Source organism: Podarcis gaigeae, assembly GCF_964106915.1.
Source record: "Podarcis gaigeae genome assembly, chromosome: 3".
NCBI classification, from domain to species: Eukaryota; Metazoa; Chordata; class Lepidosauria; order Squamata; family Lacertidae; genus Podarcis; species Podarcis gaigeae.
Genome location: NC_139680.1, coordinates 23,663,386 through 23,807,564, shown reverse-complemented (window position 1 = coordinate 23,807,564; position 144,179 = coordinate 23,663,386).

The following is a 144,179-nucleotide window of genomic DNA, read 5'->3' as shown; positions in this document are numbered from 1 at the left end:
TATTGCTGTGCACATCTTAAAATCTGTAATAGTCTATTGCTCTCCCTGCTGCTGATTTTATATTTAGCTTTATTCTAAAGCTGCTTTAATTTTATAAATTTATTTTATTTACTTTTGTTCAATATCTTTCATGGCCAGAGAATTCATTGTAAGCCACCCAGAGGACTTTTTTTGTTGAAGGACAATACAGAAATAACAAATTTGTGTATATCTGTGATATTAGCATCAGATGAAAGCCTGCTGGCATCATTCATAATAAAAGACACAAAGAATGCTTGCAGTGTATCAATTTTTATCATTGATTTATATTCTTCTGGTTAGATCAGATATTACCATTCCTATTTTCATCTTCATCTTCTCAGTTACTTCTTTTTTATCATCTGAACCACTTTCTTGCATGGTTGATACCATCTGTTGAAAGCACCATCTGTATCTTCAGTGGCAGCAGGGATGGAGTGAGGTAGCTGGGCATCAGCCAAGCTTTGTCTAATACCATCAAAAGCACCTGATATGCCAAAGAAAGATATCTTAAAGGATTGGCTCACTCCTCTTGCTGTAGGAATCCATTCAGACCAGCAGGATAAAAATATTCAGAAAGCGTCTTCTCCAGTGTGCTTTATGGAGTCTAGTTCCACCACCCTAAGGAACTATAAATATCTCAAAACTGAATGAGAAAACCAGCCTCCGTTATGATAAGCAATAGAGGAACAATGAGAACAATGTGTTTCTCATTCTTCTGACACTTAGGGTCACCAACATATTTTTTTGGCAAGCATCCTGTGCCTTCAGCCACTGCTGGTGAAGCAGAAATTTGGAAGATCATGGTCTCCTTGTCATGGTCTAAGTGACGCAAACATTTCTGTTTATCAGGCAATGTGGGAAGGCTGAAATTCCCTGCCAGGGAAAAACATGACGGAATCTTAACAACATGACTAACACTTAACTGATCCAGAGGGCAGAATCCTCCTTAGCTTTTGGTAGGAGCTGTTCACACAGTAGGGTGTAACTACAGCAATAGCCTCCCAGCAGTGGAGTCAATGCTATTTACTGTGAGGAGGTGGGGAGGCAGAGGTAAGGTGCAGCAGCACCAGATTGGCTCTGCCAAGGTTTCTGCACAGCACCAACCTCATCACTGACTTCTCCTCAAAGTAAGTGGCTGAGACTCCACTGTCAAGAGGCTATTGCTGTGGCTCTGCCCCACGGGGCAATCTACTCCTGCAGTTGGGAGTATGCCTTGTGGGGGGGGGGAAGGGTGTTGTGCATTGTGAAAGCACTTTTATCTCAGCAAACTCAGGTGATGAGTGCTGACTAGGAGGGATCCAAGACAGGGCCGTTGAGAAACAAGTTGAAGAAATAGGCATGCTTGGGAAAGCCTAACAGGGCAAGCCCCTCTCCCTCTCACAACAGCCCATTTAGGATTGATCATGCTCTGGAGCCACAGAGTATAAATTAAAATGGGTCATAGAGTGGTGCTGGTGGGAGAGAAGAGTCTTTGAGTCTCACCACTATATTCTGTGGAATGGGTTTTAGGTAGTGTTTTGTTGCATTAGCAAATACCAGGGCTGGCCCGCCTCTGAGGCAAGGTGAGCCGATTGCCTCAGGTGGCAGCATTCATTGGCACAGCAGATCCTGAATTCAATCTCTGCACACACATACACACACACACACACACACACGTTCCTAATGTAGATCTTCCTTCACGCCTTCTTCCCTGACATGGAGCAGGATGTATCGGGTGTCAAAATGTCTTGGGCCGGTCCTGGCAAATACCATTAATATCAGCTATTGTTACCCTTGGCTCAGCCTACCACAAGCTGCCATGCCCTCTGCCCAAGCAGGCCCAGTGGACACCAGTCACCACTGAAATGCTGGACTAGATAGGCTTTTAGTCAGCTCTTCTTACCTTCTCAGCGTACCACCCACACTCTCTGAACAGATAGTTATTTCATTTGTGTGCTGTGTCAGACAAGGTCAATTGAAAAACACTGTGCTGCTGACCCAGAAATATTACTAGAGGCAAGTAAGGTCTCAAATCCTGGCTATGAGGAACAGTGTTAATGGAGATATGCTACAGGGCTGGCCTAGGGGTTTCCGTCTTTGAGTGTGTATGTGTTGTTGTTGTTTTTTGCATTCCTGGGAAAATTAAAAATGTTTTGCATCATGTTTGTGCCTCAATGTATGTTGAGAAGCAAAACCACAGCAAAACAGAATGATGAAGAGTTGGCAGAGATCCCATTTTCTTATTTTAATATCATACAGTTCCCTGCTTATTGTCTTGCTCCCCTTGACAACTGTGTCAATGCTGATGAAGAGCAGGGTGGTTTCAACTGTGTCTCCAGGAATGGTGGAGATATCAATCAACCAGCTCATGAGGTGCTGAACTGCCTCTGTGCATCTTGTCCAAAATGTACAGACAGCTGCTCTTTCCAAGATTATGAATAGCAGAAGAAGGCACCCCTAAAATTCACTTGCCCAGTTTGCCTCTCTGGTTGGACCTGCCCTGACCAGCTGATTAGAAAGGAAAAAATCTGGCTTGGTGAGGTCCTCCAATTTTGGGCAACTTGCCAGAACAGCAAAAACCATGCCTAGTTCAAATCCTCTCTTTCATTTTAGCACTATAACCAGATTTTGTAGACTTCACATTGGGCTTTTCTCCTGGATATGAGCTGGCTCTTAGAATTGACCAATGAAACATTTGCCCGCCCACCCCCCCCCCAAAAGCTTTCCCAAATCACTGAGCTCTGTCCCTACCCCATCTCCATCCCTTGATCCATAGTGTGCTCCACTTCCTGTATCCAAAAGACTCTGCTCTCAGCTAACACCTCCTCCATCAACCAGGTACCAGCTATTTTTATTACTATTTCATATGTTGATACATTATTCGGCAAAATTCCGCCTCCGAGAATTTCCAGCCTAACAGAAAGAGTAGCAAGTGCAAAGTGTGAAATTTTACTGGATAGAAAAACATAATTTAGCATGTATTTTCTTCCTGTCCTCCTGGTACTTCATGCAGCTGAATGGATGTCGATGTAAGATGATGACATAAACTTATGAAGCGGTGAGACAGCAATTAGCACGATGGGGGAATTAAAAAGCTGGCTGAGAATTCATGTCTCTTGAATCAAGTCTTGCCCTGCTGTCTGTTCTTATTCTTCACCTGTTCTCACCTTTTAATTATGTCCCTTGCACAGAAATAACCATGGATAGTGTTGCACAGGCATTGATGTAGTATGGCAAGGCAACTGTCCATTTATCACATGCAAAATGGAATCAGTCAAATATTATTATTATTATTTTGAAACAGCCTCTGGGCAGATTTATGATCTGGTCACAAAAATCAATGTCAATGACAACCCCCCAAAAGAGAAAATCTATGTATGTTTATTTCAGAAAATTACAATGGATAGCAGAGTGAAGAGATGACATTTGGACAGAGGTTAAAATAAAACTTGCCCAGATCAGAGAACGTCTGTTATCTCCTGAAAATTGCATATTGTTATTGATGTTGCAACTTTTGACTCCTAACAAACCATATTTGGAGATAATTGCATAATGAGAAGGTGCAATTATTTAGATTTTTCACATCAGCTTTGTCACAATTGCGTTATGAGAGCTAATGCCAAGCCTATCATGTCATCGTAATTTAGATATGACTAAAGATAAAACCTTCAGCATTGAGGTGGAGAATGTCATTGTCATTTCAAGAGAGGAACAGAACAAGTCTGGCAGTTTAAAGAAAAATAAATATACTTAGTCCCATTTTTTGTGTTTGTCTAGGTACCCATTGCCACCACAAATATATCCATTGTCCCTTCTGTAGTACATAGTTCAGTGTTTGCTATACACACCCCAATCTCCAAGCGGTGTAGAGTTCCAGGGTTTTCATGTGTTTAGAACAACTGTTAAGTTGTGGGTGAACATATCAGACAACACAGTGATTCTTCAACAGCTTTTGTTTATTCACAGGCCAGAACAGAACTGAACTGAAGGGTTCAGCCAGCCTGCTTATATAGAGCTCCACTACAACACAACAGGAACAACTTTCTGTAACTATGCAATCACTGAACGTCACTTTCAATTCCTTATTTGCATATGTGGACCTGAGTGAAAACTATCTACAGTATTCCCCTGCTGGCCCAGGGTGAGAACTTCAGTACATAACAACAACCTTCCCAACGTCTGTGCTACTGAGTCTCAAACTTTGGGACTGTTGAAATACATAGAACACAAAATTAATCAATTCGAGTCACAAATTGTGTCTATTAGACTGATTTTTTAAATTAAAAAAGTAATATGGTCTAAAGTCATTTCTGGGGCCCCTCCAGGATTAGGGGCCCTGAGGCTTAAGCTTAAGTTGTTGCATAGTAGATCTGCCCCTGCACTCACTCTGAAGGAACAGGTTCATAGCCTGGAAGCACTCCTGGATTGCAACTTGTCAGTGGAGTCTCAAGTGGCTTCTGTGGCTACAACTGCTTGCATTCAGCTTAAGCTTGTTCACAAACTGTGACCTCATGTTACAGATAGGTAGCCGTGTTGGTCTGCCATAGTCAAAAAAAAAAAAAAAAAAGGTGCTACTGGAAGGAATTTTTGTTGTTGTGACCTCATGGTTTGGGATAGTCTGGCCTCCATTGTCCATGCTCTAGTGATCTGGGCCAGCCTAACTGCACCAGATGGGACGCAGGTGGCGCTGTGGGTTAAACTCCAGAGCCTAGGACTTGCTGATCAGAAGGTCGGCGGTTCGAATCCCCACGATGGGGTGAGCTCCTGTTGCTCAGTCCCAGCTCCTGCCAACCTAGCAGTTTGAAAGCACATCAAAGTGCAAGTAGATAAATAGGTACCGCTCCGGCAGGAAGGTAAACGGCGTTTCTGTGTGCTGCTCTGGTTCACCAGAAGCGGCTTAGTCATGCTGGCCACATGACCCAGAAGCTGTGCGCCGGCTCCCTCGGCCAATAAAGCGAGTTGAGCGCTGCAACCTCAGAGTCGGCCACGACTGGACCTAATGGTCAGGGGTCGCTTTACTTTAACTTTAACTGCACCAGAGACCCCCGTTTGCAAGCAATTGCATTTCCATACAATAAATGAATTTCCAACTAGGTTTTACTCGCAGTACACCTACTGAAATTAACGACCCTAACTTAATCAGGTTCATTCATTTCAATGCATCTCCTCTGCCTAAGACTAGCATTGGACCCAAGTTTTGTTCGCAGTGTCCCAGTTTTGTAGAAGAAAAAGTCTCTTTTCAATGGCATTCCTTTAATTATTACAATGTTTGCGGTACTTTCCACCCTACTTTTCAGTGTTAAGAAAACAACTCTGAAGTACATGGCATTTTCTTTGGGGAGGGGGGTGGCGGAATTTTTTTTAGGATGGTTAGCTCCATGCACAGCTCATAACAACGTCGCAGGAGCTTAATATAACCTGTCAGTGATGCATTTCTTAAAACGATTTCGAGAGACAACTAGAGGGCAGGGTATGTGTGACTCTAGCTGCCTTCAGTCTGAGCAATGTACCAGCTTAGAGTAGAAGAGGGAGGGGCTGTGTGTACACCAGGGGAAAAGAAGATGGTTTGTGATTTTAAGGGTAGTTGATACACATGGCGACTGGGGCGTGTGCACAGAATTCAGAGAGCCTTGACAGTAGGTAGTTCTGAGCCTATTACAGGTCAAGCTAACTAATAATAATACAGTGGTACCTCGGGTTAAGTACTTAATTCATTGCGGAGGTCCGTTCTTAACCTGAAATTGTTCTTAACCTGAAGCTCCACTTTAGCTAATGGGGCCTCCTGCTGCCGCTGCACCTCCGGAGCAAGATTTCTGTTCTCATCCTGAACCAAAGTTCTTAACCTGAAGCACTATTTCTGGGTTAGAGGAGTCTGTAACCTGAAGCGTATGTAACCTGGAGCGTATGTAACCTGAGGTACCACTGTAATAATAATAATAATAATAATAATAATAATAATAATAATAATTTATTATTTGTACCCCTCCCATCTGGCTGGGCTTCCCCAGCCACTCTGGGCGGCTTCCAACAAAGATTAAAAATACATTAAAATGTCACACATTAAAAACTTCCCTGAACAGGGCTGCCTTCAGGTGTCTTCTAAATGTCAGGTAGTTGTTGTTCTCTTTGACATCTGATGGGAGGGCGTTCCACAGGGTGGGTGCCACTACCGAGAAGGCCCTCTGCCTGGTTCCCTGTTGCTTTGCTTCTCGCAGTGAGGGAACTGCCAGAAGGCCCTCGGCGCTGGACCTCAGTGTCTGGGCAGAACGATGGGGGTGGAGACGCTCCTTCAGGTATATTACACCGAGGCCATTTAGGGCTTTAGAGATCAACACCAACACTTTGAATTCTAATTCTAATTTTGTCCCCTTCCTCATCTCTGTATTGGCAACACTAAGGAGGGGGAGGCTGACAGACCATGCAACCACTCCTGGACTAGAAACAAGTAAGAAGATGGGGAGACTGCTTGAGGGGGTGACTGAAGCTGGGGGGACACACTTCCCCATTCACAATAATGTCTACTGCGTGCTATGATTACCTTGTCTTCAGAATAAAGCTTCTTGTAAACTGCCTTTGATTTATTCACCAGCCTGTTGTGTTTCTCTATGGACCTGTGACCTTTACACACCAGAGGCAGCCGGGTGATTGTTTACTTGACTGAGATGAAACTGAGAGTAGCCAGAGACCCGGATACTTGACAGAGCTCCTTGAGCAGCTCTCCGTTCAACAGCTTTAATCAAGTCAGAGGTTGAAATAAGTTCAGGGTTTGTTATTCCAGAATCAACGGCTAAGCAAACAGTTCCACAGGTGCTCAGATATGATGCATAGGAATCTGCTGCACTGAGGCAACTTAGTGGGTTGAGCACGTGCTTTGAATGCAGAAGGTCCCAGGCTTCTCCATTCCCAGCATCTCCAGTTGAAAGGAACGGGTGGCAGATGAGGGGGAAGACTTTTGCCTGAGACCCTGCACTACTTCTGCCAGTTAGAGTAGGCAGAACTGGGTTAGATGGGCGAACAGCCTGACCTGTTCTCTTTGTGACAATACACAAAAATGTGCAGTTCTTCGGCAGTCACATTTAGGTTTGGGGTGACTTTTCCGAAAGCACTCTGATTTAAATTTAAGAATAGTTTTGTGTTTGTCTATTTCTTCAGAGAATGACTGAGGGGCAGATTAACTGGGCTGGATATATTGGAAATAAAACGATTAGTCCACATGAAATAAAGAAGCCGTAAAGAATCTGCTTGATCATGTACATATGACACGCAGTTGTGTGATGCTCCTAATTAACAACTTCAAAATCCCCATTGGAGATTAGGCTAAAAAGAAAAATACCAGCATTATTGCTTTTAATCAATAACTAGCAGATATGATATTGCCATGTTGTGAGTTCAACATTCACTTTTTCATGCTCTCATCCTCTTCTGTTTACATGGTGTGTGAAATTACCAAGCCCCTCCCCAAAAGGATAAATGAAGTAATACTGGTGGCTTAGGGGAAAACCGTGGGGGGGGGGGGTGTTTCAAGGACACTGGATGGTGTTAGCCAATCCCTTCTCTGCTGGATCTTTCCCCATCAATAGCCCACAAACCTCTTTGTCTCAAACCTCATGAAACTATTATTATTATTATTATTATTAATAATAATAATAATAATAATAATAATAATAATAATAATAATATTCAAAGAGAATTCCTATGGAGGGCTCATTTCATTTCAATGAAGGCCAGAGGTTAGGCCAGTAACAGTTTCAAAATATTGTCTGTTTACTCAGGCAAATCACTCTGAGAGTCCCTCAACAACCCCCACAACTTTTCTCTGATGAAAATAGGAACATCCTCTGTTTCTTTTGTTATATTTATACCCTGGAACATTTCACAGGCTGCTTCATAACACACACACACACACCTGATGAAATTTTGGGTGTCATTATTGGTTGCAGTATCTACCTTCATGAAAAGGACTTGTTGGGCATCTGAAGCAACTGATGGACATTGCAGACATCTGTTTCTGAAAGCAGGTTGCATTTATTGGGCACATACCAGTCTGAATAATATCGATGAGATGTGAAGAACACTAGAATTTTGCAGTTCCATTGATTTCAGTGGAACTGTTAGTGTGTGCTAACCTGAATGCTGCAGCCAAGTTGTGACTAGAGAAGTTGTAAAATTGGTACTGTACATATTTTATATTAAAAGGCCAAATGTCCACTTCCTAAGGCCAATATGTTTTTGCTAATTTTTCTGTTGTGGCAGCACATGTCTCCGCTGAATACAACAAAACACCCAAAGTAACTATGCTGACCAGCGTCCAGGCACATTGTAGATACAGAGTATAAAAGCGGCAGATTCCAAGAGGAATCTCACATACTTGCCTATGTACACAAAGAGCATGAGAAATTTGCAAGGCTTTGAGAAGAAATCAATGGGACCATATCAAGATGTGCACACAAGACCATATCCCACAGTTTGTACATGTGCTAATAAACAATGGGAAAAATGCCAACTGAAATCATTCGCATGCAGGTATTCCTTGCTTACAGAGTTGGGTAGATCATACCTATTTCAGATCACAATTAGGAAGGGAAATCAGTATGGAGACTTGTGCTACACATAATTTTCGAGGGGGGGGAATGCATTTTTTTTAAACAAAATGTAGTGCTTGCAATAACCATATAACAGATGCAATTTTTGATGTAACAGGAGTAGTGGCTACAGGCACAAGCCACTAAAATTGTAATAAAAAGGAGCAGTAACATGTCATGTTTTCTAATTAAGTGATAATAAGTACTATTGAACTACTTTATGAGGCAATCATCCCATTCCCAAGTGGATAAACTATGAGGCTGAGAGCCAAGTGCTTTATTTCAAGCATGGCACTAGATTATTGCCTCGTAAAACAATGTAGCATTACTATCATGGCGATTATGTGGCTAGAATTAGTGTCACTGGATCTTTTGGGACACATTAGATGTTTGCATCATCTAGGGGAAGTCTGATCACAATTACGTGCCACTCAGTTTTCATATGGGTGCCTGAACATTTGTACATATTAGATAGATGGAGTGACACAATGAAGATTGAAACAGAGGAGAACATGAACCATGCAGGCAGTTATCAAAGCTCTTTTTTTGGAAAGCTAAGGGAAAATCTCCTCATCCTATTTACCTCACATTGTACATTACAGAGTGACATCAGCAAAAAAGGGCAGATCCCTGACACCAAGCCATCTACAAGTTACATTTTATTTGTTTGCTTGTTTGTTTGTTTGTTTACTTCTTACATTTATACCCCACCTTTATCTCCAAGGGGCAAAATGTGGTGTTCCCCTGCTCCTTATTTAATCCCCACAACAACCCTGTGATGTAGGTTACACTGAGAGGCAGCGACTGGCCCAAGTGTTGACATTTCTATTCCACCTTAAGGAACAGGCATGTGGAATTGTTGTGTGTCACATGTCTGTTTACATTCCAGCACAGCTTGCTGGGAACTTCCGTTTGCATATAGCTTTTGCTGTTGTCTCTGAGATGACATGAGAGAGAGATAACATGTTTCTTTGTTCTGATTTATGTTTAAGAAATCTGTAGCTGTAGCATGACTTATGCCTCACGCCTACTTCTGTGTGCACAGTACACTCTGCGAATTGCGTGCCCTGGCTTTTGAAGTTTGGGTCGCTGATTTACGTCGGTGCACGGGCCAATAGAAGGAGACGTCTGAGCTGGGCTTGCCAGCTGCCCTCCCAGCCGTCCGCATGCCGACACCAAGGTCGCCCACTATACTTCATGGCCAAGTGGCGATTTGCTGCCTTGACTGGACTTAACCGTTCAGGGGTATTTTGTCCATCACTTTAAGCCTACACCATTAAACAAAAGGGAGGGGAGAGGGCAGGCGAGACTAATCAAAGCTGAATATCAGTAAGTTTAGGCTGCAGTTTCATACACATCAGGAAGTAAGGCTCATTGAACTCCATGGGACTTTTCAGTAGACCGACATGGATAGGCTTCTGCTGTCAGTAACAGTTTGCTGTGCAAATCAAAGTTGATCTGGAAAGCAATTAGCTCATTACAAACTAATTATGATGAAATAGAGGTTCACTCCCCTTCCCCATTTATTTTATAATTATTTATTTTTAGATAATGATTTTAGATAACACAAAAAGCATATGAAGTGTTAAGGAAAGTGACACTGGGTTTTGTTTTCAGGACAGAAGTTTTCAGCACAGAAACAGAGGGGAGGGCAGGCAGGGAAGGAAGGAAGGAAGGAAGGAAGGAAGGAAGGAAGGAAGGAAGGAAGGAAAAAGAGAAGGAAGGACAGCATTAAGCTTCTTTTCCACATGTATAATTTTCAAACTGCTTGATCCCAGTCTCTTTTTGTTCTTTTTTTTTAAAAAAAATCTTTATTAATTTAAATTACACACATATATAAAGAATTTACAACCTCATACTACTAAAAGAAAATTAAAGAAATAACAATTAAGAAAAAAGAAAAGAAGAAAGTACAGAAAAAAGAAAGAAGAAAAAGCAGATTTACGTGCATTAAAAAACCCCTTAATCTTCCTAATTAATACTTAAATAAACAAATAAAAAAGACTTCTGACAAAATGAATCTTCCAATCATTCTCATTGTACTGTTTATACTATCATTTTCCCCCTCACAGTTTTATATTCTTTAATATTGTTCTCTTTTTGCTCATTCTAGTGTTCCTCACATCTCATCGATATTATTCAGATCTGTTTGCTTGATTCACATTAAGGTTTGGCTACACATGCTGTCTATATTGAGAGGCAGGTCTCGTATCCTTTTCTCTTTCACTTCTCTATAAAATGTCCCTGAGAACAGCTAGACTAGATCAGGCAATGTTTCCTGACATTGCTCTGTTCCAGGTAGATGAGGCTTGTGGGGAGCAGGAAAGTGTTTTGTTGTTGTTTTTAAGTCTCTGTTTAGCAGGCACCATTACAACAGACCTTTAAAAGCATAGCCTGCACATACACTGTGCTTTTTAATTGCCAAGTCTGCTTTAATAGCAATATAACAGCTCCCTTCTCCTTCTACCTAGCAGTAAGAAATCGTTGTAACAAAACAAAGATTGATTTTTCGGGGGTAAGAACAGCTGGAGAAAGGCAAATATTTGGAGCCTACTTTGGGCATGGGGAGAATGAGCATCTGTTTCAGCACAGTTTTAGCCAATGCTCTGCAGAAAAAGCACCAAGTAAATTTTAAATGAATTTTTTAATGTTTCTAGATATTTCAGATATCCTAAATTGTTTCTTTTTTAAAAAAAATGAATTGCATTGCCTTGCTACTTTATTGTTTGCTGCTCTGGGCTTCTGTAAGTTAATAATAATAATAATAATAATAATACTGCAAAACTAATTGACAGACTAGCAAAGGAGATTGAACTCTCAGGGCATCAAGAAGAATAGAGGTTTAAAAAGAAAAGACATTTCTAATTTTTAAAAAGTTTAACTGTGAACTATAACGACGGTATACCCAGATTGCCATAGTCAGCCATGGGAACAGAAACATTATTTGCGCGTTGAGGTCCCCAAGCCACCCCAATAACTCACACCACACACATCCATTTTTTGTTTAAGCTTTTTGGCATGAATTTGGCCACAACTTTATTTAAATACACACACGTGAGTGGTTTCTTAGGCATTGGTTACGACTATCTGTCCTTGCCCCAGGGACAGAACTGACTTCCGGATTCCAGCGGAAGCCCTTGCCCCAGGGACAGAACTGATGTCCAGATTCCAGCGGGATCCGGCAGGGAAAACAATATTGGCGAGAAAAGAAGCTGGGTCTCAGTCCCTCATTTCTCACCCTCAAGCCCCCGGGAGCTTGCACGGCCCAAGTCCAGGGACTAGGACGAAAGGATGGCAAGTCTCCAGATTCCATTAACGGAATTCTCTATGCAGCACCACCATTGGAGGGGTAGGCACTTACCCCTCCACCAACCAATTTTAACCAGTGCCTAACCGCCAACCTTACAAGTTGTGACGATTTGCTATGCAGTAGACAAAAAACCAAATGGCAACTGCCAATCAGCCAAATGGACAAAATTCCTACCAGGCCCCTGCCTCAAAAGCTGACGACCCCATGACAGGCATAGCAAGGTCAGAGAGCAAGGAACGCCCCCCCCCCTTTTTCAGGGAGGGTGGGCGGGTGATCCGGTGCACACAGCCCAAGAGAAAGCCCCAAGCTGCGTGCCCTGTATTTAAGCTCTCTGACCCCTCCCACCAATTTGCAACATAACAAACTCCCCAGCAACACACTTTTGCCCAATCACAGCTCATGGCCTTTAACCAAAAAACAGTGGGGTGGCTGTAGGCCGCTACCGCAACACGTGCTCTCTGTTATGGAGAACACGCTTTGCACTCGCTGTGCATACAGTTTAGTTTTCCCTGGGAAAGGAGTGGAGTGGAGCTTGGAAGTGTGGAGATGGTTGGTTTGTTTAGATTTTTAAGCAAGTACTGAAATATTGCTGAATTTTCATTTAATAGTGCCCTACTTGTATCAAACACTGACCCTACATGAAGAACTCCATGACCACAACTCTTCTTCATTTCAAGGAATCACAATATTGATATATTGATCTGACCAGGTTCTGGAGCAATTGTGAGGGGCAGAGGGTGGTCAAGAAAAAACTGCTATTCCAATCAGGTGAAACTGGCGTATCATAGGAGATCATTCCAAAGGACATACAAACGCTCCCTAGAAAACACGGTTGGCATCCTTCTGTCTCAGAAGACAATGCAAGAGTACACCTTCGTGGATGAAGTCAAACTGTTGCAGAGTTACAGCACCTGTTGTGATTGTAGTGATAAGGGAGAGACATGTTTTGTTACAGCTGGGGGGCAGATGAAGGTGTCCAGTTGTGCAGATGCACCGTGGCATTCAGGGCCGGATTTAGGTTTGATGGGGCCCTAAGCTCCTGAAAGTAATGGGGCCCTTTATATGTCCAGCTGTCCTTTGTCAACAACAAATTGTCGCTGTTTTTTTGTGTTGAATATATGCTATATGGTAATTTATGGACCTAATATATATCTAGAGCCATTTGCACATAACAAAACATGTACCGTACTTTATCAAAGTAATTGTTGAACTAAAATACAATTAAGAAGAAGTATATTAATAGTGAAATAATTATTAAGCTCTAACTTAAAATGATTTTTTTATTCATAACAAACTTAATAATGCAAACACATTGGCATTTGGCAATAACAAAAGTTGCTTTAGAAACACAATCTAGTCTCTAGAAACTTGCTATAAAATGAAATAATAATAGGTGTAAATATATGATGCAAACTACTAATAATTATAAATAGCAGAATGTAGGCACCCTATATATATAGAAATGAGCAAACCAGTGATATTTTCGGGAGCAGGCTAGCAGGCGGGGTCCATTACTTATATCACAAGAGCCCACACCACACAAAACACTGTTGCTGTATGTAGGTTTTATTTTATTTGTTCTTTATCTTATATTCTGGAAATGTACATCCAGGGTTTTTTCCTTAATTTTTTTTTGGGGGGGGGGCAAGAGAGTGGGGCCCTAAGCTATAGCTTGTTTAGCTTATACGTAAATCTGGCACTGGTGGCATTTATTCTTTCTGCACACCTCCCAGTGCTGTGGATACATGACCTGACGGATTTTCTGCAATGGAATCCCACAGTGGGGTTGATGTCGCCAGCCTTTATGTCATATTTGCAGACATCTTTGTAACACAGAGCTGGTCTGCCAATGGACCTAGTGCCTGAACCCAGTTCCCTGTAGAGCACGTTCTTGGGGATGCAGATGTGTTTTGAAGTGGTGCCACAGGAGAAGGAAGGAAGCTGCTTCAAGACTGGCTTGGAATATAGGATCAAAAGCTACTCCTCCATCTATATTACATCATCCTTAGAGCATCCACTGTTCTTGAGACCAGGTTAAAAACAAACAGCAAAAGAGCAGGGGGTTCATTTCCCCCCATACAGCACCTTAAGCTCTAATTACAGAACCAGGCAACCAGAAAGTCTCCTATTGTGCTTGTTAAACTTTTCCAAACATTTCATGTCATCTCACGTTCTCGGAAACCAAATTCAGAATCTTTATATAGCTTATAAATTGGTGAGAATAGCATGCTTTTTTTCTTTTCTTTTCTTTACATAAACGCCCTCTTTCCTGACTTTTATATTTATTCTGTCCTTCATCTTTACAAGAATTTGCTTTAAAGATCGGCAGCCTCAGAGCAAAGAAATAAATGCAGATTGGAACAATGTTTATGACAGCATCAGGAACCACCATTTGTGTGAGATTTCTCATGTTATCCAACAGAAAAATAGGCCAATAAAATGTGCACAACAGCATAAGAAGCTTATTAAAGTATTCTGTATTTTTGCAGTTAATGTTTACCTTCCAGACCCTTATTTGGAAGGACTTGGGACAGAAATGTACTGAGAAACCTGTCGCTGAAAATGAGGGATGGGCAAATCTGTCAATGCCGGTTTCTCATTTTTTTTTCAATCTTAAATTCAGTTCTCCAAGTCAGTTTGTGATTTTTTAAAAAAGAGTTCTTATGAAAATTAATCAGCATTTTAGTGGAAAATTTCTCCTAATATACACATTTTTGGATGCACCTTTACCCAATATAAGTATTTTTGCACCACAATTTTCCTTTAAACAATGCTTTTTTATGTTATTTTCACCAACATATGCATTTTTATGCACACTTTACCATAGCATACGCATTTTTGTACACATTCCATGACCGTATACACTGCACTGCAACATTTGGAGAAAGCGTGTTCTCCCTAAAAAGCGAGCACGTGTTGCGGTGGGGTATGCCAGGCCAACCCTCTGTTGCCAGGCAGTTTAATGGTTATTGCCTGAAGCAACGATTGGCTGACCGGGTTGTTGGGGCAAATTGCTTATTGCAAATTGGGTGGGTGGGACAAAGGCTTTAAATATTGGTGGCACACTGCTTTGCTTTCTCTTTTGCAGAGTGCATCGGATCACCCGCCCACCCTGTGATCCAGTTGACCTTGCTATGCCTGTCATGGGGTCGTCTGCCGTTGGGGCAGGGGCCTAGTAGGAATTTTATCCACTTGGCTGATTGGCTGGTGCCACTTGGTTTTTGCCTACTACTTAGCAATTTGTCACAACTTGTAAGGTTGCGGTTAGGCACTGGTTATAAAAATTGGTGGTGGAGGGGTGAGGATAGGCTGTGCCTGCCCCTCCAATGGTGCTGGAAGGGAATTCCATTAAAGGAATTCTGGGGCTTGCCACAATTTCGTCCAATCCCTGAAATGGGACCAGGGCCGGCAAGCCTTGGGTTGGGTGAGTGGTGAGGGACTGTCGCTCAGCTCAACTGATCCCCAACATTGTTTTCCTTTCACTGGCTTCCAATGGAGTTCGGATAGTCAGTTCTGTCCCAGGCGGGGGGACAGATAGTCATAACCAATGCCTAAGCAACCACTCACTGATTATGTATTTTAATAAAGTTGTGGCCAAAATAGTGCCCAAAAACCTTAAACTAAATTTGTTCATCATTTTTTCCCCAAAGTATAGTTTGGCCCCCTACAGGGTCTGAGGGACAGTGGACCGGCCCCCTGGTGAAAAAAGTTTGCTGACCCCTGCTCTGGACTGTAGTGCATCTCTTATAATACGAATCTTCATGGACATTTAAATGAGCAAAACTATCCTTGCTAAGGATTAAATGAGTCATTTTGAAAGGGAGATGGATGAAAACCCCATCCATTTTTCATGCCCCCATATTTTTGGGATTCCTTTCCCACCTACTCATTTCATCCTTGATTTGTTCAGTTGTTCCCCCTTAGCAAGCTGCAGAAGCCTGATTGTTTGCATTTCTTTTAATTGTTGGTTATTGTTTCTTGAAATGAAGTAAGTTTATTAAATTGCAGCTCACTGGTGTAATTTGAGTTTGGAGTTGTTTATCTGTGTTCGTATTGTTTGGATACTTCCTCCCCCGGAAAAAAAATATGCAATTTGTATTTATTTAGAGAACTGAGAGAGGTATCATTGTTTCATCATAGCCTGTGCTTGCTCTTAAAAGTTGAATGATGGAAGGAAAAAGGTGGACACTGAGATTTCTTTCTTTTCCTCCTCACCAGATGGTGCCAGGGCTTTTTTTCCCAGCTCAGTCATGCCATTTCCCTGTCCCCAAAAGGCCTTGTTTGTGGTTTCCCCCCTTGCTTCACTGCCTCTCAGTTGATTTCAGGTCCCAGTTCAGACCTCCAAAGCCTTAAATGGCCCCTGTTTCCAGGTATCCTAATCCCTCTCATATGAAGCTATCTGCTCAGTTCGATATGTAATATGTGAAGGCCAAGTTCTGTATATTCCTACATGATCCAGTGTGCAGCAGGTAACTGTGCAAGTCAGGGCCTTCTTGGTGGTGGTACGTCCAGAAGAAGGAGACCCATCTGGCTTCTTCACTAATGAGATTCAGACAGCAGTGCTATATGTGGTGTGGCCAGCAATTAATTGTCTTAATGCCCTTGTTCTACTCTGTTGTTTTGTTGCTGCTGGAGCTGTGATGGAATTTTTAGTTACATTTTTATACGTCTTATTTTTATATAGATGCTAAGGTGAATTGAAGAATCTTTGGGATGGAAAAGCATCAGAGACAACCTTCTGCTGGCTGAATTCCTACCACACTGGTCCAGATACGCTGGCAAGCGCATGTGAGAATTACATTCTGGCTCCACTTACTCTTAATGACAACCAGTATTCCCTGTTTCTGCAAACAGGCAAGGTTTCAAGCTTACAATCAAGACTGGCTGTTTCACTGTCAAAACTGATGCTGTTGCTATTGTTAGCATTGGAAGCACAATAAAATGATCTTACTAGTATTCTGTTCACAACACAACTTGTTAATCAGCGGCTAATCATACTGAAATAATGAATGCTAATTGCAATTAGGCAAATGTAATTATACTACTGTACAATATATTAGAGAATGAGATCAATACTTTCCCCAGTGGATACCAACCCCTGGAGGTGTGTAAGCTACCGAAATTTCAATAAACAGTAATCCCAATAAGCGCAAGTCCTCAGTGACTGATACCCCAATTGTAAAGTTTTACTAACTTGGGCACTTCATCCCACACTTCTACTATTATTTGAGTTTATTTTACGACACACATACACACATTAAACATAAATGTAATAATACATGACCAACACAAAAACTTACAAAAAACAGAGAAATACAACTAAAACATTACAAAAATTTATACAAACAAATGAACATCAATAGATGTACCATACTTCATTTCTTATTTTCTTCCAATTGACTTCCTTCATCCTCAACACGTTTCTCTTTTCATTTTTGGTAAACTGTTTCCTTCTTAATTCCTTCTTATTTCTTTTTCTTTCTATTTTTGACTACATACCTTAATTTATTTTGCAGAAGTTAATCGAAACAAGTCCAAGTATTAATTTGAGGGCACTGCTTTTGAAGATATTCTCTATATTTTCCCCAGTCTTTTTGAGATTTTTGTTATTTTTGAAATTTTTGGATGATCAAAAATTTCAAAAATTCACCCCACAATTCTAAACAGACTTCTTTTTCTGAACATAATTAGTATTCTAGCTACCAACACTTTTGCAATATTATTTGATGTGTGGTCTAAACCACTGAGCCTAGGGCTTGCCGATTGGAAGGTCAGTGGTTCAAATCCCCATAAAGCCTAACTGCACCAGATGGGACACGGGTGGCGCTGTGGGTTAAACCCCAGAGCCTAGGACTTGCTGATCAGAAGGTTGGCGGTTCGAATCCCCGCGACGGGGTGAGCTCCCGTTGCTCAGTCTCAGCTCCTTCCAACCTAGCAGTTCGAAAGCATGTCAAAGTGCAAGTAGATAAATAGGTACCACTCTGGCGGGGAGGTAAACGGTGTTTCCGTGAGCTGCTCTGGTTTCTCCAGAAGCGGCTTAGTCATGCTGGCCACATGATCTGGAAAAACTGTCTGTGGGCAAATGCCGGCTCCCTCGGCCTGTAAAGCGAGATGAGCGCCGCAACCCCAAAGTCATTTGCGACTGGACTCAACTGTCAGGGGTCCTTTACCTTCTTTTTTTCCCCAGCCTAACAATTCTGCCTAGATATTATCTAGTCTAGGGACGTTTGCCTTATGTTTCTGCAATGACTGCTCCACGCATTAAACGCCGGGCGCCCTTTGCATGGATGTACGCAGCCCCTGGACCCAGTGCGGTTCCATCAGCATAGGCTTGGCTTCACCTTCCCCCAGGTGGGATACCTGGAGGTCTCCGCCTACCTCAGTCAGTTTTTCCAATCCCACCTGGGGGAAGCGTTGCCAAGGAGACCAGGCCAGGTAGGGAAGGGACTATCTGCCCACACAATAGAGGGAGGATCTCTGCCTGTCCACGCAAATCTAAATATCTTTACTTGGTTTAGAAAGAATTCAAGGCATAATACTTGCTTTCATTCTGATCATTTTCATGCTTTCAGATCTTGAGGTATCTGATGACATGTGCAAAATGCTGCATAATATCATTGTTATTCTAACTTTAAATAAGCTTTAAATAAACATGTGGTTGATACAGTCTGTTACCTAGTTTACTAGAGTTTTTAGGTTCAAATACCCGTTACACTAAACACAGGAATGGCTGTTTCTACAATTGTGTGAGTGTTTGTTTAGAAGACTGTACACTTGTTGATTTGTTGGCTCGGAAGACAAAGAGAGAGTGCACCTTCGGAGGTGAAGTCAAACTGTTGCAGAGTTACAGCTCCAGCTGTGGCTGTAGAGACCATTACAGGGGAGACATGTTTTGTTGCAGCGGGGGCAGATGAAGGCATCCGGTTGTGCTGATGGAGGTATACAGTGGTGTTTCATCTTTCTGTGCTCCTCCCCAGGTTGATGTTGCCAGCCTTCATGCCTCATTTGCAGACATATTTGTAACACAGAATTGTTATGCCAACAGGCCTGGTGCCCGTAGAGAACCTCCTTGGGGATCCAGCCATCTTCCATTCTGTGGACATAACTAAGCCAGCACAGGCATTGTTGAGTCAGAAGTGTGAACACGCTGGGAATTGCTGCATGTTTAACATGCAAGCCTGGTAGACCTCAAGCTTGGTATTGTACATTATCACCACATTCTCCCATACTCTTTTGGAGAGGAAAAACATTGCCATAGGTGCCTTGCCGATATGATTGTCCAGCATAGTGTCAATAGAGAGCACTGGAGACGGTGGAGAGGGTGGAGCCCAAGTAGACAATAAAAAGTTATTATAATAATAATTTATACCCTGCCCATCTAGCTGGGTTTCCCCAGCCACTTTGGACGGCTCCCAACAGAACATTAAAAACACAATAAAAGATTAAACATTAAAAACTTCCCTAAACAGGGCTGCTTTCAGATGTTTTCTAAATGTCAGATACTTGTTTCATTTCCTTGACATCTGATGGGAGGGCATTCCACAGGGCGGGTGCCACTACCAAGAAGGCCCTCTGCCTGGTTCCCTGCAACCTCACTTCTCACAGTGAGGGAACTTCCAGAAGGCCCTTGGAGCTGGACCTCAGTGTCTGGGCTGAACGATGGGGGTGAAGATGCTCCTTCAGGTATACTGGGCCGAGGCCGTTTAGGGCTTTAAATGTCAGCATCAAATCATCTATCACCTCAAGCATGTGGAGTGCTAGCGATGTCCTGACCCAGGATCTTGGTAGTGTCAGGCTGTTGGCAAGGCTGATTTGTTGATTTGTACAGCTCAACTATTTGTGTACACAGATTGTACACTCATTGAATGTAGTGTTTGAACACTCTTTGATGCACTTCTTAATTAAGTAAAGGTATGTATGACAATTTGTAATAGAATACCTTCTGTAGTAATTGATGGTTTAGTTAGAATTACTAATTCTGTAGTAATTGATGGTTAATGGTTTAGAAGTTCATGAAGCTCTTCTCCAAGTAGTTACAAAAATCTAAAGAGTCCTTTTATACTGAATATTTGGAGTGCCCCGTATATAAAGGGTAGGATCAGGCATAGTTATATTACTTTTTGCTAGAAATTAACTGAATATGATGTAAACTAAAAAACAAAAACAAAGGGAAAGTATCTTTCTTATCCATCTGAACCCCCCCCCCTTTCCTTCTTCATTGTGACCCAAAAATGTCCTTGCTGCCTTCATCAGGAATTGTGACAGGGTTTGCAGCTTTCAGAATCAGATCCTATTCTCTGGGTACCAGAATGAGATGTTTTATCTTGAGCATCCTGGTTCATTACCATTAGCAGAGCAGCAGCTGCTCGGCTGCCAGGTATCTGGAGACAACAGCACTGACAATATCCCAAAATAAATGCTGCTTAAGCAGAATCACATCTTCTTTACATACTCTGATTACTATACGTACCGGAAGATGCCTTTACAGTAGCACAAATCCTGACAAGTTACGTGGCACAAAAGTTGTTTCACAGTGGGATATCGTTTGGTGTTTGCTTCTAAAAGTGGAATAGGACCCTTAAGTGAAAATAGGGTCAACATCATAGCTCTCTTATCATGTCAGAATTATGACAGCATTCCAGCAGAAAGTTCTCTCCATTTCTATCTGTTTGTTTGTCAGCGTCCCCCATCCCATGAGTCATCAGAATCAGGCATACCGAAAGATGCAGGGAGTCAGAGCAGATCACAGGCTACTTATGAGATAGTGTTACTGGAACCTCACATTCCACAATACAGTTGTACCTTGGGTTAAGAACTTAATTCGTTCTGGAGGTCCGTTCTTAACCTGAAACTGTTCTTAATCTGAGGTACCACTTTAGCTAATGGGGCCTCCCTTTACCTTTTATGTGATTGAGGAAATGGGAACACCCGTCTCTCTATGTACAGGGCAGCATATGCCATTGGCACAACATGCATATGGTTGTACGTCCTTAAGTCCAGTTTGTGCGAACCTTTTTGAATGAACTCGTATGCATGGATGGGTGAGCTTATTCACATATATGCCTTTATAGAGAGAGAGAGCCACATCACGTGCTCCTTTGTACATTCAGTAGGCGGAGTTACCTCCTAATTCACAATGCATAGCGGATCCCTGGGCTCACGCAGTCGTATCTTATCATTCAGTAACATTCCTCCTCCTTCAAGTATAGTCCTTGTGTCATTGAACGCAGCGTAGGCGAGGATAGCCCTCATTCACTCCTGGCAGGCTTAAGGTGCAACTGCATGTGAACCAAGCTAGATTAGCACTGGCATCACCTTGGCAAAGTTGTCGCTGTGAAGGTGAGGCAGATGAGAGGGCACGTTGGCTAGGTCAGGCCTTGTTTATTACAGGCACATTTTCTTAACTAGGGTTGCTGCCCATCAAGTCAAGTTCCACTCCAGAAGTTTTGTCCTCCAGTTTAAAGCAGGGATGATGAATGTGGCTTTCCATGAATGTGGCTGACCATTGGCCATGCTGATGGGAGGTGGAACCCAACAGAATATGGAAAGCTACAGGTCCCCCTTTCTCTGTCTTGAAGGATTCTCTGGTGAAACTGTGTTGCTGTGTAACTTGTACATGCTAATCCTCAATCTGGATATCTCTTCGCTGTGAAATGAAAATTCTGTGGGTCTAAACACTTCTATTTTCTCCCATTACTGCTGATAATATAAATCCTTGATTAGTGTCAAATGGATCTTACATTAGAAGCTAATTGTACATTCTGCTTTATAGGATACTCTGATGTATAAGGAATTTACATAATTAAACATCTTGACTACATTAATGGGAAGTAGCTGCAGAAGTATCTCACAAGCAAGAAGAAGGAGAAGCAGAAAAGAAATCCACAGAATCCACACAGCTCAGGAATTAAAAGAGTTTCTATTTCAGAGAAACTTATTCTCTGTGCCGATCAGATAGAAATCTCAGCCGCTATTTTTAGTCACCTTTTTTCCTCCCCAAAGGCTAACTTACACAAAACACAAATACTCCATTCCAGCCATTGCTTGTTCAGTACAGGATTTCTGAGGAGAGCTCAGCACTTGGGGATTTTCTCTTACCTCCGGTAGGGTTAATCTGCTGGGTGCTGTCGACAATGTTCTGCTGTTTGCTGAAGAATGTTGCTGCTACATACAGAGTGCATTGCAAAATTGTTTGGGCTTTGAAAAGAATGCATCTTGAAACCTGCATTTCTAATCTTATCTCTGAGACCATCAGTGTCATACCATCACAGGCATCGTTTACATTATTTAGCTTTGACTCCAAAATTCACAGTTGGGCAATGCTTTTATTGGGGCTAACCAACATGTCACAAAGGTGTGGCAAGCAGTGGAGGCCTCCATCTTTCCTTACCTCACCTGTCTGCCTACTTGCTTAGAACAGGTCCAGCGGGGGAGGGGGGGCACTGTTCCTTTACCTTATGTGTTTACATTGTACAACTCAGCAGAAAGGAGGTTGGGGTCAAATCTAGAATTCGTTGGTTCTGGGTTCACCTGTCATTAGGTGCTGCTCCGCCTACTCTTGGTTTCTATGCATTCTGTTCCACCTGTCCCAATGGGACAAGCTTTCAAGTCCTTCAGAATTCTTCTTTGGGAAGAGTGTAACACAAATCAGAGGTGAGGGGGATAATGAAGAACAAATGAAGAACCAGGCAGAGGGCCTTCTTGGTAGTAGCACCCACCCTGTGAAACGCCCGCCTGTCAAATGTCAAGGAAATAAACAACTTCTGACTTTTAGAAGACATCTGAAGGCAGCCCTGTTTAGGGAGGTTTTTAATGTTTGATCTTTTATCGTGTTTTTAATATTCTGTTATGAGCCACCCAGAGTGGCTGGGGAAACCCAGCCAGATGGGCAGGGTATAAATAAATTTTTATTATTATATTATTAAACTTTAAAAATACTAAAAGCTACAAAAAGTAGACTGGAAGTTGTAATTATGAAGTCAACTTGCAGACTCTGTTCTAAGATGGAGATTGCAGGCTGACTAAGTCCCCTGCAGATGATGCAGATATCAAGATGCATACCTAGAATTTCAGGTTCATGAAGTAATGGATGCTACCCATCTCTGGGGAATCGGAGCCTGGCTTGTAACCCAGATCTGTCCCTAATCTTAAATGAGACACACAGATTTCTGGGGCAGGCAGAGAGCAGAGCTCAGAGTATCCATCAGTTGAAATTCAACTGAGTGCATGACCTACAGTTTAATTTGAGACAGAAACTTGAAAAGTTATAGAAAGGAAATGTACTGTAGTGTAATGCAACAGATTTTAGCCTCACTGCTATATGGACATTAAAACTGCTTTTCTGCAGTAAAAAAATATTGTCATACTGTGAACTAAGAGTTGCTAGCTGCAGTTACATGCAATCAGCCCAAAACATAGACAAAGATACAGGTGTTCACCCAAAAAATAATCAAAACATATCCACTCTATTTTTACAAAGTAAAAATACAAAGTAACTATTACAAATTCTTACTACTGTTGCTAACTTTCTGCCCACAATCAATCCTCATAAGCTGCTTTAACAAACAGTCTAAGGTTGGATGTAGTAAGGAAACTTTCCACATAATAAGGAAAGTTAATATGAATGGTTTTATAGGTGCCATTTAATTTTTATATGGAGATGTTGCAAAAAGCAAGATCCCCTGTTGATGTGTTGGCAAACAATATATCTGTTATGTACTGAAGTTCTCACCCTGGGCCAGCAGGAGGATACTGTAGCTAGTTATGCAAATGAAGGATCGAAAGTGACATTCAGTGATTGGATAGTTTGTATGCAAATGAAGGATCAAAAGTGATGTTCAGTGATTGGATAGTTTTAGAAAGTTGCAACAGTTACATTGTTCTGGAGCTCTATATAAGCAGGCTGACTGAGCTCTTCAGTTCAGTTCTGTCCAGCTTACAAATAAAGAGCTGCTTTGGGAGAATCGCTGTGTCGTCTGATATGTTCACCCACAACTTAACAATGTCATATATAAAAGTAAGCAGGGCCCCAATCCTGCAGGTGTTGCTACCACTGCTGTCTCTTCCTTCCCTTGCCCAGTAACTAGACTTGGGGGACGGATATCAGCAGTGGGGGGCATTCCTGGATCCCCAGTGGAACACCATCAATCCCAAAATCCATAGGAAGGGGGGGAAACAACACGGAATTCTCCTGGGGCCCTGGGAATTCCTGCCTCCACTGACTTTGCTGCCCTATTCTCAGAAATAACTTTTTGGGCAGTGGTAGAGACAGCAGCGCCAGAGGCAATGGAGCTCTTGCAAATGCTCAGATTGAATTCCTGCAGAAGCCTCAGCCATTTGGGATGTCGGTGTATCCCTCCTTTCCTATGAAGTGAAATTTAAAAGTGAATCTTGCAGTTTTATGCACCTGAGAAATCTCCGAGGAATTTCAGAGTAAGCCAAGAGCATTTCAGAAAGGCCAGTGACATTACTGCAACACCCTAGCTACTAAGGTGACCTGCATGTGTGTTGCCAAAGCATCACCGGGTATTTCAGATCTGCATCCAAGACCTAGAGTCCACAGCAGAGTTCAGTAAAGGCTCTTGAGATAGCAATTAGATTGAAAAAGCTGCCTTCAAATATTGACCTAATGTATTTAGTTGCTTTGATCTTCAGTATTAGATGGGTCCAAGGCTTCATATATTCATGGGTTAATGCTTTAAGTAGTTCACAGTTTGACCTTTCGTGACCGCAAAGCCAAAGAAGTAACTGGCTTAAGTTGCAGGTGTGAAACCATTGCAAACCATTCTATTTGATCTACAGGAAACCAATCGTTTTTTGGGAAAAGGTCATTAGTTGTTAGAAATAAGCAAAAGCAGCTCACATTTTGCTTTTTTCTCAGAAATAAAATGCCTATCTCGCATGCTATTGATTTTCATCAGGTATGAGAAGCTGGCAGGTATGCATATTTTACCATGGTGAAAAAGACCAAGAGTAGTCGACAAAAATACTGGAGTTTAGAATCTTGACAGTGTTGTGCTTTGACTGGGCCTAGAAGTCTGGTGTCAACTCAGTGATGAGGAATGAACAGTCCAATGAATGTTCAGTCAGTATGAGTCGCCAAAGCATATTTATGGATTCAGAGCTCTATTGCCTCATTCTGTCTCTTGATCCCTGCTGAGTCAGCTGCAATAACACGCCCTGGCTATCTTCACTGGTGTCTCCACAGCCCAGCAGAGTGGGCCCTTCTCTTCAGAAGTTTTTTTATGGTGGCATTGCAAATAAGGTCTTGCCTCTAGAATCCCTGCTTATTACCACCATATCTAGCCTTTGTTTCACAAACCATTCTTTCTTTTCACTATTATACAGAAGAAGAATATCTAGGTAATTGCATGATGTGAAGGCAGGGCAAAATTAATAATGAAGTGTGTGATTCATTCATCTCTTTCTTTGGGCGACCACCTTCATTATCTAAGAAGCCCATCATTTCTGACCATTGCTCATTCTTCTTCCTCTGTCAAGATTAGGATGGATGGATCCGTCTGTTTTATAGTTCCCTCATTTTCACATATTTCCCATATTAAATTCCCATATTAAATTGCATTTCTGTATGTTATTTTCACTAGCATGTGTATTCTTATGCACACTAGCATTTGCATTTTTGTACATCTTACTTGGCTGAGAATGATAACAAAATACAACATATCAAGATTAAAGAAGGAATAATGCACCTTGATTATTATGTGGAAAGCATGTTGTGCCTTAATTGTGTTGGGAACTGGGCAGCTGTAGTCCATTCTTTCAGCCATGAGTGAAAGTGATAGGGAACAAGATCTATCAACAAAAGCACAAATAGTCCCTGGGTGATTGGATACCCACAGTAACAACAAGCATGCCATTATTATACAACATTAGCATCGCAGACAAGAAAAAAGCAAGTTAGGGAACAAAAACCCTGAGACCAGAGGACTCGTATCCCAAGAATGATCCTTGGACTAAATTTATTTCTTTACATGTGCTGCACTCCTCACCCCAGGAGCAAGTCCCATTGAATTGAATTGAACTTACTTCTGAGTAAGCATGGATAGGAGTATGTTGTCACTCACTTATTTGCTTCAGCAATTTTTATTTCACTTTCATCCAAAGATTTCTGGATGAGTGATACACAAACAGATTGAGCACTCTCATCAAAACATATACAGGTCAAAGAGCTAGCACCAACAGAATCTACATGTGTGTGTGGAAATGTTGAAAAGGCAGAGTCCTCTGATGCAACACTCCCCCATATATTAACTCAGAAATACCTTTTGCTGAAAACAAGACTTCTGTAGCACCATGAACAGTGACCAAAAGTAGCTACTGAAATCTTCTTCTTCTTCTTCTTCTTCTTCTTCTTCTTCTTCTTCTTCTTCTTCTTCACATTTTTTTGAGCTGCCTATTTGTCTTCATGCAGTCTGTTGTCCGTTGTTGTTCAGTCGTGTCCGATTCTTCGTGACCCCATGGACCAGAGCACGCCAGGCACTCCTGTCTTCCACTGCCTCCCGCAGTTTGGTCAAACTCATGTTAGTAGCTTTGAGAACACTGTCCAACCATCTTGTCCTGTTGTCTAGCGTCATATTAATGGCATGTCAGCCAGCATATTAAAAAAAACGCAGTCTGCTTAAAACAAGGCAGAACAGAAACCTGTTCCTTAAGATGCAGAACACTCCTGACCTTTGTTGGTAACCTATTTTTTCTTCTTCTTTTTCATATATCTGCAAGTTGTTTCCTGTCTTTAAATCATAGCGCTTTCTCTGTGCACTACCGAACGCTTGGGGCAAATGAATGCTTTGTATTTTAGTGAATTCCAAAAAATCTACTCAGACAACCAGCACACTAGCTGAATAAGGAGATGCTGCTGGAATCACATGAGGCACTAAGGAGGACACTAGGAGATCTGCACAATCCTTGTGTCTTTCCCCTTTCAATACAAATACGCAAGCAAGCAGAGAACCTTTCTTCAAGTGGTTTTTTTTTTTTAGGGGGGACCCTTAACAATTAGAATAGCGTTCCCCCCCCCCAATTGCCATCATTCTTCCAATGACCCAATTGTGTCATGGCCCAAGTGCATAAAACAGTGAGTTGAGCATTCGTTCATCTAAGGAGCAATTTCCTCCTAAGCTCTAAAATAAAGATGATGTTAAGCAGTTTTTAGAAGTGTCTGTCACAGCAAATCCAACACATACAGTAATTAAAGGAGAAACAGAAGATACAGCTCCCATGCAAAATAGGGCACTTTTAAACTGTCACTATTTCCAGCTGGAATACCAGCAAATACAGGTTGCACAATTGCAGTTTATTTGGCCATCTCGCACAACAGTCCATTCTCTCCACTCCTTGCCTACCCCTTAAATTGGAATTTTTGTGATAAGGAAACTGATGGCAAAATGCAGCGGAAAGTGTGGCTTTGCCACAATGTCGTCTAACCTTCCCACAAACAGCATGAACCAGGCAGAGGGCCTTCTTGGTAGTGGCACCCGCCCTGTGGAACACCCTTCCATCAGATGTCAAAGAAATAAACAACTATCTGACTTTTAGAAGACACCTGAAGGCAGCCCTGTTTAGGGAAGTTTTGATTGTTTGATGTTTTACTGTGTTTTTAATATTCTGTTGTGAGCCATCCAGAGTGGCTGGGGAAACCCAGCCAGATGGGCGGGATATAAATAATATTATTATTTTTTATTATTATTATTATTATTATTATTATTATTATTATTATTATTATTATTATTATATTAGCCGATGCCATCTAATCTCAATAAATAGATCATTTGAAAGCACACATGGACTCTTTGAGAGTGAAAAGCAAACTTACTTCGTGTTACACTAGGAAATGTAGGAAGGAGTAGGTCATTCTAAGGTTCTTGAAATTGATTTCTTTTTTTTTAACAGTCTCTTACCAAACAAGATATAATCAGTGCCATTTTCAATACAACATTCTCCACACTGCTTTTTTTCTGAATTAAAACTTCATCTACTTTAGTGAATAGGCTTACAGCCACCTTTTTGCCTACAGTAAATTGTTTTGTCCCAAAACAATGCTGAACCATGGAAATGTAATGAGAATATTGGATTTCACTTGCTTTGTTATGGCTATTTGCCTGGGAATAATATCCTCTTCCCTTCAATAGCTCTAACTCTTTGCAAACGAGACAAAGATGATTTGCAAGGTTCTCTGGCTCGTTTGAATGGCAGCACCTCAAGGCATGAAACATTCTTTCTGGGATGGAGTTTTTAAACGAATACACAATTATGAAAGCGTTGTGAAAGTACACTCATATATAATGGAAATGTTTCTGAAAGCCAGAGCCCTTTGGGGTGAATGATTTTTCTCTGAAAATGCAGAATTTCAAGTTGCCTTCTACTTAGTCACACCATGGTCAATCTCATTCAGCTTTCTGAAATTTCAGACAGGGAACTTTTCTCTCTTACTGGGAGAAGCTGAGAACTGAATCTGGGGCCTTGTGCATCCAGCACCACTGAGCCATGGTCCTGAGATATGCACAGGATCATACCATAGAAGAAGTGGTTCATTCTCTGTCACAACTCCATCTCCGTTGCCCTTTCCCAACCAGGTGACCTTCAGGTATATTGGACTGCATCCCCCTTTAGTCCCAGTCAGAGCATCATTTTACAGCCCCAGCAGATCTCTCTATTTTTCATGCTAATTATTCAGCTCATAGTGGTGAGGAGGAATGGAAGTTCCCCCAGAATGTCTGCTTTATATACATTATTTACACAATGGGCCCCACGTGATTGGCTAATTCCAGGATTTTCCTGTAGGCCAATCAGTTTGCGGATTCACTTCTATCTGGAGCTGGATTGGGTGGCTCCTGTGGACCAATCAGAATGCTGCATTCTGGACCCTATTGTTCTAGGACCAATCAGACTGCTGAATTTTGGATCCTATTCAACTCAGTACATAACAATCTTTAAACACTTAAAAAGGATTTTCAGGTACCACAGCCTCTATTATTTTTAAGACACCAAATATTAATGGTTTGAAGAACCAGAATTAAGTCAGTTCATTTACAAAAAATAAGGAAATCTTAAACTCACCCATCTGTGATCTCGATGCCCTTAGCATTTTATCACTCGGGTGAGGCAAATGCAGAAAAGCAGGTCTTGATATTGATTTGTAACTGCAGCAGCAAAATCTCACACACTCTATTTGCAAAGGCAAATAAAGCATTGCTCCAGCAACAACTGAAACCCAGCCAATGTACCATGGATCTGTAACCAATGCTTGAAAATAAATTGGTCTTGAAACTGTCCTAAAATATTTTTGTGTGTGTGCTAGCTTTCGGACTATGTTGTAAACCTACTTTTATTGGAATATTTTAAAAGGATGTGTTTTTATGTTTCAAACAGAATATTAGCACAGTATATTTTGGAGCTTTATTTATTATTAAATAAAAACCACCTGTGCTGGATTCTGCTTTTAATCTATTTTTTGTAACCCTGTTTAACCTCTTCCTCCTCCAATGGTTTCAGTGGATGTGGCACAGGTAAATCCTTTTCAAATACCAACATTGCAGCAATGTTAGATACATTAATGTTCATGGAAGGTTTACAGATAGAAAAAGTGTTGTGCCCATTGAAGCAAATGTAATGGTCTGTGCTGGAAGCTGCATGGTTTTTAATTGCATGTTTACAGGCACACGGTTGACCACATAAATGAAGTTGTGGACCACACTTTGGGAACTCCTACTTTACTAATCTTCTTCCACCTCATCCCCCTTTGCCATATTCCACTCATTCCTTGACACCTGGGAGATGAGTTATTCAGAATTTAGGAGGAAGATGAGATACAAACATCACTTTCCACTTGCCCCTTCCATGGGCTTTTCTCTAGATCCAATTTACTGAATCTAAGCCTTTTGTTAGTTACGATGTTTGTTCTAGAGGTGATGGTGATGGATGTTCCAATCTGCAAATGAGTCTGGGTGGTGTGGATCAGGTCAGCTGTTATTGGAATGTGCAACGATAAACTTCCTCAAGCATTCCTACTCGTTTGAATCCCAAAGATTACCGTATTTTTCCATGTATAAGATGCCCCTGTGTATAAGATGCCCCCTATTTGGGGGGACTAAATTTAAAGAAAATGAGGGGAGATGGCCCTTTTTTGAGGGGGAACTGCACGTACACCATCACCCCAGCAGGGCCTTTGCTGGGGGTTGACAAAGTGGCCAGCTGCTCCCCCCATGCACCTGCGGATGGGAAGCTCCCTAGAGCATGGGCTGCCAACCAGCTGGCTGGCTTCCCCTCCATGCCGCTGTGGGAAACGCTCCCTACAGCACGCGGCTCCCACAGCGGCATCGGAGGGGAGTTACGCGCCTGCCAACCAGCTGGCTGGCGGCACATAGCTCCCCCCCCCCCATGCCACTATCCGTGTATAGGACTACCCCATTTTTCTGACATGATTTTTGAGTAAAAACACCTCATCTAATACACAGAAAAATACGGTATATGGCTATGCTTGTTCTAAATGAGATAATACTTTGAAGAGTGTTCATGTTCTTTGATGACAGAGAACAGACTCTGCTTTGTACTATTTAAAATGACCCCACTGGTCTTGACATCTCCATTGATTTAGCAACTGAAGAGAAATCTTACTGACCTTCAGGGAAAGGAGTTTTTAGAGAGTTCTTCACATCTCAGTAAGTACATTTCATAGCATCCATTGAAAATGGTATACTAGAAGTCTCCTATGCACTCCTCATAGAGTACACAAAACATATCTTATATAACCCTACCCATTTAAAAATTAATCTCAGAATGGCCGATTCAAGCAAATACATAAAGAAAGTTGGATTTCAAATTTACCGAAGTCTGTGTCAGTTCTCAAGAGTTGAAGCATATTTTTGCTTCTTTAATCTTCTTGATATTTGTCAATGAGGATTTTTATCAAAATAACTGTTAGCGTGATAAATGCAGGAGGTCAGATTGCATTTATTAAAGAACAGGTTGGTGCAATTAAGACAACCCTTTTTGGACTCTATCTAGCTGAGATGTGCCACATTTTTCTCAGATTTAAGCTTCTGCTGCACCAAACTCAACCCTCTCTGCTCACCTCCATATTTAACAGTTATGCTTACACCTCCTTTCCCAATTTGTATTTCTTATTAGACCTGGTAGTGGTAGCACAAGGAAGCATGTCATTTATCAAAGAGGGAGTCCCTTGATATATTGAAGGGAATATTCATCCACTTCACCAGTTGCGGGCCTGATTCGCCATATTGCTTAAGACTTTGACCTTACAGGAATAGTTTCAATTGAAATGGTAACAGTTGATGTCTTAAGAGCAAAATTTGCACTTGTTTATCCTCATCAGATAAGAGGATGAAATTGCATAGGTGTATCTGATGGCAATCACCTGTGTTTGTTGAATAAATGGTCTCCAGTGATGTCAGTTGGGAGCATGTGAAGATTAATTGTTTGTACTATTTGTTTCAGCTGTGAATAGCTGATGGTCCATAACAGGGGACCCTGCACTACCTTACTTGCCGGCCCCCAAATCTGGCCCAGAATTGGTCAATCCCAATGAAATCAGAGGGCCTTGCTTCTGAGTAAACATATTCAGGTTTGCACTGCATGTCTAACTAGTTGGATTTACAGGGTTGTCATCTTATTGCCTTCAGCTGGGTTGGAATAAGTTTAAATCTAAGCATTTCTGCTTAATTCTTTTTTCTTTTACAAGATTTGTTTGAGAGTTATGAAACACCCTCAAATTGGAGCTCAGCTTCAGCTAGTACATCGCCCGTGCCATCCTTTGTACAATCTAACCTGGCCATGATCCTACACATACTCTGTCTATATGGGACTGCCCTTGGAAACCACTCCGAAACATCAGCTGGTGCAGAATGTTGTCATTAAAATCTTGACTGGGGAAAAGATTGCTGGGAACATGTGGCCTACTTATTATATCAGCTGAACTGGCTTCTGTCCATTTTTGTGTGCAATTCAAGAGGCTGGTTGTTACCTATAAATCATCTTGAGACCAAGGCTGTTTATACATTCCCATTTACTCTGCATTCAGTTCACTCCCACCATTGGTATGGGAATATGCTGTACACAGTATATGAGTCTCAATCCGTATCTACCCTGTATCTATCCTGTCATTTCTTATGGAATACTGCATTTTCATGTGTTTCTCCCCAGATCAGTGTCAGTCCAAACTGAGAAAAAGAACGATCCCTCTGTGTTTTAAGCCAGTTTACACACTTGAAGGACTTTTCTTTCTAATGTGAATTTGCCTGTCATTAAGATCAACCAAGCATACCTTTGCCTTCTGAGGGAAGGGTGGCGACAACACACGGCATGACTTTTTCTACAATGGTGTCCAGTATGTAGAACACATCCATGCCCTCAAAAGTCAGGTCAGGTCATCTTCCTTTGCATTTGAGTTCTGTCAGCAATCGAAAACACTCCTTCCTAAACAAGCTTTTGGTTCTGTTGCTGCTGAATGTATTGATTGCAAGTGCTGCTCTTCGTGTGCATGTGGGGTTTCTATGTGTGACTGTTCTTCAGTTTGACACGTTGTGTTTTAATGGTTGGATCACTGTTGTTGTTATGTTTGCTTCCAGATTTCCAAGAGGCACATTTGTAGAGGGGAAGAATTGGACACACACACACACCTGGTGCTGCATTACACATATTACCTGAACTAACACATTAATACCTGGCCTAGAATTTAGGTTCCTTGGCCTTCATTTGTTTCCTGGAAAATTATAGAAATGATTCTACATGGCTGGGCTGAGCAATCAATTATGACATCATGATAGAAATCAGAAATTTGTTAGACTTCCTTACACTCTATTAGTGTACATACTCCTCCCTATTCCCCCCCCCCATTGTCCTATTAGTACTTATCCCCACCTAAACCAGGGGGCATCCTACTAAGGCAGATCAAAATAATGTGAAGAAATCAGATCCTGTCCTGTGTCACAATCAGGGCATGTGGTGAAATTTTCTTCAGGGGAACAGTTAGGACCAGAGGAGCCAGCTTATGAGAGCGATTGTTCAGGGGGATGTTGTGTGTGTGACATCACAACATCAGCATAGCGCCTCCCTCCCTAAGCTGGGCAGAAGCTTCCTGGGCTTTGGGAAGGAGGCTCCAGGGCTCTGGCAAGATTCTGGAAGCCCTTCTGCCTCCTTCCCAAAGCCGGGAGAGCTTTGGGAAGGTGGCAGGAGAGCTCTTGGACCTGTCAGAGCATCACACCTCCCTCCCTAAGCTGGGCAAAAGCTTCCTAGGCTTTAGGAAGGAGGCGCCCAGGGAACATTTAGGGGACTAACCTAGTCCCCCTAGTCTACTGACTGCACACCACTGGTTGCAATGAATCTATGTTTTATTCTGTTTTGTTTTAAAATTTTATTTTATGATCTAGCATTGTTTTCATTTTGAATTACATAGGTGGAGCACCATAATTTTTTCAGCCCTTTGGGACTCTAAGAGTCCTGATCTACGAGAGAGAGATGGGACCAGATGTGCCTGAGCAGGGAGGGGCTTCCACATGCAATGATATATTACTGTAAAGGCCACTTCTTGGGTCCTGACAGCATGTACTTCATCCTGCATAGGGAGGATAACATCTGCTGATCTTTGAGCATACGCTGCACATCCCCCCTGCATGGCTCCTCCGTCAAATGCTAATGACAAGTACCATCATAAGCTGGCTACAGAAGCGATCACATCGTGGGCTGTGCTCATTAGAAATATTTGCAATCCTCCTGCGATGCAAACATTTTAGAAGCTACTCCAGTGTATTTTCTATAAGCAAGGCCAAAAAAAGAGAGAAAGTGTTGATATTCAAAGGCTCTTTCTGTCCCAGCACAGATGTGATTTATTTTGATACTGCTGTATCTACGTACGCTGTGAAATAGATTGACATCTAAGGAACTGGTTTAGGAACCAACACTATGTCAATTGTAAAAATGTCTTTCTTCCTATGAACACCGAAGTCGCTAAAGCAACTGTGGATGGTTAGCACTGCACAAACAAACATAAATGATCGGAAAGGCTGCCAGGTTGTTAAGTGTCTGTGGTAACTGCAGGCCTGGTGCTTCAGCAATGATTTCCGTTGTCTCTGAATGTAACTGTAATCTGGCTGAAGCTATATCTTTCTGAATATATTTCACAGCAGTAGTAGAGCAGTCCTCTTAAAATCAAGGATATGGGATTGCATATGGCACTAAACAGGAATGGGGGAAATATAGGGAAAAAATAGCTCTCTGATTGTTCATTCTTAGACACACCAGGGATTTCAAATAAAGTCTAAAAATGGAAGAAGAAAAGAAGAACAAAATGCTATTGTATGTGACCTTGCCCACCCCTCATTTCAAATGAACAAGTCCTCCCCTCAGATATGAGGGTCACTAATGGGTCGCTGAGGTAGTAAAGGTGTATTAAACAGAACTAGGTTATAAGAACACGGAAATGTTTTGATAATACTTCCTTTCTTCTTTTACCCCTTGGTTCCTTTGTTCTAAGTGGATGAATCAGATATTTGAGTGAATAATGGGCAGCTATAGAATGAGCAGTTCACAGAAGAGACCTAGGATGCAAGGATAAATTACTGTGATAGATTATCCTTTGCACTTTCCTATAGAAAAGTTATACATTTAAAAGAAGGTATTCAGCTGACCTCTTACAGCCTATGGCTTTATTTTATTATTATTTATATAGGGCTTATAGTATTTGAAGTGCTCCAGTGCTCAGTCACATTGCCTCAGAGTAAGGCTGTGTTCCCCTGCTTTTTACATAGTGCAAAGTGGAAGCTGGGAAAGAATTATACTTTAAAAAATAGTTGAAAGAAGGGCAATTTGTACTGAAACAAACTGGAGCACCTTGAAAAGGAAAAGGTTACAGACCTTTGCTTTCTGCCACTCATAGCCCACTGAAGAAAGTACACTCAGAAAACACAGCCAATGAGCTCAACAGTACACCCTCCTCAGGGCAGTCTGGTGCCCCTTTCAGCATGGCACCCCAGTGGGCTAGTTTGCCCACCCCTCAGGCTAGCCCCTGGTAGAGGTAAAGGTAAAAAGGTAAAGGCAGTGGGGGGTTTTCCTTTTTAAAAATGTGAGGGTGCACTCATCTCACTTTCAGGCTGAGGAAGCCGGTGTTTGCCCACAGACAGCTTTCCGGGACATGTGGCCAGCATGACTAAACCACTTCTGGGGCAACAGGACACCATGGCGGAAACCAGAGCGCACGGAAACGCTGTTTACCTTCCCACCACACTGGCGTGCTTTCGAACTGCTAGGTTGGCAGGAGCTGGGACAGAGCAAAGGGAGCTCACCCCGTCGCGGGGATTCAAACCGCCGACCTTCTGATTGGCAAGCCCAAGAGATTCAGTGGTTTAGACCACAGCGCCCCTGGATAGGGTTCCAAATAACCACCCCTCCAAACAAAGCATTCCACTCCTTATCTAGTCTTCAAGTTTTCTTTTCCCAGTCAACAGCATGCTTATTCCTGTTTTTTTTTTGGGGGGGGGGCTTGTTCCTTAGGGTGTGTGTGTGTGTGTGTGTGTGTGTGTGTGTGTGTGTAAACCTCAAATTCTCCCAAGATATGCAGCTATTGCGCTCTTGTTTCTCAATGGTCTGTTTTGAACCCATTTCTGTTGGCACTCACCAACTGAACTCATTATCAGAAGGATTGATTACTGAAATTAAAAAGGAAACAATATTGGGCTAATTCTGTCCTGTTTGGGTCTCACAAGGATGCATTCATGAGTGTGTTCCATCATGCTGCATGCCCCTGCATCCTGTTCTGTCGTGCTGTATGTAATTCTGTCCTTTTATGTGAAATGTGTATTTCATGCACAGTTTTTGTGCACCAAAATGTTTTGCAAAAGAATCCAGTTGGAAGGCACATTCCAATCCACAAGCAGAGACTGTCAAATTGGGGTGGACACCTGTGAAAAGTAAACCGATTCCTTAATATAACAGAGTTTTAAAAGGACTAATGATGAAGAAGTGAACGGTCAACCGATAGCAACCCCCATATTTACCAAAAAGGGGGTCCCATTGATTTCAGGTGTAAGGATTCCAGCCCAAGCATGTCAAAGTCACATCAGCTACAGAATATTATCAGTGGTGGCTTAGAAATGTTTTTAGCAAGTTACAGACTTTTTCACTCAAAGCTGTTAAGACACATCGTTGGTTGGAGACGCACAATTTCTTTTGCACTTGAGAAGAGCACATTGAGCTCGTTCTAATCAATCAACTTCAAAACACGACACCCTACCACCAACCCCTTCTGAAAGGGTTACAAACTGTTAGGGGCTCTGCGCTCTGTATGTGCGCCTGCTATTCATCATATCATCTAAAAAGTATACTCACGGGTCAACTAATTAGATGGCGCTTCTGATCTACTGTAGTATATTCATGAGCGGAAAATGAGGATCTAAATGTGAGTTTTTTTTGCTTTGTTTCGCTTATACATTACTACTTTGCCCCTTGCTATCATTTACTCATTTTCAGTTTTATCCATGGAAAAGTAGAGTGTTATGGATGAGGAAAAATGAATAGCTTAGGAAGAAAATTACACTGATTATGAAGAACAGAATTACATGCAGAGGAAATATATCCCGATGAATACCGTTAGCCTTGGCTTTAAGACCTTGGCACCGAATCAAAATAACTGATCCAAACATACACAGGCACTCTGTGAATGTCTGCGATGGAATAAAAGGAATGCTGGTATTAACACTTCCCTGCCATAACCAGCAATAGTATGCCCACTCCATTTAAGAGCTCTAGATTATCATCATGATAACCATGACATTTCCCCTTCCAAGTAAGTCAACCCTCAAATTGTTCATCTGGTAGCAGTACGTACCAGTGAGACTTTCCTGTGTGAATGTCCCCTTGTCCCCACTCTACTGGTGTGATGTGGAGAAAGGGTGAGCCTTAGTCATATGTGGTAGAAATGTGCCAGAATATACCAGTGTTGTGTCCGTATCAGGCACGGAGAGTTCTCCACTCCCTTCGGTAACTTCACAGATAAGAACTAATGAGCAGTTGTTATATTTATAGTCCTTTTATTACAGCATCTTGTTGCAAGCACAACAAGTACACAGCTCTTCACAAAGAGGGCAGTTGGCTACTCTAAATCCTCCTTCTGACTTCCGCAGCAGTAAAGGCACCAATGGGAAGTTCCTCCCTCCCTCTGGCTCCTTTGCTCTCTGATACGTTTGGACCTCCGAGTCCCTGGTGAGGGGGGTGGTCCCCACATTCTCAAGTGACGTCTCAACTAGCTGCTCCCTCCCTTCTGGTTCCTTTGTCATTACAGTGGTAACTCTATTTATGAACTTAATTCATTCTGGAGGTCCGTTCTTAACCTGAAACCATTCTTAACCTGAGGTACCACTTTAGCTAATGGGGCTTCCTGCTGTTGCCATGCCACCAGTGTGTGGTTTCTGTTCTCCTCCTGAGGTAAAGTTCTTAACCTGAGGTACTACTTCCAGGTTAGTGGAGTCGGTAATCCAAAGTGTTTGTAACCTGAGGTGTTTGTAACCCGAGGTACCGCTGTATCTCAAAACTGGGTAATTCCTCCCTAAGCTGTTCAGCTTCCCCCTCTCTCTCTGCTTCTGAACATGCTGTGGACAAGTGGGGTTGACCCTTAGCCCTCCAGCTCTCCATCGGAGAGAAGCTGGTCTGTCATAGAATGCATTTCCCAGTCCGCATTGTCAACCATTCCCCGATAGTCTGGGTGTTCAATTAACTTTCCAGTATAATTAGCCATTATTTGGTTCCAGACTTTGCCAAGTGAAACAGAACAGAATCCCTTGGCATGCCATAAAGTATGAGTGTCACTATTGTTGTCAGTGGCCCAAATGGAAGTGGTTCGATGATGGAAGGTAGCAGGACAACCCATGAAGGAAGGGCAGGAGGTCAAAGTGTGGGAAGTAACTCTCTTCGAGCAGTTGGCCCATCATAAGAGAGTAATAAAAGGCGTAGCTAAACATGACATGTTAGACACTGTATGTTTGCTCCTTATTAGCTTTCTAACTGAAATAACACTTTTTATCAGTTCCCGATGACCCATATAGGGGATATTTGCTGGTCAGCTAATTCAAGTACGGTTTTAAGAATCAACTCCTCTGGATTCACCATTTTGTGCCAAAGCTGGTCTGGACAAGGTTGCCCTAGCTGTGACTTGCTATCAGAGACGGCGTGTTTTCGTTGTTTGCATTCTTAATGCTTTTTTTTCTATTTTTTTTTTTAAAAATCCAATAAAACATTTTAAATAATATGAACATTGTGTTGTTATTCTTGCCTTCATTTCCCCCCTAAATGAAACAAATATCTAAAAGAAAAGCACAAGCTATTTTCCTGCACAACAGCACCATCAAAATGTCATAATACAAATGATATAGGTAAAGGTAAAGGTACCCCTGCCCGTACGGGCCAGTCTTGCCAGACTCTGGGGTTGTGCGCCCATCTCACTTAAGAGGCCAGGGGCCAGCGCTGTCCGGAGACACTTCCGGGTCACGTGGCCAGCGTGACATCGCTGCTCTGGCGAGCCAGAGCCGCACACGGAAACGCCGTTTACCTTCCCGCTGGTAAGCGGTCCCTATTTATCTACTTGCACCCGGGGGTGCTTTCGAACTGCTAGGTTGGCAGGCGCTGGGACCGAGCAGCGGGAGCGCACCCCGCCGCAGGGATTCGAACCGCCGACCTTTCGATCGGCAAGTCCTAGGTGCTGAGGCTTTAACCCACAGCGCCACCTGCGTCCCACAAATGATATATCCATGTCTTAATAGTGTACAACAATGAAATAACATAGAACTCAGCTAAGAATAGTAACATGTCATTTTCATTATTTCAGCCATCACACACACAAGCACATTTTCATGTGTTTTCATTTATCAATATAAATTAATTAGTTATGTAATGTAATATTTTCTTATATAATGGAAGGAAGAGGCATGCCACGAGTGTATGATTTAACTCTGAGGTTTTTGGGTCTGTGCTTAGTATGGTTTTTGGGAGCTGAATGGGTGTACAGTGGTACCTCAGGTTAAGTACTTAATTCGTTCGGGAGGTCTGTTCTTAACCTGAAACTGTTCTTAACCTGAAGCACCACTTTAGCTAATGGGGCCTCCTGCTGCCGCTGTGCCGCACGATTTCTGTTCTTATCCTGAAGCAAAGTTCTTAACCTGAGGTAATATTCTGGGCTAGCAGAGTCTGTAACCTGAAGCGTATGTAACCTGAAGCATATGTAACCCGAGGTACCACTGTATACGTGTTGACGGTCATGTATTTAGAGGAGAGTTTTTTGAGCATCTTCAGTTTTTCTGTGCAATGGGTATTTTGTGATGCCCACAAAATGGTAACTTAGATTTCCAAATGTGCTCCCTGAACCTGGAGTCCATAAAAAAACAAAGCACTGTGTGGCAAACTATATTCATTGCATTGATATGTTAGGGCTTAACTATGGACACCGAGGTGCAACCAAATGTGCACTTAACCACGAAGCAAAGTGGACAGCGGGGGTGACAGAAATCTCAGTCAATTATTTCTTATTCATTTGATGCTATTACAAATAACTGCCCATTACCCCACATAAGGGTTTGGCAGTGGCTACAGCTGCATTTGGAGCGGTGGCAGGTGGCAGATTTCTGAGGCCATCCATCACTTCTCATCTCTCTTCCATGACAGAATGTGATATGAAAGCAGGAAAGCAAAAAAAGAACAAGTGTGTGTAACACACGGAGAGAGAGTGTGATCTGGAAAAAGAAGAAAAATAACAGAAACCAGAAATAGAGCAAAATCTCGACGCTGCCAAAGATAGCACCCTTGTGACATTATAATAATTTTTGTTAGGGAGGAAAGGAGAAATAAATATTTTCTCTCCCTATTAACAATGAGATTGATATTGATAATACCTCTGTGCTGATATCAACTGGAACATTTCCACTGACTGGATGAGCCCAATCAGTGGAAGATGTCAATAGAGTATAGAAGACATGCCACCAAGAAGCTTTTGAATCAGATAAAGGAACTGTACCGGCTGTATAAAAATGCAAAGCAATTCCTTCCGAACAGAAATTTCCCATTGATCAGTAGATGGCAAACTTGCTGCATCTAACTTTACCTCTGTTTCTATCCTGTTAGCATTTACAGTAGAAGCATTATGCTCTATTATAATTTAAGGTACCTTTAAATTCATCCTATTTAGTTTATTGCAGAACTGATTTGTGCACAAAGCTCTCCATATAGCAGATATATGCTATGGTCTTTAACATGCTGCTGTAAAGAAATATATTTGTCTTAATTAATATATGTGCAAATTTCCCACAGCTATTTTTCCCTCCTGTAACTTAAATTACTACCTGCTTGTTTCTGGAGCTTTATTTTTATTTGGAGCTTGCTTGCTTTATTAATGTAATTTCCCCCATAAGGCTTTGCAGAGCCACTGTACTTCAGCAGTTCATCCCATAATACAAAGTTTTGTAAATGGTTCCGTATAAGAGGCATGGAGCTAATAATTAGGCTTATTTAATATGTTGACGTTCCTGCAAGACAGTGATGAGAAAATGTTTGATTTATAATGTATCCCCAATTATTCTTGGAAATGATGCCCAAGTAAGCCATTAGAAGAACATTCACATGTTTAAATTCAGGGGAGACGTGGAGGATATATTGCTAAAAGCAAGTTGGTAAATACCAAAACAGATTTTAAGATGTGATAACGTGTAAGCGGAATTAAATTATTAAAACAATGAGTAAACAGCATTAAAGAGCAACACAAGTTCCCTCAGAAATTACCACATTTTAATTGCTTGAGGAGAAAACAAGAAATGGTTTCATTTCTGTGCTGTCTAGAATGTTCTAGAACATTACCGTTATGCCTCTGTTGATTATAAACAGCAAGACATGTTTTCTAATGGTTGCTAAACAGTAACCATGGAAAATGCACATTAAATCATTCGCCACCTGTCCTTTCTTGACCTTGGCACTGCTTAATGCTGTGTTTGGGAGAAATCATTAATTCCTCCCCCCCCCCCTTTGTCATGAAGGGCAATTTTATTTCAGCTTCACATTTCTGTTTTCAAGTGTTCATAAACAATGGACTGCGGTAATTATAAATTGTCTGTCCAAATATTCATCTCTGGTGTCAATGAAGGCTAAAGGGTTATAGGACATACAAACGAAAGGGACGAAGGGAGACTGTATGTGTGGCCTTTGAATGCTTGGCTTGGCTCAGCAAGGCAGCAGTGGCAGCAGAAATTGAGATTCAAAATGTGTTTCCCCTAAGAATTCTGGGGGCACTTAAGAGCACTAAGCGCCTGATAATCGCCTGTAAGAACCCTACAAGGTAGAAGGAATTAAGAGGAGGAATGTATGGGTGAGGAAAGTCATCTTGCAAAGACCACCCTGTGAATTCATTGCAGAGCTGCAATGTGGTCCCTACAATCCCAGTGAATTAAACATGTCTTTCCCTCCTGGAACAGTCTACAGACATCAGGTTCCTTCCTCCTGCGCTCCCCACTCTTCTGTGGTAGACCAGCATAAGGATGCGTGAAAGTGCTAGCCATTCCCATATTCTTACCCATCCTACTGACTACTGATTAAGCAACAAACAGGCATGAACCAAGTACAAGATTACTTTAGCAATACAGCAAGGGGACCTGGACAATGTGGGTCTTATTTTCTGGTCCCAGGCACTTCCATCCTCCCCATCTGGGTTTGAACCTGGAAGTTGAAGGAAAAGCTTAAATGCGCAGAAAGGAAGTTGTTGTGGGATAAGCAGCTTCATAAAACCTACATGCTTAAGCCTAATTAATGCACGGATGGGTTAATGCCTGTAAGATGGGTTAATAGAGTAAGCTGTCCTGCCAGGCTTAGCAATAGTAAGTCACTCCACTCACCTTGGAAAGTAATCAAGGTCTTTGTTCACCTTAGCAGCTAATTGTGTGAGGAGCTCTGAGCTGGTTTCTCCAAGCTCAGACCACAAGGGTCTTACAAGCCATTCTTCTGTTCCTGTACCAATAATTTAGCAAAATTAACCACAGTAACTAATCCAAATGTTATTGCTCATGCAACGTTTTCTGAATGTTGTGTGGAAAAGCACATGAATCTGGCCTTTGGAGAGTTTGTAAGTAAACAATTTTTTTACTTACCAAACGTGGACTTTTTCTACACTGAGGGAAGAGGGGACTATTTTGGATTTCACATATTTTTAAAGGTCTAACAGCCTATATTTCTAATATTTGCTGCATGTTTTGTGATTTTAAATCTCTGCTGGGATTCTCTCACCAAAAAGTACTTTCTCCAGACCTGATTCTTGGCATGCAGGAATCCTTCTTCCTATATATCTATTTTTCCCCCTTGCCAACCAACAGTTGTAAGCAAGCACAATTGGTGACATTGTGCACCATCATTACTGATCACAGGCACATCTGTTAAGGCATTAGCCTTGGCTTCCGATTTCCTGGCTTTGAAATAGCAAGAGAGATCCTTAACTGTCATCTTAAATCAGCAGGGTTTTTAAAACAATAACAATGATTAAACACCACCATCATCATTGTGAATAATTTTGCAGTCTGTCAGTATCACTACTCTCACTTTGTTAACTGTACACTGTGTTCCGGACAATCGATCTAACACAATACAGTGCCTACTGTTCAAAGGAACTGAAAACAAATGGAAAAACAAATGGGATTTCCTTTACTCTCCTCCCTAATTCATTTGCTTTAGTTAAAAGAAATGACATTAATGTGGCTTGTCAATTTAACCCCCCACTTTTTAAAATGAATGTACCTGCTCCACAAAGCCTGAACTTGGAAGTCAGAGAATTCAGCAGGCAATATCCAAGTATTCCAGCTTATGCTAGCTGGCACTATGCTACGTCAGCTGTGTAGTACTCGTACATACATACTAGTACATACTGCCATGTTATCAGATTGGGTGTTAATAGCAGAGGAAGGTTCCAGGCCATTATTTACCAGACACTCAGGCAAGCAAGAAAAATACTCCTATAAGTAAATTTCAGATCATTGTTATTCTTGGGGCTTTGAGACAGAAATGTAGTGATTGATAAATTAATAGTGAGGTCTATCTTTAGCCATTCTGCAAAATCCACTTTCTCTGCCAGCCCAGCAATCTCCAGCCAGATAGCAGTGCACATGTTAATGCTGCTCATTTCTCATAATTACGCATACATAACATTTTCTTCTTTCATGGTTTAAAGTGCCACGGCAAAGAGGATTAATGACAAACTGGCTTGGGAGTGGAGGGAGGCTTTGGCAGTAAGTAATTATACAAATGCAGTTGTGAAGCTTTTAAAGGCAATCATTGTGTAATATTGGCTTGTATGTTGCATGAGAAAAAAGCAAGAATTATTGTCACCGTATTAACTTCAATCCCTCTGGCCATGTAACCTAGATGGTGAAGCTATATATTGATCATTTGCAGAGCAGGTAATTGTCTACTCGTCCAACTAATTTCTCATTCTCACAAAACACTGATGTGCGAAGGGGGTGGAAGAAAGAGAAAGGAGCGGTGAGAGAATGCTGTGAATATTGGCTTCTTTGCTTAGTTTAACTGTGCTGTAGCCTGAATCTCTAGTCTAGTGGGGCTAGCCTGAATAGGGCAGTTGAACACCTGATCTCCATGTACTTTGACACTTCATTGAGCTGAATACCAAGCTATTAGAATGAGTCTTGAGTTCAGACAACATTAATTGACAAGAATGTAAGTCTTTCAAAGCGTTCTTGATTAAAATACAATACATGACCCAAGTAGTTCATAACGCTGTGTGTTCACTTCATCAGCAATACCATGGCCTGTTAAATAAGTAAGGCTGCATACACACTAACCTGTTTGTAGCAGGAAAATGTCATTTTTCTTAATCTGGAATCATTAATCCTTATCCTCAATGTGCTGCTTTCAATCTAGATTTAGTCTAGATTCTGCCATCCACAAGGGTGTGTGTGGTTACTTGATATACATTTGAAAACCATCGCCTTGATTGAGTTTTCTGTGCCTTTCCCTCCATGTCTATGCCCCAGGTTAACGAAGAAGGAAGTGGTGATTTCAATATTGGTATACACACAATGTCAGGTGTGTGTCAGGTATGAATATAGGATCAGGTGTGAATATAGGGCTTCCCTCCTCCCCGCCCCAATTTCTGGGACCAACTACATTTGTTCTCAAAGGAGCACACTGTGGAGTAATGCAGAATCCATTTGGACAGCAACTGGTGCCAGGAACAGGTCAGAAATAACTCACACAGCTTCAGTGAAGTTAACTCTTTATTCAAATAAACAAGGCAGCTCAGGAGACCAGGCCTACAGCCACTCTTTCTGGTAGAACTTGACTCTGTTGCAAGGACTGAGGATGAGCTTGGCAGAGTGAAAGCCTCATCAGGTGTTTGTGATAGAGGTGCCCAGGACCCCCAGGATAGGTTGTGGGGGAAAGAAACCCTGCACAATGGGCATCAGTCTTTCACCACCACCACCACCAACAACAAAAACACCCCACCCTTCTAAAAAAGTAGCTTAACTTGTATTTCAAATAATATTTGTGCTAATAGGCTGACTTTACAAAGATCAGAATACATTGCATTGTATGTACTTTTTGTAATCTGTTTAGAAGATATTTAATCTGCTACTTGGACTAGAAGAATGAGTCTTGACAAACTAATCTGGTTTTTCCTACTCTGACCTAAATTGGACACATTGCTAGGAAACAGAACAGGAGTGAAAGAAACCCTATTTACATTCATTTTGCATAAGCACAGCTTGCTTAGAGGGTCGTGTTGTGCTAGAGAACAGTGACATGAAGGCATATGGGGAAATGATTAAAAAGGTCACACAGGCTATTTTTCTATTTCTATGGCTTCTCTTCTGTAGACAATTTCCCAGTGACATGATGATTGTTGCAGCTCTGTGGCTTCGGCTGTAGCACTCTGAACCGACAGCTTAGTTTTGCACCAAAAGGAACGCTTATTATTTTATTTTATTTTTCCAAATTAACATTTCACAATTCACCAGAGATAGTTTTCAGAGAAGCCTTTCCTTTAATTAGTAAGAAACAGATCACCTAGGAGGCGTTTTAATGCCCAACTTGGGAATGAAATGACAGATTTTGAACACATTTTTGAGGTTTCATACTGCTTCCCACCTTCTCTCTTACTTTCTTTAACTTTGCGTGTCGAGGTCCCCAAGCCACCCCTCAAAATAAATTCACAATTCACACATAATTTTTGTTTAAGGTTTTGGCATAATTTTGGCTATAACTTTATTAAAATACATAATCTGTGAGTGGTTGCTTAGGCATTGGTTAAGACTATCTGTCCCCCCGCCTGGGGACAGAACTGACTTTCCGAACTCCCTCAGAAGCCTGTGAAGGGAAAGCAATATTGGGGATCAGTTGAGCTGAGTGACAGGCCCTCACCGCTCACCCAACCTACTCCCCAGGGCTTGCCGGCCCTGGTCGCATTTCAGGGATTGGACAAAATCGTGGCAAGCCCCTGGATTCCTGTAATGGAATTTCCTTCCACACCACCATTGGAGGGGCAGGCCCAGCCTATCCTTACCCCTCCTCCACCAATTTTTTATAGCCAATGCCTAACTGCAACCTTACAAGTTGTGACAAATTGCTAAGTAGTAGGCAAAAACCCAATGGCACCAGCCAATCAGCCAAATGGACAGAATTCCTACTAGGCCCCTGCCCCAATGGCAGATGACCCCATGACAGGCATAGCAAGGTCAACCGGAACTCAGACTGGGCAGGCGGGTGATCCGATGCACTCAGCGAAAGAGAAAGCAAAAGCTGAGTGCCCCAATATTTAAAGCCTTTGGTCCCACCCACCCAGTTTGCTACATGCAATTTGCTCCAGCAACCCGGCCATCCAATCATTGCCCCAGGCCAACTCACTTTTACCTGCCTGGCAACAGAGGATTGGCTTGGCAAACCCCAACGCAACACGTTCTCTCATTTCAGGGAGAACACGCTTTACCAAGTGATACAATGCTCAACATTGTGTAAAACAGGGGAGCCTTGTGTTGGACTCTACCTCCCATCATGTGCAGCAAGCATGGCCAATGGATGAGTCTGAAAACAACTGGAAGTCCATATATGTTCCTTCCCTGATCACTGGAAGAATCTTAATGTTATTATGTGAACAGCATTTCTCGTTGGAAGTGTTGGGATACAATTCAGCTTGTATTAAGGTTGGTGAGTTTGCACAGGGAGAGAGTAGACAGAAAGGAAAACATCTAAGCTTCCTAAACTGTCTCCCTGTCCTTTGCCTTCATTCTAATGTATGACTGATGCTATTAGGCTTGCTGACCTAACTTTCTGCCTCCTCCTCTTCACACCCTTACTTCTGAAACACAGAGAAGATAGGAGACACCTCTCTTTGTTTTCCTCTCCTGCAGCGATCAAAGAGAGCAAGCATGGCTCATTTGGGTCTCCAGCCTAGTTAGGTAGAATAGGAACTCTTTGCTTTACAATATGTACTTCCTATAAGAAAACTTGGCTTTATAATTTTCATATTCAAAGTTGTGGCCATTGTTGTTTGCGATCTCACAATTGCTAAGCAAGTTAAACGACTTGGGGGAAAATTATAGTGAAATTCATACTTGTTTCCCTTAAGAAAGGTGAAGCTTTTCAGCAAGACATTCCATGTACTCAAAAGAAGAGGGCTTGATTTATGGAACTAAGAACAATCAGTGAATGTTAACAATGTAAATCATATCATAGTTGCAGCTACTGTTTCAGAAATTCCTGTATTTATTGATTGCTGTGGAATAGCATATAGTGTACCACTGAGGATCAGAGTTCTATTGTTCTGAGACAAGCACATACTGCCTGGACTAGGGTAATTCCTACAGAGCTTTTGTTCTATGGAAAGTATTATGCAGATTGCAAAATTTGTACTACTTTGAAATGGAAAGAAGGCAATTACAGTCTCTTAATATTCTTGTACTCGAGAATTGGGAGCTCTTATTCAACACCTTAGCCAACAACCAACACTTGGGGGATTTAAGTTGCAACTCTCCCTCTTCAGTAGCTGAAGAATAAGACCTTTCATTTCTTCTTGCTTGACTTGTTAGGTTTCTTCATCGTTGCTTTTTGTATTATGAATATTGTATATGCCTTTCAGAAAATCTTTCTGGATTTGTCAAAATTCTTGTTGATTATATTTCTACTCTTTGAAAAAAGAGGAATGTAATGTATGGGTAGATAATAAGCTTGTTTGTTGAGCTCTCTCTCACACACATAGACATACATTCACTCTGCAGGCCATGGTTCTTATAAATTTGGGATTAGGCATTATCTCTAATGTTATAAAGAAAGCTTATATTAACAACATCCCCTAGATGCTGATGTTGGTGTCCCTGCATGTACACATCAAACAGCCTCAACTTCCTGAAGCCCAGGCTAACTGCAGCAATGCTACTAGACACAATGTTGTGTGCACCCTCTGAATATAGCAACCTTCTTTATATTCATGTTATTTTTATAACTGAGAGTTTCAATGTCGACACTTTACTGGTTTAAGTAATGTAAGCACCACACATGGTCATGCTTTCGTTTGCTACAATAATTTGAAGGCATGCATAAATAAATGATAGCATGCAGTCAACTAAAAAGAGTAATCTGTTGCCCTTTAATTGCCAGAGTGATGTGTGGAACTGCATGCCAATGTGGCTTTGTCATTTTCCAGTTTCCCTTCCTCTATGGCCATGTACACAAAGTTGTGACAGAAAATAAAATATTACAGCTTTATTGTCATGCTCTTGCTCCAGGCTCAAGCTATACTCTATGGTAATTCTTAAGCCATAATGCTGAAATACGTACCTTCGATACACCTGGGCCACTTCAGCCCTTCAGTAAAAGCTGGAATAATGTTGAAGAGAGAAAGAAAAAACGGTGCAAACATTTTTCCTCTTATCCACCGTATTTGGGTGCTGATAGCTTCACAAAGCATTCTGTTGTAGGAATCATTTCCCACCAAATAAAAAGAATGTTCTCATCCTGTTTGCAATTGTACATATTTGTGGCTTATTAAAATGGAATATACAGATGCAAATTTTATTCTTCCCAGTTGGCAGGACAACATGCATAATGCATTATCAGTTCAACACCCAATTAATGCCATCATTTATAACTCATTGGAAAGAGACAATGCTAACAAGTTATTAAGCTTTGAACCAACAATAAATTGCCTAAGGTATAACTGAAAATGAAATAAATGCATCAAAAATACTAACTAGCTATCTGTAAATAAGCATTGTATCAAATACAATGGCTTTGAAATGGAAAAGAGTCTGCCTGGCCAAGCATGGCACAGTCTGGAAGAAAACAACTGCCTCACCGGTAAAGATTGCTTGTGCCGGGAGACCAAGAGGCTAAGCTTAGTTCCAGTAATTTGTTAACGAAACTACATTTGGATTAAAAGTACCTGCTGGAAACAGATCCTGGTTTTGTCCAATGCAAAGTGAAAATGAACAAATACGTTCATTCTGTGTAGCAAGGTATGCTTCCGCACCTTTGGGCAGTTGACACAATAACAACTATGTGCAAGGTGCTGATTGGCTGCTAAAGATGCTTGGCACTTCCAATGTGGCTGGAGAGAGTGCAAAGTTTCAGAACCACAGCAAGCCAGAACCACAGCAAGCCATAGTTATTAGGCATCCACAGGAACAGTACTGCAGATACAATATGACAACTCAGAGGGCACCATCTATGTCCATGTCTAGACAATTGTCGGACTAATGGGCACAATGTTTTCATGATGCTTTACTTTGAATATGGGCACAATGCATTTGAGGTACAGTGGTACCTCAGGTTAAGTACTTAATTCGTTCTGGAGGTCCATACTTATCCTGAAACTGTTCTTAACCTGAAGCACCACTTTAGCTAATGGGGCCTCCTGCTGCCACCGTGCCACCGGAGCACGATTTCTGTTCTCATCCTGAAGCAAAGTTCTTAACCTGAAGCACTATTTCTGGGTTAGCGGAGTCTGTAACCTGAAGCGTATGTAACCCAAGGTACCACTGTATTCAAAAACTCGCTGCATATCAAACACATCTAGACAGATGGTGTTGAATATCCTTCTTAGCCAAATGTGCCCTACTTTCCCCTTTTCTGTTGCTCCAGAATAAATGGCTGGTCTTTGCCATCTAACTCGTGTCTGGCTGCATGGAAGGTGGGGACAAACGGCTTTTCAAGGCAACTTTTTATTGCAACTGCTACTATTTTCATATGTAAACAACTTTTTCATATGTTTTTCATATGTAAACAGCATTGTGGCATGCACTGTGTTCTTTCTTGTAACCAACCCTGTGTGTTAGGATTGTTCCCATTTAATGGCTGTGAGAGGCTGGTTCAGTGATAGGATTGCTTGAGGATTTTAAATAATAATAATAATACCTTTACTGTCATTTTACAGCCTGTGTACAATGAAATTAAACGAGCCTCCCTCCCCTCCACAAACACTCAATCTCTTATCGAACAACACACCACTTCGCAAGTCATTTTGCTATGTTATTTTTCATTCAACAGCCTAACAGCCCATGGATAGAAGCTATGTTTTAGCCTGTTGGTACGGCTGATTATACTTCTATATCTCCTGCCCAAGGTTAGAAGATTAAAGAGGTGATGGCCAGGTTGTGAGTCATCCCTGAGAATTTTCCTCGCTCTCCTAAGGCAACAATCCCTTGCGATGTCATTTAGCAGACTCAAGGGACAGCCCATGATCTCATGGGCTGTATTCATCACCCTCTGTAGATACTTGGTCTGCAACTGGTGTGTTTTGTGCCTCCTAGACTAAGGTGTGGATCAGAATTCAGGTTTTGGGCTTTCCCTGAATTTTGTAATCCTGCTCTTGGCTAAAGAAAGGATACCAGAATGCTATTAAAAGTGTGTATTTGAGGTTAAAATGTATACATTCCACTTATAAAGGATAAAATACCTTGTTTGGAGTCAAAGGCATGCAAAATAGTATTTTGTGATGAAAAATGTACAAAAATAATGCCAATTTTCATTCAGCTTTAAAATCCACAGGCTGGTGCAGAAACAGGATGGCGTGGGTGAACAGGATGAATGAACACCTGTGAAACTGACATGAATTAGGGATAGATTGATTTGTCCATCCATCCTCAGTGAAGGCCACTTAACAGTCTAATGCAGAGGTGGAACTGATGCTAGATCTCTTAGATCCAAGTTCAACTCTATACCTATTGAAGTACACCAAGTTTCATTTTGTGTTCCTCCCACCATTTCTTTTCCTGAATAAATTTGCATTCCGTGTGGGATACTACTGAAAGCCGCAGTGCAACATTTCCAAAGAATGTGCATGAATATGCAATCCAAAAGGCCAGGTGTTCTTTTAATTGCCTCATTATTCTTGTAAAATGGAAGTCTCTTTTAAAACTTAATTTGATACATACCAAGCCAATGGATGTGCAAAAATCTGGCCTGTAGTTGGCTGCAGTTTAACAGCTGGGTTCAAATGTCCAATCAGTGTTTGTGTAACACATTCAACTCTGTTACAGTCTCTGAGCTGATAAACCTGTAATCATTTTGATCTTCTCTGCATTCAGGGAGAGTTTTCCAATCTCTTTAGATCTATTCAGTGCTTAAGGATGAGAGTTTCCCTGAGACCATCTGTTTCCTTGTTTGCCAAAGCATTCCAAATTCCTTGGCAAAATCCCTGGAATAACAACTGCTAATATGCTTCTGTAGTGGTCCCAACAACATAAATGTAGCCCAAATCTAATTTTCATCCTTAATCTGATTATGATAGGTCCATCCACTGAATTATAATTCTTAATGTCAAAAACAGGGGGTAGCAAGAGTTAGGGGTAGGTGAGAAGTTTAATTCAGAGCACATTTAAAGGTGAACTTGCAAACCAAAACACAGCCTTCCTTTGAAATTCCCACCTCAAACAATTTTGCAGTGTCGTTTTACGACATGTAATGTGTCCAGAGATGCATATCCTTGGGTGAAGTGTGCATATATTAAAGAAAATGTACAAAACAACGATGACAACAACAACAACAAATTATTATTTATACCTCACTCATCTGGCCAGGCCTCCCCAGCCACTCTGGGTGACTTTCAACAGGATATTAAAAACACAATAAAACATCATACATTAAGAACTTCCCTAAACACGGCTGCCTTCAGATATCTTCTAAAAGTCAGATAGTTGTTTATGTCCTTGACATCTGGTTGGAGGGCGTTCCACAGGGTGGGCACCACTACCGAGAAGGCCCTTTGTGTATGGGGGAATTACTTTGCAACGATGTGTATTACAGAAAAAAATTGCTTACAAAATCTATATATTATATTTGGGAAAATTCTCAATAACATGCTGGTGAAATTTCACAAGAACTTTATTCCCCCCTCCAAACACATGTGGACATATGTAGAACTCAATTCAAGGTCAGAAAAATGAGAAATTGGAACCAGTAGATTCACCTATCCCTAGCAAGAACATGTGAATCCAAGTAATATGAATCCAACAAAGAAAAAGAAGAAACATAACACAGCTTTCCACTTTCCAAACTGTGGGAAGGAATCTCCACAGGCTTAGCCATTAAATGGTCATGCTGAGCAAGCTCATCAACCAGCCATCACTTTCCTCTAACATGCTATCAAGGATGCAAAAAATGGTCCTTTCTTCACTTGACGCCACACAATAATCGACCTGTTAGAATTGGCATGCTAAATCAAATAGGAGAGATATGACCACATGCATTGCATTTAGTTGCCATCTATGGGACTTACGAGTCATGTCCCCAATGGGTCTACTCTGAGTATTAGTAAGTTGGCTACAACCCTATATTTTTTAAAGCTATATTCAATGGAATCTTATTTTTGTTTTATAGGAACTTAATGTATAACTGAGGTGAATGAAGAAAGGCATGCAGGAAGCAAACAGAGGAATTATTATATCTTTGAATGGATGCCTAATGAATTTAGCAGTTGATTTAACTAGATTTTTTTAAAAAACCCAGTTTGTTAGGAAATGTGTTTCATGTTCAGAATAACGTGGAAAGAGGTAGCCGTGCTTCTCGTTTTTTCAGCAAACAGACTGACAGTTTTGCGACATCTTTAAGAATATTTAGTGTAGTTTAACCTATTGTAAGCCAGAGCTTCCAATGTCATATAATGAAAAGGTCACAGTTGCTTAATAGATTTATATAACCCATAAATGCAGAGTGTGTTTGTGTGTGTGTTTACAAAGTGAGGCCAACGGACCAAGCAATGTGAGGAAGTATTCTGTAGAACAAAAGTGAAAAGAAGATCCACACAAAGAAGTCGAAAATCCAGTTAGTGTTGGTGCAACCAGTTCCCAACTGGTAATGATGACTTAACAAAACAAGATGCATAGTGTACAATAAGACCTATAGAGGGGGAGTTTCTAAAATGGAGCATTTTAAAATGAACTACCCATTCATAGTTCCTGTTTAATGTGAAATTCCAATTTAGCATCTTTATGCAAAAGACTCTCTTTTCATTGACCTACGGAAAGTTTTCTGCTGTTACAGAATGCTTGTTGGTTTATGATGCCTCATTTTGCACTATTTTGTACAAACATGGGAACTAGACTCTGCAACGAACCCAGTGCCAACTCTCATTTCTACTCAATCAATGCTATCATGGGACACAACAAATCAGTTGTACTAATGAGAGCTTATTTGCTGGCTCTTCTTCCATGATGTGTCTGCAGTGCCATTCTGCCATTTACATTGGCCAGACTTCATCTTGATGAATAGTTGCTGGACTTCATCTGCAACTCTGCCTCATTTAGATCTGTGCAATTTGTGATTCACCAACCAGTTATTATTATTTATTATTACTGACAACCCTTACTTTTGCAATACTAGAATCTCTCTGAATCTCTCTCTCTCTCTCTCTCTCTCTCTCTCTCTCTCTCCACTTTCTCTCCCTTCCCCCCTCTTGTGGGATTGGACCAAGGTTCACCTACCCCAGTATTCTTTGATAGAGTCCCATAAATAAGAGGATACTAACTAAATACTCCACCAAAATAGATTAGTGATCTATCACAATCTACTTTCTGCCCAAAAATATATACAGTGAGGTCAAAGGGGCTCTAGACCTGTAAAACATAACAGTCCTCTTATCAGAGGTCTAGCAGAATCTGTTCCCATTAATCGCTACAACACAAATAATTCTACTTCAAAATTAACCTCTTAAAATCCAAATGATTCAATATGCTACTTATACAGGTTTGAAGGCTACAGTTGGAGTGGGTTCCTAAAAGCAAAAGCAAAAAACCCAAACTCCAAGCCAATGTTAGCTTCTTCTACTTTTTGAAACCATCAATAGCACCAATTATTTTTTAGTAACTGCAAATCCTTGCCTCCAGTGCTAAAACAGCATTAGAAAGAACATACGGTACGTACCCACACAATTCTTGTTAAAATATTCTGGGAAAGGAAGATAAAAGTTATGCACAAACAAGTTATGTTTTGGCATGAAGCATTACGTAAAATAATTGTTATACAATATCTTGTTAGTTTCATTTTTATTTGAGCAGCCATCAATAGATTTGACAAAAGAGGACCAAAAAATAAATAAATTGTAGCTGAATTTGTTAAAGGAATTGACAAAACCACTGTAAGCAAACTTTTAAATATATATATATATACACAGCCTTGAATGTTTTACAAAGCTGTCTATATTTTTGCTTTGTTCAGAAACAGACCACTAGAACACCCTCTCTCCCCCCCCCCTTCCTCTTTCTCTCTCTCTCTCTCTTCCACAAATCGTTAATGGCACACTACTTCAGTTAGTTGGAAACGAGATGAATTGCATACACTATGGAATCAACTCACCCATCTACTGTTACCTTAAAATTCATTTAGACCCCTAAGAATCACTTGTATTGGGCTAATTGGTTTATATAGTACTGTGCTATAAGGAAGAAAACATTTCTTAAGTAGTAGGAACATACTGGCCGCTAAGGCAACGTGCCAAACGCCATATGCAATTCCTTAGGGAACTTGGATTCAGTAAATGGTGCTTTCATAAAAGGCCTATAAGAAGGTACAAACCGTCTGAACCAAGGAAAGACCATCTGTGCCATCACTTCTGCCACTACTGGTTTATCTTATCTGTTTACAAGATTCACTTCACACAATTTAGATACAAGTGTATCTCTTCATTTCACTCACGAGTTGTTTGTGAACAGTTATTCATTTAAGATTCTATGATTTAAAAGTGAGTGTCCAAATCTTGCTTCCAAGTCCCAAGTTTTCTATCCCTGTCAGAGACCACCTTCACCAAGTTGGCCTCAGGTACTCTTCTCATTACTAGCCTATTTTCTGTAGTGTAGCTCTTACTACCAGTGTTGGATTACCAAATAGGCAGAGTAGGCACTGGTCCGTGGACCCCACGCTTTTTAGGAGCCCCTCAACAATGGATCAAAATAATATTGATTTGATCTTCAAAGAAAATTACAATCAAGCTTTCTTGGTTCAGTATGAGCCCCCCCCCCCCGAGATTTAGACTGCCTAGGAGTCTCCACAGGGTTTAATCCAGCACTGCTTACCACCTGCAGACCCCAACATTTTCTCTTCCATAGTGGTTTCCTTTCTTCGCCCGTCTACTTCTCCCTTTCTCTCTTCTGGGCTTACTTTTCTATCCATATCAAACAACACTGTGGGTGAGCCCTAAATGTAAAGAGTATATTAGATGTATATGTTAAAACTATATTGGATTAAATGAGTTCCAAGACTGCCCTCCCATAACAAGATGGTAATCTCTTTGTTTTTGGAATCATAAACCTCCTTTGTTCCATTGCAACTTCTACCAGAGTTTGGCAATGCAGCTACAGTTGTGTTGCAGCTTAGTTCTTTTCTCATATATGTTCTTGTGCTATGTTGATACATAATTTGACCCTGTGAGCCCATATAGTCTAGTTTTATTTAAAAAATCTGTAAATGAGGAATTTAGTTCACACACACCTGTTGTTATTACAGCTGGAATGCCCTGAACATGGCTTCTGTGTTATATCCACTGAAGGAAATGTGGCATAACCTTTTCACTTTGAGAATAAATCTCCCTCTCTAACATGTCTTAATAGATGTGGAGTGTGATTCTCATCCTGTTTACTTAGACATAAATTCCACTCAGTTCACTGGAACTTATTCTATTGTTATGTAGCTCTGCCATAATAATTTCCTCTTTGATTATGTGTTAACAGGAGAGAGAAAAATGGAAGAAAATGCCGAAGAGTAGATTCTGCCTCCTACTTTAAACAGGGGGGGGGGTCATTCCTCCTGGAGAATAATGATGACATGATGCTTCTGTCTACAAAATATTTGTGCTTCCTTGTAGTCTGTATATTTTTTTAAAAAAAAACTTGTCATAGAAATGGGGAGATAAAATGTTATAGACTGATAACCTCTAAGTATATCCGACAATCCAGTTAGGGTTCTTTTGATAGATGACAAGGTCCTTGAATTTAGCGTGGGACTATTAGTCTGTAATATACTGGCTTTTTCCTAGTTGGTTCTTTCTCAATTGGGTGGGGTAAGGGAATCAATATTTATCATCTGCCACTTGAAATCTAATGTAGAACAGGATCAGATACAATAGTTCTTTTTAGACTCTATATACTTCTTAATAAGTGGAAACTCCAGTGAGAATGAAAGTAGTCTCCAGGGACTAGAGGAAGCAGAATAAGTCACTTCAAGCAACTGAGCCCAGTCTGTGAGTTTATTATCCTTAGTGCTTTGGGATTCAGCAATTCCTCGTTCCACAGGTTCATGCAAATATTTGCATTGATTCTCATTCCTATACATCCAGTGCTTGGAATGAACTAGTTTGGTTTAAAACAATTCACTGGTTTCATTCAAAAATATCTATAGTACTCTTGAAAATAGTTCTCCCAAACTGCCAGGTGAACGGAACATGAATTAAGTTCATCTCAGTGTAAAATGTCTAACAATTTCTCATTCATCTTCAACTTCATTTTCTCTCTCTGCCGGGACTTTCAGCTTAAAGGCCATAATGTATGAGGGAAATAAATCAAATCATTCACATTCCACTGTGTGTGTGGTTTGATAAATATCGCATAGAATCATGGAATTGGAAGGGACCCCTTTTTTCTTAGTCTTATTTATATTTTATACTTCAGCTTGTGACATTCTGAATGCCCTGCCTTGCTGCTGGTTACAGCATCAAGAAGGAGGAGGAAGGAGGGAGGTTCAGTGCGGTGTGGGCACAGCAGCAGGAACACTGGATTGGCTCCACTGCTGCACCTACACTGCACAGAATTCCCAGCATCCTTGTGCTCTCTTTCTTCACCAGCAGTGGCTCACAACATCAAAAAGCCAGCTAAGCAATGCCACCCTGCTGGTAACACACTGCTGCTGTCTACCAGTATTCCCACAGTCCCTCCTCAGGTCCAGGATCTGGTCCCAGCCAGGAGAAGAAAAGAGGCCAGGGGGAAGACTACAGGAATGCAAGCTGCAAGTGGAAGATATGCTCAGCCCCGCCATCTTGTAGAGCCTGAGAACCACATCCTCCACTCCCTGCTTTATATGTGATGGGAGTAGCCCTTCATTCAATGCAGTGGGTCTAGTACCCATCATATCTAGCTTAATCCCAATGCTCACAGAAAGTTTTTGTGAATGCAGATTCCACTAACTTTGGTGGGGTTCTCTCCTCCATAGCCAGGGCTATGGTTTCAGCTTCTCTTTGACTAATCCAACCCAACCAATGGAAATCATGTCACCAGACAGAAAACGGGAGGGGGGGAATGAACCACCCCTTTCTGAATATGTGTAGACAGAGATATTTGCACACCCTCCCCTAAACATGGAGCACAGGGATGCCTTATATATAACTGCCTGTCCATTGCTCAGGGTTGTTTTAGGCATCTTTGCTGCTTTTGCTTTGTCTGTTATTGCTCTGAGGGAAATGACTGCTGTTGCCTCATAATTAATTCCTAGGAGTCAACTAAAATTACATTGGTCTGAGGTAGCCAACTGCCCTCTCTTTATCATTGGAATGGAGGACTGAATAAGGACCCCAGAGGGAAATTTCTATTATCTTTATTATCTCAGGGAAACATCATTCACAGTTAATAAGTCTGTAAGTGATTCCAGGTGGGTTATTTACTGTTTAATAAATGCTTTCATTAGGGACATTCTATAAACCTTGCTTATTAGTACAGAATAATCCTTTGAAGAAAGGCTGGAAATCATTGCTGCTTCAAGTGAGAGAGGGAGGAAAAAATCTATTCTAGGCAAACTGAAGTCAAGGGCATCCCAGAATACTTCTCACTGTGACACGAGGGAAACACAGACAACTGTGTTTTCAAGGGATGAGTGGATTTCCTCTTCCCTACCCCATAGTTTTGCTCTCCCCCTCGTTGGACTCTGCCAGCTCTCAGTGCCAGATTACCAAATAGGCAAGGTAGGACCCACAACAATGGATCAAAATAATATTGATTTGATCTTGCAAAAAGATTACAATAAAGTTTTTTTAGTTCGATATGAGCCCCCCAAGATTTCAACTGCCTAGGCGCCTCCACAGAATTTAATCTGGCACTGCCTGGTCTGATGTGGTAAGTCAAGATTTTCACATAGATGCCAGTTCAGACAAGCAAATACACCACATGTGATTTTACGATCTCAGAAATAAAGCTATGAATGGTTCCTGAGAAGGAAGCCCAAGCTTCACATGTGGGGAAGATGTGTGGGTACTGTTGACCGGCAACTTCCTAGTAAACATAGCAGTAAAATAAAGACCCCCAAGAGGCCTTGGCATGTCAATTTACCAGATCTTTACGGAAACTAATAGCTAAATCATGCCTTCACTGTCATTTGTTGCACAACATACCCCATCTCCCACAATAGCTAATTTGGCTTCCTATACTCTCTCTCTCCATTTCTGAAGGGATCTTAAGATGCTGAGACAACACTTGAAGTCCTATGGATGAGAGAATTCATCTCAACATCCCTATAGTCAGTCTTCTGGCAAGCAGCAAAGCTAGTTATCAATTAAAAATCACAGAGTGCCTGTCTTGAAACGAGAATATGACTGGTTCCTGAACTCACCCAAGGAAATAAAGGAAATAAATTCACTATTAAAAAATTGTAACTCTTATTAGTACTATGGCTGTGCTGGGTGTCCACATCAGCTCCCTGTGAATTCAATAAGAACTGCAAAAGCTAGTTCCCTCCCGCTCTCTCAATCAGACCTAGGGGTTATATAGCTGTGCTGACAAGGGCCATTTTCTTTAAGCAGAGTAAACAAGCAACACATAAATCTGAAAATTATATTTGCTGTGGGAGGTATTGGGAGTACACCTACTCAGACCTTTAAGCGCTGGTTTATAAAATATAAATGCTGTGTATTAATAGCAGGGACTGCTTTGAAATGTTAAACATCAAGAAACAGTAAGTTTGACAAATGGCGCTGGCTTGTTAGGATGGGGGTTCATTATTAATCTGACCACGGTTTTATGAGTGTGCGGGATTTTGTATCATTTGTACAAATTCTTAAAGGGTTATGATTTTCTAATATCATACAAAGATAAAATAAAAATAAAAGGAAAGTATTAAATGCTTACTTTTATGTCTAAAAATCTCTCTGGGGATTAAAATGAAAGGCATGAAACCATGCAGCATGATAAATCTTCTCTATTTCATTTATGTTTCATTTTATGTCGCACGGCTTATCAGCAATATTTAAACAGCTAGATGCCTAGTACCACAGTTCACTTTGATTATTAGTTATTGGCATCAAAACCAAGCAATATTTAATTTGTGTTGGGGGGGCAGATCATAAAAATGAGACACTGACCTCTGCAGAGCAGGCATGAGGAACCAGCGGCAACTACAGAGGTTGCTGGACTCCAACTCCCATCATTCCTGTCAGTGGGTATGCTTGCCGGGGCTTATGGGAATTGCAGTCTAAGAACACCAGCAAGGCCAGAGGTTTGCCACCTCTGCTGTAGAGAGATGTAGCTAGCTCTGATGTCTCACATTGATTCATATCAACATAGCTCACCAACAACAGCTATTAAAAGAGGACCATGATCAGTTGTTGTCCCATTCTAAAGCCACCTGCTGAAGCCTATCAGGCATAGAAGATTGTACATCATGCTTCCCACCCACCAACTACCACATCATTGTCTTGTTCACAGGCTGTGATGGTTATTGTGGGAGAGGGGCTATAAATGGGGGCAACACATGGTGTGAACTTTCCAATGTTGGTAATCATTCTTCAGCTTCAATACCAACATGCTGCAGCACAACTGCATTGCCCCTACTCAGATTGTTTTTTCAAGACTATGCCCAAGGAGTATGATTGGTGCTGCTGCCAGGACCACAAAACCATCAGCAAATAAAGGAGACTGGTTTGTGTGTGGGGGGGGACCCCTTTCCAAAACTGCTACTTTCAAGCAAAAAAAGCACTGAAGACATGGACTGGCCATATCATAGCTGAAAAGCCTGTGTGTGCAGCTTGTCTTCAGAGATGGTTACCCTTTCACTAACCTCTGGTTCACTACTGCTTACCAGGAACGAAAACGGCAAGAGCACCAGGTGCAAACACAATGGCAGGAATGCTGGATTAGCTCTGCTGTTGCATTTGCACTGCACCAATCACCCTGCCTCCTCGCCTCTCCCACCGCCTCAGTAAGCAACTGCAACCCACCTGTCAAAAAGCTAACACTGTAGCTGTACCCAGTCTGGAAAACCATTTCTGCCCCTGCCTCTCAAAAAAACAATATGTTTGTTTGCTGCTTCTACAGAAGGTAGGCAGCGTCGTGCTTCTGAGCCACTGTAATGGTCTTGTGTTTGTATGCACTGTCAGTTTGCTTGTGGTGACAGCTCAATGCTATGAATCATTTATTATTACATTTTTATCCCATCTTTCCTCCAGGTACCACAAAGTGGCATCCATAGTTCTCCACACACACACACACCGGCACCACCACCATTGTATCCTTGCTGCAACTCAAGCTGAGAGGGAATGACTGGCCCAAAGTCACCCTTGAACCCTTGTCCTCCATGTCCTAATCTGGCACTCTAACCACACTGGTTCATGATATTGTACAGATGGTAAAACCTACACACCTATTTGTCAACACAATTGCACAAAATCAGAGGACTCGGCCTTCAAATGAGCCTGCAACCCTCTGCCTGCAAATGCAAGCAAAGAGTAATTCATCTAGGGAGACCCACCCCACATGTACAAAATAACATGCAAATAGATTGGCTTCCACCATTGGAATAAATGAAAAAGATATTTCACATAGGGGAGCTTTGTGTGCCATGAAAACTCTGCTTTAATGGACAACAAACTGCACGCTGTTCAATTGTTTGTTGCTTGCATTTTCAGCTTTCTTTTAAAACAAGAATTTTAAGTCACAAAAATAGATTGATAGATCACTGCAGTCCTTGCTTATTTCATGATTCTCAACATCGCTGAGGTAGGAACCCTCTCATCCTACATCCTACTAAAGTCTCTGAGACCTACACAGTTTTCTCTAATAGTCAGAACCAGCCCTGGTTGCCAGGCTACGACATTGCGCAAGTACTGTTTGAGCTGCAGCAGATGAAGCAAATCTTAAAGACAAAACTGGGAAAAGCAAGGAAATATTAAATTGTCTGACTAAATTGTTGCTTTGCTTATACAGAATTGTGAAGGAAACATTTTGGTGAATAATGAATCCCTTGCTTTCTGTATTTGACAGGTGAATCTGTTCTACAGATAAGAGGATGCATCTCTGTCAAAGACAAAGAATTTGAAACTAATACCACATACATCTCAATTTTTTATTTGAACAACTGAATATATGAATGTTTTAGTTTACTACTTTTATGACCTTGCTTGAAATGTCAAGCAGGAAGTCTCTTTTCTACGAGCTACAATTCTCATGTGTTTTCTGGAAGCAGAAACAACTGAATCACATACACGCCACTGTAAACATACTGTAAACAAACAGTCATGGTGGGTGCCATTGTCGTGTAGCTAGTTGCAAAACACTACCTCCCATATAATTTTATTGATCAGCGGTGATATCAGTAGCTACAGACTATGCAAATTCACATTTTACTTCTTCTTATACCAAGCAGTGCTTGTGTATGCCTCCAAGAGAAAAGCAAAAAATCAGGGGCATGTAAAAAATGGACATACTGTTGCAATGATGTGTTGCAGCCATAGGTGCAATGAGGCATGCAGGCATTCACCTTCTTGTGTAGAGTAGTTTGCCTGTTAAGATCCCAAGACCTCCCCCAATTGACACAGAATTTAGTTTGTTATTGGCATAATTTTGGCAGCAGCTTTATTGATTACAGATTGTGAGTGGTTTGCTTAGGCATTGGTTCCCGACTAGCTGCATCTGACCGCAGCAGGGTAGCACTGACGCCTTGGACTCTGGCAGACGTCAGTAAGGGAAAACAATCTAGGGGGGCATTGGACCAGGTTCAGACTCAAGCTCATATCGTCAGTACAGATAAACATCATGGGGCAGCAATAGTCCAGGATCAGACTCAAGCTCACCCCAAATGCTCCCAGGGGCTCTGGCGTGGCCCTAACCCCTGGAAGGGGATCAGGCAAAAGCAAGGCGAGCCCCTGGATTCCTTTAATGGAAAACCCTAGCATTGGAGGGGCGGGCACAGCCTATCCACATCCCCTCCACCGCCATTGAACCAAGGCCTAACCACCAAACCTTACAAAGTTGTGATGATTTGCTACGCGCCAGGTGAAACCCTAGTGGCACCAGCCAATCAGCCAAATGGAAAAATTCCTACTGGGCCCCTGTCCCAAGAACAGACGACCCACGACGGCATAGCAAGGTCATGATGAACCCTAAATATAGGCAGAGTGGGCGGGTGATCCAGTGCACGAAGCAAAAAAGAGGAAGCTCAATGCCACGTGCAGCGGTATATATGGGTCATTTGGTTAATGCATGAAACGATCCCATCGATCCCAGCAACCGAGGGACCACCAATGTGATGGCCTGGGATTCTGATTCAGAGCCTGAACCAGAGGAATCCCAGCCTGCACAGGAGTCCCCGCCTCCAGGGCCGGCTGAACTGGGGCAAGGCCTAGATTCTGAGGAGCCTGCACCTGTGTCAGATTCTCAGGAGCAGGCACCAGGTGAAACCATTCTGGCCCCAGAGGTGCTTGAGGACTCAGTGCCTACAGGTGAGCCTTCCCCGGGGCCCAGTAACCCTTCGGCCTCTCCTGAACTGCAGAGGCTTAGGGCAGAGAGGCGAAGGGAACTGGTTGCTCCCAGGAGGAGTGCTCGCCTTAAGGCCAGGAGAGGTGGGGCTCCTGGGGGCCGGGACCGCCCCTGGCCTTAGAGAAGATAAAGGTCAGTCAGCCCGGTCCCAGGTTGCAGGAGCAACGTCGTTGTGGAGTATCTGCTCTTACCCGGACCTAGACCTGAACTGCCAGTGTTCCTGTTCCTCGCCCGGCTCCCTGCTTCTGACCTTCCAGTGTTCCTATTCCCTGCCCGGCTTCCTGCTTCTGATCTTCGAGTGTTCCTGACCCCGCCCGGCTCCCTGTTTCGGACCTCGCCTCTCATCTTGTGAACTCTGACTATGGTAACAGAACCTTCCCCCCGGGACCAGCACAACCAATCAGGTTGTTGTGGCTATCCAATCGCTCCCACCCACAACAGCAGTGAGGTCAGTCTTGAGGAGGACATTTAAGAAAGTTAATTCCATGGTTGTTTTCTGTTCTGAATGTTCTGAATATGGACCTCTTCCATATTTATTGGGGCAGCAGCGTATCTGCACTAAAGACTTAAAACTGGATTGATGCTCATTCCCTTTCAATTCTGAGATTCTACAAGGCACAGAGATTTCACATAAAATATAATCAAACTACAATTTTGAGGATTCATTGAGGAAAGTGACAATTAAAGTTGATCTCAAAGTAGATGATACATAGTTAGATAGATGATAGATAGATGATAGATAGATAGATGATAGATAGATAGATGATAGATAGATAGATAGATAGATAGATAGATAGATAGATAGATGATAGATAAATGATAGATAGATAGATGATAGATAGATAGATGATAGATGATAGATAGATGATAGATAGATAGATAGATAGATAGATAGATAGATAGATGATAGATAGATAGATAGATAGATAGATAGATAGATAGATAGATAGATATAGATAGATGATAGATAGATAGATAGATAGATAGATAGATAGATAGATAGATAGATAGATAGATAGATAGATAGATGATAGATGATAGATAGATAGATAGATAGATAGATAGATAGATAGATAGATATAGATACCCTCCAACATTTATCCAATGAAAATAGAGACATGCTATTCCATCATCATCATCATCATCATCATCATCATCATCATTATTACTTAGCCCATCTGACTGTGTTGCCCAGTCACTCTGGGCGGCTTCCAACATACATAAAAACATAATAAAACATTAAACATATATATTTTTTAAAAAACTTTCCTATACAGGGCTCTCTGCTCCATTGTTCTTCCAATTAAAACCATTAAGAAGATGATAGGAGGGTAGCAATGTGGACCCAGGTTGAATCATTCTAAAATGAACTTCTTTGAGACAAGCCTATTATGCCCCAAAAGCAGTGTTGATATCATATTTATTTTTAAAAAAAATCTCACAATGTCATGCACCCAGCAGCTTGTCAGCACTGAGAATTCCCCTTACCGCTGAGAGATTTACCTGCAACGGAGAAAGGCTTATCAATATTCATCAATTCCCCTTTCAAGAACTCTAGAATGTGGAAGAATGGCTGTTACAGTGTTTGCCAAGGAGTTTATTATCAGGAGTGAAATAAAGGTTGCTGCAAGCCTAGGTCTCTCATATGTGAATGATACACGGCTGCTATTACTTATAAGGAGACGTTGCCAACTATCTCAGTGATATGAACTGAAGGCCAGTGGTATCGCCATGCAATGCATACTGATGAATATGATCAGTGTACCAAGGCAATTTACTAGATTAATTAAGTAAGAGGGTGTGTATTTTGTGACAAATACTTACGGAACATTTGTACTGGTGCTGCTGAGGACGCAAGTATTCCTATCTCAAAGTTGCAGACTTAAGCCTTAAACATGTAGGAAACTCTGATATAGAGCGGTCAGAGAGTTGGGCTAAGACCTAGGAGGTAAAGGTAAAGGGAGCCCTGACCATTAGTCCAGTCGCAGACAACTCTGGGGTTGTGGCGCTCATCTCACTTTACTGGCCGAGGAACTTGCATGCTTACCGCTGCTGCCCATGTATATGGCTTTGATGCCACAGCTATCTGATGATTCATATGCATGTGAGTTCTCACTTTGCATGGTGTAATCATTCTTAACTAAGGTTCTGTGTGTCCCCCACCTCACCATCCTCTACTCAAATTAATTATCTCGATTACTTTTGGTTCAAGCCTATGCAACTTGACTTTTGCAGAGGATTTGATTGAGAACTGTGGTTCAACAGGTGAACAGATAATTTGCAGACTGTCTCACAGAGTTACAGGATTTCTTTTTGCAAAATTTGGCAAAGGCAACAAAGAATGAAATGAAATAAACTATGCTATAAAATAGCATTGATGTGTGCATTTAAAATAATTTTCAAGAGGAAAAATTGGAAATGTGTAATGTGTTTACTTTGAGGGGAGCATTTTCCTTTTCATTCTCCTTTCCTGGCCAAATTGTGTGGTTATCTTATTTTCATTCAAGCTCTTATTTTCATTCAACACACCTTATTCAAGAGTAAACTTAAGATTGAATTTGTTTCTCTGCAAAATACCTCAGCCTCTATGCACTTCAGCAACAGTCAAACCTTACAAATCATTCTGAAATTTGGAGCCGGCTGCTTATTACAGGAGTTATGTGGTGTATTCTGAATATGTGAGTTGATGGTGGGGGCGGATATCGTAAGAGTTTTATATGAACAGAATGAAAATTGCAGGCTATATACCTAACAGAAAGTTGCACTTGGTTTCCTGACTTTAATAAATGAAATCTTGATGGTGTGAAGTTGATTGTTATTCTAGTCACCATTGTCCTTGTTGATTTTAGCTGGGGCTCTCTTCTGCTGTCAAGACCAGTTTATATTCAAGTGTGTCATAAGATCTAGTGACAAGTGCAAGCAGCATTTGAGATATCAGCAGCATAATACAGTTTAAGCAAGCAGTGACCTTGATTGAAGATTTGTCACCCTCCCTATTTATTAATTTCCTTACCTATTATCTCCCAAAGTTTAAAGTAAACTAGGAACTGAAAAGGCATTGTTTCAAGAGGTATTTTTTTAAAAAAAGAAGAAGATGCAGAACAAAGCATAGCTAGTGTATGGAATTGCAAGATTTAGGTTAAACCAATGAAGTATTATTCAGGGCTAAGGGTGCCAGCTATGTCCTGTTGATTTTAATTGAGCCAGAATGCCTCTTGAATGCATATAACTCAGAAACAAATGTTCACCCAAGCCCTTCCTGGCCTTCCACTTTTTCACAAGGTGCTTTGTGCGACCAAGAAAAAGACCACACATATCTGGGAAAGCAATCCAGCCAAATCAATACAATCTCATAACAGAAAAGGTCAACCAGAGCTTTAGCTTCTCAACACTGCTGATTGGTTATGTTTCATCACTGCAACAGAGGAGTTTGCCTGTATCTTACAGGATAATCTTTGAGCGCCATGCCTCCCCACTGTTCGGATTGACTGCAGAAATATACTGAGTGCTTAAATAGCAATCTGTTCATAACAAGCGCATATCACATTTAGTTTCTGTGGGATAGGACTGCAACTCCAAATTCAAAGGGAACACAATGGATATCCGGTCCGAATTTCTTGGATTGAGGAGTAGCCTTACTGCAGGGAGAAGTACCCTTCTTATGAACCTGTAGCTTTGCTGCAGTTCTGTTTGGCTGATTTTCTTTTTTAAAAGATTAGGTCAAGGGTGTGTGCTGCAGCCCATGAGAAGGGAAGTTCTCAACTGCAAATATGGCATTCATAAGGGAGCAGAAAGTGACACTTAGGACAAAAGGTGGACAAACTAGTTGTCCCTTTCAGAACAACTTGCTGAGAGGTAGTCACAGTGCTGTATGTTGAGCTAGAAAAATCAGCTTTTGCATACCTTTATCTACAGAAACACAGACACTCCAAGTGTTCCTATTTTCCAGGGATAGTCCCCAGATTTACAAAAGCTGTCCCAGTTTCTGATTTGATACTAGAATTTCCTGCTTTTCCTTAGGACATCCCTATTTTCATCGGAGAAAAGATGGAGGGTATGGAAATGTGTGTGTGCATGTGTGTGTATAACCTAGAAGACCACAATACTTGGGGAATGGGCTGGCTTTGGCTTGGTAGGTCTAGAGGTTTCAAGCCAACACTCTCTGCAAATATTATTTTGTGGTGCTCCATTAGCCCTGGTCTCTGATCCTGTGAGGAAGAATGTGTGTTTGATCAGTGATACTTGAGTAAGTTACTGGTCCTTGTAGCTTCCAATGCAACAGTGGACTTGGGATTCCTCATGAGTGTTTGCATCTGTTGTCCTGCAGCACCATACTCTCAAGGTTTTTAAGAAGGCAAGCATGGCCAGGTAAACAAAAGAATCCTGTGTTGTTCTCCCCTTTAAGTGTTCTCCACTTAAAAAGGAAAACACACACACACACACACACACATAATATTTAATTTTGCAAAATTCCATTAATGTACAAAATTCATCCTTAATTTGTACTGTCTGGTGTGAAATCCATTGAACTATATATCTGTAGTCAATGTCCATACTTCAAAGAGCTATTCTAGACATGCATAAGAGCTTAGCTTATGTGCAGAAAGACTTTCAAGTTGCTTTGCCTACCTACCATTCAACGTTAACCCTTCCTGCCACATCACAGATTGCTTTGAAAGCTCCCTGGTCTTTGATCAGGGTCACTTTTCACTGCATTGTGCCCAGAACTTTTTGGCGGGGGTGTATCCAGCATCCTGTCCTCCCCCATCTCTTATGATTTTAGAAGGGGGTATATATAATATGGTGTATTTTCTTCTTCTTTTCTTGACCATATCATTTCCCCCTTCATTGTGTAAGTGCTACGCCAGTTTCCCCCAACCTGTTGCCTTTAAGTTGTTGTTACACTCATGTGTTGTTTGTGTCTGGCAACAGGTTTTTTTAATAGTTTTTTGTAGTCCAAGGACATCTGGAGGGTACTAGATTGAAAACAATAGTCCCCAACAGGCAAAGAGTTGCTGTTAAGTCCTCAGGCTAAGTTCAAACCCAACTCCATTCTGTTCAGGCAGAAAAGTTTGTTCAGTCACTCATTGTGCTTGTTCCTGCTGTTATCAATGGATCTCAGGGACTGCACTTCTTCTTTTTCATCCATTCATTTTCACACTGTTATGAGTACTTTGGGCTGGCTAGAATATGTTACTATGCGGGGGGGGGGGACACTGATGACAGTCATCTAAAATAAGAATAACATTGCTCGTGTTATTGTATTTATCTTCTTGTTTTTTTACGGATTTTGAAACCATTTGGGAAATGAATGTTATGTTTAAGACCATTTAACGGCTGGGTTTTTTTTATTGCATTATCTGTAGTAATAGGAATGAGGGGGGGCGGCTTTCACTTTCTTAGATGCCTCAGAGAGTTTTTGGAGCCTGCAGGCAGCTTTCCAAATGCAGCCTCACAGTTTTGCTTTTATTTCTTCACACACAATACAATGAATATGTATTGTTTTTTTAATGAGTGCCGTGACAGTCCCGTAGAGAAAAACTTCATTCCTGAGCTATGCAAGGTTCACTAAGATGATGACACTGTGTAATCTCTTTGCTGTGTAGAATTTTATTTTTTATTTTTTAAAAAACACAATCTTGCCTAAAATGAATTGTAGGAAGGGAAGCAGTGGCTTCAACTAACCAACCAACTAACCAAGAGCTTTCTCACAAGATGGATCCAAATACTGTACATCTATGACAACCAAACTGTCTATACCTATTGGTGGTGTTCTACTGATGGATATGTAAAAACAAATAAAGAGCCCTGCTGCAGAGATGGATTCAGGCAGGGCTTTTTTTCAGCACCTCTTTTTCTAGAAAAATCATACCGTATTAAGGGGAGCACAAGTGGTTCTGTCGCACTAGGTGCCAAGCCGAGAGGGTGCCACAATTTTGTTGTAGAAAGAAGGCAAGAGGTGGGGGACAACTGAATTTTGGTGTTGTACAAGGCACCGCTGAAATTTGAGGCCCCAAGATCCACAACTGCCTGCTGGTCAGGCCAAAGGCCTATCTAATCCACTAGCCTGTTCTCACAGTAGTCAGCTAGATGCCTGTGGGAAGCCCACAAGCAAAACAAAAGCAAATTAGCACTCTTCTCCTCCAGATCCCCAGCAACTGTTTTCCAGAGGCATACCACTGCTAAACCTAGAGGTAGTAAATATAAAGCCATCAATGACTAATAGTGGTTATCCTCCATGAATTTTTCCAGTCATCTTGTGATGGGAAATTCCATAATTTAACTATGTGCTATGTGCTTCATTTAGGGACGCGGGTGGCGCTGTGGGTTAAACCATGGAGCCTAGGACTTGCTGATCAGAAGGTTGGCGGTTCAAATCCCCACGACGGGGTGAGCTCCTGTTGCTCGGTCCCTGCTCCTGCCAACCTAGCTGTTCAAAAGCACATCAAAGTGCAAGTAGATAAATAGGTACCGCTCCGGCGGGAAGGTAAACGGCATTTCTGTGCGCTGCTCTGGTTCACCAGAAGCGGCTTAGTCATGCTGGCCACATGACCTGGAAGCTGTACACCAGCTCCCTCGGCCAATAAAGCGAGATGAGCACCACAACCCCAGAGTAGATCACGACTGGACCTAATGGTCAGGGGTCCCTTTACCTTTACCTTTATGTGCTTCCTTTAGCTTGCCCCGAATCTCTTAGTATTCATTGGACGGCCCCAGGTTCTAGTATCATGAGAGAAAGAAAGAAATCACCTCTTTCTCTACTTCCTTCACATCGTGCATTGTAAATCATATCTCGGTCGTGTTCCTGATTTCTCTCATTTCCCCTAAACCTCATGGGGCCCATGAGGCGGTTAGCCCAGGTGCAAAATTGTTAGGGGCACAAAATCTCAACAGCCGGTGCTGGTTCAATACAGCTGACCACTTTCATTGCTGCGCTTTGTTGAAAACGGCTTCTCCATGCGAACTGGGAAGTGACCTCTCCAGAAAATGGAACGTCTTGTCTTATCTCTGTGGCTGCGATCTCCTGGGTCATGCGGATGCCATTAGGCAGTTGAATGTGCATGTATATTCCATCTGTTTCCCACCCACCCACCTGCCCCTGGGCACTGTCAACCCACGCTACGCTACTACTGGGAAGTGTAACAAATCCAACTGCAAGATATAAAAGACACAAGCCCTGTCCCCCATTGTTTCTGATGTCATTTCCTCTCTGTCAAATTTTAAATGGTAAACTCCTTGAAGGAGGGACCTGACCTCTTGTATTTTGCAAAGCATCACACATGCCAATAGTGTTATATAGATAAAGAAATATAACAATAGCAACAATGCTAGCAAATTACCCATACTGTAATCTTCAAATAAAATCTCTCCCTTTTGTGGTGCAAATGATTTGTTTTTATCTCTTGAATAACCTCCAAAGCTTTGTTTGCATTTAAGCCTATGAGCTATAATGTGATTTGAATAAATGCTCCATAAACAATATGAGGAATAATTGCTAGTATTATTCCTTTTTGTTTAATTGTAGATGGTTGGAAAATAGAATCCTTTGCAGAAGGTCAAGAAGCTTCTTTTTTCCACAAAACTGATTGTTTTTTGCAAATAAAACAAAACAATTATTTCTGCAAGTGTCCCGTTAAATTTGCTTTACATGAATAGTCCATTATTATTCAGAAAAAAACTTTAAGTAACTATCTAGAAATCTGATATAAAGAACTTTACCTCATAAACAATTGAACGTGGATATATGGTTTTTAAAGAGTTATTTTCCTTAAGTGAAGAACACTTCAGCAAATGCTGAAGATACTCCTCTTTCCCCTGGCTTTTGACACTTCAGCTAAATATTTTTGGGACCCACCTTTTTTCTGTGATTATAAATGGTTTAAAACCGTTTTTTAAAATAGTGCTTTCATTGTTGTAACCTTGGAAACTTAGAGTGATGCAGGTGCGCCAACTCTAGGGGGTGGGCAAAGGGCACATCGGTCCCTTCAATATTTGTTTGAAGGGGCCAGGTCCCTTCAATCTTCAGGCGGCCCGAGATAGACAGATAGCAACAATACCACTTTAAACAGTCATGCATTCCCTCAAAGATTCCTGGGAACTGCAGTTTGTGGTGGATGCTGTGTTGTTAGGAGATCCCTCTTCCCGTCACAGAGGTAAAATCTCCAGTTTAACAAGCAACCCCTCTTCCCAGGGAACTCCATAAACTGTAGCTCTGTGAGGGGAATAAGAGTCTCCTAACAACTCACAGCAGCCTTGGATGCCCCTTCTTTGGCGGATGTCCAGCTGCGGCCTTTATTTATTTCTTTGCTGAAATGTCTATTAAATGTCCATCTTGTGTGGAAGAGATGATAGCTGAATGGCAGGACCAAATGTTTCACCACCTGAGGCAGCAAACTATTTGGGGGCACTGAAGCAAAAGTACCAAAGCAAATATCTCATTCATCCATTAGAAGTGTTTTGCTGTGATTGTATCATGCTCAGAGCTTTTTTTTCCCCCTTTTCCTTTTTGACAGATAAGAGTATTTTCAGGCAAATTACTGAAAGAAAGCAGGCAAATTGTTTACATTGCTCCAAAAAAATAGAAATAAAAAATCTCACTCATTGCATGACAGGGTGTCAGAAAGTCAAGTGAGGTGAAAATGTACTTTGTGTCATTCCATGGCTTCAGACCCCCTAACCCACAAATGCAACATTAACTTTCAGAGAAGCACAAAAACGGGGCAGGTTGCATGAAATGGAAGACATTATATGGAATGCTCCAAATACACAAGCTGGGACATAGAAGCAGATACGGTATTCGAGTTGAGATGAGAAAAAAGTTCTCCAGGGTTGCTCATGAATTCCCTTGGTTTCTGGCGACACTTATAGAATGCAGTCAAGCTTATAGGCATTCAGTGCTCATAGTGGAACAGTGGGAGACAACCTTGATTTCTATTCCTTATTTAACTTGAAGCAGGAGCTGACAGTAACCTTTTTACATATATCTTTGTGTGAGGCAAGCACTGAAGCCTAAAGTTCTTTTAGCTTCCAGTGACAGCTCTTTGGGATGTCTTCACAGTACCTCTCATGCTACGTTAACACTTGGCTTGACAGAAAGCCTACAGTTTAATTATGTTGTCCTGGGAGTTACTTGTCCGTTTTTCTGATTTTCTGCTTTCCCCCGCCCTTCCATCCTGCTCTTTGGAAGCTCTTGTGTGCTGTTTCCAACTCTTCACATTCAATGGTGATTCCAGACACTCCCAATCTTTCTTTCTTTTGTTGTTTCTTTTCTTATTTTACCTTCTTTGGGAGAAATGTTTACACATGGTAGTCCATAAAGGAAATGCTGCATTTTGGATTTTATGCTGGACAACCTTGTAACTATCAATTATAAAAGTATTCATTTCTGCATATTTTTAGCTCACCCTAGATCCAAAGATCTTTCAGGATCTGTTATGTGACTCTGCTGTTGTTCAATCCAATGAATATTTCCTGCATTTATTGAAGTTTCTAGACTGTATTTAAAGGCAAACTGATCTAGAGCCCAGTGCAGAGCCCTGGTATGTTAGAATGACTATGATGGAAAGCCTTCTTCAGGAATTCCATTGGTTTGCTGATAGGGGAGTGAGCAGTAGCCAGGTATTGGTCAATAGAGCTGTGGCAAAACTATGTGGCAAAACTTAGACTGTCCTGTGTCAGAGGATATCAACAACACACAAATACAATCATTGTTGGGGCTCAGAGATTGCACACACATAGGGGTGGTAGGTGGTTGGTGAACTGCCTTTGAGGAAGGACTGTGTGTTTTCCTTTCTCATTCTCTGTGTTTTTCTTTTTGTTTAGATTGGTTTCTTTTGACTTCCTGTATTGTAAAAATGCTTTAATAATATCTTGTTGAAAAAGGTGGGTGAAGGAAACGGAATTTTACAGAAGGCAGTAGGCATCGTGCACTGTTACAAAAACTATTCCACATTCAGCGCAGATAACACGTCATGCTGCAGTTGCCCCAAGTAGTTGATTCTTTTGCTTTTCACCATTGCTGTGATTAAGATAGAAGAGCACATAACTGCATGGCTACAAAACAATTGCTTTCAGCTCTCCTCTCAGTGGCCTTCACCACATGTAAAGTTTGCTTCCCTCGCTCAGATCTTCTTTAGAATTCTGTCTTCCTGTTCACCCCCATTGCTTAACCGGCCTTCTATTATTATTTTTCTAGGAGCAGAAATTCCTCAAGCTTCCTCTGCCTTTGCACATCAGTTTTGTTGGCTCCAACTGCCACAGCTGATTCCCCCCCTTCCCGCCCTGGTATGTCATTAAATTTAGAATCACAGTATGAGATCGTTCTATCATCCAGTCTGGTTGTCTCTGCCAGCTTGAGTCAGTGTACTAAGAATATATTACGGCAAACCCAGCAATTGGGGGTTCAATTGCTCCTTAGCATCCATTGGCACTAGCAAGCCAAATTACTTTTGTTGATTCTCGATAGCCGAGTTTGAGATATTTCAAAAGCCTGTGCCCCGCGAGATGGGAATCAACAGTTGATATGGGACACAAAGCAGATATCAAGTAATAAAATTTTACTTGACAGCTGTTCAGAAGCTATCAAGAAAATTTATGTCCCAGGATGAAGAAGTAATTTTTGAAGCAGAAACATGACAAGTAAATGAAATGCAGGCAGGTTGTGTAAAGCTCTAAGGCCAATGTGTCTCCAGTGTCAATACAGATGAGCTTAAAGAATGACAGCATGAGCAGATCGTTTCTAACTTGCACCTTGAAGGTAGGGGTTTGGGTCCTGCTCATGTCGAGGTTAGTGGCTAGTAAAATTAGCATGAAAAGTATTTTTAATAGTCCTTCTGCTCACATCGAATAAGAATATTGGTCCATAAAAAAGAGCCTTGCCTATCTTGTCCACCATCCCATTCCCTATGGTGGCCAACCATTCAGTCATTCATTGATTTCATTTATATACAGTGGTACCTCGGATTAAGTAATTAATTCGTTCCGGAGGTCCGTTCTTAACCTGAAACTGTTCTTAACCTGAAGCACCACTTTAGCTAATGGGGCCTCCTGCTGCTGCTGCGCCGCCGGAGCACGATTTCTGTTCTTATCCTGAAGCAAAGTTCTTAACCTGAAGCACTATTTCTGGGATAGCGGAGTCTGTAACCTGAAGCGTATGTAACCCGAGGTACCACCTTTATCCTCCCAGGATCTCAAGATGGTGTACATGGTTTTCCTCCTCCCCATTTCATCCTCACAACAACCCTGTGAGATAGGTTAGGCTAAGAGATGGTGACTGGCCCAAGGTTACCCAGTGAGCACATGGATGAGTGGCAATTTGAGCCCTGCTGTCCCAGGTCCTAATCCAGCACTCGAACCATTACACCACATTGGCTCTCAGGTGCCTCTAGGAAGCCCACAATCAGGATATGAGGGCAGTAGTCCTTTCCCACAGTTGTCCCCCAGCAATTAGTACTCAGAGGCACACTGCCTTTAATGGTGGAGGTAGCTCATAGCCATCATGACTAGGTACCATTTGCATAGTCCTTGAATATATCTGTTGTTGTTTGGTCATTTAGTCGTGTCTGACTCTTCGCGATCCCATGGACCAGAGCACGCCAGGCACTCCTGTCTTCCACTGCCTCCCGCAGTTTGGTCAAACTCATGCTGATAGCTTCGAGAACACTGTCCAACCATCTCGTCCTCTTTCGTCCCCTTCTCCTTGTGCCCTCAATCTTCCCCAACATCAGGGTCTTTTCCAGGGAGTCTTCTCTTCTCATCAGGTGGCCAAAGTATTGGAGCCTCAGCTTCAGGATCTGTCCTTCCAGTGAGTACTCAGGGCTGATTTCCTTAAGAATGGATAGGTTTGATCTTCTTGTAGTCCATGGGAGTCTCAAGAGTCTCCTCCAGCACCATAATTCAAAAGCATCAATTCTTTGGTGGTCAGCCTTCTTTGTGGTCCAGCTCTCACTTCCATACATCACTACTGGGAAAACCATAGCTTTAATGAATATATCTACCACCACCCTTTTAAAGCTGTCTAGCCAGTGGGGATCACTGCAACTTGTGATGGCTCCCATAGGCTAGTGACACACCAAATGCTTTCTTTTGTCCATCCTGAATGTCCCACCATTATGAAAGATGGAAGAAAAAACACTCCTCTCTATTCCTTTTCTGCAAATACCTAATTCTATAAACTTCTAATGAAAGCGCATACCGGCGTAAAAATGATTTTTTTTTTTAAAAAAAGGGTAAAGACTAGAGTTATATTATGTCAAATTTAAACAATATGGTATAAGCGACTAAGTTAAAAAGAGAAAAATCGGAGACATAATAGGCAGAATTATATAATTATCAATGAGATTTGAAAGAGGGCAAGGATTTGCTGAACTTGATTGGGTAAAGGGGAACACAAAAAAGGAGGTGTGAGCAAGTTAAGTTAGAGGTTTAAATAAGTATGAAGTTAAAAATTGGGTTTTTTCTTTTTTATGTTTTCTATTATCTTTTTTGATGACTTTTTTGTGTATTTTCTGTTTTCTGTATTTTTTCTGCATTTTTGGCTATGTTGGTTTTTTCTTTCTTCTTTTTGTTGTATGTATGTATTTGTCTTTCCGTAAAACTCTAATAAATATTTTATATATATAAAAAAAGAAAGCGCATACCGGCTTCCCAGAGTTTGGTGACCTCCACTGCAGAGTAATCAGTAAAAAGAGCAGTCATCTCCCCCCCCCCCGCCCCGTGCCCTAAACTGAAAAGCCCTAAAGTGTTGTAACAAAAAACAAAAACAACCCAGAAAAAAACCCACTTACATGTGAGTGAAATCCATCCTCCAAAGACAAAATGGCAAGGCTATTCAGCTGACATTTGCTACAGATAAACTGTGGAGAAGAAAATGCCATTACTAGGTGCTTTGAACTGAAGGGCAAAGAAACAAGCCTCTCTTATCAGCTTGACATGATTGCCTCTCAGGGATGCCATTTCACCAAAGCAAAGAGCCGTTGGGGTGATGATGATGGAGGGGCAAAAGTCACAGGAACCTCCGAAGGCCAGTTCTTGGTTATAAGTCCATTTTAATTGTTAAAAAAAAGAGCTTTGAATTATGAGTCTTTGTTGTGGTTGTTCCGTTTCACCTCATACTGAACAGGAACAGTGGTGCTTCTCCTGAGAAAACATGGCATAGCACCTGAAGCATAATGGGTTAATTATTACACCATCACTAGCCGTGACCACAGCCAGGTCAATACTACTATGGCTACAATAAAAAAAGGCTACAGTGGAAAACTCTCCAGGGATACATTGAGACCAGAACTTCTCACACTTGCTACAGAATTTGTAGAAATGATGGCCAAAGTCTCCCTGAGATATTTGGCTAGTCTTAGATTTCAGCTTCCATCAAAACAGTATGGGGAACCAGTGTCCCTAATGATGTTTCAGAACCACAACTCCCATTAACTCTGGCCATTGGCCATGGTTGTTCAGCCTGATGGGAGTTGTAGTTCAGCAACACCTGGAGAACCATAGGTCCCCTCACCCCAGCATTAAAATATCTCCGAGGTTTTTGCCTGAGAGGTCCTCAAGTACATTTGTGTGTGCATCTACGGCTGCCTTATTTCAAACAGAGAAAATCTGAACAGAAAAGTTGGCAAAGTTGTTGTGCTTTTCAAAGTTTTGACCAAAGTTGTTGAACAAAAAAATTTGCCGACAAAAACAGCACTGCCGATATGGACTGCTGCATATATCCAGATTTCCCCGGACATTTAATGATTTCCGCCCAGACACTTCTGCTGAATGAAGTGTTCTGGATATGTCCAGGCAATCCTACATCTGTCTGTGTTTGCAGGAGGAGGGGAATCGAGATTTAATAATCTGGGGCTAAAAGGAAAAGAGGCAGGCAGGAGGTGACTTTGTTGGTGAGAGGCAGAAAGAGCATCAGCTAAAGCAATGTCTACACCCGGGATAAAGATCGTAACAATAGCAGCTTCTTTATGATGCAATCCTATACCAGTCTACTTCAAAGTCAGACCTACTGAGCTCAATGGGACTTCTATGTGTCAGATTTTAGCCATAGTCTTCTAATCTTTATTTTTCCCCCCAACCTGTTTTCCTAACTCTCATCTCCAGCAACTGCAAATTAAATAAATGTCTGTATTTATCGTCCTCCAGCAACAGCAATAAGGCTGGTTACGTGGATTATTGATTTCATTTTCATTAAACGGAAATGCAACATACACACCAAAGCATTGGTGTAGCTGTGTGATCTAGATTCAAACCAATCTTCAAATATGAATGCCATGTTCAAAAGGGCTGTGTATTGTATGTTTTCATGCACAAAAAGGGACCATAGCAGCAGAGTGCATGACTTGCATGCAGTATGCCCCAGAAACTGCAATCTCTGGCATCTTTGGTTAAGTGGGGAAAAACGGCTATCTGATATCCTTGAGAGTTCCTACTGGTTAGTGTGCATACCATACTCAGCTGTCGGACCCTCCAAGTGTTCCTATTTTCCAGGGATGTCCCTGATTTAGAGAAGCCGTCCTGGTTTCCGATTTGACCCTGGAATATTCCACTTTTCCTTAGGACGTTCCTATTTTCATTGGAGAAATGTTGGGTTGGGTGGAGTTATTCAATCCCTGAGCCACCAGAAGGCAATCCGGTATAGGGAAGGTTCCCCCCCCCCCATAATGTTTAATGTTTCATTATGTTTTTATATAGTGGCACTTCGGGTTAAGAACTTAATTTGTTCTGGAGGTCCGTTCTTAACCTGAAACTGTTCTTAACCTGAGGTACCACTTTAGCTAATGGGGCCTCCCGCTGCCGCCGCACTGCCGCCACGTGATTTCTGTTCTCATCCTGAAGCAAAGTTCTTAACCCGAGGTACTATTTCTGGGTTAGCAGAGTCTGTAAACTGAAACATCTGTAACCAGAAGCGTATGTAACCCGAGGTACCACTGTATATGTTGGAAGCTGCCCAGAGTGGATGGAGCAACCCAGTAAGATGTATGGGGTATAAATAGTAAAATTATCATTATGGAATGGGACGTCCCTATTTGCATTCGAGAAATGTCGGAGGGTATGAGCTGGATGGAACAATGTAAAGTATATTGGGCTTGATCAAGGTTTCCCAAACTTGGGTCTCCAGCTGTGTTTGGACTACAACACCCATCTTCCCTAGCTAGCAGTATCAGTGGTCAGGGATGATGAGAACTGTAGTCCAAAAACAGCTGCAGACCCAAGTTTGGGAAACCCAGAGCTAAATGGATCAGTAGCCTGAGTTTCCTGCAAGGCCTTGTGGCCGCTTCTTTTCCAGCATATCTCATCCAACACTCACAAAGGGAGATCTTTCATACCTTACTATCTCTGCTAAAGGAACACTGACTGCTGTGTTTGTTCTCGATGACGGCCTCAAGGTCATCATAAGAATGATAGCATTAAGGCCATAGGCCTATTTTTCAAATTCATTCCCGAGGATACTGATTCGCAGTAGTTTAAAATTGCATCAACAATTATCTACTTAGCAACACATTTAGTTCTCTGTCGTGGATTTAGGAGCTTTTTTTTTTTTTTTTTTTTGCTTTTGAAAAATACATTTTATTTCCTTTTGTGACTAAAATAAAGCAACGTATGAAAAAAAACAAACCTAAGCATATTTTTGACTATTTTAATAACTGTTTTATTTTGTGTGTTTTCTTTTATCTTATATGCTGCTTTGAGACCCAGTTATGGGTTGTTTAAGTGGATACCTAAGTGGATACCATAGATCAGTGTTTTTCAACCACTGTTCCGTGGCACACTAGTGTTGCCTGGTGTGCTGTGGGAAAAATTGAAAAATTTGAAAGATTTTAAAATAAAGTATTTTATAATTTTTCATATTTCTGTTTACTTACTATTTCATAATAAAGTAATTATAAAATACTTTCTTTTTGTTTATTTGATTCCTATTCAAGAGAATTACTTTATATATAGTCAATATAGGGACAGAGTTAATTTTTTTAACATTTTCTAATAGTGGTGTGCCTCATGATTTTTTTTCATGAAACAAGTGTGCCTTTGCCCAAAAAAGGTTGAAAAACACTGCCATAGATAGTGAACAAACAGCCACTCCTTAATCACAGGCACCCTAGGCCAAAAGTGTTTTCCCTTGGTGACTCCGCCATGTTGAAAAGTGTGTTCTGTCCTTTCCAGAAATGCACTGTGCTGTATGAAGCCGGTTCTAGATCTGTTCTAAATAAATTGAATAAAACCACTTAACCCACTGAAAGATATATTTGAAAAATGAATATTAATGGGAACAAAGCCCATTGTTAAGCAAGGTAGCTAAAGTAATGATCTCATGTCCTCCATTGTGACATGTCCCCCTGCTGAGTGACTGGGCTGAGAACTTTGGGAATAGCAACTATCTGAGGATAGTTCAAAGAAAAGAAGTTGTTTGTGTGAATTGTGTTTTCTGAAAAATGAAAATGTCTTCATCTCGCGTGTAAGTAGGATCTCTTCTTCTTTCCGCACTCTGCTTCTTTTGCTATCCCTTAAGTTTTAGAAATATGGGGAACCATGTCATGGTTAGATTAATTTTTAAAAATAGTCTTAATGGCCACCTTAGATGCTTTGAGGGAAATGGCTTGCCTTCTCCCTTGTGGGCATCATCACAAGAAGGGCATCTCCCAGTTTTGGAGGGTCCTTTGAGAAGATGCCCTCCTCTGAGGGTTCAACTGCTTGCTGCACTCTCCATGAGAGGTTTCTGAACGCAAGTTCAGCTGCCAGCTGCCCCAAATTCAGCACAGAGATAAGAGTATCAAGGAAGTAAGCAGAAACCTTTTCGCGACTATGTATTTTCCCCCTTCTTCCTAGGTTTCACGGTCTTCTCAGGCTGCGTGAGCAGTGGCGATGCTGCATGCTCCGGCACTGGGGGCGGAGAGCATGGCTGGACTGCATCCCGGGAGCATGACGTGCCGCCGGCGGGGGGGGGGCACATGTCCCAGGGGACTGGCATGCTGCCCGTGGGGGTGTGATGTGCATCCCCGGGGGCATGGAGTGCCGCCCAGGTGTGTGTGGCGTGCGTCCTGGGGGCGTGGCACATGTCTGGGGAGCGGCCGCGATGGTACTCCCTCCCCGATGGTGCCAAGGCAGTGAGCTCCCCTGCCCCCTTCCTCTGCCTTATACCCTACCCATCTGGCTGAGTTTATTTATTTATTTACATTTAGTTGTATGTGCGCATGCAGACAATCATTATTATCCCATATTAAATTGCCGCGTTGGCACTTTGCGATAAATAAGTGGGTTTTGGGTTGCAGTTTGGGCACTTGGCCTCTAAAAGGTTCGCCACCACTGCTCTAGAACAACATCTGAAGCACCCCAAAAAGGGAAATGGGCAAGTCCTTTGTGTCTGCATGGACGTGATTCTAGCTGCAGCAGCATATCTTTCAATCAAGAATAATTTTAAAAATTCAGGGTGTGCGTTTGAGTGTGTGCATCAGTTGGAGCAGTTCTAAACCTTTAAAAATGCCACTGGAGTGCCACTCCCACTTCCCTTCTATAGCAGTTATGAACAAAAGTGACTTTTTGCTTTCTTTGCAAATGTATGCTTCGCCATGCATTGGGGTTTTTAAAGACAATTTATAGAGTGATGAGAAGCTCACCTCAGTGAAAGTGAATGTGAAGTGGTCACAAAAGACCAGATCTAATCTCATTTATACCGGCACAAATTCCAAGTCATTTAGTAAACTGTTATAGAGTTGGATGACATATTTGAGATTAGAATCTATTCCTCAGTTGACACCGTAGAAGGGAAAAATAAATGAACCTGTAAGGGATGTGTATAATATTTCGACTCTGGTGCTTTGACTTGGAATGACCTCAAATGAGTGTGTGTGTGTGTGTGTGTGTTCCTTTCAAACTTATTTATTCTCAAAACAGAAGTCCTTTAAAAATGGAGCTTGCCATGTGAAGCTTCCATGACCATGGGTGACTTATGAGATAAATTGCATGGTGGTTCTTATCTCAGGAACATTTTTATTCCACTGTGATTCCTAGGAGACTTTTCAGTCTGTAAAGTGAGGTTCAAATACTACTCTATATCACTGACAGAAAGGGGATTACATACCAGGAAGACAAATAGCATTTTAATTTTTAGCAAGTTGAAATTGAAGCTGTCAATTTGCTGCCTTGAAAAATTTACAGACAACTTTTTAGGAACCTGTATTGGTTCCCCCAAAGCTTCTTTTAAAATAGAAGTGAGATCCCATTATTATTCCTGGTGACAGTTAATTAAAATATTCAAGGGAAGGTATGATGGCCTTTAATATCACAAACCTTCCAGTACTGATAAATGGTTTGGTTTGAAATCTTCACTTAGTCCATGTAACTATAATTTCGTGTCATGCCAAAAAAAATGGATGGGATATGGCACGAAATCAATGAAATCATTTGTATTTCATTATTTTGACCTCTCATAACTGCTAACTACTGAAAGAGTGTTTCATGACCAGATATATAAAAAATTCAGAATAGATTAGTTTTACAGGTAATGGCTGGCTACTCTTTCATTACGTAGATTTCTAGTATTAGTCCAGGGTGGTGCTTGATGTTTCATCCATCAGAGCTGATGATTATATGTTTTCATGGCTATCTCTTCAATGTTTATAGATATATCCACCACAGCTTGGACAAAACCGGTCCCCTTCTAGCTCTTTATTTGACGGGAGAGTGGGAGGACAAGGAAAGAAAGTTTACAGTATTGAACTGGCAAAGCAAGAGAGTTGATTGAACCCACCTTCCTCCGCATACTCCAAGGTCTCAAAAACATGCCTAAGGTCAAGCGCTGGGCTCCCAAGGACTTATTTGATTTTTTCCCCTGAAAAACTGAGGAAGGAGTCTTGAGGCCCTTTGGGGACAAATAAAAGGGAAATCACTATCTTAAAACAGATTACGTGTTACACTGCTCGTATGAAAAGACCATGGTTATATTTATTGTTTGTAATATTTGCTAAAAAGAATAAAAATTACAAGAAAGAAAGGGAGAAAGAGAGAAAGAAATGACCATTCTTCTGAGCAGATACAGTTATAGTGGGCTATGCAGGACCAGCCTTGCCATTAGGTGGTGTGAAGCGGCTGCCTCAGGCTGCTGGTTTGGGGTGCCATGAAAGGGGAGCAAATTTATTTGCTTAATTTATTACTCTTGTATTCTACTATCAGGAATGGGGAAAGGTGTCTGTGGGATATCCTGCCTCAGGTGCCAACATAACTCATCTGCTCTTGGTCACTATGCACCTTGAGTTACAGATAATTTTATACTTGTTGCTGAGGTGTGTAGCAATTTGCTGCTCCACCTCAAGCGACAAAATATGTTGGAGTGGCCCTGGGGTCCTGTCCTTATGCTTCTTTCATTATAATGTAACATTACATTTATCCCTTCCCATTACTGTCTAATTCAGGCATTTTGCAGTGCAATACAGTTCATTTTCTCACACCTGCTAAGCCACACCACTCCTAAAACCTGAGTGTTTGTTAAAGTGGGAAGCACTAGAATGTTAATGGCACAGCCGTATTCTCAAATGATTCCTAGATCACTTCATTTTAATTCAATGTGGGGCTTCTGATTCACTTGTAAACAGAAGAAAAGATTAAAAGCAATTTTAAAGGCATGATAAAGCTTTAAAAATACTGATTCACTTTATGATCTCATAAACTCAGGGTACTGATGGAATTAACGTATTTTGCCTCAAGTGTACAGAGATAATCTACATTTATTTCGTTTTCTTGAGAGCATTTATTGACATTCCTAGTAATGTTTCTTTAGCACCAGCCCCAAAGCATTCATAAAGAGATTTTTATTTTATTTTATTTTAGCTGAGAAGGAAGCTAGTGATTTCCAATACTCCTTGTGATAGGCCTCACAAATGAAATATTTTGAATGAGGTACCCTTTGTATCTAATTTAAAGAGCTGCACACACCTATCAGATATTTTCTAATTAATTTTATTTTTCAGAAGACAAATCTTTCTATTAAATGAAATAATTGCTCAGTGGCATTACCTGAAAATACAGGCATTTAGGCAAAACTTATTCCTGTTCAATGGAAAGTTAGGTAAAATCAATGGGCTTATGTGGGCTAACTTTCTGTTGGATTTTGGGCATTGTAATTATTTCACTAGGTGTCTACAATTTTCAGGTGTCATCAGATGTTGAGAAATGGCCATCGTGTTCTAGACTTGCCTGAAGCTTTTAAGAAAATATCATCTTTAGAGCAAAAACCAAATACATTTTGAAATTTAGCACATGGTCAATGGTCAAAATTTTAGATTTTACACAGTAGATTTCCATATGAAAATTTAAAATAAGAGAAGGAAGCGATAATTTATCCTTCCAGATTCATTTATTCCCCCGATTCGTTGACAAAGAGAACAAATCATAACACAATGCAATCACAGATAGGTAGCCGTGTTGGTCTGGAAGGAATTTTGTTTTGTTTTGACAATGCAATCACCACATCTAAGAACCATGAACCAAGGGCGTGTTCAAAAATGTGAGCATGTTTGGAGGGAAAGTCAGTGTCTTTTTACACTCCATAGATATATGTCTGATGTATGTCAGCCACACAGATTCAAAAAGGAGATATCAGTTCCAAATACTTTGTGATTATTTGCAAATGAATCCTACAAAGGGTGCAAGTAGATGAAGTTTGCTTTACATGCATTATTTGTGAGTCTCCTAAAAATCCCTAGTGATGCTTCGACCATCCATTGAAGCCAAGTAGTGGTTTGGGTCAACAACAGGACAGACAATGGAGCATCATGTGGTTTGACAGGGACTCTCCTCCCTGCAAGAGAGGGGAGTGGTTGTGGGCGGGAGCCTGAGCTCCGCCCCTAGCAGGGGGCGTTAGCCCCCTGCCTACATTACCTGGCTGGCACCCACGCCCCTTGGCAGGCATCCAACCAGGTGCCGGGGGCGTGTTTAGCAGCCTTTTGCTGCGGTGCCAGCCTCTTCCCGGCCTCATTCTTCATTGTCTCGATCTGAGTCACCCACCCTCCACTCCCTTTGAGTTAGGGCTTAGGTCATTGGCCTTGCTATGGACCTTAGGTTGGTCGCCCTGGTTGTCTAGGGGGCCTGGTAGGAGTTTTTCCATTTGGCATTAGGCTTTTTGGTTTTTTCGCCTACCTCATAGCAATCGTCACAACTTTCGTGGTATTGGTGGGTAGGTTAGGCATTGGAATAATGTGTTATGCTGTGTCGAAGAGCTAGGTGTGGCCATCGCCTATGCCTTCAGTTTTTGGGTATTCCGTTAAAGGAATCTGGCGGTCGTGTATTCTGTCCGATGCCTGCTTGGCAGGAGGCCATGGCACGACCCTCGGTGACATCGGGGGAGAGCCTATAGTTGGATTAGCCTCAACAGGCTCCACCTTCTGGTGAATAAACCCACTTGTTTGAGAAATCCAATTCCTAAGCCAATACCTTTTCACTGCTGTAATCAATAAAGTTGTGGCCTTTCCTTGCCCATTAACCTTATATCACGTGTCCTTGTGTATTCTTTCCACATTGCGGGGGTCGGGTCCTCGAACCACAAGTGTAGCCTACAGTCCTTTGGAACAAACGAATGCTGATGAATATTTTAGCAAGTAGTAACTTGATAAAATATCAAAGCGACAACTTAGCAGATGGGACAGTATAGACAATTATCTTACAAAATAGTGGTGGAAAGTTATTACTCCCTAGTTCTAATCTTTCTAATCTGACACAGGTGTGGCAATTTTTCCCTATTACCACTCGTTTGGGTGTGGTAGATGAGCAGTTTATCTAACTTTTTTTACACACACAGTGGTAAGCTGCCATTTGATAAACAGATGTCTATATTTGCACAGTGTCTCGGTGTCACAAGACAAGGCTATTTGATGTAGCAAAGTACATTGAGCTGATGTATTAGTATTAGTACAATACATTAGCAAGAAAGATATAATAGAATTAAGTTCTGCATTTCTTACTTTTTTGTTACTTATTTAAAAAGCAACATAAGGAAACATTCTGAAAACCAAGTAACCATACTTATTCTTCAATTTAATAAGCCATATAGCTTTCTTAGTTTCATGAATTTCTGTGCCTATAGCGTATCTTAAATTTTAATGATGATAAATCTTTTACCATCTGTTCGTGACATCCCTTTTCTCTCAACCAACACCCATTGATCTGGTGGCTTTTATTGGCCACTTCCTATTAAAAGTCACAGCCTCCTGTTGCTATGATTATTATATATTGAACCATCCTCACAGTGGAAGCACATTCTTAAGATCTGCCTGCTGTACAAAGAGATTGGCAATAAGGAACATCTCACGCTCCAAGTGAAAGACAAACATTCAAATGGATTTAGCAGAGGTCACTTTAATAACTTATTAACAAGGCTGATTTTATAATATTTGACTTTGCTTCAGACTGCAGCAGACACTTCACAGCTGGTGTCCACTATCCAGCAGTTGCCCAGAACTTTTTATAACCAGAAAAAAATGCATTTTTAAAAGAACAATTATATAAAACTCCCAACATTGCTGCAGGTCAGGAAGAACTTGAAGAGGTAGCTGCATGCATTGCTCCATCAAACTGAGGAGACCTGCCCCACAGCAGGACTTTGAAACACCTGGCTCTAAACAGTTCAATTCTTCTCCTTTTTAAATCCATTTTTATTAAAGATTTCATTGTGCTACAAAACAAATAATCAAATGGGGGAAGTGCATCTTTTGTCTGCACTTTCAGTTCATAGAGTCTTTTCACTGTTCGTTTATGTGTAGTGAGAGATACGTTTGTCATAGACATCTTGCGACTGGGGGAGAAAGAGGGGAGAAAAAGGGGGAAGGGAGATGGGGTTGTTCTTTCATTCTGTTGCATAGTGTTCTTGTAGGGGTTTGTCTAAACAGTGCAATTCTATAAGACATCTATTCAGAAGTAAGTCCCCTTCTTACTTTTGTACCCTAATCATGCTTACCTGACAAGACCCACTGAAAACAGTGCGACATCTTTTTAAAGTAAACATGCGTCGGATTACGCTGCCAGTGTGGTGTAGTGGTTAAGAGTGGTGGGCTTGTAATCTGGTGAACCAGGTTCGCTTCCCGGCTCCTCCACACGCAGCTGCTGGGTGACCTTGGGCCAGTCACATTTCTCTGAAGTCTCTCAGCCTCACTCACCTCACAGAGTGTTTGTTGTGGGGGAGGAAGCGAAAAGAGATTGTTAGCTGCTTTGAGACTCCTTAGGGTAATGATAAAGCAGAATATCAGATCCAAACTCCTCCTCCTCCTCCTCCTCCTCTTCTTCTTCTTCTTCTTCTTCTTCTTCAGAATATGTGAACTCCACCTTGAGTTTGTAAGCATTTTTAGATGTGTTACAAAATTTACCTTAAGATAACAGTAAATATAACTGGAGATTTATGAAGTTATTATTAACAAGGCAGGAGGAGAAAGATACATGACAGATTGAAAGAAAGGCAACTAGATATGTAGAAAATACCTGAACTATAATTCAGGAAATGTACTGAATGCACTTTCTGACAGTGAGTTATTATGTGCCTTCAGGAGCTGAAAGCACTCAACACCTGTAAAAATAATGCTTTGTGTTAGATTTCTAGATGCAATTGAGGATGTCTAAATATAGATGCTCAAAGATGTGTTCATGGTGCTATAGCTCCTTATGAATACTTGCACTGGTGTCACCCTTAAACCTCTTTTGAAGCACCACTTACTGTATGTTTATGTTCTACTCCACAGTGAAAAGCAGTATGCTCCTGAATTGGGGCTGCCATAAAGTCCAGGAAATCGGGCTGTCAAAATGGTGTCCAGTAAAACCCAGACATGGCAAATAGGGCACTTTTATTAAGAAAACTGCTGTAAAACTGCTGTAAAAATCAAAGAAAAGCCCAAAGACTTGGTATTTTGGGGAGATGTTCCCAAAACAGGTAGGGAAAGTGGTCTTGCACCCAGGTCCTGCTTGCAAGTTTCCAGCAGACATCTGGTTGGCCAATGTGTACATACACTGTTCAGAAAGATGGAAGTATATTGGCCTGGGTTGAAGTAACCTGGCATGTTACATGTCTTCTAAAAGTCAGATAGTTGTTTATTTGCTTGACATCTGATGGGAGGGTGTTCCACAGAAGGACGGGAGCCACTACCGAGAAGGCCCTCTGCCTGGTTCCCTGTAACCTCACTTCTTGCAGTGAGGGAACCGCCAGAAGGTCCTCAGAGCTGGACTTCAGTGTCTGGGCTGAATGATGAGGGTGGAGACACTCCTTCAGGAGGAGTCGATAAAGTCATTTTCATGGATGCCATATATGAAAAACCAAAGTGTTACATTAGATGCCATAAATCTGCTTTGAGGACTTTTTATATATATAAAATAAAATCAGAACTTGAACCAAGAGCTCTAATTTCAGTTTCAGCGTAATTTATCACATATAAAGCAATTCTGAAACACCCTGAAAGTAAGTAGAATGAAAATATTCATGGACACAGAAGTTTTAAATATGGTTTATTTGAAAAATCATTTCAGTTTAATGAGATTTCTCAAGCTCTAATTGGCAAGTACAATAACTCCCAGTATAGCATGTTGAATAGAAACTTAACATTCCGGCAGGCTCTGGGTAAGCCCAGCTGAAACCTGCAACAGCATGAACAGGCATCCGAGTATACAAAGCAAAAGAATCCCAACTGACCATCATAGGAGAAAATGGCATTTGCAAGTGTTTATAAAATCCACCAGGGGCTGAAAGGAGAATCTTGAGTTTACAAGGACCCTATTCTCTCTCTCTCTCTTCCTTCCCAAGTCAATTGAAGGTATTAGTATAGCAGGCACAGAGGAAGCCAACAGTTTTGCAGCAACTTCCAAAAGAGCCTGGGGTCAGGCAGGGGATAATGAGGTGTTGTTTGTTACAGGAACTTCCCTGAAGGATGCTTTCACATTTTAATCCTCATTTTTCCAAGGCAGTTGCTATGAGTTCTGGAGACGCTTTTAAGCCACTGCATCAACTGTCAGACAACATTAAACGGTTTAGTTTAATGCCCCTCTTCCTCGCTCATTGAGAAGTAAGGGGGAAGACATTGATAAAGCAAGGAAGAAGAAGACACCCCCCCAAAAAAATGAACAGGGGGTCCAAACTCTGCAAAAAGGACTGGTCTGGAAAGGAGGTGAGCTGCCATTCAGTATTCTAGCAAGGTGGTGTGAGTGCCAGCTTTCTGGTTGTTTCTATTTCCCCTTTCACCCATTACCCTTGCATAGTATCTCCAACCCACGACATCTGCTTTGCTTGGTAAGAATATCTGGGATAACTGAAAAATGCCAGCAGGGAGTGAAGCTGGGAGTGACTGGTTACACATTGATATAGTAGCAACTACAGGTAAAGGAGGGACGTGGGTGGCGCTGTGGTTTAAACCACAGAGCCTAGGACTTGCCGATCAGAAGGTCAGCAGTTTGAATCCCTGCGATGGGGTGAGCTCCCATTGCTTGGTCCCTGCTCCTGCCAACCTAGCAGTTTGAAAGAACATCAAAGTGCAAGTTGATAAATAGGTACCACTCTGGCAGGAAGGTAAACGGTGTTTCCGTGCGCTGCTCTGGTTCGCCAGAAGCGGCTTAGCCACATGACCTGGAAGCTGTATGCCGGCTCCCTCGGACAATAAAGCAAGACGAGCACTGCAACCCCAGACTGGACCTAACGGTCAGGGGGACCCTTTATCTTTACCTAAAGATAAATGACGCGGGTGGGACTGTGGTCTAAACCACTGAGCCTCTTGGGCTTGCCAGTCAGAAGGTCAGCGGTTTGAATCCCCGCGGCAGGGTGAGCTCCTGCTGCTCTGTCCCAGCTTCTGCCAACCTAGCAGTTTGAAAGCACACCAGTGTGAGTGGATAAATAGGTACTGCTGCGATGAAAAGGTAAATGGTGTTTCTGTGCGCTCTGTTTTCCATCACGGTGTCCCGTTGCACCAGAAGCTGTTTAGTCATGCTGGCAACATGACCCGGAAAGCTGTTTGTGGACAAATGCCAGCTCCCTCAGCCTGAAAGCGAGATGAGCACCGCACCCCATAGTCACCTTTGACTGGACTTAACTGTCCAGGGGTCCTGTACCTTTTTTTACCTAGTAGCAACTGGAATGAGCACATATGAACAGAAGAGATTTCTGCATATTGAGCCCATAAGGAGTACACTGGCCCAACTGAGGGCCCAGCTGCATATTTTTCACACATTTGGTTGGCCTCCCCACATTTTTGAAGATTATTTGTAGGAGAGAAGCAGTGGCCATGGGGAATGGGTTCAACTCTTTACTGCCACCTGCCTCTCTGCTCTGAAACTTCACCTTCTAAGGTGTATTTTATTTTATTTTATTATTTTATTTACTACTTTGATATTCTGTCTTTCCTCCAAGGAGCTCAAGGCGGGACAAATGGTTCTCCGCATCCCAATTTCATCATCAAAACAATCTTGTGAATAGCTTATGCTGAGAAACCAGTTAACTAGTTTTTATATATTCTTGATGATTACTAAAGCATGAGTAAAGCAATGACTTAAATCATTTTCATGAACACTTGCTTTCCAGCATCAAAAACTGATGGATTTCTTTCCCTTGAAACAACAGATTCCACAAAATCTTAATACCAAACATTCAACAACAAAAAATTAAACATTATTAAAAATGCAGAGAAAAATAATTACCTTTGGCTTAGGTCTTAGTAGAAGGTAGAATGTGGTCAAACTAATGATTAGGGAGGATTTAACATTTTTGAATTGAAGTAAAGCACAGTCTGAGGGACGCGGGTGGAACTGTGGGTTAAACCACAGAGCCTAGGACTTGCCGATCAGAAGGTCGGCGGTTCGAATCCCCATGACGGGGTGAGCTCCCTTGGTTCGGTCCCTGCTCCTGCCAACCTAGCAGTTCGAAAGCACGTCAAAGTGCAAGTAGATAAATAGGTACCACTCCACCGGAAAGGTAAACGGCGTTTCCGTGGGCTGCTCTGGTTCGCCAGAAGCGGCTTAGTCATGCTGGCCACATGATCCGGAAGCTGTATGCCAGCTCCCTCAGCCAATAAAGCGAGATGAGCGCCGCAACCCCAGAGTCAGCCACAACTGGACCTAATGGTCAGGGGTCCCTTTACCTTTTAAAGCACAGTCTGAAAGGATCTCAGACATGATGTATACCAGCTATTTCCTCTTGATCTGACACCTATCATGTCAATTAAAAGCATATTATTTGATTAAAATGGCCAAGAGACCTTGCTGAAAGCGCAAATAAAGGGTTTTTTTAAAAGATCTGCTCCCTCCAAAATTGACATATTTCTTTCCACTTTCTTAGCGGATAACTTGTCTTTCAAGTCCTGTTCATGCTTTGTCAATACTGAAGGAGAAGCAGTGAAATCTTGGAAACATTTATCTACCTACTTTCTGGGCTGAGTTCTGTGTGCTGCTAAAGTCATGGAGCAATTTGGATTCTGAACGGAAATGAGTAAGCAAAGCAAAGAAATAAAAGGGTAGGGGGAGGGAGTGACGAAAGGAACATCGTGCCGCTCAAGGATCAGAAGAAAACAATTATGTCTTAAATGCTTGGGCCCTAAATAATTAAACTAATGCTCCAGGCAATAACGCATTAGTCTATAGCAAGAGGGATAGCTTTCTCCATAGCTTAGAGACTATTAATAGCCAGAAGAATTCAAGGGGGGAAAGGAAGTCGAAGAGTATTGCATACTGTTTTAGTATAACTTGGGAAAATCAAGAAATAGGATAGGACCCCTTGGAGAAGATGGGAAAAACATTTCCCCCGCCCCCCACTTTATCGCATAACTGTCAAACATGAATTCAATTTGTGAAAACTGCTCTATGTTACCCTATCAGTTGTTCAGCTTCTTTGTCTAAATCCTTAACAGCTGCTAGGCTGTTTGAGTTTGGATGTGGAATCACTTATTTGAATCCTTTAAAAAGGCAAAGGTAAAGGACCCCTGACTGTTAAGTCCTGTCACGAACGACTCTGGCGTTGCGGCGCTCATCTCGCCTTACTGGCCGAGGGAGCTGGCATTTGTCCGCAGACAGTTTTTCCAGGTCATGTGGCCAGCATGACTACGCCGTTCCTGGCAAAACCAGAGCAGCGCACAGAAAATCCATTTACCTTCCCGCCAGAGCGGTACATAGTTGCACTTTGACGTGTTTATGAACCACTAGGTTGGCAGGAGCTGGGACTGAGCAACGGGATTTCACCCCGTCGCATAGATTCAAACTGCCGACCTTCCGATCGGCAAGCCCTAGGCTCAGTGGTTTAGACCACAGTGACACCCACGTCCCTTTACTCAGCCACAAATTGAATCCTTTACTCAGCCGCAAATTGGGCATTCAAAAGAAGTCATGAGAGTTGTGTAAAGGGGTGTGGGGCTAGGTATGTTAGCCCAGCCTCCAAAAGTATATATGCATGCCCCAGCCCCATCTGCTCCACCTCAACCTTATGGAAATGAGGGGGGAAATATAATGGTAGCTATTCGAAATCCTGATTACACAGGATTCCTGAATGCAATTTGGATTCTTCATGTTTCCACTTAGAATCTCCCACCCACCTACACTAACCTACATGGTTATAGGCATTATAATCAGTGGGTTTTTTAGTGAGGGGGGGGGGAATGGTGTTGGTAGTCACCATGAACTTGTTACAGTACGTGCCACACTTAACATTTGTAAAATTAATAATAGTAATAGTAATAATAATGGTGCCAGTGCTGCATACCTTTGAGTGCCTCCAGAAAAAAAGCACCGAATAATTAAATGATAATAAAACTCTAGAATGCCCTGGTCCTGCACTTTAGCAGGGGTGGATTCGCCACACTTTAGCAGGGGTGGATTCTCCTCTTTCTTGGGCAAAGGCCAGAGCTGGTTTCTTCCACGGGAAGGGGGACTTGAGGATCACATGGGCAGGAATAGATAGGTAGCCGTGTTGGTCTGCCATAGTCAAAACAAAAAAAATTGCAACTTATCACCAAACTTAAAACCATGGAGAGACCTGGTCTGAATAAAGACATTGGATTCTTATCTCATTATACATGACAAAGCCATTTTTCACCTTCTCACCCCTTGCTTTTTCCTGTAAGACCTATTGCAGTCGTTAAGAGTCGTCAACAGGCTCATCACAGCTATCTGCCAATCACCCATTCCCACCACCCTTCTGAGTAATACCCCTCCCCACCTTCTCACTATATAGAAGGGTCTGGAAACTTCTGTGCATGCACACGAAAGCTCATACCAAGAACTAACTTAGTTGGTCTTTAAGATGCTACTGGAAGGAATTTTTTTTGTATGGGCAGGAATGTTCAATAGGAAGGTAACAGTCAGGCTGCTTTTTAAGTCTGCTCCACCCTCTCCACCTCATTCTCTTTTGCAGCACCCTCCTTCCTCCCTCTCTCTACAGTGTTGGCTTTTTGCTACTTGCCTTTTCTGGGGGCTAAGTAGGAATTTGAGGGGCAGTACGCTCTGTCACAAGAAACTAGGGCCCTGCGGGACCTGACATCTTTCCGCAGAGCCTGCAAGACAGAGCTGCTCCACCAGGCCTTTGGTCAGGGCGCAGCCTGACCCCCTCCTCTGGCAATCTGCACAGAATTTTGCTTAACGGTTGCCATCAATTTGATTTTAATTAATTTTTATAATGGAATGTTTTTAAAATGTGGGATTATTTGATTGTTGTTAGCCGCCCTGAGCCCGGCTTCGGCTGGGGAGGGCGGGATATAAATTAAATTTATTATTATTATTATTATTATTATTATTATTATTATTATTATTAGTAATGGATTGGCCCTTGGAACTATTCTTTTTTGCCTGCTCCACACCATAGGGTTATTTGATTTGCTCTTGATGTATGTTCTTATTTGGTGTGTTTAGCATTGAGTGTGGGCACAAAAGGAAATTTAAGAACTTAATTGACAGGCACCCTGAGGCATTGTGGGGTTTAAGAGTATGCTTGAGTCACCTTGGGGATGTGTGCACCTTGGTGAACTCTGGAGAAAGTGTGCACCTTGGTGAACTCTGATGTGTGCATCTTGTTGGGTTCACAAACCCAAGGCTCATTTAGTAGGGAGTGATAATTTTCTTCCAATACCTGCCAGGAGAGTGGAGGGATGCATCTGTCATATGTGTCAATTCAAACCCATCAGCCATTACATACATTGGTTATTGTTTGACAAATCTATTGTTATATTAGAATAAATATTATATTTCCATGGTTACCCTGTCTCTTGAGTCTTTTCCCATGTTGTCTTGCCAAAGTGCAATTTGTGATCCTGCCTTTTGGCCAAACTAAAGGATATGGAAGGACACGTTGAAGCTGAAAACTCTATTTTGTAAGTGTTGAACCAATATTTAAGAAATAGTTATATAAAAGGGGACAGGAATTTAAAAGTTACTTGGCTGTTACTAATTACTAATCCTACATATATACCAAGATTTTCATTGTGGTTTTTGTTTTTTGCATTTTTATTCCAGTCTTTTGAAATGCTTTCAGCATCTCTAAAGAAGCATGTTATGAACATCCAAAAAGTGATGATGTAATTTTTTAATCAAATCACAGGATCCATAAGCAGATAGAATATGCCTTGAAGCATTTATTTTTTTTAAAAAAATGACCTGCTTACCAGAAGCTAAAGTAAAGCACATCCATTTTCCATTGTACAGTCTGAATGGATAATTAGTTTTATAACTTGAGTCTCTTGTGAGTAGCTGTCCAGTGAGTGTTGGAAGCATTTAAAGATTCTTGCAATAACACATCTTTAACAAATATACAATCACTTTCCCTCCTGCAATTAATTTGTGAAGCAGCTTTGGAGAGGAACTTGACTTATGAATTACAGGAAACTTTTGAATCCCATTTTTCTTCCCAGTGGCAAGACAATAAATCTATTCTATAACCCCTGTTAATTTAGGAAGAATTACATTTCTTTAAACAAAGCACGCTGGCTCCTCTCAGTATGACAGTAGTCTAACTTGGAGGTTACCAGATCATTCATAACTGGGGCAAGACTATATTTGTCCTAGTAAAGACACAGCTGGCAAAAGATGGTAAAAGGCACACAGTGTTACAGAAGCAAGTTGTGCTTCCAATCACAAAGATTGATCAAGGAGAACTCCTAAAGCAATGTTGTCTAGCGCTGGTTGAAAACCACTCCCTTGTGCTATTGAACTACCTGCTCACAGACACCCATTTGACACTTCCATTGCATTACCTGGATTTGATGAAAAGCTAGGCTTGCCATTCGTCAGGAAAACTCCTGACATGTCCTGGTTTGGGGGTGTAAAAATGACGTTTGTTCCCTTAAAAGCTCAACAACTTCCTGACAACTTCCTGACAAGCGGGTGTCAGAAATTTAACTTTTTGAAATATGGCAATCCTATGAAAAGAAGAGGATCTAGAACTGGTGGTGTCCTTCACACATTGATGAGACCTCGTCCTTATTCTCCAGATGCTCTCACTCAGCTGTTTCATGTCAATGTGAAGTACAGTAAAATGGGTGGAAGGAACAACCCTATAACATAACTGGATAGCTCTTATTCTCACCCATCTTCACAAGGATATATTTGCAGTTGCCCCTGAATGTGTTGTGCAGAAATAAAGACCAGTTCTACTACTCTGAATGTGTTGTGCAGAAATAAAGACCATTTTATTTCAACAAATTATTTCTAGCATCTGTTCAACTTCTCTTTAATCTTCTTTTCTAAACTGGTTGGTATATCTGCCCACCTAGCTCTGTCCTCTTTCCTTTACTGATGTTTTGGTTTTGCTGTATTGTTTCATTGTTATTTTTAAACCAGAGACTAACTTTACTTAAGAATAATAATGAGACAGGTCTCCTGGTTTGGAGCCATCAGTTTCACTCCCTCGATGGGGCAGAGAAGCAAATCCAGTCCACAGTGTCATGTCTGCAAAGCCAAATAATACATGACTCTTGTGGTGTTTCCATAGTAACTAGTGCCTTAGAATTCACACCAGTAAGGCAATAAAACCAAGCTAGGGTACCTCATGTAGAAAACATATGGATTTTGTTTTTATTGTTAACGTTAAAAACTCTCTAAAATATTTAAGGCCGTATGAAGTTTTACATCTGTATCTTTAGAAGAGTATGTCAGCAAAGCCACTGTATTATCCCCATGGAGCAAATGTAGGGAAAAGAAAAAGAAAATGGAAATATTGACTAACATTTACGGGAAACAACTGTCTAATTGAGTCATGATAGAAAGTGGGGAAAGGTTCCCGGAACTGGAGTGAAATACTTACCATCCTTCCCCAGGGTAGGCAGAGAATAGGAGCCAAGTCCTAGGGTTCGAGGGGTCTTCAGCCTTCCCAGTAAAATATTTGAGGGGGCCAGGTCCTCCCAAAGTTCATGGGCATTGCCATTCAAATGGTGTGTGCACACCATGTCATGTGATTGATTTGTGCAGGGCAGGGCTTACCTGGGCCCCCCAATATTCTATTCAAGTTGGCACCCCTGACGCAGAGGGAGGGGATCAAATTCTGGGAGCTCCTTACGGTTGTAGAGAATCGTGACTTTCCCTTAACGGAAAGCTCTTTGCTTCCACAAGTTGGTGAACCCATTATTTCCCCCTACTGGAGCCCTCCATGTCCTATTGATCGATTCCATGCTCTCATCCTTCTGGATACTGAATTCTGCACAAGCTGGCGTTTCTGAATACTTCCAGGAAGGCTTTTATTTAATCAGTGGTCCATTGGTATGTGGGGGGATTATAAAGAAGCATGTTCATGATTATTACTATTTTTATTCATGATGAATACATTTGTTCATGATGATTACTGTTATTTTATTGTCTATTCTTCTTCATGCAAAAAGATTGCTTGCCGTAACTTGACCATGTCTCCAGCAGACCCATCTTACTCATATTAAGATTCTCCAGCGACTCCCATTGGGAGCAATTAAGTTATTTCTTCCTGAAAGTTTACATCCTCTGCAACTGGGTTCAGTGGAGTGGGGCTAAGCTTCTAAACAGTCTTGAACATTCTATTGTGGCTTGCTATATATTAGCCTGGTGATTTGCTACACGGGAACTGCTGCATTTTTGCCGTGTTGATCCTGGTTGGCAGGCCCATATTCCCATGTCATTGTTGTCGCGTTGACTATATGACTATCTATTAAACTGGGCCTAAAAGGCAGTATATTAGTATTCTGGTAGCTTAAGCCATCCAGGTGATAAATAGCAAAATACTAATCCTGTAGCTCTGAAAAGGCTTCTGGAGCTGACCCTCAGGACTGCAAGATTTAAAGCACAGCGTGACTTAGCACAGTCAACTCTTGTGTACAAGTATTGTGCAAATGATGAAAAACCAGGCCTTGGGTGGTGCAGTATCTTTCTTGCAGATAGCTTTTGCTTGTTGTATTAAATTACTGCCTGCCTTCTATTTAAAAACAACATTGAACAACCTTATAAATGGGGGAAGCATTAACAGTCCCGGGTCTGAAAAATGTACCCAGTTCAGGATACTGAAATGACTATAGTAACTAACATACTGTAGTCACACACACACACACAGAGGCAGCATTCAGCATGGAAGGAGCAGAGATTTGTATCTTCAGAAGACTGATTGCAGAAGTCTCAAGGAAAAGAAAACAGGTGGAGAAATTGGCTGCTTCTGATGTTGATTCAGTACTGAAAAATGCACTTGCTTTTTAAAAACCACAAACCCTCCAACATTCCTCAGAGGAAAATAGGGACATCCTACCATACCCTCCATCATTTCTCACATGAAAGTAAGGAAGTTCTAAGGAGAAGAGGAACATTCTGAGATAAAATCAGAAACTGGGGTGGCTTCTGTAAATCCCGGACTGCCCCTGAAAGATAGGGGCACTTGGAGGGTCTGCATTAGCAGGGCAGAACATTTTTGTGAAATTGGTGATAGGCTTTCAGAGCCGCTCTGGAGTCTATGGATACTGTTGCTGCATAAGAACATGCATAAGATTAACATAGAGCAAGTGGGATGAAATATTTTCTTTTCTTTTTTTACTGGTCAGGTATTGAAAATAAGCTTTTGAATTGAGGTTTCAAAGAGTAAAAAATAAAAAGTTGTACACAATTTTTATCTAAAACTCTTTAGAATGAAGTAGCAGGAAAGTATTTTAACTGGATTTCCAACAGTTTGGGTAGAGACCTCAGAGACAGAGTGAAAGCATTATGCAAGTAAATATAAAAGAAACCAGACTGTAAGAGGCACAGTGTGGTTCACCGACCCAATTACAAAAGTGTAACTCAGGTAACTATATTATGGACAGATCCACAGTCTACATTTAAAGGACATCTAAGGCACATTTAAAGTATATGACTTCCCCCAAAGAATCATGGGAACTGTAACTGTTACGATAATGAAGCAATGCAGCTGCAAAGTCCTAGCTTGAAGTGTAAACATGATGGGAATGTTGGGACTGCTGTGGGAACAGAGGGGCAGTCATTTCACAGTGCGCAGCACCGGAATTACCTCAGAGTGTAATATGAGCTGTACAGGATGTACAGGAAGTTTTAGTCCCAACACTGCTGGAGTATGGAGAGAGCAGTCGTGTTTTCTGTAACGCTGCAAAGACAGAAATAGAAGCATGTAAATACGTTTCTGTCTATCTCTTTCCCCTGCCTGGGGGAGCCAGGAAAGAGGGGTGTGTTCTTCTCACGTCTGAGAAGAATCGCCAGTCGAGACCTTGCCTGCGTCTGCTGGGGAATGCAGCCAGGGAGCTCAACAGGAATTCAAGCCAGGTGCCTGGACTGCTGCCAGCTTCTTGTGAGAAGGGCTTGAACTTCCAACAGTAACTTGTAAAGGGTGCTAGTAATAGTAGTTATGTGAGGGGGAAACTACAGTTCCCATTATTCTTTTGGGAGGTCATGTGCTTTAAATATGCTTTGGATGGCATTTAAATTTATGGTATAAATAGAATTAAAATAAATATTTTAATGACACTGCTTCATCACAATTAGTGACTGTCTTCATTGTGACTCTCTTGTATGCGCTAAATATAGTTACACAGAAGTGAATAAATATAGTCACACAAGCACTATTCACATATTTTTGTTTCCTTTTTGTGGTGATATTTCTACAGGGTCTTTGTAATCACATTCTTGCTATTCAAAATCAGTGTTGTATTTTTCTGACTCTGATTCAAAGCTCTTTCTTCAGTTAAGACTCTTATTTAAATTCAAAACCTTTCCGTTTAAATTTTGAATCAGCAGAGGAAGATCATGTGCAAATGATATAATTATCTTTTCTTATAAATGGGGGATTTTTTCAGTGAGATTAACATCTGTTCCATTCTAACATTTTTGGACACATCAACTAAGAAATGCAAAAGCCAATAAAAATAAGTAATTTGTTGTGCTCGAGGAGAAGAAAAAGCCCTGCATTTAATTCAATTACATCTATGATAAAACATTAATCATAGCTTTCCCTTCTCAATAGAAACTGATGACGGTGCACAATATTTTCAAACTGTAAAACGAGTATCAGAATATATAGATATTTTTAAAAAACAACAACTGGAAGAGCTTCAATTTATTTTAAGATAACCAAAATTAAAAGTGCAGGAAAGTCTGTGTTTGGTAGTGCCAAAACCAGACATCACAGGAGCTCATTGTACTTCATTTAAGTAAAGAATAGAATTTCGGGAGGTTTTGGCAAGGCCGGATCAAAATGTTTGAGGGCATTGATGAAATTCCAGATATAGTCTCCCCCTCCCAAAGGAACACATGAAATAAGGACTCATAAAATAAGTCTTGTGATATCTTACACACTAGCCAGTTCCCTATAGCCTAAGCTTTCGCGGACTAAAAAAAGTACTCTGAGGATGTGGAGTTTCACAACTGTCAGCTAAATCCAAATAAATAACCATTTTGTCCATGCCGATAAACAAAAAGAAAATACTCCAAGCTTGCACGGTAATTATTATTATTATTATTATTATTATTATTATTATTATTATTTATACCCCACCCATCTGGCTGGGTTTCCCCAGCCACTCTGGGTGGCTTCCACAAAGACCAAAAATACACTAAGATGTCACACATTAAAAACTTCCCTGAACAGGGCTGCCTTAAGATGTCTTCTGAATGTCAGGTAGTTGTTTATCTTTTTGACATCTGATGGGAGGGCGTTCCACAGGGCAGGCGCCACTACCGAGAAGCCCTCTGCCTGGTTCGCTGTAACCTCACTTCTCGCAGTGAGGGAACTGCCAGAAGGCCCTTGGCGCTGGATCTCAGCGTCCGGGCAGAATGATGGGGGTGGAGACACTCTTTCAGGTATACTGGGCTGAGGCCGTTTGGGCAGTTCCGCATACTTGCTGACTGGGAATGCAGATAAAAGGTAAAGGGAAAGGAGCCCTGGACAGTTAAGTCTAGTCAAAGGCGACTATGGGGTTGTGGTGCTCATTTCACTTTCAGGCCAAGGGATCTGGTGTTTGTCCACGGACAGCTTACCAGGTCACGTGGCCAGCATGACTAAACCACTTCTGGCACAGTGGAACACCAAGACAGAAACTAGAGTACACAAAAATGCTGTTTGCCTTTCCTCTGCGGCAGTACCTATTTATCTACTCACACTGGTGTGCTTTCGAACTGCTAGGTTGGCAGAAGCTGGGACAGAGCAGCGGGAGCTCACCATGTCGCGCAGATTCGAACCGCCAACCTTCTGATCAGCAAGCCTAAGAGGCTCAGTGGTTTAGACCACAGCGCCACCCATGTCCCTTGCGAAAGCAGACCAGGTGAGGGCTGGGTTGTGCTCTCAAGTGAGGAATTAAGGCTGGGCCTGTTCTTATAGTAAGGTGAGCCCTAGTACCCCCCCACCCCCCGCCCAACTGTATTCACTCAGTCAGCAATCAAACAATATGCCACACGACAATCCGCACAAACACCAGAAACCAGCAATAGCGATGGAGACATCAGTCTTTTTCTCCTCGGACAAGTTTTCATGTTCATTCATGAATCTGTTCCATTTCCAAATAAATTTCTGGGTTGCTGTTGTTGTTTTTAAAAAAGCTGTACCAAGATTATGCATTTAAATACATATTTTATCCTGACATCCATATGTCTAGATGTATTTTACCCTAAACGACATATTGTTAATGCATTTGGTACATTAAAAAAGGGGGGAGAATGGGGGAGTGGAAGAGTACTTATTCACCCTCATTTCCACCTTGACAGGATCTGTAGAGTGAATATTACAGGATGCACCATGGCATCTTGCCTGGCCCCACAACCTGGAGCCCTGTGGTTTGGCTACAAATAGAGACAATTTAAATCACAGCATCAAATTTGACTGTTATATCAGCATCAGACAGCTGAAGGTCCTTCCAATATTTCCCGAGATTTGTATTTGAAATTACTTGTAAATTTTCTAGTTTTGTCCGGGCAATTTCCTTCATAATCAGTGGATTATGGACTAAAAAGTTTACATGAGCATGACTAATGTGTGAAAACAAACATATGTCTATGCAATTATCAAATTGCATGGGTAATTAATTTTTTGTATTTGGGGAATCCTTGTTGTTTGCTGTGCTATTGTCACAGAAGCAAAAGCGATCTTTACAGTTGGAATGGCAACCTGGAAGGCGAGGGAGACAATCGAGTTAAAATTAGAAAACGCTCTGAAGCTGTACACCGAAGTTGTTTTCAATACTGTGAGGTTGAACACACCAAATGATTTTTAATTCACAGAGTCCCAGAGGTTCCACCTAGATGAACCAGCTCCAGCTGTGATGGCAGTTCATCAAGGATTGTGCAAGTTCATCTGAGGAATGGAGAAGACTGAGAGTAGGCAGACTCCTGAAGCGTAGCTGAGGCTTCTCAGAGTCGGTTTGCTTTTAAAGCTGATGCATACTGCAGCATTATTAGGATACGAACTTGACTCTGGCAGCCATGCCTCCCAGAGGAAATGATGAGCGTCCATTTTCTCCTTTAATTTGTGCCATTTTTGTTTGAAGAGATGCTAATTTAAGCTTATCTGTTTGGCTAGTGCTCAGGTTGGCTAATAATCCTAAATATGTGCTGTGAATCTGGTGCGCAATACATCTCGCTCTATGCACAGAGAAAGGTGTAGTCATTCCTCCACTGGAAGACAGTTCACCCCTCTTCCACAATGCTGCTTATGTGTCCAGCCATCACTGCTTTCCATGGTGCAGCTAGGACATCACATCCCTCTAAGTAGAACTTCTGAGATCATGCCATGGGACCATCTATTCCAGCATCTGTTCTCACAGTGGCCAACCAGATACCTATGAGAAGCCACAAAGCAGGACCTGAGAGCAACTGCGCTCTGCACCCTTATAATTCCCAGCAACTGGTATTCAGAGGTATACTGCCTTTGACAGTGGAGGTACTCACACTCAGTGTTGAACCTTTCCATAGACCAGACGTTCCCAAACTTATTTGGTCTACCACCCCCTTTTCAGAAAAAATAACAGTACAGTGGTACCTCAGGTTACATACGCTTCAGGTTACAGACTCCGCTAACCCAGAAATAGTACCTTGGGTTAAGAACTTTGCTTCAGGATGAGAACAGAAATTGTGCTCCGGCGGCGCAGCAGCAGCAGGAGGCCCCATTAGCTAAAGTGGTGCTTCAGGTTAAGAACAGTTTCAGGTTAAGAATGGACCTCCAGAATGAATTAAGTTCTTAACCCGAGGTACCACTGTACTGTATGTGTCTGTATCTCTTATAAGGGGTTAGTTTAACCTCCAGTTTGCTATTAAAACTGAATTACTGTGCTGCAAAATGATGCATGTCTACAAAGTGTGTCACCAACATGAAAAGTTTGGAAAGCTCTGCCTGAGATTAATCCCACTACATGAAGCCCATGCCAAGGATCGGGAAAGAGCCCTACACTTTTTATGTAGGAGCAGGTAATGATAGGTTGCCAATTAGACTCTAAATCACTGAACTATAAGCAGCTGGTGCTGCATAACCATGATTATGATTTCAGATGGTTATACCATTTCTTCTACTTTTATTTAGCAGTTTTAAAGGCTAAGGCAATATTTTTATGGCAGAATATTTAGTGAGCATGTGGAAATAAAGAAAAAAGTAGGAGAAAGAGTGCTGTAATTTCAATTGAGAATGATGGTTATGCCCCAGCAGCTGTTTATGGCTCCCATGATTGAGAGTCTAATTGACAAGGAATAATTACCTCCTTCCTCAACATGGTGAAAGTTTTCCTCTTCTACACTATATAGTGACTACATTGGGGGGAGGAGAGGAGCTGCAAAGGTTTGGTCGAGGGACTTCCAGCTTCAATTTCTGTGTGTAATTTAAACATAGGGCCCATATTTTATAAGGATGCTCCGCTTTGCTCAATGAAAGAAGTCAGATTGCATTTCTCTAGTGCATAGAAAAGTCAGCTCACTTTGTAAGCATACCTGGGAAGGAATATACGATTATATCACTGGAGTAGACTGGTTTTAATTTCTCTTCCATAGCTCAAATCACAGGTTGAACTCCAGAGCAAAACTTCCACAGCATACCGTAATTTCCCAGAGAAGAACAGGGTTCTTTCTATGCTGCCCGGGACTAATGCATGAGGTGGTTTAAAAATGTTTTGCTAAATAAAAAATAAAAAAACGCTAGAAAATACCTCCAGGTTTAAATCTGTTAGACAGATGCACCTCAGGCGAAAGCTTTGTAAAAGCCTAGTTTCAACATTATTCTTCTCTCCCCACAAAAGTATGTGGGGAGAGTGGTGCATATATAGGCTTCTTCATGGATTGCCTCTGGTTACAAGGGTTGCCATACATCTGGAATTTCCTAGACATACGCAGAATACTGTACCCGAAAGCAGCGTCCAGGCAGAAATCATTTAAATGTATGGGGAACTCCGGACGCATTGCAACCAATGTCAGCAGTGTCAGTTTTGCCAATTTCCTTCAAAAATTTGCTTAAAATGCCCAATTTCTTTTTTTTTGGGGGGGGGGGCTGTCAGGAATGAGCCATCTCCAAGTGAAGGCTTGCAGCCAACTGCAGAAAGTAGCCAGGAACAGAGAGGCTTAGATGTTAGTCAGGCAGGGGAGAGCTGGCAGCTGCAGACTTCAGCTCTTCCTGAGCGTGAAGGGCAGACTGATAAGGCAGTAGCTGAGAGCAGGCTAGAACACAGCGAAAGCTCACCAGAAGCACAATCAGGTGCGAGCGGACTCAGAGACAGCCTCTCAAAACAGGAAAATGTTGGAGCTGATCCACTAAGTCCAAAGAGTCAGTGAATGGGAGGGCTGCTAGATAGGAAGCAAATGAGAGATATAAGGGTCGTAAGTTCACTATCTTCTGTCAACGCCGGAAGGAGTCTTCAGAAGGGTCATCTTGAGTAACGATGCCAGAGGCTTTGTTAGAGCCGTCTGGAGCTATCATTTTGTTTTTGCAAGAAATCCTCCTTTTTAATTATCTATGCCTACTGTGTCATCAAGCTGGGAACCTGGACCCCTGACAGGAAAGCTCAACAACTTTGCCCCCTTCCCCCAAAAAAACTCAACAACCAGACCGTCCACCATAGGAATTGGAGTGATAAGTGATTAGAGCACAAACTGGGCTGAAGAAATTCTGTCACTCATTAGGGGCCTGTTGGGTCATGTAGGTTGGATACCACTGATCTCCTGCTTTCAAACACAGTGTGTTGCTGGCATGTACCAGAGGGGGAGGGACAAAGCATGGGACTCTTGGTGCTGTACAGGCAGCTCAATGGCAAGAGGATTGGTTTGGCTGCACTGAGTCTCGACACACAGTGCCTCACTCCCCATGCCTTGCCCCTCCTCCCCCTCTCCCTCCAGGAAGCACCAGCAATGCACTGTGTTTGCAAGCTGGGCCCCACAAATGCCACCAAAAAGGCCATTACTGTTGTCACTGCAAACTGGATGTTACTTCTATCTCGCAACCATCTTGGGTCCCATCTCATGGATCTACGGTTGCCATTCTATGCACACTTACTTGGGAGTAAGTCTAACTGAACTCGGCCGTACTTGCTTCTGAGTAAACACGCACAGAATTGTGCTGCACGCCACTTTGTGATTCCCTGTGATGCATGATCTCCCACATTAATTGTCGGATTGTCTCATCAAATGTGTTCTCCCAGCCAATTATTTTCAGCCAAGGGATAACAAAAGCACTGTATTTTTTTTGCTGTGTTTTTCCTCATCTAATTCTATTCATTCTCCCCCAATGCACTTTCATTATACTTTTGGAACTGAATCTAAAATTATAATTTGGGGAGTGGGAGGGAGAGGCAGATCAGTTTGATTACTTTTACAAGACCCCATTTCCTGCAGTGCTTGCTTGATGGCTTCTTATCATGCAAATAGAAAAGGACAATGCAAACTTCAAAGAAATGTCTGATGGGGAAAACATATTTAATAAATTTATCTCAATAGGAGTTTCCTCCCTTTTGCTGGATTGTTTGATATCATGCAGATTTTCTCAGTGAACTATAGATGTGCAAGGCACAAAGAAATCCCACCCCCCTCCAGAAAAAAAACAAGCCCAACCTGCCTGCAAGGAATAATGGAATATTGTAAATAGGTCAGGATAAACTAAGTTCTTTGTGGAAATAAAGGTGAAGAAATGAGAGCAGTCACAGTCTCATATTTGAGCCTGAAATTGTGGCGCTTGAAGTAGCAGGTGACAGGAAAGGATAAATCCGTTCCTTAAATGTGTGCTGGGAACAAAAGCCTGGTATTTAAAATATAATATGCAAAGGGAAAATGGCAGAGCATTCATAACTCCACACCCAACCAAATGGGCTGATGTTTGTGACAGCACCGCATGCACCAGCCATGTTGTCAAAGCTAAAAATCAGGAGTGCATATATTACGCATAGAAGGTTACACTGTGTTAGGATGCTTCTAATAAGCTTTTCCTCCTCACCATTTATTATTATTATTTTAAAATCAAAATTACAGAATGGTACCAAGGGTTAGTTAAGAAGCAACTGAAAATGAGCTATGAAATGAACAGTAGAATCTGAAATCTAAAATAAAAAAATGAGCAAGCTTCTTTTGAGAACTGTCTGGATGAATATTTAAGAAGCTGTGGAGCTTCTTAAAGAAAAACTAGATGTTTGTTTTTTTTAAAAAAACACATCATTACTGGGCACACACACACAAAAATACCATTATTGGAAGAAAGCTTTACATGATAAATTCTCTAAGGCAACAGAATATTACCATTACAACAGTTTGCACAAGACTGTCCAAGATGGAAGAGAACACCCATTTTATTCAAATTAAGGTACAATGGTATACTGGAAATAATACTGAATGGCTATTGTGATGGCTTCTATTACTCTGTTATTTCTGTCAATGGATCCATGAGCTATTTTGCAGAATAAATGGATCTGCAGCTGTGGCCTAATAATAAATTTTAAATGCAATCTGTTTTTTTAAACAAACAAACAAACAACCCCTAAATGAAATTGTGTGGGGATATATATAACCCAACGTTATATTTCATATGTGTTTATTTTTCAGAAAATAGTTTTATTTCCCCCTCAATTTTTGATTTTCATTTGTTTTTCAAAATACAGTAGTTTAAAAAAAAATAAAAAGTGAAACTATATTTGTAATCGAGCATTATGAAGAAACACTAACTTGCAGAGTGAAGCATAGACCAGGTAAGTTCAGATAAAACTCAGAAAATAGTTTTCTGACAAATTTTTTGAACATTTCGTTTTTCAAGATCCTCCAGAACCATTGGAGAATTTCAGTCGTCCCCAGAAGAATATTTGTTCAAATGGTCTCTCCAGTTTTGCCATGCATTTATTTTGGCATCAATTGTAGCTCCAATATTAACATTGTTTAATACTATTAAAACATAGTTGAAGGAAGCAACAGGTTTCTCCTCTAATCCTGCCATCTCTAATTGTAGAGTTTCATTTATCATTAAAGCAAGTCAAAATCTCTTAACAGGATTTTCTGAGGGAAAACTGGTGGAGAATTTCACCTCCCCTTCCTGAGAATATTCAACAAAATGCCCAACTCCCATTTCGCCATTCACAAACAACATGGATAATTTCCAGACACCATTTTTGATCAGGTGTTTTATTACGAACCTCTCAAAATGGCCTCCAAACTGCTTTGTGGGTGTTGAAATGGCACAGTGCAGTTGGAGAAGGGCATAAGTGGTTTGTTAAATGTTCTTGAGGAGAGGAAAAAATCTGCAATGAAATATTATGGTGTGCAGTGCTCCTGTTCAGGAATCTATCCAGCCATGCCTTGCTCCAGATACTCATTCCTTTCCCCTTCCCTCCTGCTTTTCAATCCCCCACCCTTCCAACTTTCTGTTGACTGTCTGCATTATTCCCAATCCTCACTGGACTAACTCTGGTATCCTCTGATCTTGTGAAACTTCACAATTTGGGGTAGCATTAGCAAACATCATTCCAAAGACATTGAAAAAAAGCAAACTCGATACATAACCCATAGGACAATGCAGTATAGCTGGTTACTAACATCTTAAGTTTTTTACAAATTATTCTCTGGATGTATTATGCTGCTAGCCTTTTAAATGTTGTAAGGAACCCTTGATACTACAGTATAAGCTTAAACAAGGTGTTTGACACCAAACTAAGGAGAGGAGTGGCCTAAGTAGCCATTTCAGCATTTCTCCAAGGAGCTCAAGCAGGCATTCATTATTATTATTATTATTATTATTATTATTATTATATCGCCCTATACCCAGAGGTCTTATTCATGGCTCTCCTTTCCTGCATGTTTTCCTTGCAACAGCCCTGTGAGGTAGGTTAGACAGTGGGCAGGATTCAGCTAAGACGTTCCATGGCTCAAAGTGCAAGGACTTCCACTTGTGCAATAGGGCTTTCCTCCCTCTTGCACCAACCCCCTCAATTGGCTCTGGGGTGGTTAGGAGAAGCCCAAGAAGAGCAGGGGAGAAGAGGGGGATAATTCCATCTAGTGAGCTACAATGCTTGCACAGATGGAACATCTGTCACAGTAAAACACTGAATTCTGCCACATTTTGGAATTAAAAATAACTTCCAAAGTTTTGACTGAGAGCGAAGCTTACCACTTTCTGCTATTTGCGTTCCCCAACCACCACTTTGCAAGGTCCTCTTGAACTAGGTTTTTTTTTTGGGGGGGGGAGTTCAAAACAAGTGATCTCTGGGTACCATTAGCAAAAGCCTTTTCTCTCTGAGCTTTGGAAACAAGCTAAAAAAAGGTAAAGGAGCCCTGACAATTAAGTCCAGTTGTGAGCAACTTTGGGGTTGCAGCGCTCATCTTGCTTTACTGGCCAAGGGAGCCGACGTTTGTCCACAGACAGTTCTTCCGGGTCATGTGGCCAGCATGACTAAGCTGCTTCTGGCAAAACCAGAGCAATGCACGGAAAAGCCACTTACCTTCCCACCGGAACAGTACCTATTTATCTACTTGCACTGGCGTGCTTTCGAACTGCTAGATTGGCAGGAGCTGGGACTGAGCAAAGGGAGCTCACTCTGTCGCGGGGATTCGAACCACCAACCTTCCGATCGGCAGGCCCTAGGCTCAGTGGCTTAGACCACAGCGCCACCCGCGTCCTTTGGAAGCAAGCTACTATTTCTCAAATGCAATTGTAAAAGAAAAGAAATTTAATTTTGAATTATAAATTGTATACATTTTAATGCCAGTTTTTGATTTTTGTTATTTTTAAAGGAGTTGTGGATGATAGTTGTGATTTGTAAGGGAATCGTCTCATACTTTCAACCTTTTGTTAATGCTCTGATTGCACAACCAAGGCTGTTTTTATTCTCAGGCCCCAAACAGACAATGGCAGTTAGGTTGAAACATTTAGTCACATCATGTTTTTCTTTCACAGATGGGAACATTATAGTGTCTTTTTGTGTGTGCATTTGTACAAGGCCTTCTCATTTCAATGTATCACTTTTGATGTTTTCCATCTGGATTACAGTTGCACTTGATAATTGTCATCATACAGATTCTGCCAATCTTCACAATAGAGACTTGCGGCCATGCACATAATCTAAAATGCTAAATAATACACAGCAATGAAAAATAGAGGAGGAAGTGAGTGATAGAAAGCACTTCATTAACACCATTAAAGAAATGTTAGGAACGCTAGCCCTGATTCATAGATTTCTTGCCACCAGGGAGGAAGACACTTTTCAGGTACTGTCATTAATACTAGTACCCAAATACAAGCACCTGAATAGAGAGATTTACCATTCAGTCCTTTCTTTCCCCCAAAGCACCAAGATGTTTAGATTAGACACAAGCATTCCAGTATGGGGTGGGGTTTTTTCTGTGTGTGTGTGTGTGTTTGCTGTACCCAGCTTTCGTCTCTCCTCTGCTCCTCGTAGGTGGTCAACAATTTCTTCCTTACATCTTCGCATGATATGCAGAGCTGCCACCTCCTGCTATATCCAACAGTCTCTTTTGAGCCTGCTCACTGTTAACAAAAGTGGTTTAATTTGCTGGCTTCTCATTGAATACAGGATACATATATCATTTGCCCGATATATGTGTGTGTATTACTGCACCCCAAAACTCAGCATCTTTGTGTATTAATGGTCACATCGTTTGCAGATTTAGTAGAATGTAAGTGGACAGACGCGAAGGCTGAGATCATTCACCTTCAGCCAAAGAATAGAGGGTTTGATGGAAGATACAGGATCAGTTTTCACATGCAACAGGTAGGGATGAATGAGGAATTCAGGTTCAGACTAATGCACAGATTAGAACCTAGCTATTCAATGTTCTTTTACATTTCTGTGAATGTTACAGTGCAGCTTTTCGCCGTTTATTAAAATGTTCTTTTAAGACACATGCTTTGAGAGAAAGCTACATTTTAAAATAGGTATTTCAATGGGTATTGTGTCTATATCTCTCTATCCATCCATCTATCATCTATCTCTCATCTATCTCTCATCTATCTATCTATCTATCTATCTATCTATCTATCTATCTATCTATCATCTATCTATCATATATCTATCATCTATCATAGATTTCTGTGGAAACAGGTTCAGATGGACTGTGGGTGAACACCTGCAAAACCAAGATGACTTGGGAAGTGGAAACCAACATTTCCTCCTTCCCACTAAGAAACAATCACCTGGCCAGGAGCAAGAAGTGCTGTTAATAATTCATGTGGGTATCCCATAACATCTACAGTGGTGAATTAGACACAGTAAATCAGGCTTTGTCACTGTAATGTCAAAAGGCAATCTCGGAAGGATCTTTTCCTTGTTTGTTTGCATGTCCTTAACTTGTTCTTTATTTGGTTAACTTGTAATGCACTTAAAGATCAGTTTTGGCTCACTGTGGAAGGCTGGAATGGAAAGCAAGGACAACCAGGGAGCACATTGATTCGAAACAATCCTTTCCCAGCGGTCTTGCCTAATAAATTAGAAATCTAATTGAATGAAAGCTCTAGGGGAAATGCTGAAAATCCGTCGAGCGATAATGCCTCGAAAGAGCTGCCATCTCTATGTGCCGATGGCCATCCTTTTCCACACAAAAAAGTTTAAGAATATTCTCCCCAGCGCATCATCCCCAGTACATATCTGGTCCAATATAGTTTGCCACCACACATTTCGTACTTACCTCTCTTGCCAAGGTATAAACGTATCTGAAGGTGCTGCAATTCAGGTCAGGAAATTACATGGAAATAATGTTCAGAACAGGAATAGAAATTGTTTAGTTCTCTGAGACACCCATTCCCTAAAGACAGTTATTTTTAAATGAGGTTTAATTATTCATTCCGAGGCAGTCATCCGGTTCCTGAATGTAACCATTAAATATTCAGAACTTGGGATGAAGAATGACAAATGAAAGACTTGTACTATAGTCCTAAAAGTGCACATCTAACTCCAGAATTGTAACCCCAAACTGTTTCCATCTAGGCAACTAGAAGAAATGAGAAGTGAAACATGTCAGCTATAATGATGTTACCGAAGGAGCCTCTAGTCTGAATAAAGTTACTAATTCAATTTTCACCTGGAAGCTAGTTGCTGCTCTTGCCTCAAAAGGGAGAACATGTGGTAATTTAAGGCTGTGTGTTTCAATATTTTCCATGGGATGTTATTATTGTAGAGTCCAAGAGAGATGCGGCTCCCCTGTCTTCTCCAGATGTCCCTCCCCACAGCAAGTGCACATAATTCTAGTCACCTCACACCTCCACGTGGAGCAATCCTGAGAAATCTCACTTGACATGGAAAGGTCAAGGAGCGAGGCAGAAGTAGGGCATCAATATTGTCATTGCCAGTCATGTCAAGACATGTCTGCGTCCACCGGCAAGTGAGGATTTCTGCATAGTACAGCTAGAAACAGAGGATGTACACCTTTCCTGTTACGCAGAAAGAAAGGAGCCTTGTACCCACATGTGCAGAATAGATCCTGTCACTGATACAATGACTATTTTTGTCAGTATAGTGCAAGTTGCAGAAATTAGATACACATCAAAACAAATCCTAAGCACAGCAAATCTCCAACAAAACCAACAGCAACAGACATGCCTTACATTGGTAAGCTGTTATATAGATGTGATCTCTATATCCTGGCAACCACCCCCTGATGTGGTCAGACTGAGAGCTGAAACTTGCATTTTCCTGAACAGGCATCCACTGTTACTAGCAGCTAAGGAGAGGGACACACAAGGCATTATGCTAACCTAGAATAATGAATTTGGTAACATTCATTGTTACTGTGACAATCAACACTTTCCCACTTGTGATTTGTTGTGTGCCAAGACCCCATGACCCGGCAGTTCGCAGGGAGAAAATAACCAGACAAGATAATGCCGTCGCACCTCTGCTACCCTACTGACTGCTACTGTCTACTGTTCTCTCTTTTTCTTTCATTAGAAAAACCAGACAGCAGAGTGTATTGAGGGAAATGGGGAACACAAAATGCTTCTTAGTTCTCATTGTGTGTATCTGTGACATAGATTGGTTTGACGTGGGGTCTGGCTGGGACATATAATAATTAGGACTGCAAGTGTTCCTTAATTAATTGGTACAATTTATCACCTTCCTCCCTACCCCATGATGAATAGCTAAGGCACACGGTAAGTAAAGGCTCTGGAGATCTTTGAGGATTCTCTGCTGTGTTGGTAACACAAACATGCCATTGTACTTCCACCAAATTTGATAAACAATTTTGAAGATAGATTTTTGCAGCACCTGTTTAAAGCTATGAGGTGGTTTGTTTTCCCAGGTGAAAACACACTGTCTATTCTTCAAGTGGTAAGCAATTAAACATTATTATTCATGGCAAAAATCAGCTCCAGGATCTTCCGCAAGACCAATGGCTTTGAGCTTCTTTCTTTCTTTCTTTCTTTCTTTCTTTCTTTCTTTCTTTCTTTCTTTCTGAAAGTTTGGTTTAAAATATTACAAGCACACACACAAATTAATGATTGTATCATCCCAAGACTTCTAGCAAGCCAGGCTGCAGCACTAGTGGGATGATGTTAGAGAGTGGAGGGGAAGCCCCAGAGAACTGTTCCGCTCAGGACAGCTGGCATGGTGATTTCACAGAGCAGTCCAGGCCAGGGAGCCCAGAAAGGGACAGGGACATGTCTGACTTAAGTCAGAGTCATCAAAAGACTTCCATGAAGGCAGAGGTGGGAAAGCAAGAAGGGCCAAGGCCACATCCTCCTCCCATCTTCCAACAAACACATCCACTGGGACCGGCTCAGCTGCCTCTGGCTGAAGGAGTTGTGGGGGAAACATCTACAATTCACTCAACCACTCCCAGCAGGGATGAACAGATCACTTGGGTGGCCCTGAAAGTGTCCACTGCCTCCAGCTGCTCTCCCTGCCTGTGGATCTCTGTCAGAGGAGGAAGAAAACAAAACCTTGAATCAGTCCAATATGGCCAGAACTTCAACTGGCTATTGCCATCTCTGCTCATAACAGGTACTCCAGAACTGCATCCCCTAGCTTAATCTGGTATCTGCTGGGTTGCTCAAACCTTATCCAGCCTTCTGCAACCTCAGCTTTCTATGAGAGTCTTCTGAAAACTCAACTTTCTATGAGATGTGTGTGCTACTCCTGACACAAGAGGCTCTGAACCATAAGGACTAGAACATAAGGACCCTATTAGGTAACAAATTAAAAATGAAAGCAGTATGAGATCTGCTCCAGTGTCTTTCTTTATGAGAGAAGCCATGGAGAGTGGGCCTTATGATGTGCTTCTCACCCCACCTCCTACGGGGCCCATAGATGGCCTTTACTCCATCAAGGAATGGTGACATGAGATTGGGATTTTTCAGTGATGGCTTCCCATCTGTGATACGATCTCCACTAGGAAGCATACCTGGTGGCATCATTGACATCATTGATATTTTGTCTATTATGCTTTAAACAGAACCATGGTCGGCAACCAACATTTTGAGAAGACAGTGGGAAGTGCCAACTAAGTATGTATCCTGAATTTTAACCAGTAAGACATGAACATTGCGTACTTAAAGATTTATTAGGGAGCATCTGATTCCTTACTTAGCAAGGTGTTCTCTTTTGTCATTTAGAATTGGGTATACAAAAGAATGCAGTGGTGAGGAACATGTTTCCCCCCCACATCATATTGAAATACTCCTCCCCCTCCCCTTCCCCATCCTAGTATACTACTATGCCATGCCCCTGAGGACCCTTTGTCAGGTACACAACATCTACTCCTGGGCACGGTGACAACTCCAGTGCTGTAAATCTGCCAATCATATTAACAAACCTCCATGCCTCAGCAGCTTTCTCTGTAGGATACCCATTGCTCTCCTATGTATCAAAAGCCACCAGAAGTTATTTAAACATGTTTTCCAAAAGCTGTACATCACCTTGTGCTGAACTTGCCAAAGCCTGTGGGGTGTCAATCATTGCTCTTAGTAATTTTCAGGTACCGATTTTGCTTTAGAACATAATAGCTCCACTTTGGAAACAAAGGAGCACTAAGTGGTTTTTAGAGTGTGTGTGTGTGTGTGTGTGTGTGTGTATCCTGGGAATGGTTTATCACCCCTCTCTATTCAATACTCAATTTTTAGAATCTGGACTGTTTAATCTGGAAAGAGGGTTGAGTGAGGGGGCTGCTTCAGGAGAGAAGCAGAGGCCTCAGTTTTTTTCTCTCCTGGCCTACCCATCCATTCCCCTCCTCTGAAGCACAGTCTACTTTGTGCCCCCATTGCAAGTATAATAGTAGTAGTAGTAGTAGTAGTAGTAGTAGTAGCAGCAGCAGCAATAAATAAATAAATAAATAAATAAATAAATAAATAAATAAATAAATAACAAAAACAAATAAAATTGTATCCCACCCATCTGACTAGGTTGCCTCAGCCACTCTGGGCAGCTTCCATCATACATAAAAACATATTAAAATCTTAAACCTTAAAAAGCTTCCCTACAGGGCTGCCTTCAGATGTTTTCTAACAGTGATATAGTTACTCATCTCCTTGACATCTGATGGGAGGGCATTCCACAGGGTGGGTGCCACTACCGAGAAAGCCTGGTTCCCTGCAGCTTCACTTCTCGCAGTGAGAGGACCGCCAGAAGGCCCTTGGTGCTGGAGACAGTCCAGTCAGCTTCTGTATTCGGACTGGCAAGTGGCATAGAATCATAGAATTGTAGAGTTGGAAGGAACCCCAAGAGTTATCTAGTCCAACCCCCTGCAATGCAGGAATCTCAGCTAAAGCATCCATGACAGATGGCTGTCCAACCTCAGCTTAAAAACCTTCAAGGAATGGGAGTTCACCACCTTCTGAGGGAGTCCACGGTCAGACAGCTCTTACCATCAGAATGTACTTCCTAATGTTTTGTCATAATCTCCTTCTTGTAACCTGAATCCATTTGTTCAGCTCCTACCCTCTAGAGCAGGAGAAAACAAGCTTGCTCCACCCCCCATGTGGCAGTCCTTTAGACATTTGAGTGCCTCCTCTCTGTCTCCTCTTTTCCAGGCTAAGCATAACCAACTCCCTCAGATGTTCCTCTTAAAGCTTGGTTTCCAGAACCTTGATAAGTTCCCCTTTAAATGCACACTGAATCAAATTCCTCCTCTATTCCTAATTATGAGATTCTGCCTTGAGCACTAATTTGTTGGAATGGGGGGGGGGGGTAACATTAGACATAGCAACCCTGTGGAAAAAAAATGTTGAAGTTGTGGGGATGCTTTTCACAAAGGGCAAAGTGTTCATTTCAGGTCAGCCCTGTTGGGAACATCTGTGCTGTGAGAAGATCTGAAAGAATAGGCAGCCAGGCAGAATACCTCAGCAGTGGTTGAATAAAAGTCACAAAAGAACAGCATGATTAGAATGTTAATAACTGGACAGCTTCAACGTGAGTCTGACTAATTCAGCGCTCAATTATGTTTCTTGAAATGATTTGCAAAGTTCTGGAGTTTTGACTGTACCCTCTCCCTTCCCTTACAGCCAGGGTGTGAAGATCTGTGAAATCGTACAGTATTTGGTATTACCCATAGATGCTCTGGTATGGAGGCAGAGTGGAAACTTCATTGCTGTACCACTGATATACATGTGAATCAGTTATGTGATTGAAATATGTTTGTGTGTGTCATGTGAAAAGATTGCACACCTAAGTGCCAAGGGACTGGTGCTGAGGAACTTCACAGACCTTGAGATTTCAAAGTTCAAACATGAGAGCTATAGAGGTCATGGAGGCAAGCCCTGGAGATGGAGGTTAATTGGGAGAGGGCAGCAGAGGAGGGTAGACCCTGCAAAGCATCTGTACTATAATTTGCAGTGAGTTCACACTGCGCTGAAGTTTGCAAGCTGAATGCCCAGCTTTCTTAATACAGACATCCCCCCACTTATACGACATCAACTCGTGCACAACTGTGTATATGTGCGGCACCTGGAAATAAATAAACAATTCAATACTAACCTGCAATGATGGGAGAAAGCTGGGAAGTCCTCATGCCTCACAAGCAGATGCTCCCCAGGACCCAAAATTTGGGGGTGGGAGAGAGAGAGAGAGATTCCAAAGGCTCCACAGTGGCCTGCAGGAGCTCTCATGGCTGTTGCACTACCCTGCTCAACAGCTGTTTGGCCGAAAACTATATTTACTGCAGCAGGCTCCCCACTTAACATTTTACTTAATGGGGATTCACCTCTGTTCTATTATAATTACTAAAGGCACTCTCACCTACCAGGAGATTCAAGCCTACCCTCTGCCACCTGGAGGGGGTCTAGGCCAAATTCAGGTCACACCTGGTGGTCCGGCAACCCTATTTGGTGCAGTGGCGCTGTGGGTTAAACCACAGAGCCTAGGACTTGCCGATCAGAAGGTCGGCTGTTCAAATCCCTGTGACGGGGTGAGCTCCTGTTGCTCGGTCCCTGCTCCTGCCAACCTAGCAGTTCAAAAGCATGTCGAAGTACAAGTAGATAAATAGGTACCACTCCGGTGGGAAGGTAAACGGCGTTTCCGTGCGCTGCTCTGGTTCGCCAGAAGTGGCTTAGTCATGCTGGCCACATGACTCAGAAGCTGTACGCCGGCTCCCTCGGCCAATAAAGCGAGATGAACGCCACAACCCCAGAGTCGGCCACAACTGGAACTAATGGTCAGGGGTCCCTTTACCTTTACCTTAGTACTTGATACCTTTGAGCTTTATGGCTCCCCTCTCTGCTTCACAGTAAGCACTTAGAACATTTATTTGCTAGCAACTTGTTCCTTCCGATAACCATATTTTCCTGCCAGCGTGATTTAAAAATATATAATAATAATTCTCTCCATTCTTGCACTTGTGGAGTTTTGAGTGTTTAATTGTCTCTGTTTAGTTCAGCACTGGGAAACTATATTTGGAATAAATAAAAAAAAAATGAATTGTGGAGCCAGGTGGAACCTTTCATTGTACAAGTGCTCCCTTGGCACTTGGGTCGCTTCATTTCAGTGAATTGCCACTGCTGTTGTTGTAATTTCTGGGCTGCGCGGCAGGAATAATTACAGCTAGTCTGTTACTTTAAATATGGGCTGATCTAAATTCAATTTGCAGGCATTTGACCAGCCATGCTGCATGAAAGCAGGAGCCTCTCGCATCCCCTCCTCCCTCCTGCTGCAAACACATTATGCTTCGTCGTGAAAATACAAGAGTCTTTGCCACATGCCAGCGCATGTCCTTCTAAGTCTCCAGTTCTTTGTTTCTTTCTCTTTGGTTCTTGATTTGGGTGCCAATTTCCATTCCAATTCTTGCACAGGAGATCAGCTGCCAAAATCGCATAATTCCTGTATAAGTGGTTTATTATGCACCAACTCCTCAGAGTGAGGGGCCTGAAGCTTAGCTAAAACCGTATGGAGAGGGGGGGGGGGGAGGGAAGAGAGTAGATTTCCAGGCAATCAATTCCCTAACACCAAAGACAGGGAAGAAGTGCAAATGGAGCACTCGGCAAACCATCCTGCAAGCATTTAAAGTAATTAAAATGTGATGATGGCTGTGCTGAAGATCTCAATTTGTCACTTATATTAACATAAACCTCAGGCTTGCATACAGCTAGTTCTCACTTTGGAAAACTGGCAGAGTTCCTTACTCAAAAACGTAGGGATGAAAGGGAATCTCAGTGGTGTGAAAGTATCTCTCTCTCTCTCACACACACACACACACACACACTGTAAATAGAGTGCACCAGTGTGGTGTAGTGGTTAAGAGCAGTGGACTCGTAATCTGGGGAACCGGGTTCGCGTCTCCGCTCCTCCACATGCAGCTGCTGGGTGACCTTGGACTAGTCACACTTCTTTGAAGTCTCTCAGCCCCACTCACCCCACAGAGTGTTTGTTGTGGGGGAGGAAGGGAAAGGAGAATGTTAGCCGCTTTGAGACTCCTTCGGGTAGTGATAAAGCGGGATATCAAATCCAAACTCCTCTTCTCCCACACAGGAGGGACACAGCCAGTGGCATAGTATCAGGGGGGTGGCAGGGGCAGTTGTTAGGGGTGCAAAATTTCAACATTCGATGCTGCCTCAGTACAGCTACGTGCGCTTCCCTTACTGGGCTCCATTGAAAACGGCTTCTCCATGCAAACCAGGAAGTGAACACTCCAGACAATGGAATGACTCTTCTTTTCTTATCTTTGTGGCTGTGATCTCCTTGGGTGACATAGACACAGGCAGTTGAATGTGAATGCTTACTCTGTCCGTTTCCCTCCCTCCCACCCCTTCATGCGACCCCGGGTGCTGGCAACCTATGCTACACCACTGGACACAGCCAGTTTCTCCCCTGGCTGTGGCAGCTCATGTCACATGACATGACATGCCAAGAGGATCCTCTGAGCCTGCTTAGAAGGTTATTTTGTCATTAAGTGGTGTATGTATACGTTAATAAATAATAATAATAATAATACCTGCTGGAATGTGAATGAACAAGAGTTTATGAAGGCTTGCCACTTGGGGATGTCTGCAATCTGGCTTTCGAGGGTTATTGCTGCTTTTATACTGGTTCATTAATCTGTAGCTATTTAAATTCCCGTTTTTATGTCTTCTGTTTTGGTGTTGTTACTTTATATCTATTTGTCGCTGTTTTATATTGTTTGTATTAAATATCTGAGTGCTGCACTGTGCTTGATGGTGAGATGAGGCACCATAAAAGGCACGCATGAATAAGGAAGACACCCACTATTGAAACAGACATTGCATATTTATATACACAGTGGTACCTCGGGTTACATACGCTTCAGGTTACAGACTCTGCTAACCCAGAAATAGTACCTCGGGTTAAGAACTTTGCTTCAGGATGAGAACAGAAATTGTGTTCCGGCGGCACAGCAGCAGCAGGAAGCCCCATTAGCTAAAGTGGTGCTTCAGGTTAAGAACAGTTTCAGGTTAAGAACGGACCTCTGGAATGAATTAAGTACTTAACCCGAGGTACCACTGTATTTTTTATAAACAGGTCCCCTTGATTTTCAGCATAAAACAGAGGTATCTCTTGTCTCAGATGTCCCATTCAGCAATCAAGCTTCAAGTCTCCTGACCTCCTGAACATATCTTTGCTTATTTATTTTAAAATAGTAACACACACACACACACTTTAAGGTGCATCTTTAAAAGTTTTCTTTAAAACAACATATCATATCATGCGAAGCCAGTCACATATTTGTTTGTCACGTCACATTATTGCATTTAATGTCTTCTGACTGATGGAACCCTTAGGGCTTATCAGGCACCAAATTATACACTGTGACTGTGCAATTACTTTGAATTCTCTGCATGGTGTGACGACTCCTTTATGTGAAGAATGCAAAAGAGGCTCGACTAATAGGTGTGCATGCCAAGCCGGGCAGGGGTGGGGGGGAGAGAAAATGCCAACATAAGCAACTGGGAGACTTTCCTGGGAGGATCCAAGAGATGTGTCCCCACTGTGGGATTTATGCAGAAATTCACCATTGTGTTCCAGTGGGAGGCATGTTTCAGGATCTACAGCTTTCAAACAACATCCAAATATTCTTCAAATGGTATGACCCTTCTCCACATGAGTTGCAGTGAATGGTGATGGTAGTCGCTGCTTATATGTTGAAATGCAACATGTGTCCATGGTGCATAAAAAACCAAGTCTCCACATATGCAGGGATCCATCTGACCCTAATTTTTCAGATTGCCTAGTTGTTTAGAGTACATTAGGTAAAGGTAAAGATAAAGGTACCCCTGCCCGTACGGGCCAGTCGTGTCCGACTCTAGGGTTGTGCGCTCATCTCACTCTGGAGGCTGGGAGCCTGCGCTGTCCACAAACACTTCCGGGTCACGTGGCCAGCGTGACGAAGCTGCTCTGGCGAGCCAGCACCAGTGCAGCACACGGAAACGCCATTACCTTACCGCTATAAAGCAGTACCTATTTATCTACTTGCACTTAGGGGTGCTTTCGAACTGCTAGGTGGGCAGGAGCTGGGACCGAACGATGGGAGCTCACCCCGCCACGGGGATTCGAACCGCCGACCATACGATCAGCAAGTCCTAGGCACTGAGGTTTTACCCACAGCGCCACCCGCGTCCCCTTAGAGTACATTATTGCAGTGCAATTCAAAGTTTATCTGGCAGGGCACCATTTGTACATGCAGTGAATATATGGGGGAAAGTTATAACATAATACATGAATTGGACTCTTTCCTGTGTATATCTGCAAACCACCTTGAGATCTACCGGCGAAGAGTGGTATACAAAACAAACAAACAAACAAATATCCTCAGGAGATTAATGTGCTCTGTCAAAGCAAAGGTCCTGCACAGATCACCCCTGATTCATCTTTTGCTTCAGATTTTTTTTTAAGAGAAATTGCATGCCTGGCAGCTTGCAACTCTAGAAAAATAAATATTTGAAAAAATAAGTGTTTCTTCCTCCCCCTTTAAATTTATTTGAATTGGGAATGAATATGTGCATTGTTGGATTCTATCTTTTAAGAAGACCATATGGCTGATCAATGTGTACAAATATCCAAAGGCTTCCACTTACAGCCAGCTTGGGTAGCTGTTTTTCTGGTGCACCATGTTCCCTACAAAAACAAAGGCAAGACATTGAACATCTGTGTTTGGTAGAAGCTAGAATGAGAAGAGAGTCAGTACAGAAAAATCATGCCGTAGTAGCCTGCTTTCATTTTGCATTCTTTACTAATCCCAGTAAAGTTTACTCTGAATGAAATCAAGCTTTGGAAGTTAATATCTTTGTATGCATTCTGTGGAACATTCAATCAATAAATATTTAATTTTCTCAGGACTGATGATTTGAAAATCTCTTATCTTGAGATATATGCATTTTGGGTGATATTTGGGAGATCAGATGAATATAGGATAGTCTCCATTTATTGTGCGCTAAGGTGTTTGTTTGTTTGTTTGTTTGTTTGTTTGTTTGTTTGTTTGCTTGCTTGCTTGCTTGCTTCCTAAATAAAAAACTCAAATGGTAAACATTACAACTTTCAGACCATCTCTAAATTATAAGGAAATTGGTCTATTATGTTCAACCAAAGAGAATGCATGACCTAGATTTTAATATACCTGCTTTCACATTTCCCTTAAAATAGGGGAATCTGCCCATTTCAAATGTATAACGTGAACAATTACATGTTAATTTTCATCTTGAAGTCAACATTTGCTCATAAAGCTGCCTAGATTAACTAATTTGCTGCAAAGTTGCCTCTCTACTGCATACAAAGTGGAAGCAGGGCTACATCCTATTTGAAGACAACCAAGGACACTATTTGGTGGGTTGGGAGAATAGCCTATGAACCAAGTTGTTGCTGGAAAATATTGATCTCCCACTGACCACTGTCCAACTCCCACAAGCACACAGACTGTTAGAGGCCACATAGTTCAGTGCTAGAACATACTCCTTGTATGCAGAGGCAGATTTAGGGCAGTATGACTTGTTCCGCTGCACTGGGTGCCAAGCCTAGGGGGCGCCACAGGGTGCTGCAACTATGACGTAATGAATTGAGCAGAATGGAAAGTGAAAGGCAGGGGGCTCCAAATTTTGGCCTCACACAGGGCACCACTGAAATTTGAAAGACCAAAGTCCGTCCCTGGTCTTGGACTCAGTTGCTGGTACCTCCAATTTAAAAGGATCAGGTGACAGGTGATGGGAAAGATGTCTGCCCAAGACTGTTGAGATTGTCTGCCAGTCAGACAATGCTGGTGGACAAATAGTCTGACCTTGGCATAAGGCAGTTTTCTCTGTTTTAATGCATGCATGCTTTTCAAACATACTTTAGTTCTAAGGACTATTGTGGCAGTCAGTGTGTACATCACACCAGTAGGCAGCCTGCTGCGAATACTGTTTAACATGCTGGCTTCGTTCCTGTGTTATCTTCAGCTGTTTATGTAGAAACTCACTACAAGCTGAGTTCAGAACTTTTCTTCGGGAGAGGCCTTGGAGCCTGCCTAGAGTAATAACAAACTTCTTCAGCCAGGCAACTCCTCTGAGTCACCTCTCCAAGAGCTGGCCTCCTAGGTCATAGTGTTTCTCTTAAAGTGGGTCTCTTGCCAGATACTTAGCAGATAATGCCTACATTTTAGTTCCTGTGCCTGCTGCTTGTTTAGAAGCCACACTCACGACTTTCCATTTGAGTATGTTGGCTGCACCGAAAACCACTTGGTCTAGGTTTGAACTACTTGCATCCTGAGTCCTATACTGCTAAATTCTAAACATCACGGAAGGAATGTGAACAGGTGGGTTTCTCCCCAGCAATGTTTTTGCCAGCTTATGACCGGTACTATCTCGACTGATGGTTCATTATAATGCCCAGTTTGCAAACATCTTCCAAACTTTAACCATGTCAAAAGGCCAAGATGCATGCCACAAATAGGCTGAAAAAGCTAGTTGGTAGTGCATCATAATTTGGAGGTAATAGGAAACGTTTTCAGATCTCTGCAGTGCAACAAGATAATAAGTTGCGCTTCAGCAGTTGGTCAGCTCCTTTCTGTTTCTGATTGGGCTCCTTTTCAGCTTGTAGCTAACTAAGCTCAACATCCCGCAAGAGAGTGGCTCCGGAATAAAAACATTATCACAATGTGCTGGGGTGGGGGTGGGGGAACAAGTGTTGTGGATGTCTGTCCAATTTACATTTCTAATAATGTAGGAATGGAGTATCTCACTACGTGAACTGAAAACACAGCTTGCCTTTAAAATCTGTACTTTTCCTAATTTTCTCCTCCATAGTTCTCCTCTGAAAGAATGCAGGCACACAAAAACTCATGTATCAGTGAGAATGATGCATTAAAAAGGAATTATATTAGAGGGGAATTGCTTGCGAAAATGCATATACCAGGCAAAATGACCACAAAAAAATTCTGTGTTGGGGCAAATTGCCAAGAGAATGGATACAAATTTTCATGTGAGCTTTTTTAAGTATGTGGAAATAGGGCAAACTAAACTTAACATTAGAAAATGGAGGAATTAAAAACTGAAACTGAAACCTATCAGATTTCTTCATCTTTCTAGGCATGTTTCCACAACCATTCTTTCACCTTCCTTTTTCGTTTTGAACCCTCTCCCTTTACTTATTTTTGGTATGGTTGTCACGTTTCCTCATCCACTCTTCCTCTGCTGTCTCTTGCTTCCAGATCCCATATGCCTTTAAAATCATCTGCATTTTATCTCTTTTTCTCTGAACTACTTTCCTTTCTCTTTCCCTAGTCAATTTCTTTTTTTTTCTTTATCCTTCAGTTGCTTCATAATCTCATCATCCTAACACTTTCTTCTACCAAACATCTTCCTCTTTCATTTCAAGCTTTGTCTGCTCTTCCCCTTCTTCTGGTTTGCTCTCTTTCTCTCCTTTTGAACTTCCTATAGATCTTACTGGCATAAAATAGCCTCTAATTTGAGGAGGAGGAGGAGGAAGAGAAGGAGAAGAAGAAGGAGGAGAAACAACATTTTGCTGCTCCTGTTCTTGGTTTCCTTCTGAATGGGCTTCCTTTTTCACAAACTGGTTCAACATTTGTGGGTTCTGGTGGCTCTGTGGGTTAAAGCCTCAGCGCCTAGGACTTGCCGATCGAAAGGTCGGCGGTTCGAATCCCTGCGGCGGGGTGCGCTCCCGCTGCTCGGTCCCAGCGCCTGCCAACCTAGCAGTTCGAAAGCACCTCCGGGTGCAAGTAGATAAATAGGGACCGCTTACCAGCGGGAAGGTAAACGGCGTTTCCGTGTGCGGCTCTGGCTCGCCAGATGCAGCTTTGTCACGCTGGCCACGTGACCCGGAGGTGTCTCCGGACAGCGCTGGCTCCTGGCCTCTTGAGTGAGATGGGCGCACAACCCCAGAGTCTGTCAAGACTGGCCCGTACGGGCAGGGGTACCTTTACCTTTACCTAAAGCCCTGCATGGTACTGAATTATATGAACCAAAGCATTCTGTTTACACCACAAAGAGCCTGTTGCCTCTTGATTCAGCCAAGAGGTTTCTAATATTTGGGAATTGTTCATTGTGCCATAATTATAAGAACACAACTGTGCTGTAGGCTGGTCCTCTGCTGAATCCCACCCCCATTTCCCCCTATCATCACTTAATGAGAAAAAGGAATTGTGTTTGAAAATGATCAAAGGGGAGAGAAAAATTGGGTGAGATTCCCACGGGTCCATTGTTCCCCCCCCCCCCCAGTTATTTTTCATTTACTGTGGTTAAAAGGTGTATTTGTCTTTTTCCTGTTCCACAAATCATCCCTCCAGTGGTCTTCATTAATGCAGTCTTCCTGGGTGCCCTCACTTTCTGAAAACACCATGACTTTCTCAGAAAATTTTGTAGGCTATCTACTGTGCTCCTGAAAGCTGCTAATCTTTCTTATGAGACAACACAAGGTAAGTCTTCTCATGGGACTTTTTGGTCAGATATATTTAGGTTTATACGTGTGTGAGAGAAGGGGGGAATTGCATGATTGCATGATCCACTTAAGCACACCAACCTTTTGAATAAGCTGTTGCATTCTGATCTGCAACTAAGAGACTGATTCTGAGGTTCACATTTCCAGAGATTAAATAACATTGGCTGTGTTGTGGGGGCTTTGAGACAGAGATGTCAAGAAGATTGTTGGCCAGGCTACAAGGCGCAATGAAAACCAACACAACTACAGCACCCTAGGCCTGAATGTGATATGGACTGGGAGAAAAGACAGAGAAGTCTCACAAGGGAATGAGAGGGCCAGCTGAGTGGGTGGCTGTTTGAAAAAGGTACAGGTGGAAACAGCAGTGAGAGGCTGAGGGAAATTGGCTGGGGAGAAAGCCTTTTCTGAACCAAAAAGGCCAGAGTAATATGGGATGGGAAGAGTAGGAATTAATCCTGCTGGCCTTCTGATCAATGGTTATAGTGGTGAAACAGGCCAGTAATTGATTTTTTTTAATAAAAAAAAATATTTATTAAGGTTTTAAGGGTTACAAAAAGAAAAAAAAGAAGACACCAAATTAAGCAAAAACAAAACAACACATCACAATAAGGAAAAAGAAAAAAAAACCCAGAAAAATAGAAACAATTAAAAACACAACGAACATTCCCATAACTTATCTTTCATTTGCTTGTTTCCTTGACCTCTTCACACCTCCCTTTTTTGTATTCTAGTTCGGTTAACTATTTCAGCAAATCCTTTCCATCTTTCCCAGTTTTTGTCCTGTAATTTATCTTGATATAATCTAACTTTACTTTCCCTCCTTTCACCAATTAACAGTCTATTTTTACTTAATCCTTTATAACATTTCTGCTAAAACCACATAACTTCATTCCAACATCCTTCTAACATTCATTAATTTTACGCTGTTTCTGTAAATAATCTTTAAATTTCTCTTCTCCCTGGTCTCGGATTCTGCCAGTCATTTCCGCCAGTTCCATGTAGTCCATCAACTTCATCTGCCATTCTTCCCGGGTGGTTAGATCTTGTGTCTTCCAGTACTTTGCAATAAGTATTCTTGCTGCTGTTGTAGCATACATAAAGAAAGTTCTATCCTTCTTTGGCACCAATTGGCCAACCGAAACAGGCCAGTAATTGAGACATTTGTGCACTGGCCACTATATTCAACTTGGAAACCTATGTCCCCACTGCGGAAGGACATGTGGATCCAGAACTGGCCTCCACAGTCATTTATGGACTCACTATTAAGATTGTGTTCATGGAAGACAATCTTACACAGCTATGAGTTTTCACCAAAGAAGAAGAAGATATTCAACTTGTATTTTAGCTTTAGAAAGTGACCCAATCTGTTTTGGAGCCACTCTGTGTCTTTCTACTGTGACTCATTATTTGGGACTGAATTAGATCTGTTAAAAACAAAGGAGATTCACTATAATGCAGAATTTTAAACAGCTGTAACTTCTCACCCCCTGTTACATCCAGCAGTTTTCATGCAAGCAGCTTAAAGTAAGTTTGTTTTTTAAAGCCCTATACAGCCTAGGACCCTCGTACCTACGGGACCGCCTCTCCTGGTATGCCCCACAGAGAAATTTACGGTCTACAAATAAAAACATCCTAAAGATCCCAGGCCACAGAGAAGTTAGGCTGGCCTCAACTAGAGCCAGGGCTTTCTCGGCCGCGGCTCCAACCTGGTGGAACACTCTGTCACAAGAGACTAGGGCCCTGCGGGACCTGACATCCTTCCGCAGGGCATGCAAGACAGAGCTGTTCCACCAGGCCTTTGGTCAGGGCGCAGCCTGACCCCCTCCTCTGGCAATCTGCACAGAATTTTGCTTGATGGTTGCCATTAATTTGATCTTAATTTGATTTTAATTAATTTTATAATGAATGTTTTTAGAAGGTTGGACAATTTTGATTGTTGTTAGCCGCCCTGAGCCCTGCTTCGACTGGGGAGGGCGGGATATAAATAAAATTTATTATTATTATTATTATTATTATTATTATTATTATTATTAAAGAGAGGAAAAGTTTGAAACTTTTTCTGCCGGAACGGGACACAATTGGCAGGCATGGTTATCCTTTGGGGGGGGGGGGGCACTGAAGGCAGCCAAATTTCAGAATAGTTTTCCCACAAGAGCACACTTTTATCATTTTGGAATAGGTACAATGGGAATCCTATTGGGGCAGGGTGGGGAAAAAGAATATGGATCCACAGTAACTACGGCCAAAGGGGAAATATAACCCCCTCCCCTAAAGCAAGCACCCAAGGTTCAGGATCACTGGGAACAAGATATCTCTCCAATGATTTGCATATGGAAAGGTGGGGTGGAAAAATAACATAAATGCCCAGAAAAGACTGGAGTGGAAGAAATGTCCCCCCACAGCAATGACCCTGTTAACCCAATGTCAGGAGTCCAGGTTCCAGCTTGATAACACAGTATGCGTAGCTAATTAAAAAGCAGGATTTATTTCAAAAACAAACAGATAGCTCCGGATGGCTGTAATGAAGCCGCTGGCATTATCACTCAAGATGACCCTTCTGAAGACTCCTTCCGGTTCCTACAGAAGTTATTGAACTTTCGCACCTTACATCTCTTGTATTGCTTCCTGTCTAGCAGCCCTCCCATTTGCCAACTCTTCAGACTTATTGGATATGCTTCAACCTCTTCCTGTTCCACCAGATTTTTTCTGTGTCTGTTTGCGCCTGTTTGCGCTTCGTAAGAGCTTTGGCTGTGTTCCAGCCCATTCTCAGTTGTTCCCTTGGCAACTGGCATTCCAATGTCCAGGGGAATCGCACTGGGCACTGGCCACTGTTCAGCCTGCGTCAAATCTATACCTCTCTGTTCTGAAGCCAGCTGTAAAATTCTACTAGGAGCTGGCTCATTCCTGACACCCAAGGACCATTGGTGGGGGTGGGCCTCTGTCCACCCACATATTTGGTCAAGATTTTTCCATTGAGTAGCATGGGGAAGGACATACATTTACATGATGCTTTTGCTTCCATTCCAGCCCCACCATCAAATCAACGTGATTGAAAGTGCCCTGGGAAAATAATTTACTGTGATTAAAAGCCGGACATCTGTCAAAATGAAAGATCGCCTAGCCTTTCCTGTCAAGCTCCGGATGGGCATTTCATCAATCAGGTGGGGTATTTTTCGGGGGGGGGGTTCCATCTCAGGGGGAAGAACCACAGAGCATCTTGGAAGTTTAGGGAGTTCTTGATCTGACTCAAGATGTTCATGGTGCAGTTCAACTCAAACATGTGAGAACCTTTCATGGATCATTCTGGTTTGTCTCATTATTCAGGGTAAACAAAGAGCAAACAAAGGTGTAATTAAAAACCTCAAATGGTGCAAATGCCACAAATACCTAATCACATACTACCAGATAATTGATACTTTCAATCTGAAGAGCACTACTTATCTGTTTGGCAATGGGCACATTGCTCTGGTCCTGTAGGGTGCATTGTGAGTTCAACCATGAGGTCTGGCTACATTGTTATCTTCCCACGCAGCACCCTTTGGCACTTGGAAGGCTGGGTATGATCATTCTCGCTGGATCTGGACGTTCCTTGCTAATCCCAGTGAAAGCAGGTTAAATTGCCCATAGCTTTATGGATAATGCCTTAGGATGTTGAGTGTCTTGAAAATTTCCCCAAGCAGACAGAGCATTTTGAAAATCATGAATAAAGTAATAAATAACAAATGAATCATCAACTCCCTCAAAGGTCTGAAATGTTGAAAATGTTTTGCTATGGCATTCTGAAATGCCACTAAATGTAATTGCATGCAGTGTTGCAAAAGGCTAGGAAGATGTTTTAGATTTTTTATTTTAGTGACAAATTTATGATGAACTGAAAATGCACTACATGCTGTTCCCTTTCTGTCGTCGTTGAAAATTGACTTGCCCTTTTATTTCAGGTAGCTATTTTATCTAGTTCAATAACACCACAGGACTGATACTTTCTATATTGATAATTATTCTCTCAAGTGCTTGAATTCCTTTCCGATGGTGGGTGAAGCGATTTTCTATATTATGCATTGTGATGAATGGCAGAAAATAGTTCTCATTCACATCAGTGGCTATTTTGCAGAAAGAAAGAAAAGAAAACGGGGAAGTTTGCCAAAGCTCATCCATATTTTTTTTTTCATCCTTTAATTCATCTGCGTTATTGTGAATCAGATATACATTGTGGGATATCTAATATGGTTACATTATTCTTTAGAAAGTTACATCCTTTTTTTAAAAAATGGAGAATTCGTCGTCTTTTTGTCCATTCAACACCAGAAATGTATGAAAAGGAGAAGTAGTGTGTAATATTAGCTTAGTGTCAGACTGCAGTCATTACCCCCTATACCTGGGAGTAAGCTCCACTGAATTCAGAAGCACTTGCTTCTGAGAAGGCATTGTTAGGACTGCAGTGTAATTTGCTGTGCAGGGTAGGTTCTTTCCTTCTCGTGCTTAGGAGCCAGAGTGTAAGTCTGATAAGGCCAGGGTAGGCATTACTTCACAGTATCTGTTGGAAGTGGAAATGAAATCCTTGCACGGCGCTGGAGGATGTTATTGACAGCTCTGCAGGCAATCTGATGACAGCATGGGATTCACCTTGGAAGGCCATTTTCTTTTTATCTTTTTTTTTTAATTGTGCTTGGGTTTTTAGAAAGTTATTTCGCCAGCAGGGTAATACACACTTGAGGGTCACAAGAATTCAAGAGAAGAAGAAGAAGAAGAAGAAGAAGAAGAAGAAGAAGAAGAAGAAGAAGAAGAAGAAGAGCTTTGCACTGCTTCACTAAGACTCAAGTGTTTTCACATTTAAGTTGAATTTTAACAATATGAATGCCAAACTGAGCTTTGATGCAGGATACCTTATATGCAAAATCTGCCCTACATGCTGCCTATGTTTCATTACATGGGGAAAGAGTAGTGGTGGCATTTGGGGCAAGGAGTGGCATCCTCCTAGCAGCATTGTTGGATGGAGATGGGAATGGGTAACAGTGAGGTCACGAGAGCACCGGGTTGGTGTCTGGCAGCCTCACTTCTGACACCATGCTCCATGCGCTCCCTGTCCCAATGAGTGCCTGACTGCTTCCCTTCCTCAAGTCACTGCTAGGGTGGAAATGGCACCAGAAGGCATTTGTATCTGAACCTTTTGAAAAGCAGAACCGCAAAAAAAAAAAAAAACCCAACTCTTCCCTTATTCCATTCCCAACCGCAAAACATGTCAGCTTTACAGCAAATATAGTGTTAGGGGAAAACTACACGTGATGTTAATTTTCCCCAGTATTTTACAGTCTCCAGCTTGAAAGTTCTATTAGCACCAGAAGGAATGATCTCATCATCAATCAAGCTTCCTTCCAAGTCCTAACAACAGCTTTGAGGGAGGAGGGATTTTTGCCAGGGCAAGCTGAAAACATTGACCCTTCTTCATGTTTCTAACTTGAGTAACTTGATGATAGTTATTTAAATGCATAAAGTGTGCTGATTAATTGCTTATTGTCTACAATGAATAGCAGTGACCCCTCCAAGGCTTCAGGCAGGAGTCCCTCCTAGCCCTCCCTGAAGATGTCAGAGATACAACCTTAGCATACCAAGCAGATGTTCTACCACTACAGAAGTTGTACACAAATACGTTTATTACACTTTGGTGCCATTTTCCTCCTCCCCTGTTGGCGTTCCTTTCCTTGACAGTGTTTGCCCACACTGCCATTTAATACTTTTGCTTGTATGGTTCTATGTGATTTCGCCTATGTCTTCACAAAGTCATATCCTTCACCATTTCTCCAATGAAAATAGGGACATCTATTATTGTTATTGTTATTGTTATTGTTATATTGTTATTATTAACCCCACCCTGACTGGCTTGCCTTAGGCACTCTGGGCAGCTTCCAACATATATAAAAACACAATAAAATATTAAACCTTTAAAAACTCCCCCAAACAGGCTGCCTTCTGGTGTCTTGTGAAGGCTGCATAGTTACTTATCTCCTTGGCTTGGGGATCGTATAACTCTATACCCTCCAACATTTCTTTGATGACAATAGGGACATCTTAAGGAAAAGGGGGATATTCTGGGATCAAATCAGAAACCAGGATGGCTTCTGTAATTCTGGAACTGCCCCTGGAAAGTACGGAGGCTTGGAGGGTCTGCAATGTACTCTGAGGCTGGGCGGTTTCATTTGTAGAAACACCTAAGGGTCTGTACATCAACAGAATACAATGGCATCAAAGGCAAATGAAAGTGAGAGTAGTGAGGGCAAAGAAGATAAATAACACAGAGGGGGGAAGCTGTGGCGAAAATGGGAGCAAAAGCACAGCATGATTGTAACTTGGTTTGCTGCATTGAATGGGTTAATTTCCAAACTGAATTGTTTCCATTTTTCTGCAGCTGCTCCAAAAATGCAAGGAAGTGGGCTTCAGCACATAGCTGGAGGCTACAGGTTCCCACTTCCCCTTCATGGCACACTCACGGGACGATTTTGCAACTACCGTGTGACTCCCCTGACAGCTGAATAGCCAGAGCGCATGATGATCTTGCTATAGCCAACAACACTCAGCTTCCCTTACAGGTCTGGCGCTTTCATGAATCTCTGAAAATCACTGCAAATTCTCAGTGTTTGAAATCCCCCACAATTAAGATAAATGCTATTGTGATGGCAATTGTCACAGCATCATTCCGTGAGTTACTTCCATTAATATATATTTTTAGGATTGACAGGTATTAACAAAGACGCCAGCTGCCTATCTCTCACTCCATGTATCTGTAGGAGACTGGGAGTTTGTCCCATACGGCCCGGCTTTGACTAATGTATTCTGTTTATTATGTCAGGACTGGTGCTGCAGGATTCAGAATTATTGTTAGCTGAAATGAAAAATGCATTATGTCTTATAATACCCTGGTTGGGGATTTGTGAAGCTTTTCTCTGTTATAATTCTTAATCAAGTAAACTGGAGAAAACCTAAAAGTAATCTGAGTTCAGGTAATTAATTCTGGATAAAGTTGCTCAAAATACGTATGATCATGTGATAGAAACCAATTACCTGAAAGTGAATCCTTGATATCAGAGTTGCCATACAGATGAGAAAATATGAAAAAGGGGAGGGGGAGAAAATTATTATTCCCATTATCCCCTAAAATGTGTTCCACTTTTCATCTCAAGTACCACTTCAGGGATCTCTTAGTTTAACATTTTGGTAATTGGTATACATTATTAACTCACTTGTCTGTTCCTGAAGATGCATTTTGACTCTGAACATCAGAAATTGGAAACTGTCAGCATAGGGGCTGCTGTTCTTGTGTATGACAGTCACCAGGAAAGGGACCTTCCAATCTTATGATTTTTTCATGAATCCCAGCAAAGGGATTGTCAGGTACCAGTGATGAATGCCAACCATCTCTGTTGCCAACATGTACATTAATGACACCAAAGGCTGTAAAATAATACCTTTATCCCGCTGATTGCAAGACTTCCATGCTCCATGTCTTGAAATGGGTGTAAAAGAAACTATTTGAGTATATTATTATTATTATTATTATTATTATTATTATTATTAATTATTATTATTACTTTACTCCTGTTCATACTTAGGAAATATTGTGAGTTTGGTTCCAGACCACTGCAATAAAGCGAGTATTGCAATAAAGCAAATCAAACATTTTTTTAAAAAATTCCCAGTGCATATAAAAGTATGTTTATGTTGTTTATGCTTGTGTGGTCCATGAAGCCAGACCTCCCTGGCAGCAAGGGTGGAAGAAGAAAACCCAACTCCAGCCCTAGCCAGCTTCACTCCCGTGGCTAGAAGAGGAGCAGCGGAAGAAGGGGTTTTTTCTTCTCCTAGAATTGTCAGGGCTGCCTGCAGCTGCACCCGCATCATCATAAAGAGCCACATCTGCGAGGCGCAATAAAATGAGGTAGCCTGAACTCAAAGCAGAAGCAGTTCTTATCTATCTTAACATACAAATTAGATCTAGCTTTCACAAAGTTAACAGAAGGAGATATGTGTGAACATATCTGACCAGACATGGGTTAGAGCTCAACATCGAGTCTACCAAGTGGTGATAGCGACGGTGAAGAGAACCTTCTTCACCACCTCTGTTGTGGTGAACATATCTGACCAGACATGGGTTAGAGCTCAACGTCAAGTTTACCAAGTGGCGATAGCGACAGCAAAGAGGAACTGGGACAGAGCAACAGGAGCTCACCCCATCATGGGGATTCGAACCGCTGACTTTCTGATTGGCATGCCCAAGAGGCTCAGTGGTTTACACCACAGCACCACCCTTATCAACTGCATGGGAGCTTCAGCAGCAGGGAACTCCTATGCATGTGACATTTTGCTGTGTGGAGCAGACATGCACGGTCACTCAAGCTATGTTGTTATCGCATGCAGAAAATCCCACAAGCACCCCTCTGCTTAACAGGAGGACTGGCCCTACAGTCATGTGAAGGATGTGGTGGCAGATTGAGCTGTACCCCAAAAGATTTTGATTTATATGTAAATCTAGAGTACCTAGGATATTTTCAAAATAGACTAGTCTAATTGTACAGGGTCTAATAAGAGAAGACAATTACAAGTTCTCTGTTCATGTTTTTCAGGGAATCGTTTACCATTGTTCAACTTCAGTTTCAGTTTTCACACATTCACTGTATTCTTAATATACTTCTCCATTGTATTTTGTTCCAAACAACTTTGCCCAGGTAAAAAGCGGAGGGTTTCAATATGCAGCAAATTGCCTTATACTTCTGAAATGAGCTGCTGAGTTCCGTGTGTTGTTTAATTAACTAAAGGGGAGGAAAAGACTCCAGCTAGCAATTTCCTATTCTAATCAAGAAAGAGATTTTACTGAAAGATCATCCTAACTGTAATTCTGAATTATACATTGTGCCTTGGTTTTCATTTCTGTTTGTATAAGGAAAGGAGCGGCATTATTATTTTCCCCACTCCCCAAATCAGTGCCAAAGGTCATGTGTCTTGGCTGAGTAACAAAACCAAGTCGCTCAGCAAAAAGGTCAAGGGTATGTGGAAACCTTTTTTCCATAATTCATGTGGGTCAGGGATGTGATGGATGGGAGAGGAGAGCTTTAACTAATGAGCTTGCTACTAATAAGCTCATTACATGGAACTTTCAGTGGGTAAAATATACCCTTCTCAGCATCCCCAAGTGAATAGAAATATAGGCTGGTCCTCCCCTACTCTAATACTTCCCCCCTGTGATGGTACACTTAGCATGAGATATAGGAAAGTATGTGGAATGACAGGTTGCTATATGGCCAGAGAACACCATGCCCCCCCCCCTCATACTGTCCAGTGTGGAAATGTCTTTACCCAGAACAAAAGTGGAAGAGCAGATATAAGAATGACCTAAGGAGTCTCCTCCCACCCAAGGAGCTAAATCACTTCAAATGCAGCCTCTGAAGATGAAGCACATATTCTTCATGGTGTTGTTGCTCATGGATGCTAGTGCCTATGGTCAGGGCTACTCCTGATGACCTGTTTATTGAGCATCCCTCCTGATCTATTTGCACAAAGCTTATGTAGAGATTAGGCTATGTCCATTCTTTATTGAACATTTGTTCTGACTTGTTTGTGGGGAGAATATATGGCAATGAGAACTCCTCCTGGTTTACTGCCAGGGTGTGTGTGTGTGTGTGTGTGTGTGTGTGTGTTGTCATGAATCATTCATTCATTCTGCACTTTTAAGTGCATTTCCCTATCACTTTCCTAGCCTCAAAAATGTTTGTTTGTTTTTAAAGTGAATTTGTCGCGCCAGAACACTTGAATCCAATTTAATTGCACATACCTAAATTTCCTGGTGCAGACTGGAATCCCACCTACAAAAGCCATTTTGTGGTTGGGAAGACTGCATTAGTTGTTAATTTCAAAGGATGGCTGCGTTTCAGTTTTCATATTGTTTCAGAAAGTGCAAATTTGGTAAATTTGTATTTAAATGCACACTGGATAGAATTCCTCTCCCATCCCTAGCCAGTTACATTTGTTCCCAAAGACTGGAGGGTGTTGTTTTAATAAATAGCCCCTTTCACACATTATCTATATGGGGAACATATGATTGGGATAGGGTGAGCATGCACCAAGGCATTGGCCCTGAAGTAGGCATGTAGGATGCAGGTGGTGCTGGGGGTTAAACCACAGAGCCTAGGACTTGCCGATCAGAAGGTTGGCGGTTCGAATCCCCGCAACGGGGTGAGCTCCCATTGCTCAGTCCCTGCTCCTGCCAACCTAGCAGTTCAAAAGCACCTCAAAGTGCAAGTAGATAAAAAGGTACCGCTCTGGCGGGAAGGTAAACAGTGTTTCCGTGTGCTGCTCTGGTTTGACAGAAGCGGCTTAGTCATGCTGGCCACATGACAAGGAAGCTGTACGCCGGCTCTGTCGGCCAATAAAGCAAGATGAGCGCCGCAACCCCAAAGTCGGCCACAACTGGACCTAATGGTCAGGGGTCCCTTTACCTTTAGGCATGTTTACCCTGAACATCTGCAAAGGGATGCTGAAGTATAACCAACTAAATGTACCTAGGTACTCTTTGCAGTCAGGACCGCTGATTTCATTGGCTTGCGAATGGGGCCAACAGTGTGCATGACATTGGCTGTGCAATCAGTAGCATGGCTAAGTAATGCAGAGGACTCATTACTCTTTTGTTTTGTAAAGTTTTATCTTATACCTTTGTGAGCATTTCAGTCCCAGTACTAGTAAACCATTTTTATACCCCAAAGATTGATTCCGGGATCTCATAGGGACAATATAAATGCCAGCTTTTTAAATCAAAGACAATTTATTCATAACCATTTGCATTCTCTGTGTGGCTTTTCCCAGAGTTATGTTGCAAGCGGCGTATGGGCTTGGATCTCTTGAAGATATACATGTTTGGATCTCCAGACACAAGAACAATAACCCTCAAAAATCTCAATTGCTTAGAATTAATTTATTTCTGAGTATCACTTTGTATTAATTTACAGTGTTACTTTAGACAGGAAAATGCTACTCTGTAGTCTAATTTAGATGAGCATTCCCATCAATTATGTCATGATGGATGCCATTATTTAAACTTACAGGAATGTAATTGCTGCTATCTCCATATTCATAAATGCACATTTGGATATATATATATATTTAAAATCCGGTCATGCAAGCATCTGTGCTCTAAATTTGTCCAAGCAAAAGCAAGGTGGTCACAGCAAAGAGGACAGGGTAGCAGGTGGAAAGGGATTCCCTTGAAGATGAGAGAGACCTACTGTTTCTCGTCTCTTTTCCCTAAATGTATCTAAAGGGAAGCCACTACCAGCATAGGGATACCAGAACCGAATTATAATGCCAAACATTTTACAATATGGGTTCTTGGAGGCTGCACAAACTCTAGTAAAAAAAGGCGTTGATGGGCACCATGACACTGGGGACAACCTTCACTTTACAAACAACTGAAGGAAAAATGAGAAAACCAACAGGCTTCTTCCATCTTTGAGAGCTTTGCCTCCACTGCCTGCTACCCTGTCCTGGTCATCAGTTTGTGCTTATCGCCTTTGTTGTGTATGGTGGGGCAGTGGCAAAGTAGCTGGCAGCCTACAAAATTAGGCCTTTCCTTTGAATTTTTAAGGGAAAATCCATCAGTCATTTCTGAGTACTTGAATGAAGCACTCAAAGGATTCATATTTGGAATGAATGCCAGGCTGCTTCACCATTTTTAACATACACTGTGGTGTTCTGAATACTTTGTGGGACTGGCCAAACATTACATATGTCATTGCAGGGTTACTGAATGAAAGAGAGCTGTAGGTTACAAAGTGCAATGGAATATAAGATATCTCTTATATTATATTTGTATTTGCATACAAGAGAGAAGGTTGCATGGGCAGCTTTCTTTCACCCTTGTAGAACGAGGGTATGGCAAGCTAAACCTGCTGAAATTCCTCTCTTTCTGGCAATTATTAAAGCTGCAGGTTGTTGTTGTTTAGTCGTTTAGTCGTATCCGACTCTTCATGACCCCATGGACCAGAGCACGCCAGGCACTCCTGTCTTCCACTGCCTCTCACAGTTTGGTCAAACTCATGTTCGTAGCTTCGAGAACACTGTCCAACCATCTCGTCCTCTGTCGTCCCCTTCTCCTTGTGCCCTCAATCTATCCCAACATCAGGGTCTTTTCCAGGAAGTCTTCTCTTCTCATGAGGTGGCCAAAGTATTGGAGCCTCAGCTTCAGGATCTGTCCTTCCAGTCAGCACTCAGGGCTGATTTCCTTAAGAATGGAGAGGTTTGATCTTCTTGCAGTCCATGGGACTCTCAAGAGTCTCCTCCAGCACCATAATTCAAAAGCTACAGGTACAGTGTCATTTATTGCATCTGTATACATGAAAGGGAAAGAAAGGGTAAAACACATAGAAAAACAATGAGTTTAGATGCTCAAAGAGGAACGGGAGCCATTTCCATATGTTGCAATCTCTTGTCACTGTGAAACTTGTATGAATTAAGCAACCACACTGGAACAGCCAGTCATGTTTCTTTGGTCACATGGTGGCTTAAAACTCTAGCCCTCTTACACACAAATGTGTGCATGCAAATACACACTTACACTGCGGTAGTGCAGAATCCCAGGGCAGGCATTTGTGTGGGAGAGACAGACAGGGAGCAGGACTTCTGACCCTATACGAAAGTAGGCAAAGTGGCCACACATTCACTCAACCCAGTATTTCTTTTTTGAAAGAGAATTACAAGAGTGATTGGAAAGCAAAGGAAACCTTGAATCAAAAGGGAGGGCTTCAGCTATCCGCACTTCTACTACGACAGAAATTTCCAACTAATATTAATTACATTGAAATTGCTCTCTAAAGTACAACTGAATTGTAGTCGGACTATTAGGTTGTGACTATTAAGAATCAGGATTCCATTGTACAGTTTGAGCCCTAGAGTCCTTACAATATTTTGGAAGATTATTTCCAAAATATATTTGTAAGAGAATGAGCAGAAATATCCACACTTGGGTATCACATTCTTATCATGAAGACATTAACATGGCAATCCTGTACAGTGGTACCTTGGGTTACAGACGCTTCAGGTTACAGACTCCACTAACCCAGAAATAGTACCTCGGGTTAAGAACTTTGCTTCAGGATGAGAACAGAAATCGTGTGGCGGTAGCATGGCAGCAGTGGGAGGCCCCATTAGCTAAAGTGGTACCTCAGGTTAAGAACAGTTTCAGGTTAATAATGGACCTCCAGAACGAATTAAGTTTGTAACCAGAGGTACCACTGTACGTGTTTACTTAGAAGTGAGTTTGACTGAGACCTATGGGTTTGCTCCCAGGTAATTGGGTGCAGAACTGCAACCAGGGCTTTTTTTCCAGGTGGAACTCACCGGAACTCAGTTCCGACATCTCTCAGGTGGGCGCCATTGCCATAAGAGAACAATGGAGGGGTGCATGGTGAGTTCCGGCACCTTTTTTCTAGCAAAATAAAGGTAAAGGACCCCTGAACAGTCCTTTGCGGCTATGGGGTGCGGCTATGGGGTACAGCGCCTATCTCACTTTCAGGCCAAGGGAGCCGCCGTTTGTCCACAGACAGCTTTCCAGGACATGTGGCCAGCATGACTAAACCGCTTCTGGCACAATGGAACATCGTGACAGAAACCAGAGCCCATGAAAATGCCGTTTACCTTCCTGCCACAGCGGTACCTATTTATCTTACCTGCAATGGCGTGCTTTTGAATTGCTAGGTTGGCAGGAGCTGGGACATAGCAACAGGAGCTCATCCTATCACAGGGATTTGAACTGCTGATCTTCCGATTGGCAAGCCCAGGAGGCTCAGTGGTTTAGACCACAGCGCCACCCACATCCCAGCCCTAGAAAAATAGCACTGACTGCAGCCTGAGATTCTTTGTGATTGGGCATGATAGGTGTACCCAAATGACTCCATGACCTGGTCTAATAGGGTCGCTCAATAGCCATGATCTCAGCAACATTTGCGCACCTGAGACTTTTCAAATAAGCCAACTAGGCCATGTCTCATTGGATTTAGAGATGGCCAGGGCCAAAAACTGTTAAAGGGCCAGTAAAGTTTGCTCATTAGAAGAAAGTTATGTCTGGGTAGTTTTACTGCTGTTATCTTCCTTTTGCCTCTTTCGTGACAGCTAACTTTATGCTACCACGATGACCTGATAACCTAGATTGATTTCTTGTTATGGATCTAGGCTTGAATGATTTTGAGGTCAACAGTTTGTTACTATATTTATGCTACCAGCAGCCAGGCTCTTAAAGGTTTTTTTTTGGGGGGGGGGGAGGTTGGAGTTATTTGAGAGCAAATCTGGAAGAAAAATCAGCCTTGCTCCGCTACATGATGGTAAGACCCAGAGCACAGAATTATATAGGAGGAAAAGAACAATTATAGATAAGTGAAAGAAATCAATATAGACTTTTTGTGTGGTTTACTCAAAATGTCAGTGTCCAGAGAGGAAGGATGGAATGGAATGCAGAATCTAATGCAGTTTACAGATTCTGCTTCTCTCCTCACCCACCCGAACACCAGATAGTGTATTTTCTGAAGTGCAAAGAGGTTGTTCCAGTGCCCATTTTAAAGATTAAAACTAATTGTAAAAAACTATTTTAAAAATCTGGTCCCATTGGATGTGTGGTTTTGTGTGTTTTTTTGGGGGGGTGGAATCTAGCTTGGATGAGAAGCCTTTCTTCTCTTAAATACTGTCAACTTTTTAATCACTGTGAATTATTTTATTTTTTTAAGGAACCGCTCTCTGTGTCACTCTCTATATTATTTCCTACATAACAGCATGAAGAAAGACTAGTAATGCTGGACAGTGTACAGAGAAACAACATTCAAGAGGTCTGGGCTGAGCTCTCATATTTCACAAATATTTATACGGGAGCATTTTTTAATGTGGACTGTGGATTACAGTCCAATCATTTTTTTATCTGTGGATAGATGCAGGAGTCTGTGTTAATGGAGATTATTGATATCTTATCTATCAGAGGCAAGGAGGGCAAAGTTCTCCGATTCTTCCTCTCCATTCAAGAAGTTCTCAGTTAAATCTCTTATTGTAGTGAGATGAGGATGGTGGGGTCATTAAATATAACCGGAGGTGGGGAAGCGAAAATGTGACAAGAGGTTGGTGGCTTTCTTTTTGGCACATTCTTGCAATGTGCATAGCCACCCTTTTTTGAGGCTGACACAGAGCTCTGTGGTTTCGGCAGCCCACAAAAGCTACTTTGCTTTCTGAAATCTTGAGGAGCCTTTCCCAGCCCTAGAGGTACTGCGCAGAACTACTGCTAGCCTTCCTCACATCATCACTGTATACAAAAACTAACATGAGCTGCATCTGAGCACAGGCTATGTGGAGTACAGTTTGCACATGTGCAGGGCGTGTTCTGACCATCTATGGAGTGTGTGTACATTGGGGAACATCATCCTGGCCTCCTCACTGATGTGCATTAAGTCTCAACACATTGGTTGTGTGAAAAGAGTGAATGATGAGCAATAACTTTGGTAGCATGAACATCATGTTGGTGGAATTACAAGGCAAAATGGAAGACTATAACAGCTTCGCTGGCTCCATCTTCTCTGATAATCATGTTTCCAACAGGAGCCAGCCACATGTCTCTGAGATGCACACAAATAGGCACTATAAACCTGTTTTATTTATTTAAGGCATTTATATATACTGGGGGACACGGGTGGCGCTGTGGGTTAAACCACAGATCCTAGGACTTGCCGATCAGAAGGTCGGCGGTTCGAATCCCTCCAACAGGGTGAGCTCCCGTTGCTCAGTCCCTGCTCCTGCCAACCTAGCAGTTCAAAAGCACGTCAAAGTGCAAGTAGATAAATAGGTACCGCTCCGGCAGGAAGGTAAATGGCGTTTCCGTGTGCTGTTCTGGTTCGCCAGAAGCGGCTTAGTCATGCTGGCCACATGATCCGGAAGCTGTACGCCAGCTCCCTCAGCCAGTAAAGCGAGATGAGCGCCACAACCCCAGAGTCGGCCACGACTGGACCTAATGGTCAGGGGTCCCTTTACCTTACCTTTACCTCCTTTACCTTATATATACTATATAATTTTGCATATTTTAAAGTATTGTTGCAAAATGCTCTTTATTTTATTGTTTTATCTCTTTGTAAACCACTGTGTTTGTGTGTGTGTGTGTGTGTGTGTGTGTGTGTGTGTAAATTTTGTGATTCTATGGTATACATAAAAACAATCCTCAGAGAATGGAGCAATAAAACAATAAAAATTTATCATAAAACCGAACGCTACCTTAAAATGCCTGCTGGAACAAGGAAGCATTCTACTCAAGTTACCCCAACACAACTTGAAGTGGTAAAATTCAGGCATCTTGGTGTGAAACATATAGACTACCTCCCTGTCTAAACGTTTGAGGAGAAAATGAGCCTTGGACATAGCAGCACCCATGCTCTGGACGCAAACAGGGACATATTATTGCTTTTTGACGATGGTTCAGGGTGCATTGGAGAATCAAACTATGAAGTGTTGCTATACTACCCCCAATTAGCATCCGTGATGGAGCGCTTTCTCTCTGTGCTGATTATGTTTAAAGCACCAGCTGTTCACTACTGGGTTAAATTCAGTTTAACTATACAAACGCAGCTATGTTTTGCCCCCTTTCACTGCTGATTAGGCTTGACATTTGCGGTAACTTCACAAACATTGCACAGGCAAGCAATCTGTCAAAGGTCAAATTGTTTCTGTTTACATCTCAGTGTCTTGGATTCACCTTACAGGGATATGATAGTCTAATAGTGATAAAGCCTGTGCCCCTTAAGCCGGGTCTCATAATCATCATCACTATTAGGAAAGGAGTTCTGTTTTTCTCTGAAATTATGTTTGCACTCACTCCCACTTCTGTAGTGAGGCAGGAAAGGCTGAGGAGTGTCCTTTGTGTTAATTACTCTGGGGTATCACTAGGGATGGATGTCTCTGGCAGTCAAGGTGCCCTCTGGGATGTTGTTTGACTCCAGCTCCTATAGTCTCTGACCCCCATACAGGCTAGGGCTGATGGGAGTTGTAGTCCAACAAAATCTGGAGGTCACCCAGTTAGGCTTATACCTTAACAAATAGTATGGCATGAAATACTGAAGTGTTCACTTTTAGCCACTTAAAGCTAGATCTCTCTTTCTATTATTTTTTTACAGTCCTTCCCAGCTGTGAAATCAGAGTATGATTAGCACATTCTGGTTTATGTAAAAGAAAAATAATGATTCCTCATGTCTACTTTCTTCCAGATGGTGAATCCTTCTCCATATCTTATTACCTAATTAGGACTGACCTCCCTTCACCCACTTACAGATTCCCACCCTGGCGTACAATTTTATTTTGGCCAGAGTTCAGAGATGATTAATAGACTTGCTTTGAAAACATCCTCCAACAGGCAGACAGGAAAGCAGAATATATGCATGTATGAAAGATTCGTGGCCACCATAATTAAGTTTCTAAAAATACAGCCTGCTACAACTTATGAGCATATGGCTCTCAATTTAACGTGGGTTTGTATTTCATGTGTTTGTCAGTGAGGACAGATAGGCAGGTGCATAAAATCACCAAAGGTATAAATAAACAGGCCCACCCATTAGACGCCCTGAGGCAACTGCCTCAAGGGGTGGGATCCAGCAGTGGCAGATTTTGCCACCAAGGCCTGTAGTAGTAGCCAAGATAGAGGGCATCACAGAAAGAAAAAGAGGGGTTTAATAATAAACATAATAGTAATAACCAAGATAGTGTGCACCACAGAAAGAAAAAAAGGTGAGAAGGGAGAGAAAGAAGAATTGAAAAAGAAAATGAAAGAAAAAGAGAGGGGGAGAAACATTTATGTGTATGTGTGTATTTATGCATAGTGCAGAAGAAAGGCATTCAGAGTCAATAGATCCAACCCTTTCATTCCAATAACTTGTTTTTTGATGCTCACTAAAGAAAATGGGTTGGCAAGGTGATTGATTGCTCTCTTAAGCACCCTTAACAAGCCACAATTCCCAGAATTCCCAGAGGGTTGCCATTTTCTGGTTCGCCTCAGACAGCAAAAAATCTTGGGCAGGTCCTGGTTCCACCTAAAGGGGTAAGGGTATAACATTTGCCTTTCTGGCCAGTGTTTGCTACCACTACTTAAGTTTTATAAGGTGTATCATGCCAAGAGAGATCTTGGCTTCACATGCAAGAGTCCATAAGTTTAAGCTCCATTATTTGCAGTTAAGTGGAGGGAGGACCCTCTGAGTTTATCAGCACTTACATTTCCTCCAATCTTTACAGGCCCAGCATTTGCTTTAAAGCTCTGTGTCCCCACCACCATTTTTCTTTTCTTTTGCTCCAAAGCATTCCCTGTAAAAACCTGCTCATTAAAGCTCAGTCAGATCAAGTGGCAACCCGCAGAAAACCCAAATTGATGTTTTCTACCAAAGAGTAGGCTTTCACAGGGAAAGCTTGGTGGGGGGACACTCAGGCGCAGAGCTTTTAAGCAAGGACCTCTGGCCGGAAAGAGCAGCGCAAAAGGTAAGGAAGATAAACCCACTGCCTGAAACACAGTAGAACTACTGTGACACCCCTGGTCTAGGTGACTCAATAGTCCTAATTCATATAAGGCAGCCACCTATGTATTTTATGTTCAAAGTACTGTACTTACTATATATTATGTCAGTAATCCTTACCAGGATTACTATATCTCTACTGCAGTTTGAATGCTGAGGCAGGAAGAATGACTAGAACAATGTAATACACAGTCAAGTTATGGCTTGAATTTCAGTTCTGTAGTCGGTGAACTGGCTGATTGCCGAAGAATTGATGCTTTTGAATTATGGTGCTGGAGGAGACGCTTGAGAGTCCCATGAACTGCAAGAAGATCAAACCTCTCCATTCTTAAGGAAATCAACCCTGAGTGCTCACTGGAAGGACAGATTGTGAAGCTGAGGCTCCAATACTTTGGCCACCTCATGAGAAGACTCCCTGGAAAAGACCCTGATGTTGGGAAAGATTGAGAGCACAAGGAGAAGGGGACGACAGAGGACGAGATGGTTGGACAGTGTTCTCGAAGCTACCAGCATGAGTTTGACCAAACTGCAGGAGGCAGTGGAAGACAGGAGTGCCTGGCGTGCTCTGGTCCATGGGGTCACGAAGAGTCGGACACGACTAAACAACAATAACAAGTCAGTGAACTATGCCAGGATCCACCCCTTATGTTGGGGGTAGCCCTTATATTACTATATTAGATGCAGCAAGGATTTGAAACGACCTTGAAATTCAACTTCCTTGGATTCTGAGAAGGCTTTTGAATGATCTGTTGATTCCAACAATAATTTAACTTCAACGACAAGTTGCCTTTAGCAATCTGTTTCAACAACAGAAGAATTTGACTTGGTCAGTGGCAGAATGTGGTGGTATCGGCACTGCGCGTGCTGAAGTCACATTAATAAATAAGCTAAGCAAAAGCAGTCCAGTGCTTCCCCTTAGACCAAAGGCTGTTCAGCCTCAAAGTCTATTAGCCAGGGCAAATAGAGCATGCTATCCCATTCTACCACAGTCTTCAGATGAATATAAATGATTTCCTACCGAATTTTATACATGTTAAAACTAAACTAATGGTGGTGCTTAAGGTCTGTAATGGGGCCTTATTCAGTGATCCACAAGCACACCTTACATGCATACAAAGAAGCAGCACTACGTAGCAGTTAATCTTCTACAGAAGCACAAAAGGAAATAAAGAGAGGGAAGAAGAAGTTGCTGAATACTTGGCTAAGTGCATGACTTTGTCAGCACGGCATTCTAAAGCAGATGCAACTCAGTGGCAGAGCAAGTGCCTTGCATACAGAAGATCACAGGTTCAGTCCTTGGAATCTCCTTCTAGGGCTGAAGAAAACTCCTGTCTGGAACCCCAGAGACCTGCTGCCAACCAGTGTCAATAATAACTGAGGGAGATGGACCAATGGTCCAACTCAGTAGAAGGCAGCTTACCAGGATTATAAAATGAAGTTGTCAAAAGACAGATTTGAGCCTAGTTATACATAACGTCAATCACATCAAAAGCAGCTTGATTTCATTGTACACAGGTTGTACAATGACAATAAAGGTACTATTATTATTGTATTATTAGCTACATATACTAGCCAGGTTTTGTCTGCTTAGCACTTTGAAGCTCCCCGTAATCAGGCAGAGAAGGCTGGAGAGGATCATAGATAAACATACAATGGGTCATATGAATTGGGCCCACTTTACAAGCCTTGAAATTGGAGGGTGTGTGTGTGTGTGTGTGTGTGTGTGTAGTTGTGGCTATTTTTAAGAGTGCAGTCAAATTTCAAGCAAATCATTCCAGGTCCTTCTGGTGAGCAAAGAGGAACTTATGGGAGTGCTCTTTATTTTCTCTCATCCTCAGAATCTGGCCCCTCGCTCCTGAAATGTAAACAAAGGAAGGCAGTTTAACCTCCTCTTACACTTTAAACTGCCTTCCCAGTAAGGAAGTGGGAGCTGTTTGTCACCTTTCCCTTCCCTTCCATTATTTATCTTTCTTGACTTATCTCTCTCTGAGTGGTTAAGTGTCCTCAAGGAAAGGAGCAGTGGCTATTAAATGCTAAAGGGAAGATCAGATAAGCAGAGATTAACAATGGATGGGCAAATGGATGGAGAGAGGGAGTGGTTCTTGCTTCTTCTGTGTTTTCCTATGACTCCCTCCCTTCTAGACATTTATTCCCACCTTGTGGGAACTTCAGAGTCAGAGACCAACTTACACCTGGTTTTGTTTGATGTGATGAATATAATGTGTTGCCCAACCTATTGTTAAGAGTTCACCTCAACACACTGGGGAAGGGCAGAGTTCAGAAAAAGCTATCATGTAAGAAGAAACCATTCTGTTCAGGGGAAAACCTTAATATGAGGTTTATAATTATTTTAAAGTACCGAACCTCCTTGACCACCCCACCCCATTTCACCAAAGTTCTCTCAACACACACACCAGGCAAGCTAGCAACACTCCACTTTCACAGAGGAGTGGAAAGTATGTCAAAACATGGGGTGGTGATTTGGTACAGCTCTTTTTATTGTCACAGCTATTTCTATTTTACAGATCATTTTCTATTTTAAGTGCAAGGAGGAGAGATGAACTTTTCAGTGCTCCATACATCACCTAGGTGAGGTCTCCTTCTGCTGAAAGGGCAGTGGAAGTCTATTCTTGAATGGCTGCTATACGCATGTTTTCACCTGACGCTTCAATCTACAATTAGGAAAGAGCAGTAGTTCAGTAGGCTTGTGGTATCTGTGTCAGCTCATTTATGTTAAGGTTGCTCCAGCTCACTGTTGTTTTCATAACCATGCACCTGAACAAACCACAAGAGGTTAGATGTGCAGTGTACTCCTCAAAGATATTCCTCATGTGCTGCTATAATCAGACTAGTGGATGGTTGTTAATTCGGCATATGCACTTTTGACTGTCAAATGGAGGGCTGAGGGGAGGGAATGTGCACTTGCCATCCTGCTATTACTCCCAGGCAGCTCATATGAACTCAGCAGGATTCAGAGAAGTAATTATTATGACCCATTTTTATTCCAGCCAGTTAGACATGTCAAAATGACTGTTTTTTTGAGGGGGGGAATCACTCAGTAAGGCATTAACTACAGCTTTACATATCACATATTATAAGCCCTTCCTTTTTTTCTGGAGGAACAGTTCACAGTTTAGGACATAAATTAACTGAGTGTTTCACATCCCTTCATAAAAACCAGAGCTTGTTTAACTTTTAATTGAAATGTTATTAATGCAGCTTTAAACAAAGCCATATATTTTAATCATTTAGGCCACACATTTGCATGTTTTTAATCTGTGCTGCAGTGTGTATAGAACTTTCGTTCGAGAGTGTCTTCG